The sequence below is a fragment of the Rhinolophus sinicus genome, chromosome X (genome assembly GCF_036562045.2).
Source record: "Rhinolophus sinicus isolate RSC01 chromosome X, ASM3656204v1, whole genome shotgun sequence".
NCBI lineage: Eukaryota > Metazoa > Chordata > Mammalia > Chiroptera > Rhinolophidae > Rhinolophus > Rhinolophus sinicus.
In genome coordinates, this window is record NC_133768.1 from 106,593,342 (window position 1) to 106,737,520 (window position 144,179).

General features: G+C 38.5%; 1 pseudogene; it reads left to right on the top strand.

The window, feature by feature from the left end:
• Positions 1–48,458: 48,458 nt before the first annotated feature.
• On the top strand, positions 48,459–48,569 carry LOC141569806 (U2 spliceosomal RNA; annotated as a pseudogene).
• The last annotated feature ends 95,610 nt before the right edge of the window (positions 48,570–144,179 follow it).

Genomic DNA, 144,179 nt, shown 5'->3' on the forward strand with positions numbered 1-144,179 from the left:
TTCTACCCCATTGTCATGCGGGAGACCCTGCTGCTGTGCCATTTGTCATGCGGGGAGGCCTGCGGGGTCTCTGGTCCCGCTCCCCACAAGAGAACGCAGGATATGGTGAGGCCAAAAAGGAACACCCACGGAGCCATAGGTAGGGGAGTCATACCACTATATTCTTGCTGGCGGCTGGGTTGGAGAAACGAAACAGGAGCCACACAATTCTCAACCCTCATTGCGCCACTTGCAGGCTCAGCCACCATCTTCTTGCTAGCCCCCATTCTCTCTCTTTTTCTGCTGGCGTAGCCACAGCAGTTATATTAGTGGCCAATGGCTCACTGGTTACAGCTGACGGCCAACTAGCCACAGCTGATGGCCATGCAATCACAGTTGATGGCCATTTACTACCTGAGCCAGCACCTGTCTATGCGAGGCTGAGAGCCTGGAAACTACTTTCTGGGGCTCTGCCCCCACACCCATTCAGGCATGTCTTGGAGATACTGAGGGTTCGGTTCCAGACCACCGCAATAAAGCGGGTCCTCATCTTTTTGCTGATGGGGGTTCTTGCCTTCAATTTGTAAAAAGCACATCTGTGAAGCACAATAAATAAAGCGAAGCTCAATAAAACGAGGTTTGCCTGTTTTCCTTTCTTCCCCTTCACATTCTCCTTCACATAAGTCACACCTGCTTTGGCATCTGAAGCTCCCTTGCCTCCTACACCTGATTATTTTCCCCACTAGATCTGTGTATCTACACATCGTTGGTGTCTGCTTCTCAGAGGATCTGCACTAAGATACTCCGCATGCTCCAATTACACACATGTCTATTATGTGTACTGCTGTTATGGTCCTTATCATACGGTACTCTAAATGATGCTTTATTTTCATTCTTAGTAGGCTGGGACCGTGGTGAAGGGAGGTACTGCATTTCATTCATTTTTGTAATCCTCAGAATCCAGCATATTACCTAGAACTAGAGCCCAGTGTTTATCTTTTTCCATTTTCATCTACCTGAAGGGTATATTACATTTAGATAACAGTGGTCTACTGGTTGTGGGTGAGCGTGGAATACAGGGTAGAACCACCTGGTACAAATAGTTTACAGGTATAGGAAAATGACAATCCAGTTAGCTAATTGGGACCTGAGGCTCCTGCATTACCTGGGCTCATCAAGTACCCTGAGCTGCTTTGTCTATTTATCCCAGGAGGGCTATACAATTATTATCTTCCTATTGGTGCCATGATATGAAATAGTTTGGGAAAGGCTACTATAGGAGATGCCAGAATCTTTCTTTGTGTCAGAGGGCATGTCTGCAATTTGGGAAAAATAAGTTATATTGGATTTTGATGTGTCCATCCCCCCCCCCCCCGCAATGGAAATCGCTGGCTTTGCCCATTGTAATAATAGTTCATTAATTGTTTAATAAAGGAAATATGAGTTTCACTGTGCACAAATTAAAATTGCAGTAAACAGATACAAGCACATAGTGGGCTTAATTAACATTGGCTAAACTGAAAACTGAAATTGGAAAGTAGAAAATATTAGGATGAAAATCAGCTTCCCACTTTCGGATGAACTTTATAGCTTCCTGTTATCAAATCATCATTAATTAATTGGCTCTGCCGTTAGGCAGATTTTCTGCTAAAGGGGGTTCTTTCCACAAAGATCAAAGTTCTGAAAAAAGTCTTAATGCAAACAAAAAAATATGCCTGAAGAAATTTATATGCATGAATCATCCATAATAATGAATTGGCAAATGGGATTCTTGGATGAAAACATGACTTTAGAAATGATGAGTCTCCTTATTTATTTTTCAATGTGTTAAACCTGATTTCTAGATAGAATCGTGAAGCACTGAAGCTTGAAGGGGCCTCAGAGATCATCTAGTTCTACTTTGTCATTTTATAGAGAAAAAAAGGGGGACTCTGAGAGAAGTGACTGGGCAAGGTCACAGAATAAAATGGCGACACAGTCAAAACTAGAATGTAAACTTTCTGGATCTTAGTCCAGTGTTTTGGTCTGTCCTCTCAGCATTACTGTTCTATAATACATTAATATTTAAGATTACTGATAAAATTTCTCACACAGGAGATGTATGAGTGTCAGGAAACCAAATTGGAGGGGGAAAGCAGAGATTAAATTAAATAGAGGAGTAACTGTGGAGCAACCAGATTCTGAGGAAAGAGGAAAAAGGTGCTTTTAGCTCCATCCCTCACATTTTGATCCAAGAGCTATATATATTTTTTAAGAACCCAGATTTATGGGTAGTTATAAATTATCTCATTTTTAAAAATTAAGGTGTATTTCCCATACAATAAAATTCACACTTTTGGTGTATATTACTGTGAGTTTTCAAAAATGCACATTCACGGCATAAAAAAGTTGCATTACCTCAAAAAATTTCCCCATTCATTACCATTGATAATGAACATCATCTCCCGCCTTCATGTCCTGGAAGCCACTGATCTCTTTTCTGTCCCTGTAGATTTATCTCTTTGAAAGTGTTTCATTTGGGGTTTAGTTACTTTGACTTAGCTAATGCCATTCAGATTCATCCATGTACTTTCAAGTACCAGTAGTTAAGTCATTTCCATGGCTTAGTAGATTCCAATGTATGAATGCATCAAAATCTGTTTATCCACTCCCTAGATTAGGAACATGTAGATTATTTCCAGTCTTTAATTATTATAAACATACCTATAAACATCCATATGCAAGTCTTTGGTTTACATGTTTTCATTTTTCTTTGGTAAATACCTAGGAGTAGAATGCCTGGGACATATGGAAAGTGAAATATATGTTTACTATACAAGCTACCAAAACAATGCCCTTCTGAGATCATTCTGTTTTCCTACCAGACGCAGAAGATAATCATGAAGGTAAAAATAGCCCTTCTCTAACAACTACAACTCCTACATACATATTATTCATGTGTACATAATTATGTATGCATATATAATCAGCACATATATACATATATAATGTTATATATAATTACACATACATAATTGCAGGCATATAATATATGCATCCTACATATGGATATAATATATAATTAACAGAATATATGCAATTATTATATATTACATACATAAAATTCTATCTCTACATAAAAATTTATGTGTGTGTGTAAGATTCAAATTAGCACGTTGTTTGTGAGACAGGTCAGTTAGTATGATTGCTAGGTAGATAGGTAGGTCCCTGGTAAATAAAAAAAAAAGACAGCCATATCCTAAAACTTCAGGTTTTGAAATCACTCCTTCACTCCAGGACATACTGTAACAAGGCCTTAAGGTTAACATAAAATTCATTTTGGCCTGACAAACGGAGCAGGTCTGATAAGAGTGGGTTACTTTGCTAATTCCTTTAGGATGGGCAAGCAGAACCAACCTGGTAGACGAATTTCATTAGAAGGCGTCAGTTCCCTTCTTCAAACAGTTCCTTTCTCCAAACAGCTCCCCTTCCCCAAGCAGACAAGGGAAGGTATAAAAGTAAGAGCTTTTGCCTCAGTCATGCCCCCCCCCCCATTCGGGACCCCCTCCCGCTCAGGAGCTGCAACCTCTTCTCCTGCCTCTAATAAACTATCCTCTTTTTAAAACGTTTTGCCTCTCCCTGGTCCGTGTTTCCACTCTTCGGCATCACGAGACACGATCCCGGCCCTCACTCAGAAACTGCCAGCAGATCCAACGTCACCTACATCATTTGTACTATCTTTAGTCATTGCACAAGGTAGTTTATGTGGCGAACTCTCTGTTAACACAGCCGGCCCTAGACACAAGCTGACTCAACTTCCCTGCTCCTTTCTGAAGTCTGGTCTTAATGATTTGGAATTGTTTGAGCTTTCTACTAGCACAATTCCAGTCTATAATCCCTATAGTAATACCCAAGTTTTTATACAGTAGCTTATAAATAAACAATGCAAGCACAGTGATTATAAAGACAAACCCCTTCTCAGTTTTTCTACAGCTCTGTCCTTTGATGCAACCACTTGTTTTTATTTATGCCGAAATCAGTGAAACAAAGCGTGAATCGCAAGGTGTATATTTTTGGAAGGGGCGTGTAAAATTTTACTGTATTCGAACATAAAGTATTTCACCAAATTTGAATCATATATTTAACAGTGAAATTTATTATTCTTCAATTGTTAATTATTTGTTTTTAAACTGCAGAACAAATCCAGAAATTAAAACATCACATTGTTTTATAGTTCAGCAGTTACCAAAATTATATTGTTCGCAGTCTTTGCTTTCCTTGAAATTCTTTGTTTTTACTATCATAATTATATATGAAATATTCAATAAAAGAAAAGTGACTGTATTTTTTCTTATTATTTTTTTAAATTCATGACTATTATTGATTATTCTTTTCCTATTTAGAGGGTGTATTAAAAAATTTGCCTCTCTTGGGTGTCAAATACTTGTTGTGCCACTGGAGGGGGCTATTTTATTGCCTAAAACCCTTGGTATTTTGGCCTTAGTGTCAGAGGGTTTTTTGTTTTGTTTTGTTTCTGTTGTTTGTTTCAATTTTAAGCAGTTTGTTGAGGTATAATTGAGTTACAATAAATCACGTATCTTTAAATTACACAGTTTGATAAGGTATGACATGTATGTACCCATTAAACCATCACCACAAAAGAGTGAATATTTTCATCACCCCCAAGTTTCCTTTTGCTCCTTTGAAATCTCCCCGTTCCACCCCGGCAACCCTCTAACACCCGTTACCATTGATCTTTTTCTGTCACTATAGTTTACATTTTCTAGAGATGTATATAAATGGAATCACACAGTATGTACTATTTTACGTCCATACTCTTTTATGTCTAATCTATTTCTCTTTTTTTACATCACTTAATATTTATTAAGAATTAAGTACTCAGAGGGGGTTAGTCACTAACAAAGATAGAAGCACTTACAATTCCATGTCAAGTGAGAAATTTGAGCGTATTCATTGGAGCAAGCCTTAATTTTCTACGAATTGTACAATTTTAAATAAAGCAACATGGGAGGAAATTACAATTGAGCAAAGAAAAGAGGCAATTTGGGGGAATTATAATGTATGTCTAATATATTTCAATCAGCATACTCATTGTGAGATGCACTCAGGTTGTTGCATGTTATCAATATTTCATTCCTTTTTCTTTTACTGAGTAGTAGCATTACTTTGTATGGATATGCCAAAATGTGTTTATTCATTCACCTGTTGTTGGGCACTTGAGTTATGTCCCTTTTTTTGTCTCTTAACAAATAAAGCTGCTTTGAACATTTGCATACAAGTCTTTTAGTGGATATATGCTTTCATTTATCTTGGATAAATACCTAACAGTGGAATAGCTAGACTATTAAGATAGGTCTATGTTAACTTTATAAGAAACTGCAAAACACTTTTCCAAGGTGTTGGCACCATTTTGAATTTCTCCCACCAGTGTGTGAAAGTACCAGTTCCACCAAGTCCTGACACTTGCTATGGTCAGTCTTTCTGATTTTAGGCCTTCTAGTAAATGTGTCAGTGTTTCTCATTGTAATTTTAATTTGCATTTCCATAATAACTAATGATATTCAGCCTCCTATTATGCTCATATTGACTGTCTCTGTATCTATATTTCCTTATGTTTTTCATAGACTTCTCCACTGACATATCTAAGCCTGATTTAGCTTCAGTAATCAGGGCCTTCTCAGTGATGCTGAACCTTCCCCAGCTCCGAGAAGTCTTCCAATGGTTTCCAGCAGGATCGAATTCTGCTCCTCCTCAGGAATAAAGGGAATTTTTTCCTGTTTTTTTCTCCAGCTGCAATGGGTCTTCACCTGTGCCCTCAGCACAACAGGGTTTTGTGCTCTTCTGCCAGGGGTTTGGGACTTTGGTTTCTCGAAAATAAGACCTAACCGGAAAATAAGCCCTAGCATGATTTTTCAGGATGACATCCCCTGAACATAAGACCTAATGCATCTTCTGGAGCAAAAATTAATATGAGACCCGGTTTTATTTTGGGGAAAAACACGGTAGTGTAAGGGACACTATTTTGAGATTTAAACCTCTGGTGTAATTTAACAGTGCAGTTTAGCTTGGGACTTTTGGAAAGTTTATTTTCTTTGCTCTTCTTCCCTCAGGACAAACCTTAATGACTCTGTTTACTATACGTTTAGTATGCATAACAGTTTCAATGGTTCTGTTTACTCCAGGCCAAGACCACCTCCTCTCCCTCCCCACTTTTTCCTTTGTTCTGCTTCTTCTTGCTTGCCCATAAAACCTTTTGGCCACGCTGAGGGGGGTGGGGGCTGGCCTTTGGACAGGACTCTGCCATCCTCCCAGAATGCCAGCATTTTGAATAAACCTGCTTTTCTTTCCACCAACCTCCTCTCTCGAGTTTTGGCTTTCACGTGGCGAGCAGACGGACCTTCAGCATGGTCATGATGAGACAGGTTAGTTAGTACGATTGCTAGGTAGACGGGGGTCCCTGGTGGAAAAAACAAAAAACAGCATATCTTGAAACTCCAGGTCCCGGAAAGTCTCCTTCACTCCAGGGCAGAAACATGAGAATACTCCTTGAGGTTAAGAGATAATCTCACATCCCTTCCGGCCAGACAAAGGAGCAGATCTGATAGATAGGAATGGGTTGGTTCTAATCCCTTCAGGATGAGCAAACAGGACAAACCTGAGAGATGAATTCAATTAGAAAGCTCCATCCCCCTTCCCCAAGCAGGCAGGGGACCGTATAAAAGTAAGAGCTTTTGCCTCAGTTACTGGGCACCCCCAGTCGGGAACCCCTCCTGCTCGGGATCTGCAACCTCTTCTCCTGCCTCTAATAAACTATCCTCTTTTTAAAACTTTTTGCCTCTCCCTGGTCCGTGTTTCCATTCTTCAGCTTCACAAGACAGGATCCTGGCCCACACCCAGAAACTGCCGGCAAATCCAACATCATTTACATCATTTGGGGACTCACAGAAGAATATACCCACATCAATGATAGGGGGAAAAGTCCAGTCAGGGCTCTGTACCTGTCCCAAAGCAGCTGCTGCTCCCCACCCTTGGGCCTGCACCACGGAGGCTTTCTCTGGTCATTACTCCTCTAATTCAACCTCATAATCACCCAGAGGGCTTCATGGAGAGGGCTCTGCAATTGGGTTTGCATTTTCCTTATGTCTTGATCCCAGGAGTTCTATATTTTCATGCTAGCCTGCACTCTGCCTTTAGTCATTCTTTTAAAATGTTAGCTGTACTTTCCTTGCAGTTTATGCAACTAGCATCTACTCCAGGTAAATAATGCTCACAGCCCATCTCTCCTTGGAGAAGCCTGTCCCTCCATCGATTGCAGCTTAGTTGTTTGCCCTGCATCTTCAGCTCTCTGATAAGTTCAAGAGAAGTTGTGATTTTTCAAATTATCGAGCATTTTAAGGTGGGAGTAGCACTCTTTCTACATTTCTGCACTCTAAGTATAAGATGGAATTTGATCCTTTGCTTTTCATATCTAATAACATTGCATTCTGATCAGTTAGCACATTCTGAAAGAAGTTGTGGATTATTTGAAATTAATTTGGGCCTAGTATATCTTTGATTGTTCCATTTACACTTAAAATGAGTATGCATACTGTTATTGATGGGTATAAAGACATATGTCTAGAATAAAATATTCTATAATATATTAAAATATGTAATTTATTATATTTTTACTAATATTGCTGTTGTTTCTATATATTTACTTAATTTTGTTTCTTTGATCTATCAGTTTCTAGTAGGCTTTGTTAAACTCTGCAAAAGCAACTACTGACTTATTTATTCCTTCCCATAATTCTGTCAGATGTGCTATATATATTGTGCCTGTATTTTAGTTTCATGATAGGTGTATGTTTGATCTATTGTTTCTTTACCAGCCCAAACTTTCTTTCTTTGTCCTTTATAATGTTTTGCCTTCATATCTTATTTATCAGATAATAAAATGTTTACCTTTGCTTCCTTTTTGAAATACTACGGTGTATTTTTTCTCCCTATATTTTCTTCTTCCTTTTTCTTATATTAATATTTGATCTTAGTTTTGACATCTTATTTTATTCTTTCTGATTTTGATGTTTTTCTTTTTTGCTATTTTAATCTTTCATCTTATTGATGTAGAATATTTTCTTTGTGCCAGGATCGTGTCTTGTGAAACCAAAGAATGGAAGCACGGACCAAGGAGAGGTGAGGAGTTGTAAAAAGAGGATAGTTTATTGAAACCAAAGCATCAGCACTCCCTAGCCGGAGGGGGTCCCGAATGGGGGTGCCCAGTGACTGAGGCAAAAGTTTTTACTTTTATACCTTCCCTTGCCTGCTTGGGGAAGGGGGCTGGCACATTTTAATGGAATTCGTCTGTCAAGTTTGTCCTGTTTGCCCACCCTAAAGGGATTAATGAACCCATCCCTCAGATCTGCTCCTTTGTCTGGCCAAAAGGGATTTATGAGATAATTTATTAACCTCAAGGTGAGTTCTCATATCTTTGTCCTGCAGTGAAGGAAACATTCCAGAACCTGGAGTTTCAGGATATGGCTGCCTTTTGCTTATTTCACCAGGGATCTTTCCTGCCTGCTTAACAACGTGTTAACTAACCTGTCTCATTATGTCATCCTTGTATTTTCAATTTCTGTATAATTTTTACCTTAAATTTATCTCTTAGATACTTTCTTTCTAGATGATGTTCCTTCTTTCTTTCACTCTTATCTTTCATCCTATCGAGTCTGCTTTCTTGTGCTTGTTTAATGATGTATGTTCTACTTTTATTTTTGTATTGGTTACCCTTATTCTATTAAGACCTAGATTTATGTTTATGTTTCAGTATCAGTGTCTCCAGCTTATAGAATACCTCCTTTGTATTGCTCCAAAGAAGACAAAACTTCAGCACTTCAAGTGATATTTTTCCCTTCCCCTGTTCCATGCCTATTTAACTCACCATATTGAAAGCTTTTCCCCCATTGATAGCAACATACTTTCTTATGTCTTCAGTGTTGCGTATATTTTTCCTTCAACTCCTTCTTTTTCTTCTCTCCCTCATCATCCTCCTCTTCATCCTTTTTCTTTATTATTTACTCTAATCTGGCACTGCTGGTGTCCAGGGACATGTGTACCATAGAAACGATTATAAACGTTCAATCCCCCTTTTGTCCTTCCCCCCACTTCCCCTAATATACAAATTCTATAGGCTGTATCAGTTATTATTCTTATTGGCATGTGAGATAGGGACCTAGTACTTACTCTGAGCTTAGCCATAGACTTGTGAAATCCAATAACTCAGATGTCACTTTCTCTGGGAAGCTTCCCATATCTTCAAGAAACAATTGCTCCCTCTCGTTTGACTGCTTACATTTAATTGTTCTTTAAAACTGAATTTAGTGCTAATTCTGACCTTTCATGTCATCCAGATTACGACCGTGTTTCCCCAAAAATAAGACCTAGCCGGACAATCAGCTCTAATGCATCTTTTGGAGCAAAAATTAATGTAAGACCCATGTATCATATTATATCATATCATATCATATCATATCATATCATATCATATCATATCATATCATATATCATATCATATCATATTATATTATACCGGGTCTTATAGTAAAATAAAACCGGGTCTTATTATAATTTTTGCTCCAAAAGATGCATTAGAGCTGACTGTCCGGCTAGGTCTTATTTTCGGGGAAACGCAGTAGTACCCTTCAACTCTCACAAAAATCCTTGTACTTATCTCTATTATAATTTGTGTATAACAATGGTGCAGTCTCACATTTTTTTCTCTTCCACTACACTCTCAGAATCTCCACGAGAAAGACCATGTCTCTATATCCCAATGCAGTTCTTGGTCCTGATAAGGTGCTGAGTAATTATTTAGTAACACTGACATAAAACCACATTAACTTTTCGTCACTTTGTGCCTAAGCTATGGAGTACTGGAGGGGCTTAAAAGTTGACTGTGCTAGAACACACATGAGCCACATACTGAGTAACCCATCTCTGAATCATCGATGAACTCATTTGTGCTTTTGTTTACATCCCAATGCACTGACAGATTTCCTATCCTCTGTAACTCTTCTCCACAATGTCTGTGAGATTAGGTATGAGATTTGTATCATCACAATTGAAATTGATAAAAGATATATTTCTCTAGAACATAGAGTACGCTTCAGACCAATTAACTGTAATCCAAAGGAATAAATTCATTTATAACATTCCTGTAGATAGCACCATAAGAACAACAATCTATTTCCAAATTACATCGTAAAATTCTTTTAAAATAGAAATAAATGAAATTACTTAAGAAGAAAATCTAATAATGCTTCAGAAGATAACCAATATTAATGATCATGCAAGTTGAATAATAGCAGTATTGAGGACAATGAAATTAGTATTTTTATATTTGAAAGCAATAGAGATAGATGTTTTCAAGTACTCATAAATCTTTATTGTTACAATTGAGTTGAATAGATGAAACAGATTAATTTTTACTGAAGACAATAGAACAATAGAAGGAAGAAGAGATTATAGGTGTGATCCATTCAGAATATAAATTACTTGTTATTTGAGGAGTATCATGAAGGTAATGTGAAACACATTTCTTCAGGGGTGGTTATGAGAAATTGAAACAATGAATATTACACAAATCCTCCTTTTTGTCTTCAAGATATAAAAAAAGAATGTTCTTTATACTAAATCTTGAAAACATAAGAACTTATCTAAATGAAAATAGCTCATCTCTTTATTACATTAGCAATAGATAATTTCTGGGGATGATTTTTACTGAGTTTTAAATAATACTATTCAGTGTGCTTAGTTTGTTAGCAGTTTAACCTAGTAGTTGGAAATCTTGATCATTAAGCTTTGTTTCATTTCATAGTGAGAATGTGTGCTTCCTCAACTGAATTCAAATATTTTCCAGAATGCCAGAATGATACTTTTGCCATGAACACAGTGTATGCTTATTGAACCATCCTTAGTGATTATATCTTTGTGAAAATCGTAAAAGTAATGATAATTGGCACACCTTATTTTGTGCCTTCTATATACAAGGCACTAAGCTAGGTGAACCATTTTTATACATCCTGTCTAGTAGTAATATAATGATTTTATGCCTTTTTGGAATTATGACTCTCTTATTTAATATTACAACTACACATGTCAAACATAGGTCTTACTGGTCCCTTCCAGAGGACTGGCTTTGGGGTCCAAACTGTGGGATCCCTTATTTTGTTTGAGAAAACCTCCCAATAGGATATGCCCACACACATCTCACATAGTAGGTGGTGTGACCCTAAAGTCCATGTCCTGAACACTAATGCTGATTTCCAAGATCTGATCTGGGATAATCTTGGGTTATGGGAAACTATACCTCATACCATATATAAAATATAACTCTAAATGGGTAAAATATCTAAATGCAGAACTAATACTATAAAACTCTTAGAAGAAAACACAAATGTAAATCTTTGAGGCTTTGGATTGGGCAACAGTTTCTCAGCTCTGACACCAAAAGCACAAAGATCCAAGGGAAAAAATAGATTACACGTCATCAAAATTAAAAACTTTTGTGCATCAAAGGACACTATCAAGAAAGTAAAAAGACAATCTACAGAATGGAAACAGTATTGCAAATCATACATGTGTTAAGGTTCTAGTACCTAGAATTTATTTTTAAAAACACTTAAACTCAACAAGAAAAAGGAAATAACCCAATTCAAAAATGAGCAAAAGATATGAATAGATATTTCTTGAAAGAATATATACGAATGGCTAACAAGCACATGAAATATTCAACATCATAAGTTATAAGGGAAATGAAAGTAAAAATCACAAGATATCATTCCATGCTCACTAGGGTGGCTGTATTTTTTTTTTTTTAATTAAATTTATTGGGGTGACAATTGTTAGTAAAATTACATAGATTTCAGGTGTACAATTCTGTATTACATCATCTATAAATCCCATTGTGTGTTCATCACCCAGAGTCACTTCTTCCATCACCATATATTCGATCCCCCTTACCCTCATCTCCCACCCCCCACCCCCCGCCCCCCTTACCCTCTGGCAACCACTAAACTATTGTCCGTGTCTATGAGTTTCTGTTTCTCATTTGTTTGTCTTGTTCTTTTGTTGTTTTTGGTTTATATACCACCAACTGAATGGGAGAAGATTTTTGCAAACAGTGCCTCCGATAAGGGGCTAGTATCCAGAATATACAAGGAACTCATGCAACTCAACAACAAAAAAACAAACAACCCAATTGAAAAATGGGGAGATGACCTGAAAGGACATTTCTCCAAAGAGGACATACAAATGGCAAATAGACATATGAAAAAATGCTCAACATCACTAATCATCAGAGAAATGCAAATCAAAACCACAATGAGATATCACCTCACCCCAGTCAGAATGGCTATCATCAACAAGACAAATAGAAACAAATGTTGGAGAGGCTGTGGAGAAAAAGGAACCCTCATACACTGTTGGTGGGAATGCAGACTGGTGCAGCCGTTATGGAAGGCAGTGTGGAGATTCCTCAAAGAATTACGAATAGAATTGCCGTATGACCCAGCAATCCCTCTCCTGGGTATCTACCCAAAAAATCTGAAAACATTTAGAGATAAAGACACGTGTGCGCCAATGTTCATTGCAGCTTTGTTTACGGTGGCCAAGACATGGAAACAACCAAAATGTCCTTCGATAGATGAATGGATAAAGAAGTTGTATTTTTTTTTTATTGGAAAACAATAAACATTGGTAAAGAAATGGAGAAATAAAGCACTCATACATTTATGGTGGGAAAGTAAAATGGAGCATACATTGTGGAAAACAGTTTGGCAGCTCCTTAAAATATGAAACATAGAGTTAGTTACCATAACACCCAGTAATTCTACTTCTACATACTCATGTATAATACCCAAGAGAAATGAAATCATATGTCCATACAAAAACTTTTGTCACAAATGTTTATAGAAGCATTATTAATAATATCCAAAGATTGAAAATGACCCAAATTTCTATCAGATGATGAATGGATAAACAACATGTGATATATGGATACAATGGAATATTATTCAGCCATAAAAATGAATAAAGTACTGAAGTACCAATATATGCTACAGTGCAGATTAACCTTGAAAATATAATGCTAGATAAAAGAATCCAGACCAAAAGGTCCACATACTGTGTGATTCCATTTATATAAAGTGGTCAGAATAAGAAAATCTACAAAAAGAGAAAGTAGATTAGCTGTTACCTAGAGCTGGGTGAGATGGGAAGATAGTGGAAAAGCAACCAAAGTGTATGAGGTTTCTCTCCGGATGACAAAATTGTGAGGTCAGATTGTGGTTATGGTTGCATTATCTTGAAAAGATAGAAGACATTGCTTTACAATAGCTAAGATATTGAAGCCATCTACGTGTTCATTGATAGTCCAATGGATAAAGAAGAGGTGATACATACATACAATGGACTATTACTCGGCCATAAAAAAAGAATGAAATCTTGCCATTTGCGACAACATGGATGCACCTAGAGGATATTATGCTAAGTGAAATAAGTCAGACAAAGATAAATACCACAGGATTTCAATTACATATAGAATCTAAAAAATTAAATGAACAAACAAAACAGAAACAAACTCATAGACGCAGAGAACATTTTGATGGTTGCCAGATGGGAGGGGGCTGAGGGGCAGGATGAAAAAGGGGAAGGGATTAAGAAGTACAAATTGGTTGTTACAAAGTAGTCATGGGGATGTAAAGTACAGTATAGACAATATAGTCAATAATATGGTAATAACTGTATGGTGTGAGATGGGTACAAGACTTATTGGGTTAAGTTATATAAATGTTATAAGTTATATAAGTATGTAATCACTATATTGTACCCCTGAAACTAATATACTATTGTATGTCAACTGTAATTGAAAAATAAAAAGTTATTTTAAAAAAGACATTGAACTGTACACTTTAAAATAGTGAACTCAGGGTATGTCAATTCTATCTCAGTAAAAAAATGAAGGTGAAATTAAGGCATTTCCCTTTTTTAAAAAAAAAAACTGAGAAAATGTGTTTCTAGAGGATCTACCTACAAGGAATATTAAGGGGATTTCATTAGGCTGAAAGCAAGTGACTCATTTGAAAGCAAGATGGTCATTTGAATCCAGAGGAAATAACAGACAATGCTGTTAAATTTGATAACATAGTTAGTCCTGTATCCCTCTGTTCGCATTTCCCCTTTTCTGTGACACTAGTGTTACACATATTATTTGATACATTTTGAAACTCAAAATTATTTTTATTTATAAAATATATGCTATTTCAATCATTTCATGGATTCAGCTTAACATGGGGTGTCATTTCCTTACTCAAATACAACTCCTTTCTGCAACTCTGTTCTGTTATTGTCAAATGTATTACATTTGTATCTGTTATAGGCTCAATCATATACACACACATATATGTCATTTTATAAATTGCTTTTTAAGGTCAGTTAAGAGATGAAAAAGGACGAAAGATGCAATTAGCCTATCTTTTATATTTACCTACACAATTAGCTTTAACAGTGCTCTCTGTTATTTCCTCTGGATTCAAATGGTCATCTTGCTTTCAAACGGTAACACAGCCACTATTAAATAGACCCCAAAAAACTAGAGAAGCTGAAGGTGAGAAACTCAGATCTACATAAAGACAGAAATCGGACCAGAGAAAGAAAAAATGAACATAAAGTGCAACCTTTCATTTTTTATTCTTAATGAACCTAAAAACAACCACTTAAAGTAAAAATGGTAACAATGTATATACTGTGTTTCCCTGAAAGTAAGACCTAGCTGGACAATCAACTCTAATGTGTCTTTTGGAGCAAAAATTTATGTAAGACCCGGTATTATATTACTTTACATTGTGTTATGTTGTTATGTTATGTTATGTTATATGTTATGTTATGTTATGTTATGTTATGTTATGTTATGTTATATTATATTATATTATATTATATTATATTGACCCAGTCTTATATCATAGGAAACAAGGTAGTGTGATTATAAGTGAAATGAATAATCGCAATGCTATAAGGCACTGTATGGTAGAATTAGGAATACTCTGTTATAAAGTAACTGCAATAAACATAAACTGGCATAATATTATTTCAAGGTAGACATCATACAGTGGTTATAAATGTAGACTGCAGTCTAAAACATTTAAAAAGGAACACAAATATAGTATCTTACAGTTCTAGAGGTCAGAAGTCTGAAAACATTCCCGACAGAGCTAATATTAAGGTTTTGGTAGAGCTGCGTTCCTTCTGGAGGCTCCAGGGGAGAATTTAATTCCTTGCCTTTTCCTCCTTCTAGAGACCAACTGCATTCCCGGCTTGTGGCCTCTTCCTTCATCTTCAAAGACAGCAGTGTAGCATCTTCACATCTCTCCCACGCTGATCTTGCCTTCCATAGTGGCATCTCCTTCTCTGACACTGTTATTTCCCTTCTATGAGGGCCCTTTAACATTGGGCCTGTTAAAGGTGACACTGTATCTTCTATTTGGAGATTTAAACGTCTAGTAATTCGATGTAACAGTGTAGTTTCACTTGGGACTTTTGGAAAGTTTTTCTTTGCTTTGCTTCCCTTTCCTCCCACCAGACCTTACGCATACCAGGCTCAATGCCCCTGTTTCCTCAAGGAAACCTCCAGGACACTGACTTGAAAGAAGTTTTGACATCTGTATCAGATCCACTCCTATCCCTGAAACAAACCAGCCTCTGGGAAGCCTCTTTCTCCCCTTTCCTTTCTTCTGTCCTTCCTTCTGAGCCTATAAAACCTTTTGGCCTTGGTGGGGTGGGGGAGCGATGGCCTTTGGAGTCCGCCATCTTCCCAGAATGCCGGCATTTTGAATAAACCTGCTTTTCTTTCCACCAACCTCGTCTCTGTCTCTTGAGTTCTGGCTTTTGTGCGGCCAGAAGCTGGACCTTTAGTAGGGTAACAGGCCCACCCAAATAATCCAGGATATATCCTCAGACTAAGATACTCAACTTAATCACATCTGCAACATCCCTTTTGGCACATAAGGTTCTGGCGATTAAGGAACTGACACACTGGAGGGGCCATTATTCACATCATAATCATAATTAAGAAACATAGCATTACCAGTACTCTAGTATCCTCCTTCCATACCTCTCCTCCCCACACAGATAATCACTACCCTGATTTTTGAGATAATAATAATTATCTTGCTTTTCTCTATATTTCTGCCACTTGAGTATGTACTCATAGATAATAACTTGCTTCCTAGTGAAGAACTGAGTAGTAAGCACAAATCTAGCTGTGTTAGGAAAGGGTAACATCACACTATTAATTAAAGACTTCCAGAATTAGATAAGCTGAAGAGTCCATACTCAGTTCCCCTGAAAGTTTATAAGAGCCCCTTCTGGCAAAGTCAGAGCAGGAAGCTGCTACGAGTCACACCGAGGTCAAGGCATCTGCCAGACCTGTAGTGTGAACCAGGTACTGAATGTCTGGCAGAGATACAGTCACATTGGAAACGCATTTTCTTCATAATTTAGAACTCCCTGCTCCATTATCTTGATGCCAGTGTTGCTTTTTGAGATCTTTGTTTTGTAAATGTCTGTGCCTACTCAGGATTAAAGTTTGTGGAGTCTTTTGTACGTGAAAGTACAAATGTTTTCCTAACTACAGACTAATTTATATTGTCTATAGATACTCATTTACAATTCCATCTTGCATTTCTGCATTTATTCTAGGTGAAACTTGGGCAACAGTATTCTAATCAGACACCGATTCTCTCCTGTTTCAATTTTTTATATAATTGTTTTAGTTTTCAATGCCAGTTGACATACAATATTATATTAGTTTCAGGTGTACCACATAGTGATTAGACATTTATATAACTTATGAAGTGATCCCCCCAGAAAGCTAGCACCCACCTGGCACTATACATAGTTATTACCATATGATTGACTATATTCCTTATGCTTTACTTTATATCCCATGACTACTGTGTAAGAACCCATTTGTACCTCTTAATCCCTTCCACTTTTTTACCCACCCCTCCAACCCTCTCCCATCTGGCAACCATCACAATATTCTCTGTATCTCACTGATTCTCTTCTAAAGCGTGCTTTGCCTAGAGAGTTTAAGTGGATTCAAACATAAGAGCTGGTTAAGTTTCATTGCTCACTGGCATCATAAGGTCACTTCTTCTCCACCTTGAAATAAATACTATTCTTCTCCCACCCCAAACTCACGTATATGTCCATACGTACACACACAACAACCAGCCCAGGCATAGCCGATGCTTATCCTGGGCAATTGTGTCCAGCACAAATGGTTAATCTACTTTCCACGTATGCTGGTGTTGTCTGTGGTCACTAGAGGGTAGCAGAAAACCAGGTGGAGATTAGTCTACTGACTGAGAAAGTTAGGTGAATTTCTTGTGGAACAATCTAAATTAGATTTTATTATAAGTCAAGTCAGTTGCCTAGAATAGGTTTTTAACGAAGGCATCAATAAGAATGGTGCAATGAAATCGGAGACGATTGCCAAGGGCTGACTTTTTAAATTTTACATATCCATGAAACATTATATTGAGAAAATAAAGCCTTTATGAGCCTCCAGGGACTTTTAAACAAGAACATACATGCAAGAAAAAGTGATATGACAGACCATTATGAAAGTTTCCAGTATCACTAAATGAATGAGGCTGAAGTAGTGGGGAAAATGTGGCTATTTACATATAACTACAATACTTTATTAGCACTGATGGGGAGAGGAAAGCATACAAAAGTACATATCATGCATAGAAAGCACCTGATTTTTATGACTATTACTGATGCACACAGTTCTATTACCTCCTCAAGTTTCTTTAAATGGAATCAGAGAGGAACGCTTGTTAGTGGAGTTCTGCCACTTAAGTATATAAAATAAAAATGTTTTTAGAAATGAGCCAGATCTTTGAAGTTTCTTAAGTCTAGACCACTAATACCAAGGCAAAAAAAATGAAGTTGACCTCAAAAGGCCGTTTTAAAAATGCATGCCTGCTTTTTTAGCATGGAACAACCCTCACCCACAGAGAAAAAGACAAGGAGACTAAAAAATATTTTCTGATACTTTCTTTTCCCCACATTATAGCTTCAGTCAAAATAAATCCTGGCCTTCTTGGTGGTTGGAGAACTGAATTGGATTTGACGAAACTACTTGGGACCGTTGCGACCACACGCTTCCTTCTTTTTCTTTCTTTCTTTTTTTCTATTAGTTTCAGGTGTACAAAACAGCATAATGATTGGACATTTGCACCCCTCACAAAGTGATAACCCCCCAGTGTACTACCCCTCTGACATCGTATATAGCTGTTACAATACCATTGACTATATTCCCTATGCTGTACTTTACATCCCGTGACTGTGTGTGTGTGTATATATAAATGTATATTTATGTATATATTAATTATAGTTGACATTCTACATTATTTTATATTAGTTTCCTTCTCAATGTGGCTTCATTCTTAATGCCCCTTAAATACAATTATCTTTAGTTGATCACTCACTATGTCACAAGCATTATGCCAAACATTATACTAAACAGACATATACTAACTCCCTTAATCATCACACTCTCCTTATGACAAACTCTTATCGATTTTATCCCCATTTAACAGATGAACATAGTTGTGTCACACAAGGTGAGTGACTCACACCACAAATCCAGAGGAACAGCCAATCCTATTGGTTCTACTTTCAAAATGTATCCAGAGTTTCACCATTTTTCAGCATCAATACTGCTGCCAACATCAGCTAACACTCAGTAACTTTAACAGTGTTTTATCTAGTCTCACAACAACCTTATCCTTTTCTAGTCAGGTTACTCAAAGCAGAGGCCTGAATGACTTCCGCATGATAATTTAGCTGCTTACTTACTACCTGAATCAGAACAATAATACACGTATTTCTATTCATTTCCAACAATCTGAAAGTTGTCTTCAACTTCATGATGCTTGGTATTCTAAACTCAATTTCAATGTTGGAATGATAAAAAATTATGCCATCTGTGAGGTTGCTGCTAGAGAGATGATCTTTGCTTTGAATATTTCCTTTCTTTTTTGGGAGGAGGAGGACACTCTTATCTCCACAGTGGTGCACAATCATACTTTTTAAAAAGAATTGTTTATAGACAGATACGCTATCAAAGATTCAGAATGACTTTGTAGGAGGTATGTGCCTGAAAATCATTATCATTAAAATAGGGATAATTCAAAATTAGGCTATTGTGCAGTCAAAAAGATATTGGAAGCAATTATATTCTGTATATATTCAAAAGTACCCAAAAGAATGTTTTTAACACTCAGTTGTTACTAATGTCTATGGAAAAATTAGTTACCAGAGGGTAAGGGAGGAGGGGGGTGGTAGATGAGGGTAAAGGGGGTCAAGTATATGGTGATAGAAGGAGAACTGACTCTGGGTGGTGAACACACAATGGGATTTATAGATGATGTATTACAGAATTTTACACCTGAAATCTATGTAACTTTACTAACAATTGTCACCCCAATAAACTAATTAAAAAAAAAAGAAAAAGAAAAATTAAATGCATGTACATTACAATTGAAAGTAAAAGTATTAAAATCCATACTGTACGTGTCTTTTTAATAAAAATGTTAATATTGATATGGACACATCTTTTTTTTTTTTAAATAATTTATTGGGGAAGGGAAACAGGACTCTATTGGGGAACAGTATGTACTTCCACGACTTTTTCCAGGTCAAGTTGTTGTCCTTTCAATCTCGGTTGTGGAGGGCGCAGCTCAGCTCTAGGTCCAGTTGCCATTGTTAGTTGCAGGGGGTGGAGCCCACCATCCCTTGGGGGAGTCAAGGAATCCAACCAGCAACCTTGTGGTTGAGAGCCCACTGGCCCATCTGGGAATCAAACTGGCAGTCTTTGGCGTTAGGAGCACGGAGCTCCAACCACCTGAGCCACCGGGCCGGCCCTGATATGGACACATCTTAAAGGTTGGCACTGATTCGTTGATTTCCTAAATTTCTTAGGCCTCTGGCCAGGCTAGGACCAGTGCCCAAGCCTCCAGTCTCTTGGCCCTGGCCTGCTCACCCTCAACCCACCCACCTGCTATGGTTTCCCCATTCCTGATGCCACCAGCTCTGCCCCCGCCACTCCCCACTGGGTCCTAGCACCACTATTCAGGAGGCTGTTAGCAAGGCCTCTCCTTGAAGCCTCCCAGGCAGTTGTCCCTGACAGTAGCACCACTCAAAGCTGGGCATTTATATAGTCCATTGAGGAATACAGGAAATGAGTCCCAAACCTAAAATACAGAATTAAGCATTCAGCCATAGCAAACACAAAATTTGAATGCAGAGACCCATTTTCAAGACAGAAAGTTGTACTGCTGGAGTATAAAGCTAACTCTTCTGTTTTGTTTTTATTCTTCCTAATTCCTTGAATTTCCTTCACTCTGCTGCAGTTTATAATACTTCATTGTCCGAGTTTTCCAAATGTCTAACCCTGATTATGCTACACTGGATGACCACTCTTGTCTGCCAGAGAATGTTCTGTTATCAAATTCTATGTGGGCATCAAATTCGATTTTAACCAGTTTCTAATATATTACCTAAATACAACAAAAATTGGTAAACCATTAGTTTGCTAATGCAGGTGGGTGAAAAGATAAATACCAACCAACTTCCACAGCTGCTATCCACTTGAGAAACATGATTTTAGAGGGAGAGGAATAATTTAGAGAATTATGATTTGGTTATATATGCTAATTAGCTAGAGTTTCATCGAACTCTTTTGTTAGCAGATAGAGGCTAATCTTTGTGTAAGAGTGTGGATGTTAGAATATAATTTCATATAATTTCCCAACTACCCAAAGAATTTTCTCTAAGGACAACTGGCATCTGTTGAGCCATTTTACTCTTCTCTTCAAACTGGTTGAGAGAATTGTTTGAGAAAGAAATTGAATAGTGAAATCTAGTTCAGGCAAAAGCACTGAACTAGAAGGGAGAATACTTGGATTCTAATCTCAGCTTTGCCCACTAATATCTAGATCAACTTAGGTGAATTACTTACTTTTTCTAAGGCATAACTTCCACACCTTCAAAATGGGTATGCCAGTACACCTTTTTATAAACAGTATTAAGATAAAGAGATAATATTTCCAAAAACTTCCTTGTGAGGTGGTAACCACAGGAAAGGCATTTAGCAGATAAAAGACAAAACAAAAGAGGGGGGAACCTACATCAGAGTTGGAAATTAAAGACTAGCATATATTTTCCGAAATATTAAGGGATGTTTGAGAGGGAGTGAATATGGTACCTCAATGAAGAAAATCACAAACCACCGTCAGCATATCCTCACTGAAAGAGAAAGGACTGGAAGTGAGAATGGGTTAGAAATATTGAGGGACCTAACTATTACGAATGATTTCAATGGCTACAAAGTGACATTTGAAGGCACCTAACTACATCAATTACAAAACAAGCAGGGCACAAGAGTTCTCCTAGACACTGGTGACAGGACTCCAACACAGTTACCTGCTGTATATTGAATACAGTATGGCAAATGAACATGAAAAACTTTTTACTGATATAACTGATCGTATAAAGACTTGTCCTCTATCATAAGAGAGTAGAATAATAACAGTATCTGGGAAAAAAGTCAAGAGATCAAAGACTCTATTCATGTTAATTTGGGTTGATCACAGAACTAGACACCTCTCTTATTTTTCTAAAATAAGAAAACATAAACCTAACAACCAAAATGACGTCTCGGCATAGGTCCTGTCGCATAAAAATGAGTTGACCATAACATTCAAGGTAGAGAAAAAGTGTATTAGTTATTGTAGGGAAAACAATGTTAAACTCAATTAACTCCTCGTTAAATTCAATATCATTCAAGAGACCACGGGCACTATTAAGCAAAGTGAGAAGATGAAGTAATAAGCAACGAGATAAAATGAAAGAATAAATGAGAGGTACAAAAATTTAAAATGCGGTAGAATGAATAATACATAAATTTCTGGAGATTAAAAATTTTAAATTGCATATAAGAACTCCTACACAGAAGAACCAACGTGGCAGAAGACAAAAGCAGTGTTCTGGAAGACAGATTCAAGGAGCTTTCTGAGCACGCAGATGAAGCGTGCAAACAGGTGATAACTGTATGTTTTTAATTGATTGCTGTGTTACCAATTAACTCAAAACACAGGCGATGTCAAAATAGATAATTCATTTTCTGACAGAATCTGCATCCAGAAAGGGTCAGTTTAGCTGGATCCTCTGGTTCTGATTCTCACAGGCTTCAATTCAGTTAGGCTTTGGTTTCATCTAAAAGCTCAACTCAGGAAGGTTTTGCCTCCTATCTCATTTATATGGTTGTTGGAAGGAGTCATTTCCTCACAGGCTGTTGACCTGAGGCCTAATGCCCTCAACCAGCTATTGGCCAGAAATCTCCTTTGATTCCTTGCCATTGGGCCTCTCCATTGAGCATCTGACAATGTGGGGGTTGACTTCATCAGAATGAGAAAGTCTTAGCAAGACAGAAGTCCCAGTCTTTTGTAACCTAAACATAGGAGTAACATCCCATCAGTTTTACTGTAATCTCTTTATTAGAAATAAGCCACTAGGTAGAGCCGGAATTCAAAGGGAGGAGATTACATAGGGGTGTCAGTGTGTTAGGAACCATGCCAAAAAGTGGCTTCCACAGTAATAATTCTAGTAAAGATGATATCAATTGCACATAATTGGGAACAAAATAGACATACTATCATAAATAACGAAACATTGTTTTCAGAAATTCGTAATTCAACAGCTGGGTATATGACTATAGTTTTCACATGTTTAGGCACCCCAAAGACAAATGCTCATAATTTTAACCAAATTATAACCAAGTGCTCATAAATTATAACCAACCATTTAAGACCCTCATAAGTTAAAAGATGAAAAGGAGTAATCTAATCAACCTAGAGGCAAATTAAAATTAAAAGCTTAAAAATGGGAAAGGAGTGGTAAAAATATCTTGGCAGTGAATATAGAAACTATTTTCACCTGGAATTAAGTTAAAATCTGAATATATGAGTATGGTTGAAATACAAAATGTAAAATTATTCTTGGAAGAGGAGTGAAATAATGTAAAATAATAATTTCACATAAACTAATAGTACCAAAACTCTGAATTATATAAGAAAATACTTAGGAAATAAAAGAAGCAAGAGAAGGAATTAAAAATTCTAAATTACTTCGTTCCATTAGAAGCAGATAATGCATCCTTGTTACATTTGACCTTGTAATAAAAATACGTAAGTTCGAGGCTGTTTTGAAAAAAGTGAGCATAATTAAAATTTAATGAGATATATAAACTTAAAAGCATTTGATAATAGAAAAGATAATGAGACCATACATTCAGCATAGAAAGAATGAAACAGAGTTGACGCCTTAAAAAAAAAAAAAGTGGGCAATAAGGAGGCATAAAAATGGAACTCATAAAATAGAATTACAGAATTTTGATCAAAAATAGCAACAATAATACTGAATATAAATGGGTTAAATTATGCTACTAAACACTAAAGTCTCTCAGACTGGGAAGGGACTAAATGCTTATATAAAGTCCATATTGTGTAATCCAATTTACAAAGAAAGTTTAAAGTCAAAGGTTGGGTGCCATGTACCTACAGTTGGCAGGTTGTTGCCCAAACCAAAACTTTCTATCAACAAAAATGAAAGAATATAAATGAATGAATCCCTGGCTCATAAAACAAGATAAAGAACAAACAAGTAAATCAAAAGAAAGGGCAAAAAAGAAATAATAAAGACAAAAGAAAAAGCCCATGAGTGGAGAAAAATCTATATCTAAATAATACATGAAATTATTGTGCTTTAAAAATAAATAAATAAATAAATATATATATATAAAACTAAATAACATGATCAATAAAACATGGAGAAAGCACAAATTTGCAAAATAAGAGATGACAAAAAAGAACAATTGAAGCTGACAAAAATTTTATAAAATCAAAAGAGAATAATTTGCAAATACATTTAAAAACCTAGATGAAATGGATAATTTCTTAGGGAAATATAAATCTCCAGAAGTTATCCTGTTTGTTTAGAAAGCTCAAACAGACCAATTTCTAGTGAAGAAATAGAAGAATTTATTAAGTGACTACCACCCCCCCCAAAAAAAAAGCACCAGGCCAAGAAAAGTTCATAGATGAATTCCAGCAAATCTTCAAAGACCAGATAATCTAATACTCTAGAAATTATCCTGGAACAGTGAAAAGAAAAAAATAATCTTCCTAAATTCTTTTTTGTACTAAGTATAACACGATCTAAAGCAAATGGAGTAAAAGAATAATAATAATAATGTAGTGATTTCCTTCATATATTAATTTTTTAAAAAGTGCCTTCAGTAGGCTACTCTCCATGTAAGAAAGAAAATATGCATGCATCTGCTTGTTTGTGCAAAACAAATACAAAAAGTTAGATCAGAAACTAAAGAAATTGTTTAAGTATTGGAAATAAGTGTGAAAAAGGGGGGGAATGGGAATTAGTTAGCAGGGATGAGGAACAAATAACATTTATCTGAACATTTCTCCTAGTATATATTTTTGTACAGTTGTTGTCATGCAGGGTCTCTGGTCCCGCTCCCCACATAAGAACGCAGGACATGGTGAGGCCAAAAAGGAACACCCACGGAGGCATAGGTAGGGGAGTCATACCACTATGTTCTCGCTGGCGGCTGGGTTGGAGACACAGGAAACAGGCTCCACACGATGCACAACCTGCCGTCTGCTTCTCTGCCAACCAACCAACCCCACTTGCTAGCTGCAATCCGCGCTTCTCTGCCAACCAACAACCAACCAACCCCCTAGCACAGCCACGGCAGTTAGATCAGTGGCTAATGGCTAATTGGTAACAGCTGATGGCCAACTAGTTACAGCTGACGGCCATCTACTACCCGAGCCAGCACCTTTCCACGTGAGGTCGAGCACGGAAACTGCTCTCTGGGACTCCGTCCCTACAGTTGTGTCTCTTAAAGCCATAGTTATGTTTCACATGCCTCCAAAATAAACAACGAAAACAAATCAGAAAGTGGGGGGAAATAAAATGTAATACAAACTGCAACAAATAAATATAGCAATGTTAGAAACAAGCACACAGAAGGGAATGAGGAGGAAAAGAACCGAAATTACTTTGGAAAAACGTTATATTGACTAGGTACTATGAGGCTAAAGACAAAAAAGAACTGTAGATACTGTATTACTAAATTTATTTTCACAGAAGTCTGCTTTGCAATTCTAAAACAGATTGAACAAATATGTGAATATATTGTGGATAATGAGAGACGGGGAGATCGCGGGAGGCATTCTGAAGGAAGAGCGTGTCATCATCAATTTGTCTTCCACCCCATGAAATATAGTGCTTGCCAATTATCAGTGATCTCTGTGTCAAGTGCGGAGAGCAGACTTAACCAAATAAACATCAGTCCATTGCTCATTGCCACAGAGGGCTGAACCACCTCTAAAGTAATTGCTAAAGGGACTGTTTTGTCACTATCAGTGCAAGCGCTGGCATTGCTTGGCTCAGGAACGTCAAAAACAATTTCCTTTCTCCTCTTCCATCTCCTACTCATTCTCCTCCTCCTTTCTCTCTTCCCCTCCTCCTCTCCTCCTCTTCCTTCAAGAAATTCTGTAACCCCTAGTGACATCTTACAGAACAGCAGAATTTTGCACAACCCTGGATGAGAAATTCTGCTCCAGGGTCATCACTAACATTGTCAAATAATACATAATAGTGTAATAGGTCTTCTGATAGCAGGTGCTGAAATAAAGTTTGGACAAAGCCTTTGGATACACAGCAGAATTGTGGAGTGAGGGACCCATTGCAGGGATCCGCCTTGGACTGTATTAGCTGGATTTTCAGACTCCAGCTTTGCTCAGTCACTAGACATGGCTTGCCCAGAGAGGGCATTGCCTTATGTGTCGCAGCATCTGTAGCTGAGGCAGACCCTGAAGGCGCTGACAGTTTGAGCCTAATCACACTCCTCATAGCTGGTCACCGGTCCTTTCTTGAAGCAGATTTTGAGTGATGCGTCTCCATGTGTAGCGCAGCCCATCTCATGTCCCTCCTGGATCCACTCTTCCACCTGTATTGGGGACCTCCTCCTAATATGACTCTGGTGGGCCTTTCTTACTAAGAAGAAACTTCAGAGAGGATGGGTAATGGGACAAACTACAGCCTCATTCACTGCAGTTGGTTTTGAGATCCACAATTGATACTCATTGTCTCTCCCAAAATCTATTCTAGATTCTCCGGATTCTCAGCTACCACTTATGCTGGCCTCAGTGGCTTTACCGGTGTCTGATCCAGACCCCCATTTCTGAGGGACCTGGGCCCTTGGTAACCATCTCCTAGTCAGATCAAGGACACTTTACTTGTCCTTTCACAATCCTATCTGGGCAGGGAAACACCAAGAAGAATCCAAGTGGATCACCAAAGTTTCATACCTTTTTCTCTCTGAAGATACTGGGTAACAGCAGCTCTATTTCATTTGGCTGATCAGTCTCAAATACCCCTGATGAGATGGCAACTCTTCTTCTCACCTGCTAGTATTTGGAAACAAGGAGTCCAAAGTACCCAGACAGCAGCCATATCTTGTAGTTCAATGAGATGCTTGTGTCCTCAGATGAAATTATGTTCCTGTTGGGAGCAGAGCCTCTCACCTTGCAGAGCCTAGAATTGTGAGGAGAAGAAGCAAAACATCCCCTGGTGGATCCACTCCGGCTTCTATCTGCGGGAAAGCAGCCATCCCCCAACCTGCTGCCCCTGTCCCGAACCACCCTGGAGAGCAGTGCCCTGGGCCTGGAACATTCCCCTACAGGGAAGCCAGGGGCTGAGCTGTCACCTGGCCCCAGATTTTTCTTCCTTATTAGGAGAAACCTTGCCCTGTTCTGGGAACTCCGTGAACTTCCTTGTATTGCTTAAGCACCCGCTTCGTGAGGCCCCTGGCCGGCCCCAGCTGTATACCTGGCCCTCCTGGGAAGACCTCCTGGTCCTGGCCTGCACCAGGAAGGGGGCGCATGTAGCCCGTCGTCCTGTGTCAGCTGTCGGGAGGGACCCTCTGGCCTTAGGGGACCAGCACACGGTACCGACGCTGACCTTGCGGCAACTCTTCTCTGGTGTGTGAGGAAAGCCTTGTTCCAACCAGTGCCCTGTGTCGGCGACTCTGAATCTAGAAGGGGCAGGGGGCAGAGGTTTGTGGGCTCCTCCTCCCCGTGGTGGGCACAGTGCTGTCCATCTCCCATTTGGCACTGGTAGCGGGGACCTTCCTGCTTGACATTATCTCTTGGTTCTCAAACCCACATATTCTTTCTATGTGGGGCACAGTGCTACATAAAGGCTTTTGATGAAATGCATATAATGTGTTCAAGAAAAAAACACCCCACACTTGCAGAGTATTTACTCCAACCTGGTGCTTAGGCTGGGCATTCAGCTGGCCATTCTAACACTCTTTCTGGCCAGCAGCTTCTGGGTGGTGTGTGTTATGACCAATGAAATCTACTGTCGTGGGCTCACGATAACATCTTTGCTCTAAAGTGGACCCTCTTTACTGGCCAGTGGATCAAACACTGAGTCAGCCAGGCCCAGTTGTGCTGATTGAGGCCCCGTGAGCAGGAAAGGCAAACCCATATCTAGAATGTCTTTCCAGTAAAAATGAAACTCTAGCACTGACAGGATGAAAGGTGCCCAGAAACGAAACAAGGGATTGTGTCTATTCATTGCGATGACCTTACTCAGTTTCATGGCCGACGCTCTTTGACTGCTTCTACTGGGACAAGCTGAGTAGTACCCATGGAGAGCTACCCTTCTATTTCATCCCTCAGCTCACTGTGCTCTATTAATCATCTGTTTAATACTCTGCAGATCAAGGTCACTTTGTCTGCCACTCCAACCTTGCTGGTTATTGTGTTAACTCCATGCTCTGGCTTCCGGAAGGTATGCAACACCATCACCACCTGGCCTGTTACTTCAGAGTCCTACATGGCTGCTGCTCCATCAGCAATTTGTTATACAAGCAATCATAAACTGGAATGGTACTTTAACATTTTTAATTGCAGTAAAAAGCACATAACATGAAACTTACCATCTTGATCATTTTTAAGTGTAGAGTTCAGTAGTGTTAAATATATTCACACCATTCTGCAACAGATCTCCAGACCTTTTTCATCTCGCACAACCGAAACTCTATACCCATTGAACGACTCCCCATTTTCTCTCCCCCTCATCCTCTGGCAACCACCATTATACTTTCTGTCTGTTTTTTAATGAGTTTGACTATTTTAGATGTCGCCTAAAAGTGGAACCATACAATACCCCGGGGATGCAAAAAAAAAAAAAAAAAAAAGTATACAAGTGGACACTTTGGTCAACATTGTTCAAGCAGTAATTTGCTGTAATCAGAAGTGTCTGGACGCTGATGGTAACCACTTTGAGCATCTCTTGTAATTGCAGAAGTCAAACGTGACATGTATTTGTTGTCTCTATATATTGAGTATTACAATTTTAATAGTTTTTCCTTTCTTAAAATGTGTATATACATATATTTTTGGCACCCTCTGTATTTGTCTTTTTGTGACTGGCTTATTTCACTTAGCATGATGTCCTTAAGATTCATTCATGTTGTAGCATGGAGCAGGATTTCTTGCTTTTAAAAGATATTGCATTGTGTGTACATACCACATTTTCTTTATCCATGCATCTGTCAATGGACATTTGGATTGCTTTCAGCTCTTAGCTACTGTGAATAATGCTACAATGAACATGGGTGTTCAAATTTCTCTTTGAGATCCTGCTTTCTATTCCTTTGGATACATATCCAGAAGTGGGATTCTTAGCTCATATGGTAATTTTCTTGTTAATTTTCTGAGGAACCTCCATACTATTTTCCATAATGGCTGCACCATTTGGCATTCCCACCAACCGTGAACAACCATTCCAATTTCTCCACATTCTTGCCAATGCTTGTTATTTTCTGGTGTTTTTGTTTTTGTTTTTGATAGTGGCCATCCTAATGAGTATGAGGTGATATCTCATTGTAGTTTTGATTTGCATTTTTCTAATAGTGATGCTGAACCTCTTTTCATATACTTGTTAACCATTTATATGTCATATTTGAAGAGATGTCGACTCAAGTCTTTTGCCTGTTTTTAATCAATTTATTTTGTTGTTGTTGTTGAGTTGTAGGATTTCTAAAGAAATATATTATAGATATTAAACCCTTATCAGATATATAATTTGTAAATATTTTCTCCCATTTCATAGGTTGCTTTTTCACTCTATTGTTTACTTTTTGTTTTTAAAGATTTTATTGGGGAAGGGGAACAGGACTTTATTGGGGTACAGTGTGTACTTCCAGGACTTTTTCCCCAAGTCAAGTTGTTGTCCTTTCAATCTTAGTTGTGGAGAGTCCTGCTCAGCTTCAAGATGTTGTCCTTTCAGTCTTAGTTGTGGAGGGCACAGCTCAGCTCCAGGTCCAATTGCTGTTGCTAGTTGCAGGGTCACAGCCCACCATCCCTTGTGGGTGTCGAACCAGCAACCTTGTGGTTGAAAGGACGCACTCCAACCAACTGAGCCATCCGGGAGCTCAGCGGCAGCTCAGCTCAAGGTGCTGTGTTCAATCTTGGTTGCGGGGGGCGCTGCCCACCATCCCTTGCGGGATTCGAAGGAGTTGAACCGGCAACCTTGTGGTTGAGAGCCCACTGGGCCATGTGGGAATCAAACTGGCAACCTTCGGAGTTAGGAGCATGGAGCTCCAACTGCCTGAGCCACCAGGCCGGCTCCTCTATTGTTTACTTTGATGTGTAGAAAATTTTAAGTTTGATGCAGTCCTATTTGTCTATTCTTGCTTTTGTTGCCTGTGCTTTTGGTGTCATATCCAAAGTCATGAAGCTTTTCCTCCATGTTTTCTTCTAGAAGTTTTATAGTTTTAGGTCTTACATTTAGGTCTTTAATCCAGATAGAGTTAATTTTTGTATATGGTGTAAGGTAAGGATCCAACTTCTTTCTTTTGCATGTAGAATTTCAGTTTTCCCAACACCATTTCTAAAGAGACTCTCCTTTCCCTATTGGGTGGATTTGGCACTCTTGTTGAAGATCATTTGACCACATATTCAGGGTTTATATCTGGGCTCTCTATTTTGTTCCACTGGTCTATATGTCTTTCTTTTGCCAATACCACACTGTTTTTATTACAGTAGCTTTGTAATGTATTTTCAAATCAGGTAGTGTGATGTCTCCACCTTTGTTCCTTTTCAAGATTTTTTTTGGCTATTCCTTCATATTCCATATGAAATTTAGGGTGATGGTATGGCATTTTGATAGGGTGAAAGAAAAAAAAAGAACTAGTCAATCCAGAATTCTATGCCCAGCAAAAACATTTTGTAAAAATGAAGAAGAAATAAAGACTATTTCCGATGATCAGAGTGGGAAAGTATAAGACATAACTCTCGATAGCTGATTGAACAAATTGAAGGAAAATCAGTAAGTCATACAAAATCTGAGAGAAATACAAACAAATATGACTTACTTGATATGTGTATATGGCATGCATGTGCCCACAAACACATACACAAACACACATTCATCTCTTCACCATTTCATTCAATGGTAACAGAATTCATAATTTTTTCCAGTGCATGTGGAATATTTACCAAAACTCACCAAAACTATGCCATATGGAAAACCTCAACAAAGTTGTAGTGATTGAAATAATTTAGAGTATATTCTTTGATCACAGTGCAATTAATATCTTTTTCCACACAGCATAGCCTTTGGAATTAAATGTACATGTGTTGAAATGTCTGTTCTGCTACACTATTCATTCATTCCCTCATTCATATATTTATTTGGCAACATTTATTGTGTCTGGCATGCCTTATGCTATGCATGGCTCTGGGAATAAAAAGACACATACTTCGCAGTTTCTATCATCAAGTTACTTAAAATGTATTAAGGTACATTTGGCATTAAGGTGAACTTGGTATTAAGGTGAAATGTATTAAGGTAAACTTGGCATTGCCTCACTGAGCCTGAACTCTTTCCTTGGTAACACAGGAATATTAATGTCTAACTGTAATAGACATTGTGAGGATTAAATAAATATAAAGCCCCTGAACAGAACCTGGCATAATGTATATGTTTCATTAGTGATAGCTCTTCCTTTTCTTTCCTTTCACTTTCCACATTTTCTTTTTACTAAATTACATAATTGGTATTGTACAATTGGTGAATAAAACCCTTGTTTCTCGGAAGAAACTCTCCTTATTAAGCAGGAATATGGCTTCTCCCAAGATGCATTTCCACAATCAGCTCTTACTCATTCTCCCCCTATTTTCCACTAATGAAATATTAACCAGGATCCTGTTAACATGAGGCATCCCTGGTCTGTTTCTTAAGCAGAATGAGAAAATGTGGAGCCACCTGGAGTGTGTATCCTTGTTATAGTTTCATGAATTCAACCCAATGTGTCTTACAACTGAGCTGCAGACTAAGTGTGTTAAGTGTCAGAATACTGGAGCTGCTAGTCTTGTACTTTTCTAGGCTAAGCATTTCATTGGTAAAAGACTAAATTGGATTCCCTTCTGGAAGTGCCAACACGGAAAGCCAATTTACAAGCTATCAATAGTTGTTTCTGCAACTTCTGGGAGAAAACTTTACATTATTACTGGGAGTCATGAATTTATCCTTTCTATATTTTTACAGTAATGAATGTGTGAGCCATGTAAGAAATGAAGTGATTCATATATCTAAGGTTTAATGTTATCACAAATAACTGAATAACAGTATCTGTATTTCTCATGCTTAGACATATCATAAATTATAACTGTATACTGCCTCCTAGACAAAGAATATATGGCTTTACTCATTTGTTAATCATGTACACTGTCAATGTATCATCAAAAATAATTTCCTTAATCTTCTTCCTGCTCAAATACCAACATGACATCTATGTGAACCAGCTGGCCTAACCCAATTTTATTTTTCTGTCTGTGCCATATATTACAAAATCAGTATTTGCTTTCTTATTTTCCACAAAATGGCTTCCTGGTATGGATATGTATTTCTAAAGAAAGAAAATACAAACGGGAGTAATTATTTTCAGAATGCTAATATTTTAAATTGGATATTTAAAGGAGGTTACAACTGTTTATTATAGGGATACTTCAAACTTCAAGGTTGTTGAGATATGGCAAATCTAATAATGAAATAAAATATCAGTAAAATGATAATAACTACAATTACTGACCATGCCAATTTTCCAAAGTAGCTCAAAACCCAACTGTAATCTTCATTATATGTTGATGTATTAGAGATTTATACAAACATTATATTGATAAACAGACACACAAAAAACCTGTGTAACAAGAACACATTTCTTCCTCTGCTTAGTATTTAGTTGGAGATATTTTCTCTATCAAATATGTCCCTAAAGTCATTTATGTCTCATGAGTTCACAAGAATTCTAAGGAAGTCCAGGAAAATTTTATAACAAGTTGATAGAATTTTTTTCAGAAAATATATTTAATTTATAGTAACTATATTAAACCAATAGCTAACATGGTACATATGAATATTGGGGTCATGTCATAGCTGAATTCATGCCTAATTAATGTTTAATATATATTGACTGCATACTAAATGCCAAACAGTCTGCTAAGCACATTATATATTATTAACACAATTCATGTTCACAGTAGCCTATTAGGTAAGTATTATTATTATTATTATTATTATTCACATTTTACAGATGAGAAAACTGAGACAGAGATAGTGTGATTTGTCCCAACAAATAGGAAAAAATAAAAATCACTTGCTAGTTTCAACTGTTTACAAGTCAACAGTGCCCTAAAAAACACCCCAGTAATGACGTTCTCTTAAGTAGCTTATACTATGACCCTCCTGTAATTTTATTATCCCTTAATTAACTCTCTCTTTTGAAGCCCTGAGCAAATAACAGCAAATTCTAAATAAATTTATAGTGAAATATTTCCATTTTCTATAGTTCACTGTTGAACACAGTATCTCAATAAATATTGGTGAATTAGACTAGGGACCAGGAATTTACTTGATTAGATATGATCATTGTGATGGCTAATTTTATGCATTAAGTTTACTGGGCTAAGGGATACCCAGAGAGCTGGTAAAACATTATTTCTGTGTGTGTCTATGAGGGTGTTTCCAGAAGAAATTAGCATGTGAAGCGGTAGACGGAGTAAAGGAGATCACTCTCAACAATGTGGGTGGGATCATCCAATCCATTGATGGCCTGAATACAATAAAAAGGTGGAAGAAGGGTGAATTTGTTTTCTTCTTGAGCTGGGACATCCACCATCTCTTGCCCTTGGACAATGGTGGCTCCTGGTTTTCCAGCCTTCAGGCTTGGACTGGGACATGTACCGTTGGCTCTCCTGGGTCTCAGGCACTCAGGTTTGGACTAGAACTACAAAACTGGCTTTCGGGGACTTACAGCTCACAGATGGCAGATTGTGGGACTTTTCAGCTTCCATGATTGCATGAGCAAATCCTTCATAACAACTCTCTCTCTCTCTCTCTCTCTCTCTCTCTCTCTCTCTCTCTCTCTCTATATATATATATATATATATATATATATATATATATATATATATATGCATGCCATTAGTTCTGTTTTTCTGGAGAACCCTGACTAATAAAATTATATGCCATTTGTATCCCATATATGTTATAGTGGACCAAACTGGACTTGCATTAAGACAGATGAATGATTTCTAGGTCTGTCCTTCAAAATTCTGTGACCTTTTGGGAGTGACTTGAAATCTCTGAGCCTGAGTTCTACAGGGGAAGAAAACATTCCTTTCTTCCCTTCTAGGTTCTTTGGGTGGTCTAATGATTAAATTGATGTAGGACAGATTAACAGGAAAAAAAAAAGAAACAAATTTAATGTCGGATGTACGGGAACCTCAAAGATATGAGGTTCAGAAAAGTGTCCAAAGCAGGTAGCTTTTATTCCATTTTAGACAGAGACAATAAATTTGCGAAGAACTGACAAAACAAGTAAGTTTGGGTTTGGGATAGTAAATTAGTGGGGAAGTAACAAGGTTTGTTTATACAGCTTTCTCTACCCTAAATTCCCTATGTCTGGTGAGAAGAATGTCCTCTAGTGTCCTGGTAAAGGGAGGCTACCTTTCACATGGAAGATGTACTTCCTGATTTCAAGGGTACAGAAGAGGTCAGAGTGACTTTTTTGCACTGGATGATTCTTAAGTAACTGCAACTTAAAATAATATGCTAAAGTGTCATATTTTGGGGTAGCATATTCTGTTCCCCTTTAGTTCTATTAAAAATAAAGATAGTATTTATAAAGTATACATGATGGTGCTTGACATTATATATGTTCAGTTAATCTAAATAATATAAATTCCTATTTAATCTCAAGACTTGATTTCTGCATATCTTCCTAAGGATTTAACTCAAGTTTTCCATCCCATTTTCCCCTATCAATTCATAATCAACAAGTATTTAATTTTCTCTAGGACCCATTTAATTATTATGAACAAAACTCTGAGTATTTATACAAGATTTAAGATTTATGATCAATTATTTTTGTTTTGTTTGTTTTTGTTTTTAGTTGGCCAAAAGACTTGCTGAATGGTTCTCATTACTTGATACTGTTCTGGGAGATATACTGTAGCTGTAACAGGAATTTCTCTTGACCACCCTTTTTATCTCTGTTTAGATTCAGTGATTTCATTAGAGGACAACGTTCAATATTTTTTCTTAGGTAAAGATATATGGTTGGTATTCCCTCTGAATGCACATGTGTAAATTTATTATTTTTTTAATTTTACTCTCCAGAGGACTGCTGTTTTGGATGGGTATAGGATTTTAGGATCATAGTCTTAAACTTCTAATGGCTTGTAAAGAATGATCTACTTCCTTCCTGCTTCCTGCATTACAGTTGAGAAAACCACTACTCTGAATCCTTTGTAAACCACCCTGGAAGTTTTTAACGTATTGTTTTATTACTGGAATTCATAAATTTCCCTAGGGTATCTCTATGTGTATACCTTTTCTCCCATCAATCTTCCTTAGGAGCTCTTCCAATTACTGGTTCAATTAAGTGTTTTCACTGACAAGCCCCTTCAGTTTGTTGAGTCAAGTCTTTGGGTGAAGCTAAATTTCTTCTCTCATTTGTTTTCCTCATCTTTCTTCCATATGATCCACTTTCTTATCCCAGAATTTCTCATTTCTTTGGATCTATAAAGTTTCTTAATTGCCTTTTCATGATTTTTGTGTGTTTTTGCTCTATTTTACATTTTTTCAACGTGGTTTTTTTAGTCTACTAATTTAGTTTTGTTTTCAGCATTAATCATCTTCTTCTCCATTTTGACTATTGCAATTTTAAATTCAAAATCATGTTACAAAAAATGTTCGCTATATTCTAATTGTATCTCTTTAAGAACTCACTTCTGTCTTTTTCATTAATTCTATTTAGATGGGGATCACCTGCATTAAAAATTATATTGAATTTCTTCCCACACGTTTCTGAGACCCTATAAATGAGTTATATTTCTCATTACTTAATCACAGTTTTCTGTTCACCTAGCACCCATAAAAGTCAGTTAGAGGGTCTTTTTGAGAATGGCAAACCATCCAGTCGTAGAAGGCAGGGGTTTTACAGATCACCAATGAATGAACAAGAAACCATTAGACACTCTACTGAGATGTTGGATGAAACATTTAAGCTCTCAGGTTTTTGGGAGATACAAACCAAAATCTAGGGGTTAAAAAGAAAGAGAAATTGCTTCAATTTAGTACATTGTTTAAAAGAACGGCCTTTTCAATATGTATAATGGACAATAAGTTGAAACAATGTTTAACATAACTTTAAAGAAAGACTGTTAAATAAAACACTATGAAGGCAGGACAGAATTCAAAGAAGAGATGGTTAAAGAGGCTTTTTATGGGCTTTCTTCTTCACTAATCAACCACGGGCAGAGGCAATGTCCTTGAACCGCCCTTCCATTCATGTGCCCTGGATTTCCTCTTTCTGATGTTGACAGCTGCCTCCCTCTTTGTGTAGCTCCAGGCCCCTGTCAACCTCATGTACTGGGAGCAATTCAGCCAGTGCAGAAACTTCCCATCCTAATCAGTTTCACTGGGTTCATCAGGGATTGGGAAGGACAATTCAGTACTACGTGCAGCAAATTGGTAAGCATACAAGTGTAGTCCTTCTTTGAAGGATTCATAGACTGAGGTTCCTTAGGAAACCCTGAAACACTGGTCTTTCCCTCCAAACTCTGAAGAGAGCAAACCCTCTCTTCTGCTACTCCTCCCTCAATTCTCGTCAGGCCTCAAGCTATTTTCTTGCATTGTCTCTGTCTCATAGATCTCAGAGAACCAGCTTCCTTACATGGACCCTCCAGGTTCTACAAATGTGGTTATTTTACTTGCTTTTTCACTCCAAGCGCACCTTCCAGAGGAAAAAGTAGTCAGTACTAGAAGATCCACCTTCCCATGCCATCCAAAGGGGTAGGAGATAAAGAGAGAAAGGCAACAGAGAATATTTTTTTATCAGCGAAATGGCCAAATCCAGATGCTTCCTCAACTCAGTGTGAATCCATCGTATTCATTTTTAAAATATGAAAATGGTGTTAGTGGAAAATGTCGTTGTTTCTGACTGAATGCAGGTGTGTAAGTAGTCAATATCACTCTACCTAAATTAACCATGAGACTCAGAATATATTTTAAAGATGTTAATGACAAGCAGCCTGTTGTGATTGAATCTATTAATTTATAATAAAATGAGATATTGTTCTACTAACCAATTACCACATAAGAGCATTTTTACTGAAATGATAATTACCTACTACTGAATTTATTTGTAAATTATACTAATAGAAGAGCCCTTGATAAAGAATAGAAGCATAGGGGCGGCCGGTTAGCTCAGTTGGTTAGAGCGTGGGCTCTTAACAACAAGGTTGCTGGTTCGATCCCCTCATGGGATGGTGGGCTGTGCCCCCTGCAATTAAAGATTGAAAACGGCGACTGGACTTGGAGCTGAGCTGTGCCCTCCACAACTAGATTGAAGGACAACGACTTGGAGCTGATGGGCCCTGGAGAAACACACTGTTCCCCAATTGAGAAAAAAAAAGAATAGAAGCATAAAAAGGGGAAAATACAAACAGATTTTGTAATAGCAACGCTAATCCTATTGGTATAATGTTCTAAATGTGTTAAGGAATTCCAGCTGTAAGTTTTGTACTAAGTAGAAAACAGTAAGATAAAATGAACCTAGAAAATGACAGAAATAGAATAATAAGCCCTTTTTATTTTCCAGCTAAAATTTAGTTTAACTTTCCAGGGTATAGCAGGTCAAAAATTATTTAACACTTGATTCTGCTGATTGATTTTAATTTTCCAACCACTCCTATGGCAGGAAAACAACTTGTTGCTCAACATTTCTTTTAATGCAAGGAAAATAATCTACTCAATATTAGTTGTAATTCACTGATCTTATTGTCTTTTGTTAGGAAAGTTCCAGCAAAACACAGACCATAGCCACGAACGAATTTTGTACATGCCAGTCAGGGTCTCTGGTTTTAACCTCCTTAGGGATGAGCTTCAGAAGGATGATACTAAGACCCCAGAGAAGTCATGCTAGTGTGGGGAAGGGAAAAATTTCCACTCTTAGTTCTTCCGACTGGTCTAATAATCAAATTGACGTGAGACAGATTAACAGGAGAAAATAACCAAATTTAATTACGTGTATACATACGGGGGCTCATAAGAATATGTGACCCCAAGGCTACATTGGGCAGTTAAGACTTATATGCCACTCTGGAATAAGGAGAGGGAGGCAGGGGTCTGGGATTTCAAAGGGAAAGGAGGCAAATCACAGGCAGATGGGAAGGAGCACACGTGTGGCAAACAAATTCTTGCCAGGCCACCCAGAAACAATGGGACACTGAGGGGAGTACCTAACAGACTTTGCTAGGTTCCTCCCTGTCTGCCACACTTAGTTCATATTGTGCTAAGGTGATGGCTCCCTTCTTGGAGCAGGTTTTTTCCTGTTAGGTTGGTACAAAAGTAATTGCGGTTTTTAATTATTTTTAACTTTTTAAACTGCAATTACTTTTGCACCAACCTAATATTTGAATTCCTCTGGGCAGGTAAAGGGGAGGTAAAAGGCTCTTTTGTAAAAGGCTCTCCTTGAGTCTTTAGTAAATCACAGCCTGAAATAATCAATATCCCCCCAAAAGGCATATTTTGTGGTGGCAAAACTCTGCTCTCCATCAGGTCACTGTCAAAATGCTTTGTTTTTGGAATCGCTGAAATCCTACTGAACAAAGTACCAAAAGTAACTCAATGGAGAGATGATAGTCTTTTAAACAAACGGTTCTGAAACAACTGGATGTCCATATACCTAAAAATAAATAAACAAACAAAAAACAAAACAAACAAAAACAACCTATACACACATTTCACAATTTTACAAAGATTTACTTAAACTAGATCAGAGACCTAAATGTGAAATGTAAAACTATAATACTTCTAGTAGAAAACAGAGGAGTTTTTAACACACAACACTGAAAGCACAACCAATGAAAGAAAAATTGATAGTTGAGTTTTGTTAAAATTAAAAAAAGAAATCTGCTCTAAGAAAATAAAAAATTAAACCACAAACTGGAAGAAAATATTTACAAAACACGTATTTAATAAAGGACTTGTATCTAAAATAAAGACATATTAAAAATAAAAACTAAGAAAACTAATTAAGGGGAAAAGATCTGAACAGATACCTTACCAAAGAAAATATACAGACTGCAAAGAATCACATAAAAATAGGCTCAAATCATGTGTCATTATGAAAGTGCAAAGTAACAAACAATGATATGCCACTAAATATTATTAGGATGGCTAAACATTTTTTAATTGTCAATAACAATTTCCGATGAGGATGTGGAACAACACAAACTCTCATTCACTGCTGGTGGGAATCTAAAATAATACAACCATTTCGGAAAACATTTTTGCATTGTTCTTACAAAGGTCACCATAGTTTACCATGCAATCCAGCACGTGTTCCTAGGTATTACCAACCTCATGGAAAACTTATATCTACACAAACACCTGCAAGTGACTATTTATAGCAACTTTATTTATAATTGAAAATATTGAAAGCAAACAAGATTTCCTTGAATAGGTAAATGGATAAACAAATTGTGGTACATCCATAGAATGGAATCTTATTTAATGATACCAAGAAATGAGCCATCAAGCAAGGAAGACATGGATCTTAATGGCATATTGATAAGTGACAGAAGTCAGTCTGAAAAGGCTACCTACTTTACTGTTCCAATTTGATCACATTTCAGAAAAGGCAAAATATAGCTGAGTAGGTGAAGCATAGGAGACCTTACTATTGTGGAAAATCAGGCAAAGGGTATATGGGATCTCTCGGTATTATTTCTTACTGCTACACATCAATCTACAATGATTTTAAAATAAAAAGTTTAATTTAAAAAACAAACAAGGTGAAACCTATTTTAGTAATACATTTCGTTTAACCCAATGCATCTAAAATTGCATAATTTCAACATGTAATCAAAATAAAATAGTAATAAAATGTTTTGCATTTTTCATACTAAGCCTTTGAAGTCTGGTTTATATGCTACACCGACAGTATATCTCAAATCAGATGCTCATTTTCCTCAGGAATGCTGATCTATATATTTACATTTCATAAAACTTAATGTTGAAATTTTAGATTCATATGTTCAAATTATCCCAAACACACTTAAATATTTCCAACTATTGAAGCAGTAACCAAAAAAGCATTTTCCTTGAATAGCTCTATCCATGTGGCCAAAACTGGCTCATCTTTTTTAGAAAAATTGATTGGATTTTGAAGCAAAAACACATCAGTTTCAAATTACATTTGTCCATGTGAATTAAATTTACTAACTCTTGTGTCAATTCAGGATTATTAATATTGAAAGGGGGTATTTCGTAAGTGAAAGTATTAATAACTCTAAATGTATCACTATATATGAAGTGTTCTTCACATTTGTCTTGTAGTTTTTGCAATGTCTTTAATGCTGTCAATTACAAGTAATACTTTCCACAAGTTGATTCATGATAGGAAAATGTGTGATGTCATTATTGATATATATTATGAAAAGTTTCCATTTTGTATAAATTTTTGTACTGTCTAGCTGGTCACAATCTTTTCCTTCCCTTGGAGCATCAGTTCCATCTCATTGAAATGCAATGTAGTATTGGTGAGAAAGTAAATCACAGCATCAATTTTGTCTTTGAGTATTGAATATTTGGCAAGTATTCTCCTTTTTTAAAGAAAATCTTGAATTGGAGTTAATGGTACAGTAAATCTTTGTAAAATTCTTCCATGACTCAGCCAATGAGTCCTGGCAAAGACCATAGGATCACTAAATTCGCTGCCTTCCATTACTTTTAACAGTTCCATTAACTGGTGATGATTCATAACACTGCAGGTATATACTAAATGATTTCACCACTGTACTCCTGATATAGATTTTGCTTCAGAAAATTGAGCAAAAATATTTCAATATGTATCATGCAGAGAATGCAGTAATAAGGGAAACATCGTCCTATCAATTCAGATGTTTTACCTAACGTAACTGGAACACCATGTTTTGTGATATAATCTGTTTTTCTTATCTAGCTGAAATTCTTCTTTCACTTTTGACAGATGTAAAAGATTTAAAATTATCCCATGAATTTGATTTCTAGGCTGAAAATTGATATTTCTTCATAAATGGAAGTACTTTGCCATAAAATATAGTCTAAGTGTTAATTGGGCAGGGTCTCTAATATCACATGGACTGGTGACCTCTGAGTTGAGACTTGTCCCAGTAGGTTTGTTTGAGTACCATGTGGGCTCCACAACTATAAATGTCGTGTGAAAAACAAGGGAGTCCATGGTCATAATGCACTGTACCCTATACTGACTACAAATTTAATCTAAGAGCTCTCTGGTTACAGTTACCTGAAAAATCGAACACATCACTTGGATAGATTGTGAAGTTTTCCATATTTGAAGTATTCAAGTGCAGTCAGAGTTTTTACTTGGTAGGGATCCCGCCTGTTCTTTTTGATTGGTACAGAATTTTCAGCAGCAGGCATAAAAACAGTAATATAACAAAAATGGGTCTCTTTACCCCTGTCTACTTTATCTCAATGCTAGTTAGAGACTGTCAATCCCGAGCATCAGGAAAAATATCTTCTCAAAGCATCCGTTTCCTGGTGGCTGTCAGAGTACCTAATTCTAAACATCAACCACAATGATAGGATCTGGACAGAGTATTGTTTCTTATTATGTTGAAAGTAACGTGTCTTTAATTCTTTACCAGTATTTATAACAATTGGAGCTACAGTTGAATGGAGAATTTTCTCAAATTTCAGCCTTTTACATCCTCAGGAAAATACTTGAGTAGAAAAAGAAAAACCAGGTCTTACACCACGTCCCATCAACTCACAGTATCTAATGTTCAATATACAAAAAAAGTGGCTACTTGGGGCCGGCCCGGTGGCTCAGGCGGTTAGAGCTCCATGCTCCTAACTCCAAAGGCTGCTGATTGGATTCCCACATGGGCCAGTGGGCTCTCAACCACAAGGTTGCCAGTTCGACTCCCACAAGGGATGGTGGGCTGCGCCCCCTGCAACTAAGATTGAACACGGCACCTTGAGCTGAGCTGTCTCCCGGATGGCTCAGTTGTTGGTTGGAGCGCGGGCTCTCAACCACAATGTTGCCAGTTCGACTTCCACAAGGGATGGTGGGCTGTGCCCCCTGCAACTAGCAACAGCAACTGGACCTGGAGCTGAGCTGTGCCCTCCACAACTAAGATTGAAAGGACAAAAACTTGACTTGGCAAAAAGTCCTGGAAGTACACACTGTTCCCCAATAAAGTCCTGTTCCCCTTCCCCAATAAAATTAAAAACAAAAACAAAAAACGTGGTCACGCAAGTCAGTGGACACAATTTGTCTCAAGAGACAGGGACATCAGTCAAATTATTTTGCTTCCTCTCCCATCATGAAGCATATTGGGACCAGGCCATTGGTCTTCAAAAAACAAACAAACAAACAAAACTGTGCTTTGCTGCCAAACCAGTGGAAACATCAGAGCCTACCTGTGTCTGTTGTTGCCTGTGCAGCAACCTTTGATGCTCAGCTACTCTACCAAACTGTTATCTGTGAGAGACAAGTACCGTACGTATACATACAAGAAGGTAGTATATTGCCTGGAAACTAAGAGCCACTAAATAATAGGAAATGTTATTAGTAAACCCTATTTCACTGGGGACAGCACACATTTCAGAGCAAGAAGTATGAGGTATGATCAAGAAATATGGTGGATGTTTAAATTTAAAAAAATTACAGTAAAAGATACATTGCCATTCATCCCCCTCAAAATTCTCCCTCTCTCTTCGGAAAACATGTAATCCCATTGTTCTTGCCACTTACTGAAGCAGTTCTGGAAGTCTTCTTTCATGAGTGTCTTTAGTTGTGCTGTCATGGCTGCCTCGATGTCCTGAATCATTTTGACTTTGGGGAAGAGCCAGAAGTCACATGGAGCCAGATTCCATGAATGAGGTGGATGAGGACACACCGTAATGTTTTCATTTGACAGAAATTGCCACATACCAGAAGTGATGTGTGACATGGTGCATTGTCATGATGGAGGATGAAGTAAAGCCACTCACAAAAGAGGACGTCCAGGAATGCTTCAGAAAGTGGCAAGAATGACAGGATGTGTTCGAAGTGAGGGGGAGTATATTGAGGAGGATTAATGACAACGTGTCTTTTATGTAATAATTATTTTTAAATTTAAGTATTCACCATGTTTTTCAATCACACCTTGTATTTCCTTGTCATGAGCATTGAAATGGATAATTGTTTCCATGTTACTAAGATTTTATCACCTGAGGAGTCAATCCCCTCCAGGCATGTTGACACCATAGTAAACATCAAAGACTAATCTAATGTAAGAGATTTGGGGATTCTCTGCATTGCTTTGGATAGTATGCATTAATATTGCTTGCTTTTGTGTATAGATTCATATTATCAGTGAGTCTCCAAATATTTGATAGGGATGCATCAGCATCCCTAGGCTTTGATCACAAAGACTTCCAATGAGACAAAGGAAAAAAGGACCGCATACGGCCTTGGCATCTTTAGGGAATAAAGATAGAGAATCTGGCACATTTTGTGGGTCCCTTAAGTTCATTAAGGATAAAATAAGTATTGTTCACCAGCAGTTACATCATAAGCAATTTAGTAGAGTCAGTATCCAAAGCTGCACCAATTCTCCTGGCCCAATTATTGCTGGGTATGTATAGGCTATTCTTTTCGAGTTTCCATCCTTCTGCGCACCGAATCTCATCTTTTTCCTAGAGTGTTCTCCTAATAGTTCTGTGCTTGCCTAAATCATGTGTGGTCAGTTTCATTTGCTATAGATATGCCTGGAGAGGCTTCCTTGATGGCTTAGGCTTCAAAGTTCAGAAAGTCTATAGCAACTTCTTTGTGTAAATCCTTAGGTATTTATCATGTGCTGGGGCCCAAGCTCTTTATCCTTTTGTGGACCTAAGACCTAACACAGGGCTCTACAAATAGGAAATGTGCAGTACACATGTGCTGTGGCACTTAGCCCATCACTGTTCCAGAGTGAAACACTCCTTTTATGGGATAAAACAATTAGGGGGTCGAATAGCATTGTGGAAGAGAAAACTCTGTCATATTTTATAATTTTGAATATATGAAATACTGCCTTATCCACAGCTCACACCCAGACCGAGATAGTGAGGTATCGTCATCCATATTGCCCAAACAAATGGAAAACAAACAAAACCCCCATACAATGTGATCTTGGCATTGAAGTTTGGAACCTGACAGTGAGCTGTTTTCCCCCAAGCTGAGCACTGAGTCTGCCTTAATTTCACTCCCTTGGAGTGTAAAGTCTGAGCTCGGTGAGAGTGGAGACCACAGCTTAGAAGGCAGTTTAACGTCTCCCAACCCAGTGTTTCACCTACAGTTTTAGACACAGCAATGCTTAGTGAATGCTAAATCAGTGGGTTTTAATGTGAGGCACATGACCTTGGGGTACATGGAGAATTTCCAAGTGTCCACAGGGATGGCTACATCTAAGGGCATCAATTTTCAGATCCTCTCCCTCCTTATGTACACTTTCTAAAACTAACCTGCCTGAATGATTCTCTGGTCCAGACATGCAGGTTCTGCTCTCACATGTCAACTTCAAAACTGTCCTTCTCTCACTTTACAACAGAAAGGCATCTACCTCATCTGTCTGAAATCTTACTGCAGTGCCTGAAGTTGTACTGATAGCCTCCCAGGTGCTAAGCAAAGGGGGGATTGAGAATGTCAGTGAAACTTCCTTTAAATAAAGAATGGTGCTAGATGTGGGCTTTGGACTTACTTTGGGAAGTTCTGAATCCATATATATTGTGGAATGGGGTAGTGATGAGAAGAAATTTTGTTTAGTGAACTTGCTTTCTCCACATTTTCAAATAATTCATTGGTCAGTAGAGTTCTGTGAGAACAAAACAAAGAGAGCATTGTTAAGAAATATGGACAGCAATGGTGCTTTATTTCAGATAGGCGACAAACTCAAGGTAATGCTTTGTGCCTTATCCATCTTAGATTCAGAATTCAAAAGGGAGCTGCAATCACGGAGTCTGTATTAACACACTTATTTGAATTGGAAAAAAATGAACTGAGATTTTTTTTTCTGACAGAGTCTGATTGCTTTGACAATGAAGTCTGCCTTTGGTAATTAATTTATTTGACAATTTGAATTCCAAATTTTGAATAGACTAAATCTGCAGCCCCCTAATTTTGAAAAAACAATACATTCAAAGTTTGTGATAACTTGAACTATTTTATATAAAAACCTCTTATTTTCCAAGGTGAGTTGAAATTAACAATATTTTGATTCTCAAAACTTTCTAAGGATAGGGCGGCCGGTTGACCCAGCGGTTAGAGCTCAGTGCTTATAACACCAGCATCGCCAGTTCGATTCCCAGGTGGACCAGTGAGAAACAACGGCTTGAGCTTGGAGCTGAGCTGCTGATAGGCGGCCGGTTTGCTCAGTGGTTAGAGCGCAATGCTCATAACCCCAAGGTCTCCGGTTCGATTCCCAAATGGGTCAGTGAGCTGCGCCCTCCACAACTAGGTTGAAAAATGACTAGACATGGAGCTGATGGGTCCTGAAAAAACACACTGTTCCCCAACATTCCCCAATAAAAATATAAAAAAACACTTTCTAAGTATATAAAGATGTCTATAAGTAAAGGAGAAATACATATAAATAGGACACATTCAAAATTTTCCAAACAGTTATGGGCACATATATCCCATGAGGGAAGGAGTTTTTATTTTCTTTGGTTTACTGCTTTATAACTTTAGTTCGCAACAGTGTGTGACACATAGTAAGTACTCAATAAATATTTGCTCATAAATGAATAAAGTGTTTGGTATTTCCCTGGGACTCCTTCTCAGCATGCTGGAGGAGAACGACATCAAATTTTGGAATCTCCTTTTATTCTTTGACAATTTTCCGCTTTGCAATGTTGACAAAGTTGAAACCTTCACTTGAATTTTGTGTTGTTTAGTTGTCTTTTTCTCCTGGATTTCACTCACAATTTGTTCATTATTAATTCTTTAGGTTTACGAGAAGGAAAGTTTGGTGATATGTGCTCATTCAATTAAGTTACCTAACCAATCCAAGTTTTGGTAAGACTTTTATATTTTTCATATTTATTAGAAAAATGAAAAGCAAGGGAAATTCAATGACTTGAACACACTGCTATTTTCAGTCAGAGGATGCTACCCTTGGTTGTGATCATAATATGCTCTCTAGTGAACCAATTAGCCTGACAACAATTGTACCCAAGAATAAATTACCTAGGAATAAATTTAACCGAGGGGGTGAAAGATCTGTATACTGAAAACTAAAAGATGTTAATGAAAGAAACTGAAGAAGAAACAAATAAATGGAAAGATATTCCATGCTCATGGATTGGAAGCATTAATACTATTAAAATGTTGGAAAGCCACATGCAAAAGAATGAAACTGGACTGCTATCTGTCACCGTGTACCAAAATTAACTCAAAATGGATCAAAGACTTAAACATAAGACCTGAACCAACAAACTGCATAGAAGAAAACATAGGTACTAAACTTATGGACCTTGGGTTCAAAGAGCATTTTATGAATTTGACTCCAAAGGCAATGGAAGTAAAAGCTAAAGTAAACGAGTGGGACTATATGAAACTTAAAAGCTTCTGCACAGCAAAAGAAACCATCGACAAAATAAAGAGGTAACCAACTGAATGGGAGAAGGTTTTTGCAAACAGTGCCTCTGATAAGGGGCTAATATCCAAAATATATGAGGAATTCACAAAACTCAACAACAGCGAAAACAATCCAATTAAAAAAATGGGCAGAGGACTTGAATAGACATTTCTCCAAAAAGGACATACAGATGGCCAATAGACATATGAAAAAATGCTCAACATCACTAATCATCAGAGAAATGCAAATCAAAACCGCAATGAGATATCACCTCACCCCAGTGAGAATGGCTATCATCAACAAGACAAATAGTAACAAGTGTTGGAGAGGCTGTGGAGAAAAAGGAACCCTCATACACTGTTGGTGGGAATGCAGACTGGTGCAGCCGTTATGGAAGGCAGTGTGGAGGTTCCTCAAAAAATTAGGAATAGAATTACCATATGACCCAGCAATCCCTCTCCTGGGCACCTACCCAAAAAATCTGAAAACATTTATCCGTGAAGATATATGTACCCTGTTGTTCACTGCAGCACTATTTATGGTGGCCAAGATATGGAAACAACCAAAGTGTCCTTTGATAGATGACTGGATGAAGAAGATGTGGTACATATACACAATGGAATATTACTCAGCCATAAGAAAAGATGAAATACTGCCATTTGTGACTACATGGATGGATCTTGTGATTGTCACACTAAGTGAAATAACTCAGATGGAAAAAGTCAAGAACCATATGATTTCACTCATATGTGGGATATAAAACTGAAAGCAACAAAGGGATAAGCCAAACAAAGAAAGAAAAACTCATAGATACAGGTAACAGTTTAGTGGTTACCAGAGGGTAAGGGGGGAGGGGAGTGGTAGAGGAGGGTAAAGGGGATCAAATATACAGTGATGGAAGGAGAACTGACTCTGGGTGGTGAGCACACAATGTGATATATAGATGATGTATTATAGAACTGTACACTTGAAACCTATGCAACTTTACTAACCATTGTCACTCCCCAAAATTAAAAAATAATAATTATTAAAATGTTCACACTACTCATAGTAATCTAGGTTCAATGCAGTCCCTATCAAAATTCCAATTGCAGGGCCGGCCCGGTGGCTCAGGCGGTTAGAGCTCCATGCTCCTAACTCCGAAGGCTGCCGGTTCGATTCCCACATGGGCCAGTGGGCTCTCAACCACAAGGCTGCCAGTTCAATTCTTCGAATCCCACAAGGGATGGTGGGCTCTGCCCCCTGCAACTAAGATTGAACACGGCACCTTGAGCTGAGCTGCCTCCTGGATGGCTCAGTTGGTTGGAGGGCGTCCTCTCAACCACAAGGTTGCCAGTTTGACTCCCGCAAGGGATGGTGGGCTGTGCCCCGTGCAACTAGCAACAGCAACTGGACCTGGAGCTGAGCTGCGCCCTCCACAACTAAGGCTGAAAGGACAACTTGAAGCTGAATGGCACCCTCCACAACTAAGATTGAAAGGACAGCTTGACTTGGAAAAAAGTCCTGGAAGTACACACTGTCCTGTTCCCCTTCCCCAATAAAATCTTAAAAAAAAAAAAAATGTGTAAGCAAGTAAAGCCAAACTCTCTAAACTTTTTTTGTAAATGCCATGAATTCAACAACCCGATGATAGTTGATGTAGGAGAATTCTTTAGTATTAGCAATTACAATATCCTCACACGATTTAAGCCTTTGAAATCCCTGCCTTTCGCCATGATACATGAACTGAGACACGAAGAAGGAATAACTGCAGGGCTTTGGGAAGATGTATATGGTCAGCACCTGTCCCATGGATTCTCAAGGTCACTGAGCTTTGCATTATGTGAAATTTGAAATCCCACTGCTGAAGTTTACAGACATTTGTTTTCGGCAGAAATTGGGCATACTCGTAAGTCATCGAAAACTTGTATGATGATCCTCTCCTTGCAAACCTTTCACAGCTTTAGTAAAGTCCAAATCAGCAAAACAAGGTGCTTTGGAAACATGTTTACCTACGGATGGAAGTCCGTCATCATGTTCGTCTTCTCAGAAAGCAGTGAAAGACCTTGGATTTTTCCTTTGGGAGCTAGCAATTTATTTGATCAATTTCTTATCACTGCTCAGCCTTTTGGCTAAGATCAAGTGTAGTGTATGTTCTGATCAGTTTAATATTTTATCAATTCTCTCTTATTTCAATTATACTTTGGTTGAATAGCACCTTCGTTTTGTTTGCTCAGAAATAAAAAGAAACTGACTGCTTGGAACTCTGAAGATAACTTGGTGGAAAGTGGTGCTGACTGAGTCAGAACTTCCTCTTGCTACCTACGAGGTCTAACAATTACGTTCGCGAACTCATCCTAGAAAAAGTGCTCCATCCCTCATTGCTGAATATCACTATGGTCACCTTCAAAGTACTCCCCTTGGGAAGCTATGCACTAACACCAGCGCCTAGTCCACCCTTCAGAGCAATTTTGGAACTCTTTTTCTGGAATGGCCATCAGAGCTGTCGTTGTATTACCCTTGATGTCCTCAATGTCATCAAAATGTCTTCCTTTCAATATTTCCTTTATCTTCTGGTAAAGAAAGAAGTCACTGGGTGCCAGATCAGGTGAGTAGGCAGGGTGTTCCACTATAGTAATTTGTTTACTGGCTAAAAAGTCGAGATTCTCGAGATTAGCTCTGAAATGAGTCTTGTAGAAGGTTACAGTTGGCAGCAAGATGTGCTCCTCATGGGAAAGAGTGCACATGAATCAATCTTCACAAAAACTCAGTCAGAGGTCATATTTTTCAAGACTTTTTGAAGCCATTTCCCTCAGCTATTGATTGGATTTCTGAATTGTGTTTGGGGCACCAAAAGAAAAGTTTATAAGCACAATAAATTACATTGATTTCAAATACTTATCATGTTGGAAAAAGAAAGGAGGGCTGTCAGCTGAGAGAGAATATTACTTTTTAGCCCATTATATAGCCAAAAGGAAAGCTGGTTTTAAGGGAAAATCCGTGTTTTAAATCTATCCTAACTTTTGATAAGTTTTAAGCTTTAAAACTGATACCAAGTGTAAAAAAAAAAAATTGATATACCAATGATGTAGTCATCAAAATAAACTTGCTGAAAGCATAGTGTAGCTACTTTTTGTAGTGAATTATCATCAGGTAATGTCACAACACCGTAGAGTAGTTAACCCATCACTTTAGTGACACTTACTGAAAGGGCACAGGTGACAATCCAGCATGTCCTTTAAGAACAAGGTATTAAGTCCTCTCTCTGGTTTGAGGCTATAGAACTTTTTCCCTTTATTCAGTTCGTTCACTGTAAGAATATAACAACTATTCTCATCTTTGAAAACTAGCCAATTTTGCCTGAGCTTATTTCTTCCTGAAAACGCCTTATTAAAATGTTTAAAACGCCTTATTAAAATATTTAAGGTCTAATACAGTACAAGTGTAACCAACACCTGCTAAACTCTGACTCTCTTCAACTAATTTCACGGGAGCTACATGAATAGTGGTCCTATATTTTGCCTTCTAAGGTAGGACAGGTCAGAGTTTGATGAACTATTTCCAATGGCTTACGGTGTTCTACAAATTCTAGTCTGTTATATGTTTTCTCACAGCCTACTGCCCGAGGTCTAAAATCTATAATTTATGTCACATATTTTGGTTGTTTGTTATGTCAGTGCTCCATTTTTGGTGTCATTTCCTATATTACGCAGAAAAGTAATGCTAGCTGCTCTAAAGAAAAAAGTAAAAATCTCAGTGCTCTATCATAGCAAAATATATATTCTGACTCATGCCACAGTCCAATAAGGTGATTCTAAGCTGGCAACTTCCACTTGGTTTTTCAGAAAGCCAGGTACTTTCTATCTTACCATTTTGCCTCTTCTAGGTCCCCGATGTCATCTTAATACAGAGAGCGAATGAAGAAAGGGAGAGAATATAAGATCACTTGTGTCATTTATACAGGCCAAGACTGGCAGTGTTGTGCATCATTTCTGTCTACATTCTATTGGCTAAAATTCAGTACAAAAAACAATGGCTTACAGTAGAAAAAATGTACAGTAGAAAAGGGCTACGTTTTGTTCTCAAGAAGATTAAAGGTGGATATCATCACACAAAATACCAGTATACGAGGCATAACAATTAAGTTCACGAACTTGTTGCAATGATGTTGCTAACCTTTTTTGATATCAGAGGGATTATTCATTATGAATTTGTACCAAGTGGACAGTTAACCAAGTTTACTGTTTAGAAGTGCTGAAAAAGCTGTGTGAAAAGTTAGATGCCTGAACTTTCCACCAACAATTCATGGGTCTCGCATCACGACAATGTACTGGTTTACACGGCACTGTCTGTGAAGGAGTTTTTAGCCAGTAAACAAATAACTGTATCGGAACACCCTCCCTAATCACCTGATCTTGCCCCCAATGACTTCTTTCTTTACCCAAAGATAAAGGAAATATTGAAAGGAAGACATGTTGATGACATTCAGGACATCAAGTGTAATACGATGACAGCTTTGATGGCCATTCCAGAAAAAGAGTACCAAAATTATTTTGAAAGGTGGACTAGGCACTGGCATCAGTGCATAGCTTCCCAAGGGGAGCACTTCAAAGGTGACCGTAGTGATAGTCAGCAATGAGGTACGTAGCACATTCTCTAGGATGTTTGTGAACTTAATTGTCTGACCTCATATCATCTTGTGGGATGATAAAATCTGTGGCCTTCTTTAACTGATGCATCTGCAGAGTGTGCAACTCTTCTTCATAATATTCATAACAGTAGGGCACACCACCAGGAGAGGGACTTTTCCATGGCAAAATTTCCTAGTGAGACCATTAGCAGAGAGGAAATTCAGCAATAGGGTAACCTTATGAACTTTAGGCTTTCATGATTTATTAAAAAGTAAAGCAGCCCTGTCAAACTCAATTAGTGGGTAATTTTTTGAGGCAGTATGATCAGGCTCCAAAGGTAACTCAAACAAGGTTAAAATCGCCACAGAGTAACTCCAGAATAATAAAGGCAGATTTTTTTTTTTTTTCAAAAAATAGTCTGGGGAAAATGAAACAGAAAAAGAAAACATACCAAAAAACCCCACAACTTCCTCCCCAAACTGAGGTGAAATCCTGCATTAAGATTATATTTATAGTTATTACCAATCCTGGCTTTCAATTCCTTTGAACACATAGGCCAGCCTTTGTCTAAATTTACTTGTTGACCATCACCCTCCTCCTGAAACTCATCTTTTTTGACTTCAGAAATCTGGTGAGTCCTCTTAGTTCTAACCTGTAACTAACCTGTAACTGTCCTCAATCTGTTTCAACTAATTCCATTAAAAAATATATTTAGTACCTAATATGTGGAATTTGCTGTACTAGTCACTGTTATAAGAATCATGTGTAAAATATGGTCTTGATCCTTCCCTAAGGAATTTACATGTAATTGAAGAAATGCACATGCTCAAAAACAGATAATGACAATTATAATAAGTACTTTTCCCAGTGCTTATTATCTTCCAGGAGCTCTTATAATTACTTTACAGGTGTTCTCTCACATAACCTTCTAAAGTAAGTACTATTTATACATGATGTATCACACTAACCTCATGAAGGAAGTATTATTATTATCCCCAGTTTATAATAGATCAAAATGAGGTAAAGAGGGGTTAAACAACTTCTCCACGGTCACACATCAAGTAAGTAAATATATTTTTCAAAAGACAGAAAGTGGTAAGAAAATATCAATCCATACAAAGTACTACTTTAGCACAGAAGAGAGAGATTTGTTTTCATTAAGGAATATAGGGAGGACCTCCTAGAGGAGGGGTCTTTGGTCCTGGATATTGCATTCTTTTTCAATTTAATTTAATATTTATTTATTTATGTTAGTTTCAGATGCACGAAACAATGCAATAGCTACACATTTCACTCCCCCCCACAAAGTGACAACTCCCCTCCCCCAATCTACTACCCCTCTGACATCGTATGTAGCTGTTACAATTCCACTGACTCTATTCCCTATGCTGTACTCCACATCCCGTGACTACACACATATATATGTAATCATAGTTGACATACAATATTATTCAGCTCCAGCTTCAGGTGTATAGCGCAGTGGTCAGGCATCTATACCGTCCCTGAAGTGGTCTCCCTAATAGGACAAGTGACCATCTGATACCCTACAAAATCTTTACAACGTTATTGATTACATTTCCCAAACTGTCTTTCATATCCCTGTGGCAATATTGTGGTTACCAATTTGTGCTTTCTAATCCCCTTGCCTTCTCCCTCATTCCTACCCCCTCTCATCTAGCAACGCTTAGTTTTTTCTCTACATTTCTGAGAATATTTCTGTTTACTTTGTTCATTTATTCTGTTCTTTAGATTCCACATATAAGTGAGATCATATGGTACTTGTCTTTCTCCATCTGACTTATTTCACTTAGCATAATGTTCTCTAGGTCCATCCATGGATGCTGCATTCTAATAGTTCTGTTTCTCTGACTGCTTCTTCCCTCAGCACTGCGCTAGCTCACCACTTAAATGTTGGCACCAAAGTGGAGCCAGTACTTTCTCTTTTTGTCTCTTCCCTTCCTTTTCCCTCTACGTGTGATGATCTGAAGCATTCCTGGAATTTATTTCATTCATTCTTTAACCCTCTACATTCTTAAAATTATGGAAGACTTTGAAGAGCTTTTGTTGATGTTGGTTTTATCTAGCAATCTTTTCCATATTGGAAATTCAATGCTAACTTATTAACTTTAAAACAATAATAATAAAACAATTGCATTTCAACATAAATGGCATGTTTTATGAAAAATGATTACATTTTCCAAAACCACAATAAATGTAGTGAGAATAGTATTTCACATTTTTTTCAAAATATCCTAATGTTTGGCTTAATAGAAGACTTAATAGAACCTAACATTTGGCTTAATATCCTGGCTTAATAGAAGAATGCCGGATTTTCCTGTACATTTCTGCCTTCAGTCTGCTGTCCTAAGTTGTTTTGGTTGAAATATGTAAAAAAAAAACTAACCTCATGAGCATACCTAGTCCAAAAACGAAAGAGCATTTTAGTAGCCTTTTCAGATAACTGGATATTTTCCTTTGATACTACACAGAAACTCAACAAACAATTATTTTGTAAAGGTTAGGTGCATTGTGGGCTCCAAAGCCATATGGATGACATTTTCATTCTAGGTTACATTAAAATTCATTGGCCTATCTTGCTCTTTGAGTGGATCTTTTATGCATATGTGATTTCTAATATCACGCATGGCTCATTTGGAAAATGTTTGTAGAGTTATGCAGATCTTCTAAATATTAAATATTTCATCATACAATATAAAAAATCACATTCATTTAGATAACCGCCAGTCTCATCAGAAAAGACTTCACGTACTGGGAAGCTGTCAAACTTTACCATTGAGAGGAAATGCTATCAGTTATTTTCCTTGAAATAATAAGCTCGCTTATATCTTTTTTGATAAAATGTCTGCCAAATACCGGAGCCTGAATAGCCATAGTTTGCCAGTCAGTTGCTGTCGTGCGGGGTGTCATGCGTGGTCTCTGCTCCCGCTCCCTGCACAAGAGCACAGGTGTTGTGTGGGGCGGCCTGCGGGGTCTCTACTCCCGCTCCCCACACAAGAACGCAGGATGTGGCTAGGCCCAAAAGGAACACCCACGGAGCCATAGGTAGGGGAGTCATACCACTGTGGTCTCACTGGAGGCTGGATTCACACGACGTGCAACCTGCTGTCCGCTTTTCTGCCAACCGACTGACGACTCTCCTCCACTCTCCTCAACTCTGCTCCTTTCCCTCCATAGCCGCAGCAGTTATATTAGTGGCCAATGGCTCAATGGTTACAGCTGACGGCCAGCTAGCCACAGCTGACGGCCATCTACCACCCGAGCCAGCACCCCTCCATATGAGGCTGAGAGCCTGGAAACTGCACTCCTGGCTCTGTCCCCACAGTTGCTCTTTAAAGAAAAAATGGGATTCCACAAAAGAGAGCAGCTAGTTTGACTCTCAACTCAGTCGCGCAAAATCCTTTCTGTTAAGAGACAACCAGGATACTGCTGTATGTGGCAGAAGCAGTTTATCCAAATGGCATGACTTTCAGTCTCCACCCTAACAGACCAGCCCATAGAGGGTAGTTGCTTCCTTCCAGTGAGAGCCCTCGATGGCAGAAGGCCTCAAAATTGTTGCCCAGGTGGGGGCCAATGAACACTGAATTAGCCCCATGAGAGAGTCCTATTTTGCTCCTTTTAAACTCCAGTCTCAACCTTGTAAAAACACCAGCAGCTGGAACCTGCACAGAGGTTAACGTGAAGAACCTGGTCAACTTCCTGTTTCCCGCTATTGGGTGTTTACCTTCCTTGTCAATATGACTGACAGGAGAACTTGAGACCCTCTGAAGCTTTCTGATTTTGGAGGAAGGGGGTGTTAATGATAACGTATATCCTATATTTCACCCCACAGTCCATCAATGTGTTCAGTTTTTATGAAAATGCCATGTGCTCCCCTCCCCCCAATTAGGCCTTTAGAAAGTTCAATCGAAGACATATGTTACAGCATTTGAATGCTAAATATTGCATTCTCTTTAGTAAAGCTTTCTGAATTTACACTGGTGCAATCATTACATCTTCCCCTTCCTCGTCTCTACATCGGCCATTGCCAGGACATGCCACAGAGCCCTACTGCCAGTGTTGTTTTAAATGCAGCTTGGAACACATTCTGTCCTTGTTCGAAAGGTTCTCTGAGCTCAACTTGCTAGCAATTCCCTCAATCATCTTCTCTGTCCCATGAAATGAAAGTTCATTCTTCAAGGCCAAATATTTTCATTGCCTGAAACACTGCACTGCTTATCAAGGGCAACTATCTTGAAATACTAAAGTTCAAGTATCATTTTATTCCTGAAACCCTCCACGATGACCCAGTCTATAAGTTATTTAAAAATATTGAATGCCTAATCTATAAAACACACTGTTCTAGAAACTCATAGAGCAATGAACATAAATAATGATCCTGTCCTCAGGAAACTTACAGTCTACTGTGGAGACACTTAATAAAAAAATAAATACATAACATAAAGTTGGGTAGTGATAAGACCCATGAAGAAAAATAAATAAGTGACTGAGGGTTAGACCGGTGAGCTCATTTAGATGGGGATGATGGGGAGGGGGCGGGCTTCTCTGAGGAGATAATATGTAAGCACAGAGACAAATAACCAAGAAGTGGCTGGCCATACAGAAATCCAGATATGTAATTATGGTTGCTTACACTGAGGGTAGAGAGGGAGTATGTAGATTTATTTAAAATAATTTATCATTTTCATCAGAACTATAGCACTTTGGTTTTATGACTCTCACCACCATAATGCTCAGCATATTATATACAAATGTGGATTGCAAGTTACTTGAAAGCAAAGATTGTAGCTTGTCTCTCTTTGTATTCCCAGTGCCAAGAACGGTGCCTGGCATAGAGTAGGCACTTGGTACATGTTTCCTGACTGACCTTTTACCTTCCTAAACCTTCCTGCCTATCTGCACAGATCTGCATGACATCTGCATGGTGCCTTCTCTATATGTCAAATCTACTGCGAGCCTCTTGCATTCCTCCCCGTGATGTTCTAGGCAGGCTTACAAGACACCTTTATAATAAATGAGCTTTCATAGCCATTCTATTAATCACATACAATGGTCAGTTCCAAGTGAACTGCATGTAGAAAAATTCGATCCTCAAATAACTGTTATATGTAATCAGCCGCTTGAACTCACTAAACAAGGTTTAAGTGGTCAGTTGATCCATAAACTAACCCAAAAAGGCAACAGTTGGCTAATTTCATGTGTAATGAACTGTGCCTATTATTTCACCACCTGTAGCTAGTTGTCTATAGATAATTATGCCTTAAGAATGGAAAACTGCCTTTGGAAGGTGAACCAAAGTGGGTGTCCAATATATTATATCGAACAGGCTTCTTATTTATTTATTTATTTATTTATTTATTTATTTTTTTTAATTAAAGATTATTGGGGTGACAATTGTTAGTAAAGTTACATAGATTTCAAGTGTACAATTCTGTATTACATCATCTATATATCACATGGTGTGTTCACCACCCAGAATCGGTTCTCCTTCCATCATCATATATTTGATCCCCTTTACCCTCGTCTCCCACCCCCTCCCCCTTAAGGCTTCTTATTTTAAGCAAGAAAAAAGAATTAGGTCAGAAACAGTTATGGAGAAATGAAGATTATCTCTTAGAATGTTTTTAATTACATCGGTCTTCCACCAAGTTGCTTTGCATATCTGCATATTTAGTGTTGACCTAAGGTTTCTGTTTGAAAAGCAGCAGGCACAGGTCATCGTTCAGCATTTCTACCTCCATCCCTCATTCTGAAGATGTATGCAGATAATTATGTAGAGTACAGGACTCCATAAAATATAACCAGCCTATTCCCTAGGCTAGCTCTCATTAAATCACTGCTCAAACCAACCAGTTGGGATTAAACATTCTCACGGTAAAATAAAGATGTCCTTTAGCAGACGTTTGAGGAGCAAAGTGAAGAGGGGTGTTAGACTCAAGCCTTTGACTTAAATAAAAGTATTTGATAAGCTATGCCTAGTACAAATTACAGGAGACACATACACACACACACACACACACACACCTTAAAATGGTCAAACAACAAGCTAACTGTTAAATATTCCTAAAGGGAGTCTATGTTAATTACACACTCCATCATTGAGTCTGTGACTTTCACATGACATCTCACTGCCAACTTGAAGTTCAATGCCAAGTGAAGGTCATTTAAAAATGAATGGGTTCCAATATGTTCATCTTTCAAGGAAGATGCCTCATTTCACTTCTCGTACAATGGGAGAGAGAAAAAATTCCACAATCCTAAAAGTTGTTCAAATTAACATCTTAGAAGCTGTTTTGTTCATTTTATTCACTTTAAACCAATACAAAGAGCTAATCAACTAATGTACAGAGTATGGTTAAGTAGAGAAAAACACACAGATGGTGTGAGAAATCTGACTGAGCTGCATCAGTAGCTACTCAATAACTTTGTTATTTTAGGCAATGTACTTAACCTCTCTGAGCCACGTCTGTAAAATGAGAACAATATTGACAATTTACCAGAGCATTTGTGATAATTAAGTGAGATAATAGCGGATATTTAAGTGCTTTAGGAAATGTGATAGCCTATTGAACTATGAGATATGACATAATGGTATAAGAGAAATAACATTAACACAGAATAAGAAGATATGTGTTGGGTCCTAACACTGCCACTTACTAGGTATGTTCTTTTGATGAATGTGTAGATGAATGAATGTATAAATGAATAAATGGATTGCAGCAACCATTGTTTAGTGTCACATGGTACTAGGCATTTTAAGAGGCACTGTCAATATAGAGGTGAGTCAGGAATATTGTCTTTCACACAGGGAATTGACACTTTAGGAAGGAAGACTAACAATAAGAGAAAAACCCAGATGGTTTGCTATGCAGAAATAGATAACTGGAACATTATAGAACCCACTTGTGGGCATCAAATGTTGAACCCAGCTTCACCTGACATTTTGATGTTAAGCATATCACTTGATACTAAGTGTATACTAATCATCTAGACAGCAGGCAATTTAAAAATTACACAATTCCCACATGCCACGTAAGTAAGGGTAAAGGCAAAGCATTTTTAAAAAGAGGATCTACAGGTTATTATCGGGTTTCTCAGGGCTAAATTCATAAATCTTTACAGGATCTTAGAGTCATAAAAACCACTAATACTGCAGAACCAAAGGAAAAACAACCAAAGTATAGCTCAGTATAGATTCATGAGCAAGTTCAGCATGGCTCCTCCAATTAAATCTAAAGTCCTTTCAACATAAGCCTCAAATAAAATTTGTTTTTATAATCATTGAATTTCTTTCTTTTCGGACTCATTAATATTAATTACCTTTAGTCCATTTAAGTTATCAATCCAGACAATATATTATTTTACCTACCCACTGATAATTTCCTGCTTTAACACTTACTCCTGTTTCTCTAGAATAAGAAATAATTTTGTGGAAAGTTACTTATGGTCTTTGAAAATTAGAATTAATTTCGAAAAAAGGGAAGCCTGCTTTGCTCTAAATCCCAGATGATTTTTTCCAGGTAATGAAAATTCAAGAGAACAGAATTTGAAAGCACTGAAAATTCTGGTGGCGGAGGGAGGGACTATGATTGCTAAACTTATGAATGGTAAGCTTGGATATATGATTTCCTTGGATTCTCATAACATTATTATAAAAAGGGAGAGAACAGACATTCATCTGCTACTTTAACTAAAGGCTAATGTCTGTATGATAGGGAATTGATAAAAAGCAGTGAGGATTACTCTGAAAAAAGATCAAACATTCCCATGAAGAATTCAACATTAAGTGGGATCTGACAAACTTGAACTGAAAGCAGCTGAATGGGGCTGGGGAGCTCCGAAGCACTGGAGATGGAAAGTTCTCTAATTGCAGTGGGCAAGTCTTGCAACCTCAGAAATTAGTTTCTCTCAATTTGATATCCAAAGTTTGAATCAAAAGACTGCAATGCAAGCTTTGTTAAGAATATAGATGATGTAATACAGAATTGTACACCTGAAATCTATGTAATTTTACTAACAATTGTCACCCCAATAAATTTAATTAAAAAAAAAAAAAAAAAAAAAAAAAAGAAACAATGGCCACTCAACTATGAGGTATTTTCCCAACTCTTATATGACCCGAAAGTAAGAAAATGACGACAGCTTTGAATTTCATGTGCCTCGGGTTTACGATTTCTAATCATTTCTGCTCACCAGTCTGAGGTAAACATTCTGCCATCCATCCTAGTCCTAACTTGTAAATCATTGCCCTGTATTGAAGGCCTCTAAGAAGACGTCAGGAAATGTACCTGTGTCAAAACTATGCCTGTACATAGTCCACATGTTTTGTCTGAAGCTTTCTTTAAGGAGTGCTTCCGGTATGACAGAAGCATACACCACGTTAGGGCTCCACATTCTTCTACTGCTCCCATCAAACCAGATGCCTTTTCTCCCTGGTTTGGCTCCAAGTCACAGGGGCACCCAGAGTCACTGCCTTTTCTCTGCTTCACTCTATGTGAACTAATCTGTGCTTCCATTTTTGAATTTTTAATGTGGTGTGCAAACAGAGCAGTGTTATCTAACTCTGTAGAAGATTTAAACATTATTATAGTACTCCCCCCACCCCCGGTATCTGCGGTTTTGCTTCCCATGGTTTAAGTTACCCGCGGTTTCAGTTACCTGTGGTCAACCATGGTCCAAAAATATTAAATGGAAAATTCCAGAAATAAACAGTTCATAAATTTTAAATTGAATGACATTCTGAGTAGCATGATGAAATTTCAATGCTGTCCCGCCTGGAACATGAATTATCCCTTTGTCCAGCATCTGAGAGAGAGAGAAGAGAGAGAGAGAGAGAGAGAGAGAGAGAAAGAGAGACACCCCATTCACGTAACTTTTATTACAGTACATTGGTATAATTGTTCTATTTTATTAGTTATTACTGTTAATCTCTTACTTGCCCAATTTATCAATAACTTTAGCATAGGCATGTATACATAGGAAAATACATAGTATATATAGGGTTCAGTACTATTCATGGTTTCAGGAATCCACTGGAACGTATCCCCCACGGATAAGGTGGAACTACTGTATAATTCATAAACTGAGAAATGTGCCTCCCCAAACATATTTGACTCTTGTTCCTTTATTTCTGTTTTAAAATTTTCCTTTGTTTCATATATCACACATTTATATAGCACCTGCCATGTGTTTTACAAGTATTAACTCATTGAAACCCAATAAGAGTTCTGAGGAAGTACCCCTATCTTATAACAGGGAAACTGAGGCATAAAACAGTTAGGCACTCTGCCCAAGGTCACAGAGCTAATAAGTGGGTTCAAACTCCATCAGTCTGGCTCCGCAGACTGTATTTTAACCAACATGCATCCCATCTGAGAGCCAAATATTAAGCTAGAAAAGAGGGATATAAGGTATTGTGCTGGTCTCACGTGGATATGATTATAAAGTGATACTAGCTTAACTATGACTTTCTGAGATGAGTGATAAATCTTTTAGTCATCTCTGGAATTATAAATGATTAGTTTAAGAAAATGTGGAGTGTTAGGGGAGTACAAGTTGATTAAAGACTTCTAGCAATCTTTCCCTACGTATCAACTGCTAATCAGAATTAACACCCTTAGTTAGAGTTTATTTCTTCAATTCACTAACTATAAGGTAATATTTTGATGTTGACAAAAATCCTATTCAGAATCACATTGTGCATCCCATAAGAAAAGTAATTAAAATTTTATAAATCCAATTAAACAGAAATATCTTCATTTTTGCATAGTACCCTAAGACAAACTTTATCTCAATTTTAGAAAAACCCCCAAATATTGTCTTCCATCCTTCTCTGAATATTCTTTATTATAAGAAGCTGTCCCTGTAAATACCCATGGTTAATTCCCCCCCCCCAGGTTTAAATACCATTTAAAGTTAATTTTATCATTTGTTTATTCCATCAAATTATACAGTGCATTTTCCACAGTGTCACTGAAGACAAGCAGCTCTGATTTTGAAGAGTATTAATACATAAGTACGATTGACTTTTCCCCATCTTTCTTGTTCTTGTCTTTGTAACAATGAAAATCCTAGCATCTCACTTTGGGACTGAGACTACTGGAATTTAGAAGACAGAGTTTATCTCTGGACAATAGTTAGAGAGAAACAATACTGAGAAGTGTCACCTAATGTATGCTAATACATTTTCTATAAAAAACAAAACAAAACTTTTTTCATGCCCCCAATTTTGGCCAGAATACACATTCTATGTCCTTTTTGGATATTTACTCTGCGTATCGGCATAGTCAAAGTTCTGAGAAATCCTACAATGAAGGCGAAGCTAATTGGATGTACCTGTTATTCCATAAGAAGCAATCAACTGAAATTTCTTACACCTATCACGTGCACTGGGAAGTCTACTAAGCGCTGGATATACAGTGCTATAAAAAAGAGGCAGGTTTGCTGGAGATGAGAACTGGGTGCACAGGGGAATGGACGTGAAGTCTCGTAGGGGCAACATGTAGCTCTACCACTCAGAAGTGTGCTCTACACAACCACTCCACCCTGAGGACATCGGATGGTTCTCTGCATTAGAAAGCCATGGCCGTTGTCCTGGCAAAATGGCGTCTGACCTCAATAAGAGGACTGGTAATGCAGGAAGATTAGAAAGGAGGGGCAAATATGAGTGGTAGTGTTTAAGTAGAATCTATAGAAATAACAGATACTCACTGTGAGAAGGGGCAGAGGATTTCATCCAGTTTAGAATCTGCCAAACTACTACATTCCTGGAAATACCAGTTTCTCAGGAAACATTTCTCTGGTCAAGTCATTTGGAGAAATTTCAAAGTCTGTTCTTCTGTTGGAGACTGATAATGTACATTAACATTTACATGGAAGCTCTCCTCTAAAAAACCATGCTTACGTGTCTTTGAACTTTATTTCCCAGATATATGTGTCCACATAATCTTTTCCTTTATTTCAGTAAACACAACTGAATGGGGGACAATTCGCAATTGATTGTGTTGTTCAAACAGCCTAGAATTATAGCAGCTTAAAACTAGAAGAGACATAATTATCACCAAGGAAATAATACCTCTTGACTTCCAGGCAGCATTTATTTATTTATTTTTTATTTTTTTTATTTTTTTGGCAACCAACATAATACTACTTTTCTGCCTGAAAGCTAGGGCTTAGTGAAATTCCTCAAATATCCTTATTCTATGACCGAATGGGGAAAATTAAAAAAAATGAATTTGTTGCAACAGTTGATTCTTAATTTGATGTATCATGGAGTATATCTTATACAGTGGTATCAGGTTTTGAGCTCAGGCTCTCTCAGCATGAGTGTTTTCAATGCACAATAATGGGCAACAGAGCAATTAGAATGCAGAGAGTGAGTAACCAAGAGAACTACAAAATAAATGGACCTAATTTTCCCTAGAGAGTGACAGCATTGCAGGTGTCTGCATAGCAATCTCTGTTTTATTATTACGTTTCATCTCTGTATAAACTTTAAATATGTCTAAATGTGTATCAACACTGAATTGAAAAATATATCCATTGCATATACACACGTGTGCACACACACACACACACACACACACACACACACACACGGCCAAATCACAACTTGCATGATATTTCTGATAGAATGGATGAGATATTAAATATTGAGCCAGAGCAACCCAGAAAAATTATCTTTTGTAAGGTGAGTGATGGCTTTGATATAAAATTTCCAGGAAGTTTACACCACTTATAATTAGAGGTCGATGGCTTGAAGTTTACACTTTATGATGAACACTATTCTATGGAATAATATATCAGCACCTTTATTCAATTTATGTATGTATTACGGCTGTCTCAAAAGTAATTTTGTGTATTCCATCATAGCCCTGCTGATAAACACTTTCTTCAGCTACGTCCATAGAAAAGTAGCATCGATGATATGTGTGTCTTGGAAACTCATTTTAAGAGAATGTAGAGCCTAACTTACTCAAGTTATTTTTTTATATATCAAGGTTTTGTTTTTTCCTTCCCATGTAAATATAATATACATACATAAAAGCACTCATGTCACAAGTGTACAGCTCAAATTATTTTCAAAACTGAACAAACTTAAACAACTAGTCCCCAGATCAAGAAATAGAACATTACCAACCTCCCAGGAGAATCTATTGTAATCTCTCATACATAATACTTTCCCCAGTAGTAACCACTCTCATAATTTCTAACACCATAGAGAAGGTTTGCCAGTTTTCGATCTTGATGTAAATGGAGTCATAAAGTATATGTTGTTTTGTGTCTGGCATTTCACTACACATTATGCCGGTGAGACTTTTTCATGTTGCATTTCATTGCAGACTGTTCATTCTAATTGTTGTATAGTATACTACTGTGCGACTATACCATATAATTATCCATTCTACTATTTGTAAACTTTTATGAAATTCGTATTTTGTGAAAATATTTCACATTTATATTGGGTATATATCGAGGAATGGGATTCAACGTCAAAAAGTGTGCCTATGTTCAACTTTCCTCATTGCAAATCAGTGTTCCTTTACTCACAAATAAAGTAAACATATAAGGGTGGATTTGCTTCTGAATATTCTCTTCCATTTGTCAATTTGTCTAGCCTTTCGCTAATATCACACAGTCTTAATTACTATGACTTATAGGTCTTTATATTTATAGTAAATCTTCTAACTTAGTTCTTCCACTTCAAAATCTCCTTGCTTGTGTTTGGCCCTTTGAAATGCCACAAAAATTTGAGTCAGCTTGTCAACTTCCACAAAAATAAACCTACTGGGCTTTTGACTGGGATTGTGTTTAATCTATAAATTGATTATCAATGAAATGATATTTTATGATATTAAGACTTTCAGTATATGAATATGGAATGTTCTTTATTTTATTTAGGTGATCTGTAATTTTTCTCAATAATGTTTAATAGTTTAATTTTAGAGGCCTTTTACATCTTTTGTTAGAGCTACTCCAAGTTGTTATAAGTCTTCCAAATTTTTTGTTATTTTTCAAGATTATTTAGGCTCTTCCAGGTCCCTCACAATTCAATTTAAATTTTAGAATCAATGTTTCTAATAGCATGCTGGGAATTTTGATGGAAATTGCTATATATCTATAGGTTAATATGGAAAGAAGTGAGACCTTTGAAATAATGAGCCTTCCTACCAATGAGCACGATATATCTATTTACCTTTAACTTCATTTAACTTCTTTCACAATTTTATGCACATAGATATAAAATTCCTCAACAATTTATTAGCAAATCCAATGGAACTATATTTAAAAAGAACTCTACACTACTAGTAAATAGTATTTATTTCAGGTAGGCAAGCAAGGCTGGTTCAACACTAGGAAAACAAGCAATGTAACTGACCGCATTAACAGACTAAATTATAAACATTATAATATAGGCATAGATGTGGCTTTCTAAATTTCCCCATAAATAAAGGTGTTTTTCAAAGTCCTTATTCACCTAAATAACTCTTTCTCTAGCTTTTCATCCAAGGTTTTTAGCATGTCTGTAGTTTGTCCCAACTGTAATCTTTGCCCCAAGGTGGAGGCTAGAAGTCTAAGGTCAAGTGTTGGCAGGGTTGGTTCCTTCTGAGGCCTGAACAGACAAACAGTCTTCAAATAAAAGAACAAAATCGGTAGGAGTCACACTTCCCAATTCCAAAAGTTGGTACAAGGCTCCAGTAATCAAAACAGTATGTTAATGACATAAAGAGAGACACATAAATGAATGGATTAGAATCCAGATTTTAGAAATAAACCCACGTGTATATGGTCAAGTGATTTTTGACCAGGCTGCCAAGATCATTCAATGGCAAAAGAACAGTCTCTTCAGTAAATGTTATTGGGATGAGCAGATAATCCACATACAAAAGTATGAAAACTGGACTTCATTTCACACTATTTACAAAATTTAACTTAAAATAAACCAAAGACGTAGCTATAAGAACTAAAATCATAAAATTTAGAAGTAAGCATATGGTTAGTAATAGGCTGGGGGAGAATGCTACACGCCTGGAGAAGTGTAAGGGACACCTTAAAAAAAGACCTTGGTTTTGGCAATGCTTTCTTAAATATGACAACAAATGCACAAGCAACATATGGAAAAAAAGAGATAATTTGAGCTTCATCAAAATTTTAAAAATTGGGGATATCAAATGACACTAGCAAAAGAATAAAAGATAACACAGCTATCTGATAAGGCTCTAGTATCCAGAATATATAAAAATCTCTTACAACTCATCAACAAGAAGACAAATGACCCAATAAAAATGGGCTAAGGTCTTGAACAAATATTTATCCAAGGAAGATATACAAATGGCCAACAAGCAAATAAAAAGATGCTCAACATCATTAATTAGTATAGAAATGCAAGTCAAAACCATATTGAAATATTACTTCACACCTAGTAGGTGGGCTATAATTTATAAAAATGAAAATAACAAGTGATGGAGAGGATGTGGAGAAATTGGAGCCCTCATATGTTGCCAGTAGAGAATGTAAAATGGTGTAGCTGCTATGGGATACAGTTTGGTGGTTCCTCAAAAGTTAAATAGAATATAACCCAGCAATTTCACTCCTTGGTGTAGATCTCAAAGAACTGAAAACAGCTGTTCAAATAATGTTCACACTAGCACTACTCACAACACCCCCAAAGTAGAAACAATCCAAATGCCCATTAACTGATTAAAGGATAAAATGTGGTATACCCATACAATGGAATAGTATTTGGATACAAAATAAATAAAGTACTGATATCTGCTACAACATAAATTGACCCTTGAAAATATTATGCTAAGTGAAAGAAGCCACATACAATATGTCACATGTTGCATGATTCCATTTATACAGAATATCCAGACTAGGTAAAACCACAGAGAGAAAGCAGATAAGTGATTGTCGGGGGCTAGTGGGAGGGATAAGTGTCCTTTAGTTTTAGAGGTAAGAGCCATTTAGTGGACAATTGTACCTATAAGGAAATAATCGAAAAGTCAGGCATATTCCCCACTTTACTTGAGTCACAGACCTAGGTAGACGTGTGTATGTGGGGGTGGGCGGGTGGGACTGTGGCTTAGTTGCCCATCTGGAAGCTCACCATTCAAACAGAAAGTTGAGAACCATATGATTTCACTGATATGTGGTATATAAACCAAAAACAACAAAAGAACAAGACAAACAAATGAGAAACAAAAACTCATAGACACAGACAATAGTTTAGTGGTTACCAGAGGGTAAGGGGGGAGGGGGTGGTAGATGAGGGTAAACGGGGTCAAACATATGGTGATGGAAGGAGAACTGACTCTGGGTGGTGAACACACAATGTGATATATAGACGATGTAATACGGAATTGTACACCTGAAATCTATATAACTTTACTAACCATTGTCACCCCAATAAACTTTAATTAAAAAAAACAACAACAGTGAGATAGATTTGCAAGAAGAGACTAGTGTTTCAGCAGAGTATGGAAATACTTTCATAAGTATCCAAGAGGAATTTGATTCACTCTGTAGAAGTGGATGATGGTAGGCTTGAATTAGTATTAGAGAGTCTTGATAGCATAATTAAAGTGTATGCATTTCCTCACAGGTGTAATAAAGATTGACAAGCCTGAATATTTGATGGGGGAAAGACATTAACTTGTCAGTATTCACTCTCATCCCCCAAGCAAATTTTGCTTCTGCAAGGTCAGCTCTTTCCCTCCCCAAGTCCGTAAGTATGGGTCTGTATTTGCCAAAGTGACTCATGAGATTTTAATGAAGCAGTATCATGAGTAGAAAAAAATTAGAAAAGAACCCAGATGACCTAAATTAATCTACTTCTTTAAGACCTGAAAAGGAGGAGTGAATATGAACAAGAAAACTGACTGGTTATCAGAGGGAGTATGTGTTTGGTGAACGAGAAATGATGAAGCAGTTTCTAAGAGAGAGATGGGATGGAGGAAAGACAATTCTGAGAAATGTCGCTATATTGTCTGGAGCAAATACTCTACAATGTTTGTCAAGGAGATGAATGTCAATGTGGAGTTCTTTTAAAATTTCTTTTGGCAACTATACTGTTTCTGACAAGCAACTCCTAGAGTCTTGGCTAGACAGACCCTAGCTTATGTTAAGAATTCTATATTGATTTTCTCTAGGTGATGAGATTTCTGGTGGTTGTTTTGCTTCTCCCATATCTCACTTATTTTAAAAAAATACAGTGATAATACATTATTTTATATCCATAACTAATTTTTTTAGACCAACATAACTTTTCACTAGTTGAAATAATAAACAAAATCTATGAAAACGTGGGAGTGGGGGCGTAGAAAGACTGCAAGTTAGTAAAGTAGTACAAGAAACTTTCAAGTTTCTCTTAAATATAAAAAATGTTGAAGTATTATATTTAAAATGCTGTAAAAATTTTCACACTCACTGACTTCCTAAAAGTGTCTGCATCATTGCAGAGTAGCCTAATGCATGTGTGGGGGTTAAGAATGAGTCACCCTAAGATGCGCCTCTGTGGTATGCAGACTGTTTTAAGCTAAAAGCAACTTTAGCCATAGGCTCAAGAAAAACTTCTGTCCCTCCCATAACTACCTGGAAGAACTTGCCCATAATAAGCGATTATCAGAGATAACCTGTTCTGGCCTATCTATAGGGCAGGACAAACTTCTATTTACTAAAGCATCTGCTCTTCGAATCATCTTGCAATGACCCGTTGAGGCCCTCAAGGCACCTTATGTCATCCCTAGCTCAGGATGTGCTATATCCCCATGTTCCCTTTCTGTCTCTGAACCTCTCTTGCTTGTGGGGGTCTGTGACTGTTGTGCACACGAGGTTCCCGTATGTATGTATGTATTCAATTTGGTTATTTTCTCTTGCTAATCTGTCTCATGTCTACTTGAGTATTAGACCAGCCAGAAAAACCTTGAGGGTAGAGGAAAGTTTATTCCTCCTTCACACAAGCATTATGTTTGTAAATAAATGTATAATAGAATACACATTAATTATATGTTAAGTTATATATACATATGTATTCATGTATGTATATTTAATAACAAAAGTTATTTGAGTTACTTGAAGAAAACATTGATTTAAAAAAAGCATAGAGGGATTTTTTTGAAGTCACAATTTCTCTTTGAGCCATTTCAATCTGGTTTATGATTCTATACTAAAAAAGCTACTGTCAAAGTTACCAATGGCATCCATATTGCTAAATCTATGAAAACGTTTCTATCTTCCTTTTACAAAAACCCTCAATAGTATTCTACAAAGTTAAAAAAACAGTCCTTCCTGAGGCAATTTTCCTCTTTCAGAAGTCCTTTCCCTCCATTTAATCCACAAATAGAATTTTTTTTTATTTCTAAATCACAAATCATTTACAAATGTTCTCATATAGGTAGATTATACAAGTTTAAATCTTGTTATTATTTCTATGAATAGGGTCCATTTTTCTGACTGGCGTTTCTTATTCCTTCTTTTTTACTGTGGTAAAATACACATAACATAAACATTACCCTTTTTACATCTAAAGTGTTACAGCTCAGTGGTATTTAGAACAGTCTGCAGTTGATCACTGGGTTTATTCTCCCTAGCTGGCTTCAGATAAATACACGGGAATGAGTAGGCGAATAATTGCCCTGGTGCCTTGATTCTATTTGTGACTCTGTCACAATGGAAAGAAAATAATGGCCACAAGTTCAAACATGAGCACCAGGTTCACTCTTTGAAGAGTTCACCTAATAAGAAATATAAAATCTGTTTATATGTGTCTAACAAGCTTCCTTTTGTGGGGAAATGCGATCTCAAGATGCAGAACTATATCTGCATCTTATCAGAAAAATTTGTGAAAGACTTTGAAATGGACAAAAAAGGCCTATTCAGGGAAAGTAAGCATTATCTAATTCTGATTCTATGAGGTTTGCCTCTCCATCATCTTTTGAGCTATTTACAACTCTGTGTGTTGTAGATAACTGATAGAAGTGCAAAGCACTATCTGAAGACCTCATTACTACTGGGGGAACAATCAATTTACTTCTCTCCCCATCCAGAAGCTAAAACCAGTCTTGTATCTATCGTGTTTCCCGTAAATTAAGACCTAGCCAGACAATCAGCTCTAATGCGCCCTTTGGAGCAAAAATTAATATAAGACCCGGTAGTATATTATATTGTATTATATTATATTATTATATTTTATATTAAAGACATGGTCTTATATTATAGTAAAATAAGACCAGGTCTTATATTAATTTTTGCTCCAAAAGACGCATTAGAACTGATGGTCCGGCTAGGTCTTATTTTCGGGGAAACACGGTACTTGTAAATTCCATCTCAGCACTCCTGATTGATCTGTGTAAGCATGGTATGTAGAATTCTCCCTTGAGCCAGCTGTAACACATTACTGGTTCCTTTGCTAATTAATTAATTAATTAAATGAAAAATCTGAAACATTTTCTTTTTTTTAAATTAAAGTTTATTGGGGAGACAATTGTTAGTAAAGTTACATAGATTTCAGATGTACAATTCTGTATTACATCATCTATATCTCACATTGTGTGTTCAACACCCAGAGTCAGTTCTCCTTCCATCACCATATATTTGACCCCAACATTTTCTCTTTATATTCATGTGAGAGCCATGATTTCAACTTTTATATTTCAGTATCCTTTACCAGTTTTGAAGGCCCTCCATCGATATTCCAAATGGATTGTGTTGATGAAGAAGTATACCTTATCGATAGCTTAAACTTTGTTATGCATTTTCTTGGCTCCCAGAGGTGAATCCCCAGTGTCAATGTAACTTTGTTGACTCCCTGTTTCTTTAGTCTCCCCTGCCCCCTGCGCCCCCGATGATTTAACATTTTGTTTTTGTTTCTTTCATGGCTGATTAGTTATTCCTCTTTGATGGCAGCAATGACTGGGAATTTGGTTTTATGGTCCGACCATTTGGTGATCTCTGTACATGGATTAATGGTTTATAAAGTTCTTGTCTCTGGTGAGTGAAAGACAACAAAGAATATGGCCTGTTAGCTTTTGTTTGTCTATTGTGTACTTTGAGACCAAATCAATTGGGTATTTTGTACCCACTAGGAAGGAATAGGCCTCTTTGGCATGTGGACTGGCGAGTTTACTGTGTTTCTAAATCTCTTATGTTTCTTGATGTTGAGCTAAGGTTGGTAAATTTTAACAGCAAGCTCTTTCTGTCTCTGTACGATTATGTGCCTTTCATTCAGAAAGGCTATTACTTCTCATTGTGTTGAGTGTGAAATGTTCTTATCTCCAGAGAGAACTAAAAAATTAGACTATAAAGTCTCTTCTTAGATTAAAAGAGATCTTTTCTCATTGGTTTATACAGGAAAATAAGCACATAGAAAATCAAATATACATAAAATCCCCAGAAAATATACAAACTGAAATTCTAATGCATTAAATATGCTATACTTAAAAAGAATTATTCTTAGAAACTAACTTATTCTTAGGAACTCACTTAGAAACCTTTTGGGAATCCAATTTCATATCATGAAAGCAAAAGTTTGGTAAACAAGAGTAGTTTAATAATTTGAAATAAAACATCCATGTCTTCTCTGACTTATCAGCATTAAGTATATTACACAAGCATACTATATTCCACTCAGATTTGTTTTTTGATCAAGTAAGGTAATATCAGTCCTCAATAATTAAGATTATGAAAACTGCAACCTGTGTTCCCAATAATATTGAATCATTATTTCGATAGACTTTATTTCAACAGTAATTATGTTTTGTAGTACTCATATATCAGTATGTCAGCGTGAGGATAACTGTCAAGGTGGTTAAGTAAGTGAAAACCTTGAACTATTGTTAAATTGAGTAAAAATATGAGTATTGTTGAATACCTACATTAATTTCTAAGTAATGAGAATATTGAAACCGTTACCGCAGACTCAAGGGGTCTGCTTGCCTGCATGCGTCCAAGCCAAAAGAAAACAGGAGCAGGAGTTTGCAGCAATGAAAGTAAAGGTTTATTTAAGGAGTTGGCGCCAAGCCCGGAGACACAGGTGAGCTAATGCTCTCAAAAACCTGGCTCCTCGATGGCCTCTAAGGCTACATTATATAAGGAGAAAATCATTAATCATGGTTACTATGGGAGCTGGGGTGGTGGGCTCTTCTGATTGGTCGGGGCTAAGGCAGGGAGGGATTGATCGTGGCTCCAGTTCCTGGTGTCAGTCATGGCTTTGTTTGGTCCGGTTCCCAGGGGATGTGGTCCGTGGGGCTGTTCTGCCTTCATGAGTCCGGAGCACAAACATAACTTAGGCCAAGGTGTTTCACTAAAACCTTATTCTAGAGGCTTGGTTATTGTATCTTGGTCACCATACACCTGAAGCTTCATTCTTAAATGAATTTGGTGTTGACCGGAACCCAATGTCTTAAGGGTTTAATGATGAAAAGGAGTGGACAGACAGTATATGTACAGGCAGGAAGATCTGGGGAAAGAAGGCAAGTGAGTCATAGTTCTATCAGGCTAAACAAAGCTAGTTTGGATTAAAGCAATATGCATGCTAAAGACATGAAATTCACATGTGGTTACAAAACACTGATTACTAAGCATAATTTTAAGCTTATATGCTTTTGCCTTTTATATTTATATGCTATTGAGTTTAAAATGTGGACCATAATAGTGTGTCGATTTTTGCAACTTAAGAGCTATGCAGGTATGTGTGGCTATAAAAAAAATAGTGCTGTGTGTGCTCATGAGCTTTGGTGATTGGCTAAAATGTTTCTATAACACAGTTCTCCATTATTACCCCCTAGGTTTCTCTGGGAAATAGCATTTTGGTACATTAGTGAAAGAATACCTTTCATATGAATAGTTGAGACTGTATTTTGAAGCAAAGGTAATAGAAAAATACAGTTTTGTACGTACCTGTGTGTATGGGAAAGAATTTGAACTTGCCCAGAGACATTGTCTGGCCTTTACCCTTGGCATCTGGGAGATAATCTCTAGGCCCTTGGAATGTCTTAGAAACATCTGATTTTGTTTGCCTGGGGGCCTTGTGTCATACTGGACAGTCTAACAATGTAATTTTGCCTAGGAGTTAGCTATATCCATATAATCTTAGGGCGGAGGCTAGCCATACCAGGCATTGCCTCAAGTGACATATACGTAAGAGAACAGTGCTCTTTAATTCAGGTAGGACAAAGTGCTTTTCATGAACATAGGCTGGCTTTACATTTAAAGCCAATGTTGAGAAAAACCTCCTAGAAAAACTGGCCTGTTACCTGGCTTTCAGGGTGCCAGACTGAACAGGTTTGAAGGGAAGAGTCCTTTCTGTTAGGCCAGGAATCTTAAGACATGTTGAAGACCTTGAAAAACGAGAAATTCACTCAAATCCATTCAAAGTATAGGTACAAGCTGGTGAAGAATGTTTCTTGTTCCCTAGACTTGGGAGAGCAAAAGATAGAGACTTAGAAACCCCAGAGCTGTCCAGACAGAAGTTAATTTTGTGGCCTTAATTATTTTTCACTACCCATATGATCCAGATTTGCAAAGCCAACTCACGGAAGACTATGTGTTAAGTTAGCACTACTGCTGTACTTAAGTAAATAATCAGGACAAACATACAGAAAGCTGCCTAATTTTTGGACTAAGAATAACCTCTTTCTTTTTCATTAAGATCAAATAGGTGGCACTGTTAAGAAAAATTGTGAAAAACTTTGGAATGAACCAAAAAATGTTCTGTGTCTACAATGGAAATCTAGATGTTTCCTAAATCTGGATTTTCTGATTTTATGGGATTTGCCTTTAAGCTTTTTACAATTCTGGGTCTTGCAGATAACTTGATAGCCAGGCAAATGGCTCCTGTCCATAGACACGCAAATGAATTCTAGCAGTGGGTGAACAATCAATTTCCCTTTGTGGGGACAGAAAAAAAAAAAGGATTTTTTTTATAAGTTGATTTAAGCGTTCCTGATTGACTTACATAGGGGTGGCACTTTGAATTTTTTGAATTGGTCATTATGAAGCCCAAGAATTAATATCCACACAAAGTATCTTTGATACAAAAGAGGTTTGTGAGCTAGTTTAGAGTAACAGCCACAGGAAGGAAGTTGTGTAGCACCCTGTTAGCCACTATAGAAATTGCTCAGGCCACGACCTGTTCGACTGCTGGAAAAAACAAGTAACCAAGACAGCAGAAATAATAATAGCATATAATGAATAAGGGTCACAAGATGTATCGCTTCCATTCCTGCACACAGAGAACCTATTTACACGCACTGTTAACAAAATTTTTAGCTCACAAAGCGGAACGACCACCCCACCACAATCTCATGCAAACCAAACAAAGCAATGCCAAGAGGGAAGCAAAGCAGATGACGAGAAGATGAAAATTAACTGCTTACCTAATCAAGGACCAATCAGCCAGGCTCAGGACTTCAAACCCCTTACTCATGATTTCTCATGGTTTTCACGCTATAAAACCTCTTGTCTGTAAGCCATCCAGGAATTTGGGCTTTTGAGCAATAGCTTTCCTGTTCTCCTGGGTGGCACTATTTTCAATAAAATAGTCAATCTTTCTTCACTACAAAGCCAGGTGTCAATTCTCATTGACTTGCTGAGCACGGAAGGGCACAAACTCTCATTTGACTGGTTGATTACAATGCATCTTACTGGTGCCTTAATTAATTAATTACTGAAAATCACTGAACTGTGTTCCTTTTTACATTTGCGTGAGAGTCATGATTTTACCTTAACAACAACAATAACCAGCCATGTTTTAACAATCTTTTCAAGTTCATTAAGTCTGTCCGGGCATCTAGGATCTGAGATCTCCATTCATCATTACTTAAACTGTCAAACACCAGACAAAAAAGTTTCCATTCTTTTTGTTTGATATTTGTAATCACTGAATATATAAACTGTTTATATTTTTAGACATGATAGAATAATAATGAGACATTTTATGAGATTATAAAACATTCCTTAAAACTAATTTTCAGTTTCCCCCAAAAGAAAAAAAATTGAAATCTCACCATTATGTAATTAGGAAATTATAGATTAAAAGAGTCTGTATAGTTTTCTAGTCCACTATTTCTCAAATGGATCACTATTGGCATATTTGTGGTTTACAGCTTTTCTGACCCTACTGTTAAATACCAGTTGATAATTCTCACACAGTTTGAAAACCGAAAAGAACTTCCACACATTTTCGAAAGCTCCCAGCTTAGAACCAACTAGCTCCTGTTTATTTCAATTGAAGTAGACAGTTAAACAGATTATTGCAGTAAAAGTTGTCAACTGGCCAAGTAATTCTCCAGATAATCCACCAAAAGAAAACGGTTTATTTTGGGGAGGAGGGGAACAAAGAGTGCATGTAGACTCGTTGGCCAATCTTGCCCCCGGCCAACCAAGTGGAAAGAAGAAGACCTGAGCCCAAACATGGTTTCTCCCTTTATTCACATCCCTCCTCCTGGTGGTTACCATAGAGTTCAACAGGAAGTCAAGACTAGAGAGTTAACAAGGAACCCAGCTCCACCCATAGTCCTCCCAGCTCTATGGCTAAGGGTCTTAAGATGTCAGTTTACTTTCAACAAAGTGATTTAAGTTTGATAATTTACAATGATTCCATGAAGCAGATAATTTGTCTCAGGCCATGTAGACCTGGTGTTATCTGTTAGCAAGCAAGTTTTGTACCTTTCAAAATAGGCATTATTGATAAAACAAGGGCTGGGGGTTGTAACGGTGGTACTATATGTTCTATTTTGAGATTTGGAACTCTGGTATAATTTGATTTAACAAGTGTAATTTATTATAGTTTGGGACTTTTGGAAAGCTTTTTTTCTCTCTCTCCTCTCCTGCCAAAACTTAATGACTCTGTTTACTATACATTTACTGTGCAGACCAGTTTCAATGATTCTGTTTACTTCCGCCCAGTGCTGGCCCTGTGACTGGGAGAGGTTTTGCATCTGTATGGGATCCACTCCTGGCTCCAACTTAAAGCTACATAACATATGCAAAGGTTGCGATAACAAGTTTAACCACAGCTTCCTCCACCCCAAAAGACAAAGCTGAACACAATAGAAGATTCCACTACAGGCCAAAGCAATTTACATCCTGGTTAGAAAATATGAAACTTCAGAGGAAACAAAGACTCGAGGCAGTAGTCTCCAGCAGACTCTGCCCAGCCGATCCTCCTCTTACTTTAATAAATCTTCCTTCTGTATTTCTACCTGCCTCATGAATCTTTTACAACCTGCCAGTGAGCAGCCACGACAATAATTACAAATAGTAAATGGTAACTTGCCCATAAATTTTAGTAACTGAACAAATAGGTGAACCAAACCAAACATGTATGTCTTGTGCAAAATAAAATAAATGCAGCCACTTCAAAATGGAGTTGTAGCTATCATCCCAGAGGAATTGCCTTGTTCCTGTTACTCCTCAAACCTCTGGAATGCATAAACTGGTCAAAATAACCTATGGACTGGGCCTAAAACAGCATTGTATTTCAAACAACTGTTTGCAAAGCTAACAGGAAAGCAGACATTATAACTACCAGACTGAAAATTAAAGACATTCTTTACAATTAGCATCACTATGTTATCTCACTGTTAGAAATTCCTTCCTTAGCTTATTAAGAGCCATAGAAATTCCTTCCTTCTATTCATAGTTATTCCCTTTCTCATAAATACCCCTTGCCTTTACTTCCTAAGAGGAACACTTTGGGTTTCTGCCTGAATCAGTGTTTCCTGAATAGCTATTCTTTTGGATCTCAAATAAAGGCTTGTTTTCTCTCACTTTGGCCTTTTTATTTTTAGGTTCACAGTATCTGAGCAGGCCATATGACCTCTGGAATGGTCATGCAATTACCTCACGACCAGCTCCACTGAACAGATAGGTAGGACTTTTGTTTGTCTCTTTAGATCAAAATCAAGAATGTACTAACCTCTGTATCCATATCTTCAAAGAAAAATACTTAGAAGTAGCACTAACTTGTCTTATGAACTAACTTTTGAGTATCTTATTTAGGAAGACTGAATCAAATAATTTAAGAAAGCTGCAAAAGTCCAGAAGGTATACTACTGAGTCATATTTTGTTTTGTTTTGGGGAAGCCCCAAAAGTTATGCTCCGAGACCAATTCTGTCTTTGCCGGCCATTTATTTACCATGTTTCCCCGAAAATAAGAACTAGCTGGACCATCAGCTCTAATGTGTGTTTTGGAGCAAAAGTTAATATAAGACCCGGTCTTATTTTACTATAAGATCCGGTCTTATAACAAATGTAATATAATATCGGGTTTTATATTAACTTTTGCTCCAAAGGATGCATTAGAGCTAATGGTCCGGCTAGGTCTTATTTTCGGGGAAACACGGTAGCACAGGTTCACTGTGGGAATTATATTACTTTCACAAGCCAATCTCAAATAGGATCATATCTCTTAAGAAGCCAAATAAAGAAATAATATACTCCAAACAAATGACAGATTAATCACACTAGTGATTCAGGCAAGGGGAGATGAAGGAATAAAGTCCAAATTTAATATGAGGCATGCCTTTTTATTTGAGGAGGCACTCGGGAGAGATGGTGACTAACCAGAGCTGATTTCCAGTTGCCAGCGCAAAGTAAAAGTCCCCTGTTACTAGAGAACATTGCTAGGGAACAAAGACACTGGCGTTTGCAGGCAGGCTGACTTCCTTCTTGAGGCCTGCTGCTAGGCTTTTTGCTGCTGCTGCTGCTAAGAGAGTGGCCCTTAGCAGGGTGGGAGTTAGGAGCTAATGCCCCCAAGGGCCTTTCAAGTTCCTTTCTCAATCCAGAACTCTCTGATAGTCCTCCCAAACGCAGTATCGACCATCTAAATGTCCCCTTGCTTCCCCACATGTTCTTACTCAGCAGCTGGGTTGCTGAGTTGCTTATCAAGGACAAGAGCAGTAGGACGATGACATCTGGACACAATTTATTTCATACTTAGATCAATGCAACTTCTTTTTTTCTTGTCTTTGACATAAACAAGTGGATGAAAACAACTTCACTTTAGTCATAAACAAGTGGATTTTCAATCATATTAAACCTATACACAAGTCGTAAGGTTGCTGTCTATGGCAACCCTGATGAGTGACTGAAGGTTAGGGAAGAAAGCTTTATAAGAGGCTGCTTTCACTTACATTCTATGTTTATTTGGGAGTGTCTGAGAGTACTGATGGAGATTGGGACAGGTTGGCTAACGTGAAAAAGGTGACTTTATGGCAAACGTCATTTTAGTCAAATTTCCTACTCAGTGTCTCCCACTTCCAACAGATTGTCTCTGTTAAAGACTCTCCTATAAAAAATTTTTAAAAAAGAAAACCAAATAACAACAACAACAACAACAAAAAGCTTTCCACTGGTTATTGTGAAGATCCAAAGAGATGAATTTACAAGTGCTACAGGAGTCTTGGTTCTTCTTGAAACGTGGTGAAGCATCAAAGGTCAGCAAGCTGATTAATATGCAAGCAGGGTTTATTAGTGATACGTCCTCAGGGAAGAGAATGGGCCTAGCTGAGGTGGGGGGGAGAGAGAGGGAAAGAGAGAGAGAGAGAGCGAGAGCGCTCCAGCGAGCGAGCAGGAGCTCGAGGGCCACAGAGACAGACAGCCTTTGTCTTGAGGACTTACAGTTTGCTGAGTGGGGTGAGGGAGTTACACATTGATTTTGGGGGAAAAGTAGTGCATGCTCTTCCACCGGAGGATTTGGCCTCTAAGAATGGGTGGAGATCTGTTGACTCAGATCCTTATCTTGCTCCAGACCACCTCTCATCACCTGTTGTTGTAAAAACAGATTCATGGCTGGAGGCCGTTAATCAAAGCTAGTTCTGAGCTTTTTCTGTGGGAACTATGGACCCCCAGCCATCCCGCCTCCTTCTACATTTTCTAACTTCTACCTAAGAAAAGTACCTTGGAAATACATGTAAGATGTTGGTATGTGATCAGAGTACCTTTAAGAACTCTTTCAAAGCCTGTTCAAATCTTGGATTATGTGATTCTATGTGAAGACCAATGAGTGATTGAGTCCTGCATGTTATACAAGGAACACCAGTTCAATTGGATCGTAGTAGATTTTTGTGGGAAAAAATGATTCTGAGATCAAATAAGCATGGAGGATCCTGGGTTAGCACTAAACAGGTATCTTTACTGAGTAACTTCTTAAAGCCTTTGTTGTATCTAGAAACTACTCTCTAGAGGAAAAAAGAGCAGGCAGTACTTTGTAGCTAACTGATAGCCGTGCAAATGGCTCTTGTGCACAGACATGCAAATGAATTCTGCCCAGTGGAGAAACAATTGATTTCCCTTTGTGGGGACAATAATGGATTTGGGTCTATTTCCCAAAAGTATTTGGCCATTGGATCCTTTCCTGTGTACCATGAAATACATTTTGTAACTGTTTGGCTTAGTCTGAAAAGGATGAGCCTCTGCCAGACCCTTAATTATGATTCCAACAGCCTTCTCAATGAGACCTCTGTGAGCTTCTTTCATAGGTAATTACAAGGTAAGTTCTGAGGTTATATAAAGCAAGAAATTCAAATAACTGCCAGATTTTGAGTATAGTTTAGACTTGGTTGTGATTTTTTGATGGGACTGACCTCTTGGAGACATCATTTTAGTCAAAGTGTGTTCTAGTACCTCCTACATGTGAATACCCAGGGAGGTTGTGAAAAATAAAAATTTTCTGGGGTAGTAGAAGGCCACGGACTCTGCATTTTACCAAAATCTTCAAGTCATTCTTAGGGACATGAAATAGGGATAGAATTGAAACAGGAGGCCAATGGAATCCGGGTCTCATGCTGCCTGCACTGCTCAGCCAACAGACCAATGCAGAAGTTGGGTCCTAGAATAAGCGTTTATTTTTAGCGCACCAGTGGTCTGAGAAGGCAGCGGGTTCACACCTCCAAAAACTTCCTTAACATTCTCAGACCAACTTGGGGTTTTTAAGGGAAAATTTGGACGTTCTTCAGAGGCTATGTGAGGGTTCGGGGTGGTCTACATGGAGCTTTTCCTCTGGCAACGCAGCTCTCCGGTGACATCACCAACCCAGGGACAATGATGGGAGTAGCCGAAAGAATGCTAGACCCTAGAGAAGGTGATCAATAAGCCTAAGGGTATTAATCATAAGTTTCAAGGTAATTTTCTAAAACAGAGAATGGGTGGGACAGGGGACATTCCAAGTTCAAGCCACAGAGGGGATGATCTATCCTTAAGCTATAGGTAGATCAAGGAAAGGTGAGACCAGGGACGTTTGCGTCCCAACTGGGCTCTGTTTCAGAATCACTCTGTGGTGTTTCACAAAGGGGGAGAGCTATGAAATTACTATGGCTTCGGTTGCATTTCAGAAAGCTTTACGGAACTTTGGTGCACTTTGGTCAAAAACGTCTGTTTTTGATGATACTGCCAACATCACAGCACCAGAGGAAACTTCTGTTTGTAGCTATATTTCTTCAAAAAGATACAGTATAGGGCGACTGGTTGGCTCAGTTGATTAGAGCACAGTGCTCATAACACCAAGGTCGCCGGTTCGATTCCCACATGGGCCAGTGAGCTGCACCCTCCACAACTAGATTGAAAACGACTTGACCTGGAGCTGATGGGTCCTGCAAAAACACACTGTTCCCCAGTATTTTGCAATTAAAAAAATTGTTTTTAAAAGATACAGTATGGGGGTGGAGGGTGGGAGATGAGGGTAAGGGGGATCAAATATATGGTGATGGAAGGAGAACTGACTTTGGGTGGTGAACACACAATGGGATTTATAGATGATGTAATACAGAATTGTACACCTGAAATCTATGTAATTTTACTAACAATTGTTACCCCAATATATTTAAAAAATTAATAAATAAAAAAGATACAGTATAATTAACCAGCTAAATCTTAAGTGCAGTCATATCTATTTTCATGCTGACAACTGCATGCACTTTGCAGATACGGATATAACTTTTTTTAGAGGTAACACAGCATTGGACTGGCATGTCCAAAAGTACCCGCGTCAGTACCAGGCAATCTGTTAAGTGCAGATATTATTCTTTTGGTAAGGTTCCTGGATGTGATAACACCTTCGAATACCTGGAAAATGGGGGAATTTTAATTGAGAATGGTTTTTAGAATAGATCTTTTCTTAAGGTAGAGCTGTTTATTAAAGATAATTTATGATTTTGCGGTAGACTAGTGACACTTGAGAAATAATGGGAAAGGGTCAAATTTAAGTTGGCATGGAGAACAGGTGGGGAAGTAGGAAGAGATCACATAGGACCTTTAGAATATATCAATCATGACTCCGGCAATTCTGTGCTATGCACATTAATATCAGTCTTTCTGTTTTAAGAGCTGAACCATCTAGTATCTTATATGGACGGTATTGTGCTGGGGTGCTCATACTTTAACTAATAGATTAACCTCTAGGCCAAATGATAGGATATAAATGATCTATTGGTGTTCATTCATGCTCAGGATAACTTTTACAGGTAGTGAATTACTTCTTCAACTCCTAATAAGTAAAAATTTAGCAGTCCTTTGAATCTCCAGTTAAGTCAGGATATAGCGTTGAGAAAATGGTACATTTTTCCATATTAGTAGCAGAAGAGTAGTCTACACATACTTATGCAAACCACACTGAGCCTAGCACTAGAGAGCTGAACCCTAGCAGGAAACTGGATGCAAATTTCTCTTGAAGAAAAGCATTTTACATTTTGCAGAAAACTATTTTGAAAGGGAGGTAGATGGAAGATTTTAATTTCACAATTATACACAAATGGAAAGATGCCAATCTTTTAACCACACACATTTGCACAGTGGGACCACACTTCAGTGATCCTAAAGTATCTTGTCTCCTATGATTTTATAATCAAAATGCGGCAATCCCACAAAAAAGACAATTCAAACCGTTCTGATGGTTCCACTGTGAGCTGTTCTTGCTTGTCACATTGGACACGATTTTATAAAGCTTAATGGAATGTAAACACTGTTATGTCACCCATTTTCAGAAGAGAGACAACTCCATTTATGTTACATTTATTTTGTAACAACGAGATGTAATTGAAATAGAGCAAACACAATTATCTCCTCCCAGCCAGCCAGTGAAATGTTTCTCCCATACAGAGAACATGAAGGAAGACACTACAAAGGGCATATACTTCGAGACAAGAAGTAGGCTCTTCTTCCTGACCCTGAAAGCACATGCAGCTCTTTCAACAAATATCTATTAAGTACCTACTGTGTGTCAAGCCAGTGAAAGAGAGAGACGATGAAGGTACAAATACCAATCGGGCAAACATCCTGCTTTCAGTGAGCTCATTATCTGGTATGGGGGACAAAGGGGAAAAAAAACTACAATAGAGGAATCTATAAAAGACTAGGGAGCAGACAATAAAAATCAGCTCAGCTAAGGCAACTCAAAGAAGGCTCTGTGGAATAAAAAATATTTGAACTGGGTATCTGAAATGAGTAAGACTTCATTGTGGAAAATGAACAGAATCAAATTTTCTACACTTGACATTCAAACTGTAGTTTTTATTTAAAATGCATTCTTGTCAAATACAGTCTCTTGTCTAGTCTGACAATCTGTGCCTGTAACATAGCTCAGTTGTTTTTACATTTACTATAATTATTGGTATATTTGCTCTTGTCTGTCAGATTTTATTCTGTTCATTACACAGTAATTTTTTTTTCTTATTTATATAGCTTATTCAGTTAAAATATGTTCCTGTATCCAATGGGAGGAATAAAAATATAATTTTATTATTTTTTTCCGAATGGCTATCAATCCTCTCAACATCATTTGTTTACATGTATTTTTGACAAAGTGATTAAAGATACTGTCTGTACTGTATACTAAATTTCTATATGTAGTCGGGTCTATTTCTGGACTTTCCATTCTATTCCTTTTTGTGTTTGTCTACTCATATGCTGGTACCACACTCTTTTAACTATACAGGCTTCGTATTACGTTTTAATATCTGGTAGGGCTATGCCCCGTCATATCCCTTTATTTAGTGTTTTATAGCTTTGTGTGCACATTTATTTTTCACATAAACTTCAACATCAATTTATCCAGCTCCTTAAAGAAGTTTATTAATGTTTTCATTAGGATTGGATTATATTTTTAAAGTAATTTAGGTAGAACTGACATTGTGACGATAGTGAGACATCCTCACCAAGAAATAAGTGATGTTTTTAGATTTGTTCAAACCTAATTTTGTTTCTTTCAAGAGTGTTTTATAGCCTACATTATGTATGGTTGCAAATTTTCTTACCGTGTTTCCCCAAAAATAAGACCTAGCCGGACCGTCAGCTCTAATGCGTCTTTTGGAGCAAAAATTAATATAAGACCCGATCTTATTTTACTATAATATAAGACTGGGTCTATAATATAATATGATATGATATGATATGATATGATATGATGATATGATATGATATGATATGATATGATATGATATAATGTAATATAATATAATATAAAATATAAAGTATAACATAATACCGGGTCTTATATTAATTTTTGCTCCAAAAGATGCATTAGCGCTGATTGCCCGGTTAGGTCTTATTTTTGGGGAAACATGGTATTAACTTTAATCTTAGGTATTTTATTGTTGCTACTATAAATGGAATTTTCTGCTCATTATCTTCTAATTGGTTATAAGTTATGAACATAATGGTTATTGATTTTTGCATATTAATTTTGTAGACTCCTACCACAGAAAACTATTTTATAATTCAGTTATTTTGTCATTAATTTCTAGATATACCATTTTGTCATCTCATAATAAATACATTACTTCTTTCCAATTCTTATGCTTCTGTTTTCTATTAAATAAAGGGTGTGTGTGTGTGTGTGTGTGTGTGTGTGTGTGTACATATATGTAATTACAATTTTAAGGAAACAGGAAATATACATCCATTTCTAATTTCTGAAGAGGTTTTAAAGAATGGAGATTGACTTTTGTCACAGATATTTCATTATTATTAGCATGAATATAAACAAATAGACCAATGAAACAGAATAAGTACTCTGTATATAGACCCAAACTAAGGTAATTATTTGGTTGTGAGATAAGTGTCAGTGAAATTAAATGTGGAGTGGAAAGCCTTTCAACAGATCATACTGGGACAAGTGGACATCTGAATGGTAAAATGAACCACCGCCTTTAATTCACTGACTTGCCCCATTTTTTGATTTGGATCATGGACATAAACATAAAATCTACAATTCATGCAGCTTTTGAAGAAAACCGAAAAATAACTTTGTAACCGGAGGGAGGCAAAATTTTCCTTATAAAGGATAACAAAAGGACTGTGAAAGAAATCTGATGAATTGGATTTCATCAAAATTGAAAAATTCTTCCCATCAAAATATACTGTTAAAAAAAATAAAGTGTAGCCAGAGACTGAGGGAAAATATTTAACATTCAGTCATATTTTATAAAGTGGAGCAGTTATGTTCTATAAAGTCAATGCGAAGACTGAATTAGCAAATAAAAACCACAATGAGATATCACCTCACCCCAGTCAGAACGGCTATCATCAACAAGACAAATAGTAACAAGTGTTGGAGAGGCTGTGGAGAAAAAGGGACCCTCATACACTGTTGGTGGGAATGCAGACTGGTGCAGCCGTTATGGAAGGCGGTGTGGAGGTTCCTCAAAAAATTACGAATAGAATTGCCATATGACCCAGCAAGCCCTCTCCTGGGTATCTACTCAAAAAATCTGAAAACATTTATCCATAAAGACACGTGTGCTCCAATGTTCATTGCAGCTTTGTTTACGGTGGCCAAGACATGGAAACAACCAAAGTGTCCTTCGATAGATGAATGGATAAAGAAGTTGTGGTATATATACACGATGGAATACTATTCGGCGGTAAGAAAAGATGATATAGGAACATTTGTGACAACATGGATGGATCTTGAGAGTGTAACGCTGAGCGAAATAAGTCAGACAGAAAAAGCAGAGAACCATGTGATTTCACTGATATGTGATATGTAAACCAAAAACAACAAAAGAACAAGACAAACAAATGAGAAACAAAAACTCATAGACACAGACAATAGTTTAGTGGTTACCAGAGGGTAAGGGGGGAGGGGGGTAGGAGATGAGGGTAAAGGGGGTCAAATATATGGTCATGGAAAGAGAACTGACTCTGGGTGGTGAACATACAATGCAATATATTGATGATACTAATATATTATAGAATTGAACAATTGAAACCTATATAATTTTGTTAACCAATGTCTCCCCAATAAATTTAAGAAAAATTTTAAAAAGTATCAAATTGCACATTTATTGATTTGTAAGTAATATCTCAGTAGAAAGAAAACATTGAAGATAAAGATGTTTTCCACCGTATTTCTTCCACTCTACTTGTATCATCCTATTTAAAGTAAATGCCTCATATTTCGTATATTGTTGACTGTTCTTATTTTAATCAGCCTAAAATCTTTTTATTTTAATTGGAATGTTTATGTTAGTTTCCTTTAATGTGATTCTAGGATAATTAGGTTTAAGCCTATCTATTTGGTATGTTTCTTATTTGTCCCACCTGACATTTGTCAGTTGATTCCTTCTATTTTGCCTGCTTTAGGAATAAGAACCTTTTTTTTCCATTATTCCATTTTTTCTCTATTTGCTTTAAATTTTCATGATCTTATGTTAATCTTTTATGGTTTCCCTAGTGGGTAAAATATGGAACAGTGACTTATTACAGTCTAACATGTGCTAATACGTTTACCACTTGTGGAAAGGGCCTTAAAAAAGTTTATCGTCATTTATTCCTTCCTCTCCTTTGTTCCATTTTTGACCTATAATTTACTTCTGTATGTAACATAAATCTTTCATGACATTACGGTCATAGTCATTTTAAACAATTTGCATTCATATTTACCCACACATCTTCCCTTTCCATTCTTCTTAAAAGAAAACATCTTTATAATGTTAAAATCCTTTCAGCAACCACCCATTCCCAGCCAGTCACTCATTTCATATTAACCAATTGTTTTCTACAATATTTGGGGCCCTAATGAATATTCTTGTTCTTCCTTGCTTATGTTGACTACCCCTAAGAGCTACGAAGAATTCAGAGTGAATTTGTGCATTTATATACCCAGCATCGAGCACCAGCTTTGCCTTTTGAGCCTTTCAGCTTCCCATCCCCCCACCAACGTTCCATCAGCTCTGTCTTTTGTGATGCAATCTCCAAGGAAGGTAGAAAAGCCTGAGGTTCAAGAGGGAGAGCTAAAAGGGAGGACATGGTCAGAAGTGAGCAGTGACTCGCCACAATGGAGGACACAGAGGTAGGGGAAGAAAATAATTGGCATGTGGGGGAAATGGGGGTACCTCAACATGCCCTCTCAGGGTTGATGTGGCAGTGGCTATTTGTGGACCTTGCTGTCCCTCTCAGAACAGCCCCTCGGGGGGACACAGGCTGCATTGCAGAGGCTCCTCCAGCAAGCCTCCTGTACGTCGTGGGAACCATGTCCTCAGCACTTCCTCCCCTTCTTTTACATATTAACCAGTTATCTTGTTTTTTAATCTAGGAAAGGAGATGGGTACTTTGGAATAAAATTGTCTGTAAAGGTACTCTTAATAAATGGACCCCCAAAGAACAGGCCCTCTGGAAAATTTGGCGTACGAGGGAAGGAAGGGGTTCCTTGGCTTCAGGACACCCTGAGAGCTGGGCTACATAAAGGAACACTCCAGTTCCTTCTGGCTATTAAGAGGTTTGGTATATGATTGCCTCTGGGCGCACTATCCAGTGTAGACACCTCTCTTATTGACCATTTATGATTAATAAAATGGGCTGTTTTCTGTGTCTATGAGATGATCTAACACCTGAATCTCCCGTTCTGTCTCCTAGTTCCTGCGTATTTACAGATTATTCTTTGGATCAGGAAGTGGCTGTCTCTTGGAGATGGGCTGGGAGTTGTGGGGCACAGAGAGCTGTGGTGCGAGAGTCTGAGGGTTCACATTCCCTCTCAGGCCTGAACAGCTGTGTGTAAACCTGCAGCAGAGACGGGGTGCTCACACAGGCAGGGGTGGAGGGAAGGAGGGTAGTGGGGAGGGTAAAACCCAGGGCCACCCCCAGGCTGCTCACTCTGGGGTGGGGGGAAAGAGCTCTTTTCCCTCCAGGGCCTGAGTAGAAGCAGGATTCTGACCTCTCCCTCCCAGCAAACTCGGAACCCTCTGCCTTGCCTGCCTCCTGGTTCCTAGCGGGAGCTTGCATTGCTATTCTGTGGTGTGCAGTGAAGGTAAGTGATTCTGCAACAGGAGTGTCTTTTCTTTTTTTAAAAAAATTAAAGTTTATTGGGGTGACAATTGTTAGTAAAGTTACATAGATTTCAGGTGTACAATTCTGTATTACATCATCTATAAATCCCATTGTGTGTTCACCACCCAGAGTCAGTTCTCCTTCCATCACCATGTATTCAATCCCCTTTACCCTCATCTCCCACCCCCATCCCTGTGTCTTTTCTCTTTTGAGCAGACTTAATTTCAATGGAATGAAGACACAGGGAAACCACATTTCAGTGGGCATATAATCCTATTGTGAAAATCATCAGGCAAGGTATACCAGTCCTGGGGACGGGAAAGGAAGAAGTCTTATTCTTTCTTTCCAGTTGTACTCAGGGTAGGCGAGGGGCAACCTTCTGGGTAGAAGAGGGAGGGTGGCGGGGTTTGCTTGAGCAGGTTTTTGAACAAACTCTGATGGCCACTGACATACTGAAAGCCGCCTATAGGGCTCAGTTGTCTCCATGGGAGCGGGATTGAACCTAGTGCCCAGGACACAGCTGGTGAGTAGTTATCACTCTGTGTGTTTTAATTGTCTTTTCTTTACATACTGTGTGAAGAAATGAAGGGAGGGGAGGCAGGGCCGTGTGTGTGTGTGTGTGTGTGTGTGTGTGTGTGTAGTGTAGGTAGAGGAGGGAGGGAGGGGAAGAGGGCGGAAGGAGGGAGGGTGAGAGGGTGAGAGAGAGAGAGAGAGAGACACTAACAGAGGAAAAGAGAAGACGACAGCACAGGACCCCTGGGAGCGTCTGTGGGACAGCAGCCATTTGTGTCTGGGAAGCAGGTACTACATTTGACATCCGTGTTGGGAACGGGGGATAATATCCTGTTCCCCAACCCAGGGAAGTTTCCAAACACCACACGCAGGGAATTTCATAGCACTGGTGTTTGTGCAGCTTTGCTGCTCATCTCCAAACAGCTCCCTCCACACCTGACTCTACTCCACAAAAGGGACAGGCTCCACGTTGCCTGCTCACATCACGTCCCTGCTCCCATCCTTCCAGAGCACTAAGCTTTTCCCAGGGTTAAACCATCTGCTCAGGTCACCCAGCTGGAAAGGCGCAGCACAGGCACTGTGACTGACGACAACTGTCTCGAGGGTCCCAGCTCTTATCCACTGTGCTTCCTGGCTCCGGAGAAATGAGGCTCAGCAGGAAGAGGGACATGCAAAGGCTGGATAGAGGCTTTCCTGCTGCAGAGTCTGCTTGGGACATCTGTCAGGACACGGAGGCACTTTTAAACTTCAGATTTCCAAAACGATGTAGGTGGACAGTCTCGTGGCCTGGGAGACTTGGGGGGGTCTGTGCAGCCCTAACGGATACACCTTGGAATCGCCAAGGGCCTGTGCAGATAATTGGGTTTCCTAAAATATTTGTCGGTCACAGCCAAAAGGGCTTTGAAAAACTCGTCTGACTGCTGTGTATCTCTGCTGGGTTAATAGGGATGTGGCCCATCTCAGTGAGTTTTGCAGGTTCTGGTTTCCCTGCAGGCAGTTTTCACCGGAAGCAGTGTCTGCGAATCAGGAAGCAGAGATGTTGGCATGAACTTGGCTCTGACAGCAGGTGAAGGGCAGTTGCTCCTAAGGGTGAAAGGGTGGAGGTGTGAGCATATCAGATCTGTATGCACAGGGTCCCTTTCCACACCCACAGATACTTCACGGCCTCAGCAAGTAGCATGGACACAGTTTTCCTCCACCAAAGTCATGGGTTTGCGTTATTTTGTGTTATTTTCTGCTGTGAAAAATGTGTCATTTCTCTACAAGAGATGTTAGTTAGTGACTCTTAGGACTGTGGGGGAGCTACCTTCTGGGCATTTTTGAAGTCCTTCCCTTTGTGCATTTAAGAATCACTTTTCCCAGAGGCTGTAGTGTATTTGCAGGTCCTGATACACCCTATGGGCTTTATTTATACTTTGGGTGTGAATACGGGAGGTGTTACTTAGGGGGACGGGGGGGGGGGCTGTGCCGGCGTGTTTACACACTCTAAACCCCCCACCCAGGCTGCCCCCATTTCTAAGGAGCATCAGAGCCTAGTGTTCAGCTGTGATCAACGCGAGGGGCACCGTGTCCCTTGGGAGCCCTTATTCATCCACGGCAATTGGATCCATGTCTGTAACGTGCAGGAACTGTGGCCAGGACACCGATGGAAAGCTGACGCACAGCAGGGCCCTGCTTTCAAGGCACTGGCAGTCAGGTAGGGGAGGAAGAGGCCGCTACACAAACAGGTGAAGTAAGGAGGTCGTGGCAGAGATGGAGGTAAGAGTCCCCTCCCTCCCCATTCATGAGGACACGGGAGTGAGGACGCTGGGCTTCCGATTCTGGTTCCTCAGCAAGGTGAAGGGAAACCACTGCCTGTCTGTCCTCACGTCCAGTTCCACCTGGGCACCAGAATCAGGACGTTTTTGTCTTCTTCCTCCCGAGACACAGTAGACAAGGGTGCAGGTCACCAGGATCCAGCTCCCTCCTGCTCAGTGGCAAAGATGGGGTGTGTCGCAGACCAGGTGTTTAAAGAGTTGTGGAGAGAAATGGACATCCCGGGGCAGCCGGGAGAGGGAAACACAGCCCATCCCACCCAGACATGGGAAGGGCACCACTGGAAGAATGAACACAGGTGACAGGTGGGCGCCCCTCTATGAACAGATGGAAGAGGAGCTGGGAGGAAAAAGGCTTTTCCCAAAAGACGGGGATGGTTGGTGATGGGCTCTGATTGGCCAGGTTTCCTCTGATGCCAATTTCCTCTCCTGGTTCCCAAAACAATCTTGCACTCTTCCCTGGGGAATGACAGCACATTTCCATGGTGATGGCAGTAATGCTTGGTCCCCACCCCCGTCCAGTCGATTTGCTGAGGCTGCTGGTGAGAGTGGGACAGGAGGTAGGAGGAAATTGAACATAGGTTCCTTGCCACCCTCTGTCTTCTTGTGTCCCCCCGAGAGGGCCAGGCCAGGGTGTGAATGGCAGTTGTATGTGGTCGGGTGGGGGACGAGGGCAGGTATGGTACCCCGGGTGTCCTGTGTTCTCCCGATTTCCCTGACCAGTTCGACAGCAGCTTATGTTGATTTCTCAGTTGTGTCTTTTCGTTTTCTCCCTTCCATTCCCTTAAGTCTCTTCTCTCAAACATCCCCCTCGGATGCAGGCTGCTGGCAGAGGATCCCCCAAAGCTGCCAAGCAGTTGCTGTGGGGTTCACATCAGCCAGCTCAGCTCCGGTCCTCGGATCCACCCCACTGCACATCTTGTCAATACCGAGGTACCTGCCCCTCACGGTCAATTATGTGAGCACTGGCTGCTTTGTCCCTCTCCCAATGACCGTCACTGTAGACGGGGAGAAGTAGGACGAGATGATTCAGAGAACAAAGATCTTCCTGCCTGAGCCCAAATGGGGACACATGAACTCACCACTCAGTGCTTCAAGCAGTGAGCTGGAAAGAGTGTCGGGAATCCAGCAATATTTAGTCACCTACCTACCTAGGCGCCTTCCAACTCTAAGAAAGAGTCCAATTAATGAAGGAAAACATACGACTTAGGCCAGTAACTGTGGAGGCATTAAAGGTGCTCCATCCAGGCAAAACAACACCTTAATGACCTTTGATGTTGTTCAGCGAGCCCCCACCTTTTAACACTCACCTGTGAGAGCCCCCACCTTTTAACACTCACCTGTGAGGTGTGAGTTTCACAACAAGGAACATACAAGGGAAATGATATTGACATGCTACAGAGGGGTTTGGTGGACGGTTAAAATAACGATGCCCAGTGAATCATGTGTCCCTGTGAACACACCCTTTGCAGCAGGACCATTTCTTCTCTTCCCTGGAGGGTTTGCATTTTTTTCCCCACGCGGTGATCCTGGGCTGGGTTGTACCTGGCTTCTATCAACAGGGTGTTTCAGATGTGACATTGCTCACCTTCCTAGACTAAGCCTGAAGGTGCTTTGTGGTTTCTGCCTTTGCCTGCTGGAACCCTGAGCTCAGCCTCTCCAAAGAATCAGGAATGAACGACCATGTGGAGGGAGAGGCTCAGCCAGCCTAACTGTTCCGCCATTCCAGCAGGGACCTGCTCCACGTGAGGGGGCATCTTACAGCACCCCAGCTCAGCTGAGTGCAGTCGCATGAATGACCCAGGCGAGCCCCGTAAAAGCAGTTCCCAATGAACTTATGGAATCATGGGAAATAACACATGAGTGTAGTTTTAGGCACAGATTCGGGACGGCCTGTAATGCAGCCACAGTTGGGTGGCGGCCTTGGTATCCGATAACCTAATGAGATCAGACTACTTATTTGGTTCATGGCTTTCAGTGATTTAACTTCTCTACGCTTTATTCTTCATCCACAAAGCTGTGATAATGACACATACTATCACAAATTGGTCGTTACAAAATAGTCCTGGGGATAGAGTACAGCATAGGGAATGTAGCCAATAATATTGTAATAGCTGTGTGTGGTGCTGGGTGGGTACTAGACTAATCGGGGGGACCATTTCGCAAGTTATACAAATGTCTAACTACTAAACCATACACCTGAAACTAATATAAAATAATACTCAATGTCAACTGTAACTGAAAAAAGGAAAAAATACATACTACCTTCTTAGGGCTTTTAGTTGATTAAATGACATAACACATGTGTTCCTTACCAACTCACTGTACTGTCACTATGGAACAAAGCCTAAAGGAAAAGAGATGCTGGAAATGACCACATAAAATAGAAAATTTCACTATATCTGATTTACGTTTTATTATAAAGCTCAGAAAACACTTTGAAAATATTTAAAATGCATGACAGACCAAGAGTCAAAAGCATGAATACATAAAAAACATCTCAAAATAAACTAGAAAAATATGTCATAATATCAAACATTGGAAATCAAATCACGTTTCAAAAATATTTACTAGGCTACTTAATGTCTTTGGGAGTTTAACCTGAAGAAATCTATACTCCTTTATCAGTTATTTACTAATAATATGATACGTGTCAGGCTGTTTCCTGTGCTAGGAATACAACAGAGAACTAAATGGACTCAAAACGTGTTCATGGAACTGACATTTTCATTGGAAGACATAAAAGAAATTAATTAGCAAACTCTTTTGCATGCACAGAAATGATAAATGTTATGGGGAAAATACAAAGTAGAAATTGAGTGCTGTAAGGACAGGTGTTAAGATTTAGATGCCTCTAATTAGGCTGAGGAGTTTCACTTTTATTCCTAAGTTGATGCGGTTTAATTTTTATCATGGTAGAGTTATTTTTTTATCAGCTACTTTAACTACATCCTTTGAAATGTTCATGTTTTTCTCTTTCATTTTCTTTACTGCAATACATTTTTTTTGATTTTTGGATGTTATTCCATCCTTGCATTTCTGGGGTAAACTCCAAACTGTCATAAAGTATGAAAACCTTTATAAATTGCTGTACATAATATTTTCTTAAGGATTTTTGAACCTGTATTTAAGAGAAATACCAGTTTGTGGTCTTGTTTTGTCATGATATCTTTGCCTAATTTTGGAATTAGAGCAATACAGGATTTATAAAATTATTTCAGACGCATTTTCTTCTGATTATTTTAATTGAATTTCTTTAATTGCTGTGAAGCTCATGTTTTACATTGTTTCTTGGTCAATTTTGGTTGCCTGTGTCTTTCAAGAATTGTACTGATTTCATTGAGTATGTCAAAGTGATTAGCATAAATTTTTTTAAAGCATTATTTTAAATTTTATTGGGGAATACTGGGGAACAGTGTGTTTCTCCAGGGCCCTCAGCTCCAAGTCATTGTCCTTCAATCTAGTTGTGGAGGACGCAGCTCAGGTCCAAGTGCAGTCGCCGTTTTCAAATTTTAATTGCAGGGGGCACAGCCCACCATCCCATGCGGGAATTGAACCGGCAACCCTGTTGTTCAGAGTTCACGCTCTAACCAACTAAGCCATCTGGGTGCCCCAGCATAAAATTTCTAATAATATCCTCTAATTATGCTTTTGATATCTCTGTATTTCTGATATTAGTAGTTTGTATATTGTCTTTCTTCCTTTCTCTCCATTCTTGTTAATACTTGGTATAGTCAATGTACTTATTAGTCACCCCTATATCTTCTTTACTGAAGTGTCTGTTTATTCTTTTGTCCATATGTATTATTATTGTTTTTTGTTGTTGTTGTTGGTTTCTTAGTATCAATTATTGAGAGTTCTTTTTATTTTATTATTCCAGCTTTATTGAGATATAATTAAGAGGTAACTTTGTGTAATTTAAGGTGTACAACATAATGATCTGATATATATGTATGTACATATATACATATATGTTATTATATATGTTTATATATATATACATATACATATACATATACATATATATATATATATATATATATATATATATATATATATATATATTAAATGATTACAAGTTAAGGTGAATGAACACATCCATCACCTTACAGTGACATTTTTGTGTGTGAGAGTGAACATTTAACATCGATTCTCTTGGCAAATTTCAAGAATATAATATAGTTGATAACTGTAGTCATCACGCTGTACATTAGATCCCTAGAACTTACTCATCTTAAAACTGAATATTTGGGGGGCGGCCAGATGGCTCAGTTGGTTAGAGCACGAGCTCTTAACAACAAGGCTACTGGTTCAATTCCAGCACGGGATGGTGGGCTGCGCCCCCTGCAACTAAGATTGAGAATGGCGACTGGACTTGTAGCTGAACTGTGCCCTGGAGGAACACACTGATCCCTAATATTCCCCAATAAAAAAATTAAAAGAACAAAAACAACAAAAAAACCTGAACGTTTGTACCCTTTGATCAACATCTCCCCATTTCTCCCCACCCCTGACCCCCTGGTAACCACCAGTCTACTCTCTGTACAAGTTCAACTTTCTTAGATTCCACTTATAAGTGAGATCATACAGTGTTTGTCTCTGTCTGGCTGGCTTATTTCACTTAGCATAATACCCTCCATGTTCATCTATATTGTCAAAATGGCAGGATTTCCTTCTTTCTCATGGCTGAATAATATTCTCTGTGTGTGTGTGTGTGTGTGTGTGTGTGTGTGTGTGTGTGTTTGTGTGTGTATCTCATATTTCCTTGATCCATTCATCGTCAGACACATAGTTTCGATGTCTTGACTATTGGGAATAATGCTGCAATTAACAAGGGGGTGCAGTTATCTCTGCAAGGTTCTGATTTCATTTCTTTTTGATATATATCCAGAAGTGGGATTGCTGGGTCATGAGGTAGTTCTATTTTTAATTTTTGGAGGAAACTCCATAGATTTCCATAGTTTCTGTACCAATTTACATCCTACCAACAGTACATGAGGGTTCCCTTTTCTCCACATCCTGGCCACCACTTGTTCTCTCTTGTCTTGTTGATGACAGCTATTTTAACAGGTGTGATGTGATATCTCATTGTGGTTTTGATTTGCATTTCCCCAACAATTAGTGATGTTGAGCAGCTTTTCATGTACCTGTTGGCCATGTGTATGTCTTCTTTGGAAAAGTATCCGTCAAGTCCTTTGTCCATTTTTAGTCAGATTTTTTTTTTTGCTATTGAGTTGTAAGACTTCCTCATATATTATAGGTATTAACCACGTATCAGATATATGGTTTGCAAATATTTTCTCCCATTCCATAGGTTGCCTTTTCATTCTGTTGTTGCCTTTGCTGTTCAGAAGCTTTTTAGAAAAAAATACGATCTAAATAAATCAAATAGTACAACAAAAAATACATAAAAAACAATTCTTACATAAGGTGGACCAATGTCACACAAGCATACTTGTACACATACACCTCAAACCTCACACAGACAAATATACAGGCATTCACAAGTATAGGCAAATGCAATAAATTATCCCTAATGAAGTCTCTCCCATACAAAAACCAAACTTCAAATTAAGTACAAGAATCAAGCCATCACTAAGATGCATAATAAACATACAGAAATACCCCAAAATGGAGAAAGATCGATACTCAAATTTAAAAAATCCTATTGCACACATGCACAAAAGATAAAGACAAAAAGCAATTCAGCTTGACAAAATAATGTCACAAATAAATGCTACCAAAAACAAATATCCACAATTTAATGTAAAATTTTAGAAAACAGTGCAGAAAATAAAACACAGAAATACACTGCTATGGAGTGAAGAGTGTTCCCTCAAATTCCTATTTAAATGCTAACACCCAATGTGATTGTATTTGGGGATGGGGCCTTCGGAAGATAATTAGGTTCAGAGGAGCTCATGCGGATCAGGCCTTCATACTGGGATTATGTGTCTCCTTGCTCACTCAGTCTCTCCCCTCACGCACACACCCAGGAAAGGCCATGGGCGCATACAGTGAGGTCTACAAGCCAGGAAGAGTGCTTTCTCCAGAAACTAATTACACTGCCAACTTGATCTTGAAGGTCTGGCCTCCAAAACTGTGAAAAAATAAATTTCTGTAGTTTAAGCTGCCCAGTCTATAGTATTTTGTTATGGCAGCCTGAGCTGATGCAGACGTGCATAAGCAGAAATGAAATCAAGCCAAATAACAAACGAGAACACACAACGGAAGGGGCAAAAATGATACTTGAATTAGTAAGATAAAAAGGAATACAAAAACAAACTCAAATCAAGCAAATTGCCTCAAAACAAACTAAATTCTGCCACAACAGCACAAACAAAATGATCAGGGCAAGAACCCAACTGCAGTGTAGTATATACTACAGGTAGTTTAGATCCAGTGCCCCAGAAAAGTCTCAGAGTGCAGAAAGGAGGTAAGTGTGAGCAAGAGATTCAAGTTGTACACTGTCAAACATATTAGGCAGGAGAAACAAAATATTACTACCCTCTTTTTTAAAAACCTACATTCCTCCAAGTTTTGGGGTACAGTGAGAGATCAGCCCCCAAACTGCATGTGCTATCCATGGAATATCCTGATATGAATAAAGGGAGATCACCTATGAGGAAGCATAAAGGTATCTCCCATTTCCCAACACAGGGATGTGATATTTACAACCTACCTCCCTAACACACAGAAGCGTCCAATTAGTGAAAGAAGCCCGACAGAAAAAGAAAACTATGATTTAACTTACAATGTGGAATCTAAAATGTTGAACTCATACAAAGTAGAATGGCAGTTGCTGGGACTGGGAGTGGGGAAATGGGGAGATGTCAGTCAAATGGTACAGACTTCCACTTACAAGAATAAATTCTCGGGATGTAAGGTACAGCATGGTAACTGCTAAGAGATCTTATGTGTTAACATCACAAAAAAGCTAACTATGTGAGTTGATGGATGTGTTCATTGGGTTTGTGGTAATCATTTCACAATATCTATGAATATTAAATCATCCCATTTTACACCTTAAAAATCACATCGACCCAAAAAATATACAATTTTTAAAATTTTTCAATCATACCTCAATAAAGCTGGAAAAAGGAAGAAAATGTTTTAGTCTCCAGGAGGAAAATGGACTTTGGGGTTAAGCCCTGGAGGAATCTGAGAGCAGGACAGTATTTTGGGAGCTCTAAAAGAGAAGTCTTGCAAATGATGAGAAGCTGATAGGTGATAAAACGTTAGGGAATTTGGTAACAGAGAGGAAAAAGTCTGACCAAGGAGGGCTGTGTTCTCAATCAAATGTTTTCCCCACTGTAGTCAAAACTCATTTGGCAAAACCAGAAAATTCTTGAAGAACCTAAGTGGAAGTGTTTTGCCAGGAGCCCCACGTTCCTGTGTATAGTGGTACCTCGGTTTTCGAATGTAATCCGTTCTGGAAGACCGTTGGAGTTCCGAAACGTTGGAAAACAGCCGACAGCTAGGCCTCAGGATCTCACACTCAGCGGAAGCTGCGTGACTTCCGAGGGGTTTTTGAAAACCAAACCATTTACTTCCGGGTTTACAGCGTTCGTAAACCAAAATGTTCGTTGATGGAGACGTTCGAAATCCGAGGTTGTACTGTATATTCTCTCAGAAGGCACTGAATGTTCCTTGCGGTAGGTGGCCCAGCACTGAAGAGTGGCTTCCCCGGGCTCCAGAAAAGGTATCTCTGTGCTTGCAGCCATAACCCCACCCCCAGGCCACCACTTATGCCCTATATGTTGTACATTACTCTTCACTAAAAGGTGCCATTCATATTTTAGTCCACATGAATGACACCTTCTTGCGAAAGGCACTGCACACTGAGTGGCTTCAAGTGGCAGCCCTATCCAGTCACTCCCCATTCATGCAGCTCTCTTGCAAGTCTTCACAGGTTCTGACTTTTCACGCTATTGAGATTGTTATGGGCCCACCCGAGAAAAGCTCTATCTTTGAAAGTAGTTTGTTGTTTTTGTCCGTATTTGTAGCATTTCCATTGAAGTCTTTTATAGTTTTTATCTCTGTGTCCCCAATTCCCCATCTGCTCATGTGAGATGTCTAATTTTTCCACTAGATACTAAATACGCTAGTCATACTTATGGTAAAGCCCAGGTTTGATAGTTCTAATATCTGAGTCATCTCTGAATCTGGTTTTATTGATTTCTTTGTCTCTTGGTACTAAGGTTTCCTTGTCTTTCTTTTCTTGTCTTTCTTTTGTGTGTGTGTTTTAAAATTTTTATATGATGCTGAACATTATGTATAGAACAGTAGGAAAAGAGGTAAATGGCATCTGTACCTGGAAAAGAACACGCTGCTTCTTCTGTCATGCTTGGCTTATGTGATAGGGGCAGTTGAGTCAATATTGTCAGTTATTAACCTGGGGTGGGGTTTTATTATTGCGGTGGTTAGCTTAAATGCAATTCAACTTTAAATTCCTCTAGCATGGTTTGTTCTTAGGGTGATGTCTAGATTCCAGAGGATTTTTCTCAAGTGTTCCTTCTTTACTCCCGGATCTCTCACAGTCATCATACCTAAGCCACATAGAGATCTCTCTCCAGGTCCCTGCTCCCTTCTCAGTGGGACATTGTTTTTGCTTGTTCCTTGGATGATTGCTAGGCCAGTAAAATTACTTCACTTTATCTGTCATTGGTGAGCCAATCTCTACATCTCATTTCTTCTTGGAGGGGGCTACCTTTCCTTAAAATCAACCTACTTAATAGATGGGTAACCTTAGATCTCTGTGGTGTCCCAAGAAAAGTTGAATTTAGGGTTTATCTGACTTTTTCGTGTTGTTAGTCTGAAATCCACACATTGTTCAATATACCGTCTTTCCCCGAAAATAAGACCTAGCCAGACCATCAGCCCTAATGTGTCTTTTGGAATAAAAATTAATATAAGACCCAGTCTTATGTTATATTATATAAGACCCAGTCTTACATTATAGTAAAATAAGACTGGGTATATTATATTATATTATATTATATTATATTATATTATATTATATAGACCCAGTCGTATAGTAAAATAACACTGGGTCTGATATAAATTTTTGCTCCAAAAGATGCATTAGAGCTGATGATCTGGCTAGGTCTTATTTTCAGGGAAACAGGGTACCAGGCAGAAACAGAATTGGATGTACACTTTTTAGTTATTGTTTCTTTGTTTTTGTTACATTTAGTTACATTGGAGTAATTTTAGACTTGTGGGAAAGTTGTAATTCTAGCACACAGAGTTCTCATACATCCATCACCCAGCTTCCCATAAGGTTGCCATCTAAAATAACCATGGTATATTAGTAAAAACTCAGAAGTTACCAGTGGCACAATAACATTAACAAAACTAGACATTATTTGGATTTCATCACTTTTTCCACAAATTTTCTTTTTCTGTTCCTCTGATCAGTAAAATTCCCCAGTTCTTTTTTGTGTTTCATGCCCTTTAACTGTTTTTGAAGAGTACTGGTCAGGCATTTTCTAGAATGTCCCTTAAATTGAGTTTTTCTGTTTTTTTAAAAATCAGATTAGGGGTCTGAGTTTGGGGAAGAATATGACAGAGATGAAGCCCCCTTCTCGTTGCATCATATCAGGAGGTGTATCCATGTAAGTTATCACTGGTATGATTAACCTTTAAATTCTTGGTTAACCTGGTATCTGTGTGCCAGATTTCTGTACTGTGAAGTCACTACTTTTCACTTTCCAGGTACTACATTTTGGAAATGAGTCACTAAGCCTAGCTTGTAGTCAAGTGGAGGGGTATAAAGCACCTTTGGAAGAGGGGGGTATCTACATACACTGTTTAGAACTCTTGTGAGGAATTTGTGTACCTTCTCCCACATATATTTACTTATTCAGTAATTTATTTATATTAGTATAGACTCATGAGTATTAACTTTATTATTTGAGTTTTAATCAAATACTATTGTTATTGATTTTGCTGGTCAAATTGTTGAGCTTTGGCAACTGGACATTCTTTCAGGTTGGGTCACTTGTCATGCCCCATCCTTTTGGGGGGATACTTCCTTAATTTCTGATTCTCCAAATTACTCAAGGGTCATCTTGTATTTAACCTTCCTTAGCCCTAAAATCAACCATTTTTCTAAGGACTCCAGGTTCCTGTTATTGGAGAATGAGATATAAAAAGCAAAATCTGGAGTGTGACTTTTTAAAAATTTTATTGGGGGATATTGGAGGTCAGTGTGTTTCTCCAGGGCCCATCAGCTCCAAGTAGTTGTCCTTCAATCTAGTTGGGGAGTGTGCAGTTCACTGGCCCATGTGGGAATCGAACCGACAACCCTGTTGTTCAGAGCTCATGCTCTAACCAACTGAGCCATCCGGCCGCTCTGGAGTATGATTTTTGAGATAATGTTTTCCCATTGTTTCATTCTGAAAATATATGTTCCAGGGGTTATTTAGCTTAACAAACTAAGACTGGGACATGGTGTGAGAATATGCTCACCGGAGATCTTCAGACATCAAAGGTGTTTTTAAAAGTAATGTACTAAGACCCCACCTCTCAAACCATCAATGGCTTTTTGTCCAAGAAAGGCTCAAGGACAATCAATCCAATGGCCTCATCAAGTGGCTCGGTACCAAGTAATAAGTAACAAGAATAACACCCCGTCCAGAAAGATATGGGTTGGTCTAGTATCAGGCTGCGAAGGGGAAAGCAATGCATAGAAAGATGTCATAAAGTAGGAGAGGCCCTAATGGTCCACTGGAGAGCTAAAGGTACAGTCTGCGAGAAACCAGAACCTAACAGGTGGAGAAGCTCTATGGAAGGGTGGATGAAGTACCCATTTGGTGGAGTTCCCTTTATTGCTTGCTTTTATGTTCTAAGGATGATACATTTAATATTTTTAGAAGTAGATAAAGTCAATCAATAAAGTTTCCCTGGTGAAGAATCACTATGCATTGTAATTATAGGAGAAGTGAGAAAGCACACACACGCAAAAACCTGAGACTAAGGAAAAAATATACTAAGGTAACCTATGGACTTTGGTGCCAATTATGTGTCAGTGTAGGGTCATCAGCTGTAAGAAATGAACCCCTCTGGTGAGTGATGCTGACAGACGGGGAGGCTGTGCCTGGGTTGGGGCAGGGGGCATATGGGAAATATCTCTACCTTCCTCTCATTTTTGCTGTGAACCTAAAACTGCTCTAAAAAAAAAATTAAAAATTGTGTATAGTAAGAGCATATAGATGAAAAAATCATGTTCAGTAAAACTGAAATTTTGTGTATATGATGGTTCCTATGATTTTAATACACAGACAGATTTCGGTACACATCAAAACTGTCAAGATAAGAAATAATTGCATCACCTTAGATACTCTCCTCGTGTTATTATTTTATAGTTACACCTTCTTCCAACCCTAAGCCCCGGAATGATTAACCTACTCTTCATTAATATGGGCTTATTTTTTCAACAATATCATACAAATGGAACCATGCAATATGTAACCTTTTGAGACTGACTTTTTTAAATCAGCAAAATGCCTTTGAGATTCAACCTGACTGATGTATCTATCAGTGATACATTTCTTATTATTGCTGAATAGTATTCCAATGAATGGATATACCACACCTATTGAAGGAAATTGGGGTGGTTTTCAGTTTTTCACCCTTACAAATTAAGTTCTCTAGAAAACATAGAAATGGCAAGTGAGCACATAAAATGCTCAGCATCATTAATTATTAGGGAAGGAGAAAATTAAAGCAATTTACTCCCACAAGGATGGCTAAAATGAAAAAGATTAAATATACCAAGTATTGGAAATGTAAAACAGTACAACCACTTTGGAAAGCAGATTATAAGTTTCTTAAAAAGTTAAACATAATCTTACCATATGATCTTGCTATTCTAAAACAAATGTTTGCACAAAAAAATTATACATCAGTATTCACTGCAGTATTATCTGTAACAGCCAAAAACTTGAAACAACCCAAATGTCTCTCAACAGGTATACAGACAAACATGGCATATATATCTATCACTCAGCCATAGAAGTATTTGAATTATTGATACACACAACTTGGATACATCTCAAAATAATTATGCTGATGAAAGAAGCTAGAAAAAGAGCTATACAAGTTTTTTTCTGAAAACTAAAGTGTAACCGGGGGGAGGGAGCAACAGGATGTACGACTACATTTCTTAACGTAGGTATATAAAGCATATAACCTTTAAAAAAATAAATTTCTGCCTTTTGGGACCCTGATTATGAGTAGAAACACCTACTCATAAAAATAAAAGAGTAAATAAAGTCGATATAAAATCTCATTCTCAAGAGTTCTAATCTAATACTCAACAAAATACCAGCAAACCAAATCCAATAGCATATCAAAACCAAACTTAAACATATAAAAATAATAGAAGAAAATGTAAAGAATAAAATCCATAAACTAAATATCAAAACCAATCCAATGAAAATGTCCACACAATATAAGCACACCCACATAAAATTACAACCCTAAAGCAAATGTACATCATTATTACTTTTACCACTATCATATAAACATACAAAAATGAGGAAGAACTCAGAGCAGCCACCGTCACAAACAAACACTCGGGACATGGTGAGAGTTCAGGGAGGAGCATATAAAATAATGATAGCATTAGGCATGTGAGGTGCCCTTCCTACAATGTTAGGTGACAAAGAACAATTTCTCTGATTTTATACTACAACCTAAACTTTCCCGCAAAGCTTAGAGTGGGGTAAGCTATATGGCTATTCGATTTGGGCCCAAATAGCCACAAACACAGTTGTCAGCTCAATTCCAAAATGGGCTTAATAGACACCAATTCCCAACAGAACAATGTAACATTTACAACTTACCTCCAGGGATTATTTCCATCCTGTGATCATGTCCAAAGGTGTGGCTCTTGCCATCCTCTCTCTCTTCACTCTCTCTCTCTCTCTCACTTAGTCCGGTGTTAAGAAAGAACAATCTAAGACAAATTCGTGGGGAAAAAAGCTAATGCAGTGTATATTCATACTCAAGTGATTCCTTTATGACGTCATACCTTTACACATAATATTTTAAAAAGTTAACATTAAAAATATAAGGAGACTGAACGAAAAGTTCTGGGTCCCATCTTCATCTCTACATGGTGACATCAGAGAGGAGTTTCTAAACACTGGTAAAGTTCTAGGATCTCAGAAAGAAGGTGGAACAAATCAGTGGAAGGGTAAAGGGATTTGGTGTTCAGATGGAAAAGTATCTGTGCAAGGGCAGAATTTGAGCAATTCTACAGAAGGAGGTTGAATAATGTGAGTAAAATGTATGGCTGAGAACAAGGCAGGTTGCTTACCTGGTACAACTGCTTGTGCATTGAGAATAGATACTGCCTGTGAACTCTATGCAGCTTCCAGAACATTAACCACAAAGTGAGTTTGGGGAAAGCACTGACCATTTCTTTGTGTTCACTGCCCAGCTGTGACTAACCTGCCTTGTGGGGGAAAGAACGACCCTAAGACCATGCATAATTAACACCTAAGGAATAGGTATGAAGTCTGCCATAAGAAAAGATGAAATAGTGCCATTTGCGACAACATGGATGGATCTTGAGATTACTATGCTAAGAGAAATAAGTCAGAAAAAGTCGAGAACCATATGATTTCACTGATACATGGCATATAAAACTGAAAACAACAAAGAAACAATGCAGACAAATAAAGAAACAAAAACTCATAGACACAGACAATAGTTTAGTGGTTACCAGAGGGCAAGGGAGGGAGGTGGTAGATGAAGGTACAGGGGATCAAATATATGGTGATGGAAGGAGAATTGACTCTGGGTGGTGAACACACAATGGGATTTATAGATGATGTAATACAGATTGTACACCTGAAACCTATGTAACTTTACTAACCATTGTCACCCCAATAAACTTTAATTAAAAAAGAAAAAATAGGTATGAAGTCCTTCTACTCAGAATTTCCTGTAGCTTTGCGGCACTGAGCACAGGTCTTTTACCCAGATACACCAGGAAGAAAGGACCTCCCCTGAATTCTGTGACAGTTAGTCTAATTCTGGAATATCTGAGAGGCTAAATGCTAGTAAAGTGATGAGCTTTGTATGAGATGAGAAACCAGGGAGATCTCAAGTCCTGACATCTGGTCAACACGAACATTGCTGGAGTACTTACCTCTGTCTCTAGCAGGGAGAAGCAACTGTCCTGTTTATTATACTTTTTCATTTATATGCCTCTTCCGCTGTGACATGACTACAGGTTCCTTGAAGGCAGGTCCAGCCAGCTCTTGTTCCACTCTGCATCACCCCATACCAAAAATCTGCATGGTAGAGACATTCTGCCAATGCCTTTAAATGTGTAAAGGGACACATATGGCACAATTATGATCCACTCTTCCTAATAACAGCTGGACATTTGTCTAGAATCCAAACTTATAATACTGAAAATGCTCCTGTCTTGGATACATAAAAAAGACTAGCATTCTGATCTACGTATGCTCACATATCCTGTCCTGATCCTACCATGAAAGTGTATCCCAACAATATATGTAAACAAAAACCTTGGGGTTTATTTAGTGCCTCATGCAAAGAGCATTAGAAGTCCTGAAATGTTAAATATTGAAAATGTTTGAAATATTGAAAATGAACCCCCAAATGTTAACTATCGAAAAGCAAAATTCTCATAGAGAAATAAAGCAACTGTGCATAAGTCAAACATGGGTGAGAGGAGTTTCACCCATGAGTTTTGATTAGTGATCATTTATTCAAATTACATATTAAGGTCAGTGCAATTTGGGGACGTGGAATGGGTGAGTGACGCAAATGTGACATGGTCACAACACTGTGGCTGTTAGTCTGACCCTCCCTCTCTGTTACTAATGAACCAACTACCAACTTTTAGAGCCACTTTTGTGCTATCTTTTCTTAAGCATTTTCAGATGGTCTTTCCCATTTAAACCCCTGGTAGCACAGATCATGTAATAGAGCATCCTAAAGACAGAGCCAGGAAAGAGGGATTTTTCAGTTACTACCCACATGACCACAGCTAGATGACTAACAATCAAATTCATTCTGCAAAACCTTTTCAGCTGACCAACAGACATTTTGAAAAGAAATGTTCAATACAAAAACCCTCAGAGTTGCTTAGAGTTATGTCTTCAGGCAGCCCAGCCACACCATCTCGTCCCAAACTATGGACCATCTCACCCATTTCATTTTATGTGTACATATATGATACCTATGTGTACAATTGTGTGTGTGTGTCTGTGTGTGTATACAGTACTTAAGTATACATACTTGTATAATACATAAGTATATATAATACCTAAGTATACATATAATACCTAAGTACATATATAATATCTAAGTATACATACAATAAATAAGTGTATATAATATATATGTATATATAATATTAAGTATATACAGAGGGTGCCAAAAAAGTGTATACAGATTTTAAGAAAGGAAAAAAAACTGTATTAAAATTGTAATACTCAATATATACCGATAACAAGAGATGAATACAAGTCACGTTTGACTTCTGCAATTACAAGAGGTGCTCAAAATGGTTACCATCAGTGTCCAGATCTTTCTGACTATGTCAAACTACTGCTTGAGCCACGTTGACCAAAGTGTCCACTTGTATACATTTTTGGCACCCCCGGTATAAAATATATAATACTTGTGTGTATATGTATATACACATACATATATACACACACACACATATGTATATATACACACACACATATGTATATATACACACACACACACACATATGTATATATATATACACACACACACATATATATGTATTGCTTACTTGTGTGTGTGTGTTCCATCTGACTGAAGTCTCAAACTGAAGACTCTTCCTCTGACACAGGCTGGGAGGCTCTGCATCTCCCTCTTAACCTGCAAGCCCTCATCCCAAAAGGCTGTATAGCACTGTGGTTTAGATCACAGAATCTGTATCCTCTCTGCCTATTTAGAGTGACAGCGCTGCCATTTAACAAGTGTATGACCTTGGGCAAACTCTGTAACCTCTCTGTGCCTCAGTTTTCTCATCTGTGAAATAGATAACAGTAGTGGTTGCAATAATCAAATTAGTTGAAACACTGAAGAGAACATTTGATGTATGGCAAGTAATCAATAAATATCGTATTTTATTTATATTATAATCATGTAGGTGAAATTTCCTTGAATACATAATTAAAAATAAGGAACAGAAATATCATGGCTTTTCTTCTGCTTCAACTTTTTCCTCAATTTAAATCCCCAAGCCATTTTCAGGAACGAATCTTTCTATAATACACAAAGAAGAATGCAAATAGATTAAAATCATATTTATAATAAATAAAGGAAATCATATATCTCTTAATCTAGGATTCACCTTATCGGTATGAATAACATTATTTTGGTTATTATTTTCGACTCACCAAGAATCCCTGATGTTCCACTTCTTTATGTCATTACTTCCGGTAAGTCCCACTCCATAACCTCCTTTACTGAAGAACAGAATACTTCATACTAACTTCCTTTTCCAGATAAACCATTTCTATGATCTGAGGTAATTAATCTAGAGATTATTTCTGATTTGAGGATAACGGTTTTTCCAGCAATCTCAGATTTGATTGAAAGAAAATCAAGGAAAGACCTGATACATATGGGTAGGTCAAGTCTGTTGCTTTCACCATCAGTTAAAATATCAACACATCTAAGAATCAAAATGCAAACAAATGCACTTCACATTTTGGGGTTAGATATATAGAGGGTGCCAAAAAAATGTATACACAGTTTAAGAAAGGAAAAAAAACCTGTATTAAAATTGTAATAATATATACTGATAACAAGAGGTGAATACAAGTCAGGTGTATATATTTTTTTGGTACCCCCGGTATTTGTTTATAGTAGTAGGCTAACTCTCTCATTGAAACAGCTAGATCAAATATTATCTTAAAACAATATTTTCCTAAAATTAAAGTCACTGGAGGGCTGTGGAAGCAACTAGAATACTAGCTTTCCCTGATTGTTTACCAAGGAGAACTCCATTGTTTTAGACAATGGCCCTGGGAATGGATTCTTCCATGATCTGCTCTAAATACAGTCAGCCATCTTGAGGCAGAGCCTCACAAACGACAGAGGCAATGTCCTACATCACTTCTCTTTGGGCAGAACTTCTGTGTCACAGGGCCGGATTTAGAGGGTGGGGGACATGAAGTGCCAGTCCTGAGAACCTGTCTTACGATGTGAGGTAGAACTTCTGCACCACAGATCTGGGGTGGGTGATGGGAACAGCCCCTGGCTAAAATGTCCCAAAGAGATACGCCAAACACAAAGAAAGAGAAGCCAATACAGTACTTCAGGATTTTCAAAATCTTTGACAGGGGCGTTACTGTGTTTGCTAGGGTGATTGATCCAGAATACAAAGGGGGAAATTGGACTACTCCTCCAGAGGTAAGGAAGAGTATGTCAGGAACAGAGGAGATCCCTTAGGGCATCTTTCCCATTACCAGCCCCTGCAATTAAGGTCAATGGAATAGTACAACATTGCCATCTGAGCAGGACTACTCATGGCCCAGACCCTTCAGGAAAGAACATTTGGACCACCCCACCAAGTACAGAACCCTGACCAGCTGATGTGCTTGCCGAAGGCAAAGGGACTAGAGAGCAGGTAGTGGAAGAAGGTAGTTATTAATACAAATAGCAGCTACAACCAACAACTCATAGACTCAGACAACAGTTTAGTGGTTACCAGAGGGTAAGGGGGAGGGGGATGGTAGATGAGAGTAAGGGGGATCAAATATATGGTGATGGAAGGAGAACTGACTCTGGGTGGTGAACACACAATGGGATTTATAGATGATGTATTACAGAACTGTACACCTGAAACCTATGTAACTTTACTAACCATTGTCACCCCAATAAGCTTTAATTAAAAAAAAAGAAACTACAACCATGTGACGGGTAACAGAAATGTGCAACTGTTGTATTTCCTCCTTATTTTGTTATGAATGTATTAGTGTATATTATATAGCAAATATATTTATTTTCTTCCCTCGCTTATCCCTTTATCATGTAAAGTGAATATATATATATATATATATATATATATATATATACACACACACACACACACACACACACACACACACATACATATAAATATATTCACTTTAAATCATGCTATTAAATATTTTAAAGTTTGCATCCTAGTATTTCAGTTACAAAGTAAACATCAAGGACTTCACCTCCTCTTCTGGGAAAAGGGTTAGTGTACATTCAGTTGTACACGGGATAGGTATAGTATGTTAGGCAGAAATATGACCTTGTTCTTGTCTTCATTTAAACATTAAGTATACTTTACAGAGATGCATATGGGTTCTAAGCTCAAAAGGGGTGTACCTGTGATGGTTAGTATGTGTCAACTTGACTGGGTCACAGTGTATTATGGTATTTGGTCAAACATATTCTGGGTGTTTCTGTGAGGGCATTTTAGATGAAATGAACATTTATTATTGGCAGACTGAGTAAAGCAGATTGCCCTCCCTAATGTGGGTGGGTCACACCAAATCAGTTGAAGGCCTGAATAGAACAAAAAGGGTCACCCTTCACTAAGTCATAGAGAATTCCTCCTTCCTGACTGCCTTCAAGCTAAGACATCAGTTTTTTTCCTGCCTTTGGACTTGAACTGAAACACTGACTCTTCCTGGGTCTCAAGGCTGCTGGCTTTTAGACTAGAACTACACTGCTGGTTCTTTTGGGTCTCCAGCTTGCTGGCTCACCCTGCAGAGCTTGGGATTGTACAGTCTCTGTAATAATTCTTTATAATAAATCAATGTCAATCATGATAGACAGATAGATAGGTATAGCAGTGGGTGTGTACAAATATATATATATCTACTGATATGATGACATCATCAAGGATACACAAGAATATTCAGAGGAATTGGGGAGCCTCTAAACCTTGAGGAGGGAGGCAGTGTCACTCCATAAAGGAGTTTGGGGTTCAGCAGGGTAGGGCAGGAGGGTGCTTGGGCTACCAAAAATGAAGGCTTGAATACTTTCAGGTAAACTAACAGATGTAAACTTCTCAGGAATTTTGAAGGCAGAAAAGTGTATTTGGATTGTGCACAGAGGCAAGACTAAAGCACAAGAGAAGGAGGCTCATGTTTCTACCTAAAATATTGTTCCAAGTGTGGTCAGTCCTTTCGTGGACAAAGAGCTATAAACATCCAAAGAATCTACGTGGGCCCCCTTTCCCAGGGGACCTCAAGTTCTGGGTCAGATATCTGAAGTGGTGCTTCAGGGAATACTGGGGGGTGGCCCATCACTGAAGGGTGAGTCCCAGGGCTCAAGGGACTGCAGCTGTGTGACGAAAGCTCCACCCACCATTACTGATGCCACCACAAATGTTGTCCACATGGCACATTACTCTACTCAGAAAGGTGCCATTCATATATCAATCTATATGAATGATGCCTTCCTGAGTAGGGCACTGCACACAGCATGGCTGAAGGTGGCAACCCTGACAGGATCTAAAGCCCTGAACAACCTACACATGAGGCTCTTACCGGGACCCTCCTTCCCTAGGGTTTCAAAGGCTCTTTAAAATGTCCCATGAGCGGAACCAGCACTGAGTGGCTGGTTCCAAGATCCAAGAAATGACCTGTGTGTGCAGGTAGCCATGTATCCTGTCCTAAGGCCAGAGCCAAAGTTGTGCTTGTTGTGCATTACTTCACTCTAAGAAGTGCCAATCATAATTTTAGCCACATGGATGGCACGTCCTGAAGTGGAGCACTGCACACAGCATAGCTGAAGGGGTGATACTGCCCAGAGCCCAACAACCCCCCCCTCACTGTGCCAGTTCAGTCAACACCCCAACACTCTCGGTCAGTGCGGGATCAACAGAATATACCCCAAAGACCTAGATAGCAACCGCTGTGCTCCCCTCTCCTCCCCTGAGTGACTACCCCTAATCTGCTGCACATTTAATGGGACAGATTTCAGGACTGCGAGAAAATATGCCTTTTTCCTCTTCTTTCTCTCTTCCTTCCTTCCTTCGCTTTTTCTTCCTCCCTCCCTCACTCCCTCCCTCCTTCCCTTTTCTTCTTCCTTTCCTTCCTTTTTCCTCTCCTTTTCCTTCCGTCCCCTTTCCTTCCCTTTTCCCTCTTCCTCTTGGACTTAGAATACTTGCCTACATTATTCTGCTTGCTTTCAATTGAATATAGTTGGCACACGAAAAACTACTTTACATTTCCCAAAAGTTGATTGTTAAATAGGAAGGACCACACAACTCAGTCATCTTATCTAGATATTGCAGACCTGATAGAGTTCGGTTGGCAAAGTGCCGGACAGAGTAATCCTCACCCCTGGATTCTCCCTTTACCCCCATGTGGGCTTTAGCTTTTAGCTGGGCATCCTCTGGGCAAAGATGGAGGTCTGCAGCAGCAGAAGCAGCAACGTTATGTACCTGAAAGCCAACATGAAGACAAAGCAATGCATGTCACACAAGAAAACACAGCTAACATGTGCAAATTCATGCAACACATACAAATACCCGTAAGCACACGCAAGCACATCTAATACATGCAACACATGTAAGCATATGTGACACATACAAACACATGTAAACACACAAGCACATATAATACATGTAACACATGCAGGCATATATGACACACGCAAACACATGCAACACACAAACACATGTAAGCACACAAAGCACATCTAATACATGCAACACATACAAACACATGCAAGCACACACAAGCACATCTAATACATACAACACCTGCAAACACGTGTGATATATGCAAACACATGTAGCATATACAAGTACATCTAATAAATGCAGCACATGCAAACACATGCAAACACATGTAGCACACACAAGCACATCTAATACATGCAACGTATGTAAGCATGTGAGATGCATACAAACACATACAAACACATACACACATCTAATACATACAACACATGGAAGCATACATGACACACACAACACATACAAACACACGCAAGCACACACAAGCACATCTAATACATACAACACCTGCAAACATGTGTGATACATGCAAACACATGTAGCACACAAAGCACATCTAATACATGCTACATATGCAAACACATGTAACACGTACCAATACGTGCACACACTTGTATATAAAAATGCAGGTAATGAAACCAATCAAAAGATAAGCCACACACGCAGTACAGTGCAAACAATAAAAAACACTACTGAAAATTCTAAATAACACACATTAAAAACACACCAACCAACAGAGCAGTAAACAGGATGTACCAAATACAATAAATTCAAATCCACAAAACTTCACTGAAAACAAACCCCTAAAAGCAAACAAGCAAAGAAACAATAAAAAAATAATGCAGAAACCAAATTTCAGTGAAATGATAAATGAAAACAACACAAGAATTCTATAAATAAAAAACAAAAAATAAACAAAAAATCCATAGCGTATACCTTCACACAAATAAAAACCCCCAAAACATACACACTAAAAATGACTTTTCTCCTCAAAAAATGCAAACCAAACATGAGAACAAACTTCAAGGGAATACCTGTTGCAGCCCAGTGCATATTAGGGGCAAATGACACTGCTTGTGCTGCCATCCAGGGCTTGGTGCTTGCTCACTCTCTGCTGAGAGAGTCCTGGGTTACGGGTGACACCTCAAAATGAGTAAGAAAACTAGCATAGGGGTGGCCGGTTAGCTCAGTTGGTTAGAGCGTGGTGCTAATAACACCAAGGTTGCTGATTCGATCCATGCGTGGGCCACTGTGAGTTGCGTCCTCCTTAAAAAAAAAAAAAAAGGCATAAAGAAGAAAAAGAGAGCGCACTGGCATCAAAACAGGCACAAAGACCAAAGGAATGGAAGAGAGAGCTGAGAAATAAACCCATGTGTATACAGTCAACTAATCTTTGACAAGAGTGCCAAGAACACACAATGGGGAAAGGACAGTCTCTTCAATAAATGGTGCTGGGAAAATGGATATCCACACACAGAAGAATGAAAGTGGACCCAGACCTGTAAGACCTGAAACCATAAAACTGCTAGTGGCGAAAAGCTCCTTGACATTGGTCTTAGCAATGAATTTTTGGATAAGATACTAAAAGCATAGGCAACAAAAATTAAATTAAACAAGTGGGACTACATCAAACTAAAAAGCTTCTACACAGCATAGGAAAACAACAAATGTAAAAGGCAGCCTACAGAATGGAAGAAAATATCTTCAAAACATATCTGATAAGGCATTAACATCACAAACATATAAGGAACTCAAACAACCCAATAACAACAACAAAAAAGCAAATAATCTAATTTAAAAATGGGCAAAGGACTCGAATAGACATCTTTCCAAAGAAGATATGCAAATGGCCAATAGGTCCATAAAAAGGTACTCAACATCACTAATCATCGAGGAAATGCAAATCAAAACCACAGGGAGATACCACCTCACACCTGTCAGAATGGCTATCATCAATAAATCAACAAACAAGTGTTGGCGAGGATGTGGAGAAAAGGGAACCCTGGTGTACTGCTGGTGGGATTGCAAATTGGTGCAGCCACTATGGAAAACAGTATGGAGTTTCCTCAAAAAAATAAAAAACAGAACTACCATATGACCCAGAAATGCCACTTGTGGGTATTTATCATAGGAAACGAAAACACTAACTCAAAAAGATATATGCACCCCCATGTTCACTGCAGCATTATTCACAATAGCCAAGACACAGAAACAAAGTATCCATCGATGGATGAATGGATGCAGAAAATGTGGTGTATATATACAACAGAAAATTATTCAGGCATAAAAAGAAGGAAATCTTGCCACTTGCGACAACATGAATGAAACTTGAGAGCATCATGCTAAGTGAATTAAGTCAGACAGAGAAAGACAAATACTGTATGATCTCACTTATATGTGGAATCGAAAACCAACCAACAAATAAACATAAAATCCCCAAGCCAAACTCATAGATACAGAGAAGAGATTGGGGGTGGGGTGTGGGTGAACTGGGTGAAGGTTGATCAAAAGGTACAAACTTCAAGTTATAAAATAAATAAATCCTGGGGATGTAATGTACAACACGGTGACTACAGTTAACAATACTCTGTAGTATATTTGAAAATTGCTAAGACAGATTAAAAGTTATCATCACAAGAAAAAATATTTTGTAACTATGTGTGATGGATGTTAATTAGATCTATTGTGGTAATCATTTGGCAATGTATACAAAAATCAAATCATTATGTACAAATTGGGTCTCACCCAAATTAAGTTCTTCTGCTCTTTGAAAGATACTGTTGAAGAGAATGAAAAGAAACCCCACATGGTAGAGAATGGCAGAATATGTGTGCAAATCACATATCTGAGAAAGGACTTTTGTAAGGAATTCTCAGTACTCATTAATAACAAATCAAATACAATTAAAAATGGACAAGATTTGAATAGGCACTTCACCAAAACAGATATAGGGATGGGGACTGATCACGTGAAAAGATGCTCTACATCATTGGTAATTAGGGGAATGCATATTAAAACCATAACGAAACACCAGGAAACATCTATTTGAATGGCTAAAATTAAAATGATAGGCAATAAAAAGTACGACCAAAGGTGCAGAGCAAACGGAACTCTCATAAACTGGTAACTGGAATGTAAAACAGTACAACCACTTTAGAAAGCAGTTAGCTTCTTAAAAAAGGTAGACATATGCCTACTATATTATCTGACCCAGTCTTTCGAAGAGAATTAAAGAATATTTTCATATCGATATTTTACACCGAGCCTCATAGCTATTTTATTTCTAATAGTCAAAGGCAAAACCACTCCAAAGTAGAGAGAAATGCCTATTTAATGAATGCATTAAAAAAGTGGGATATCCACACAATGAAATACATAAAAATAAATGAACTACTGATTCATATAACAGTATGGAGGAATTTCAAAATAATTATGCTGAGGGATATAAACTAGACAAAAGGTATATACTTACTCTGTGATCATTTTGATAAAAATCTGGAAAATGAAATGTAATTTCTAGTGACTCAAAGCAGACCAATGGTTGCCTGGGTAAGGGGAGAGAAAAGAATGAGGGATCACCATGGGGCAGGAGGAATCTTTGGAAATAACGGATCACATTTCCTATTTTGGTTGTGGTGATGATTTCATGGGTATAGAAATATGCTAGAATGGAACAAATTGTAGACTTTAAATGATACCTTAATAATGCTTTTTGAATGGAAATGGAAAGACCTGGAACAGCCAAAAATAAAGTCATTCCCCAAAATAAAGCCATCCCTTAATACAAAAATCTCCAAACCACACACAAATAAAAACACAAATATCATCTAAGCTAAAAAAAAATCAACAAATAATCCATCCCTAACAAAACAATTTATACCCCTGCATACCGAAACTTTTATAAACTGTAAAAAAATTCGTCAGAAAAACAAGGCACATATAAATCAATAATGAAACAAAACCAATAAGATTTTTTAAAAAAACAGCACTATCAATTATCCTCCACAGAAGCCAAGCTCAATAAACAGGATTAAAAATAAATAAAGCTACAAGGAAGTCCAAACAAAAACAATAAATAAATATATCAAAAAGAAAGTATACTGCAAATACCAAAGCCTACAAGCATACACAGATACTGAGGCAAAACATACAAAACACAAACAAACTCTCACAACTTGCACATTGCACAAATCAAACCCCCAGTACAATAAACACATATAAATACCCACAAAAGAAAACTTGAAGAGCCCACACAAATATTAAAGAGGAAAAACCAGCACAACCCGCCAAACAAAAATCATACAAATTAAAAAAAAATCATAAAACACAAGGAAAATAAACACGCACAGACACAAAACCACAACTAAAACTCCAGAGTACCTCTCAGAACAAATCAAACAAAACATACATCAAAACCAAATCAGAAACAAGCAAAAACACCCAGATATGAACCAAACACAAATAATTAAAAAATAATAGACCTCCAAAACCAAAAACAAGATATTCACTAAACAAACCAAAATTCTAATGAAAAAACCCCTCAAGCATACAAGCAAACAATAACAACCCCAAATGCCACGCTCTGAAATAGAAATAAAAAACAGTAATTAACAAAGCAAAGGCCAAATTTTAAAAACAAATACACACAGACTCTGCAAATGAATGCACAATTTTAAGCAAAATAATCACAAAAAAGCAAAGAAAAGAGCACATAATAAAACCAGGTACCAAAGTCCAAATCAATATTACTAACCAAAAACAATCTGAAAGCTCAAACCAAATTCAAACAATTCACTATGTACGGGAGCAATTCAACTAACTTATGAACACACACACACACACTCTCTCACACACACACACACAAACTCGCACATCTTTTCAAAAATAAGCACACAATGAAATCTAAGGACAATTTGCAATGGCATCATTGTCACTGCCTGGCACAAATTTGAGGACGTGATAGAGAAATTCTCTTCCTCTTAGTCATAACCTAAATTTCCCCCAAGATTTGGAGCGGGGGTACAACATGTAACAGATTTGAGATGACAGGAAAATTCCACCAACTTCCCCTTGTCCCTTCAATGCACTGATATGATGTGGTTTGTGGGAACTCACCTGGGAGGGGACATCAGAAAAAAACGCTCCCCAGCCCCATTTGCCTGCACTGTAGTGTATACAACCTGCTTCCCAGTTTCCGCTCCCATCCTGCAGGTGGTCTCCAGGGGTCTCGTGTCATCCATCTTCCCTCTGTGACTTGTTTCGCTTTCTGAAGACCTTGGGTTAAGAAGGAACAACTCAAGAAATGTGGGAGGAGAAAGACAAAGTGACATGTTCTCATTCTCAAGAGGTCTGAGATTAGCGCCTTCCCCTCCTTGTATCCGTTCACGGAATTTAAAAACTAAAATGTTAAATAGAGTAAAAGGGACTAATCAAATGAAAGGCTCTAGGCATCTTCTTAACTCCTATGATTAAGGGGAATTCAAAAAGAATCCATAAAGCTACACATAAACATATATATTTTTTAAATATTTAAAAATGCACACACACGAGACTTTGCAGGAAAATGTGTATCTTTTTCCAAGGAAGAAGGTGATTCCAAACCTCTGAGGTAAGACTTGTCCTCAACCCTGAAAGAGAAAAAGAGCTTTTGGGTATTAAAAGAAGCTTCTCAGGCAGGAGGGTATTTGAACAGCCCCCAAGGAAAATGGAAAAGCTTGGGAACTGCAAGGAATGCTGCTAGGAAAGAAAAGGGGGTTTGCATAAAAGTACTTGGGTTCTGGAAACAATAGAAGCTCTGAATGCACAAAGAGGGAAAGCCACACCCTCGCTACAAACTGTACCTCTGTGCGGGCAACCTTCTTTGGAGAAGGGTATACAAACCCCTGGAAAACCTCCCTGGCTGACTCCCCAGGAGCCCTCCGTCCCTAGGTCTTGCTTCGCCCTCCAGCCCTGCTTAAGGGACAACTGAGGCAGCCCAGTGATGGGAGGAGAGTGTGTGAACTCAAGGGAGGGCACTCTGTGTATGTAGCTAGTATATACATTCACCCCTACAGCCACATATCTCTCTTACATGACGTGCATCACTCTACCAAAAACTGACAATCGTGTTTTTGTTTATGGGAACGACAACTTTTGGAGTGGGGCGTTCCAAACTCAGCTGAAGGCGGTGGTCCTGCCCACATACACACGTCGTTTTCATCCCATGCATGTGAATTTCCAGCACGTGAGTCACCCCCCCACTGTTCTTCTCTTACCCTCCCTGACTCAGTCTCCCCTTACTTGCGGCCTATTCAATGTTCTGGTTTTCAGGCCTGAACGATAACAAGCCGTCCTCCATTTTTCTCTTCTTTGGGTAAGAGAGAGCCTTGTCCACATTTTTCTGTTGATGTTCAAGCTGTTAGGAACGGCATATTAAAAGTGGGTTGCTTTCCACCAAAGCTCAAGTTTTCCCCAACATACCCTCAGTGTTCCAATCTTCCCATTCCTTTTAGAGTTCTGGAGCTTAACCCAAAAGCCCCAAAGAAGCAAGGTGACCATACAGGAAACTCAAGAGAGAAGAGGGGAGACAATTTAGGTGGTGTCAGGATTCACAGGACAGAAATCTTGTTTTCTCTGTCATTCCTGGAGAGGACATAGACCACTTACCTTGCCTGGAGTCAGGAGAGAAGATGGGCTTACAGCCTACGAGTGTAGGATTTTTCCTTCCCAGCTCTGGATTTTCACAACTTTTCCAAGAGTCTCCAAGGTTGAGGACCTCTTCCAATCTTTTCATTTGGAGGCACGGGTTTCCAGGGGTCTGTCTTCCCCTTTTAAAACCTGAGGCTGAGAGAAGGTAGAAGCAAACAGGTGAAACCAATCGATACACACCAAACCAGCTCAATTTTAAGAGTGAAGAATATGAGTCAAACAACAGTCTGTAAAGAGAGAGATATGTGTACTCAGTAAAATACACAATCAGCTAAATTACTTGCCCTAGAGACAGGGAAAATGAGGTGAGGGACATTTAATCTGGATGGCCCTGAGTCTCCCAGCATTCAGGCACCTCCATTGCTCTCTGTAGACTTAAATGACCCAAGTCTAAGTCTCAAATCCACATCTGTACACAAAAAATCAAAACTAAAATAACCAGAATAGTTTTTAAAAATTCCCAGTCAATAAGCACATGAAAAGAGTCTCAATATCACCAATCATTAGGAAAATGCAATCAAAACCACAATGAGATACCACTTCGTACCCATGAGGATGGACATTGTAAAAAACAAAAACCAAACAGAAAACAGCAAGTGTTGATGAAGATATGGAGAAATTGGAAACTTTGTGCATTGCTAGTGGGATGGTAAAATGGTGGAGCCATTATGGAAAACAGTACGGTGGTTCTTCAAAAAAAAAAAAAAAAAAAATTACCATATGTTGCAGCAATTCCACTTCTGGATATATCCCCAAAATAATGTAAAGCAGAGACTAGCAGAGATATTTCTACACCCATTTTCATAGCATCATTATTCACAATAGTCAGAAGATGGAAACAACTCAAATGTCCTTCGAGGAATAAACAAAAGTGGTCTATACATACAATGGGATATTATTCTGCCTTAAAAAGGAAGGTAATTCTGACACACGCTACAACATGGATGAACCCTGAGGGCATTACGCTAAGTGAAATAAGCCAGACACAAAGGGACAAATACTGTATGATTCCACTTATCTAAAGTACCTAGTACAGCCAAATTCAAAACTATATTAAAACTGTAATACTCAATATATACCGATAACAAGAGATGAATACAAGTCACGTTTAACTTCTGCAGTTACAAGAGGTGCTCAAAGTGGTTACCATCAGTGTAATTTTAAGAACAGGTTTTTCCTTTCTTAAAATGCATATACATTTGTTTTTGGTACCCTCTGTATATTTAACCACAATTTTTAAACCCCCTCCAAAGATCCCAAATGTATAGGACACACAAAAACATAAGCACCTCACCAAAATACACCAAAACTAAAATAAGAATAAAGAAAAAATCATACAAGATCACTCTAAGTACACAGTGTCAGTAACACTAGTCGATAAAATAGAGATTTTTTTCCTCTTCTTTTCTCCTCAATCTAAATTCCCCTGTTTAAGGTGGGCAGCAAATTTCCCAAAACACACATTGCCAAGTCAACCCCTATTGTGGATTAAAGGAGAGAAGCACCGAGAAACTCTCATTTCCCTGCACACAAATGTAGAAGATACAAACTGATTTCCATACACTGCTCCAATGCTGAGGCCTTACAAGCTTACAGCTCTCTCCCCACTAGGTTAAGAAGGGACATCCAAAGTGAGATATGGAAACCAATTAATATTTAATCATTCTAAGGTGATCTAAGCACTGGTTCCTCCTTGCCCCTTCGTCCCTTAACATAGAAATCTGAGGGGAAAAGAACGCAAGTCAAAGAGCATAGAGAGTAAAAGTTTTGGGAAATGTTGGCTCATGTGGCAATGTCACATAAGATCCAAAAGCACATCCAAAAGAATGGAAAGCTTTTAGGTCCGTGAAAAAAGAAAGGGCTTCAATCCCTGAGATTCGCTAAGGTCCAGCTGTGGGGGATTTGGCGTGCAAAAGGGGAAAGGTTTTGAAGACAGTGAAGGGGATTGAGAGGTGTGAAAAGGTCATGAGTTTGGGGAGAAAGGGAAAAAATTAGGTTTTACAGAGCAGAAAAGTGGTGATAAGACAGAGGAGCAGGGAGGGCTTTGTTCTTCGAGTGAATATTATTTCCATTTGGTCAGGCCACTTTCAGACAAAGAAATTTAAATCACTGCGTGATCTTTATGGGAAGCTGCTACCTTGGGATGTTAGTCTCTAGGTTCTGCATGTTAGGAGGCACTTAAGAAAGTTCCTTGAGGTAGCCCAGTATTGAAATGGGGAAGGGGCAGCCAGTTGGTTCAGTGGTTAGAGCGCGGTGCTCATAACACCAAGGTCTCCGGTTCGATTCCCACATAGGTCAGTGAGCTGCGACACCCCCCCACACACTAGATTGAAAACAATGACTTGACTTGGAGCTGAGCTGAGCCCCCCCACAACTAGACTGAAAAACAGCAACTTGACTTGGAGCTGATGGGTCCTGGAAAAACACACTGTTCCACAGCATTCCCCAATTTAAAAAAAAATGAAAAATAGAAGGTTTTTTTCATTACCTAGCTCAGAAGAAAGCAGCTGTCTGAATGCTAAGAAACACCTGCCAATTTGGGGGCCACCACCTGTGTGCGTTGTGCCTTTCCAACTAAGATGACATTACAGGGAATTCATTTATACTTCTGCCCGACACAACGGACAAAAACGATCAGAATATAGGAAGCAACAGTTCACAAGACAGCAGAAATCAGGCAGTGAGGACGTGATCCCTGAGAGATTCAAGGGCTGGCGACATCCAGATCAGTACTCACTTTCCAGCATAAGAAAGAGCAATATACAAAGTGCTTCCCCCAAATTAGCACAGTTCTGAAACGGACTCCTGTTTTGAAACTCACTATCTTTCACCTCCCTCTCGCTTCTAGTCTCTCTTTGAAGGAGCTGGGTTAAGAAATGATCCCTTAACAACAGAGAGGGAAGTCTCTGCAGTATGTCTTTAGTTCCAAAGATCTGAGAAGTGCAACCTCTCAACACTTCAACAAGCATTTATATTTTCACAGGAAATACACAAAAATAGTTAATAGCAAAGTGTGCAAACAGACTAACTGAATGAAAAGTGCTGGTCACCCCCTGAACTGTTCCTGATAGGGTGATTTCAGAGAGGATATTAACGAAGGAAGAGCTTCCAGCTTCCTAAGAAGTGGCCTTAGTGTACAAAAGGGAAAAGAGTGAAAGAGGGGGCATGATGGATCCAACCCAAATCTTGTTCCAAGGTACTCAGGCCCTTTCTGGACAAAGGTATGCAGATCCTTAAAGAACCCGGATGGGAAGTTTTCCCAAGAGCCCTCAGATCCTAGGTATGGTCTTTCCAGAGGCATTTAACAGACTTCAGACAGGACGGTGATTTGGCCAAACTGAGTGCAGCTGTGCCCAGAAAAATCACACCAACTCCTCCCCTCCCCCGGGGCCTCCACATGTGGTTGTAAATATTGTGAATTACCACACTCAAAAAAGTGCCAATCATATGTAGCATACCTGAATGGCACCCTTTGGAGTGAGGCACTGCACAAAGCATGGTCAAATGTGGTGAGCCTGCCCAAATACTCTCCAGCCATGTTACTTTCCCCGTCACCTGATATTTCCAGCCCATGTGTGGCCCCCAGGATTTACACCAAAAAAAATCTATGAACACCCACTCCCATGCCCTCCCCCTTCCATCTCTCCCTGCAGTAGTATCCCCTTACCTGCTGCATGCTTGATTTGTAGGTTTTCAGGCTGAGAGAAACGTCCTTTCTTCTTTCTTCTGTCACTCGGATAAAATATATCTTCATCTGTGTTCATCTGTTGATTTTCGAGTCTTTATAAGTGATGCTTTATATAGGATTTGTTTTCCTCCAAAGTTGAAGTTCTCGTCCACACACCCAACAAATCCTTCTTCATCCCAAACCTGGACCTCAAGCTTCCAAGGCCCTTAGTGGGAGGCACAATTCTTAGACAGTCTTGAAGATGAGTCCCCATGCGTGCGCGCTGCACAATCTCCCCCCTTTGGAGTGAGCAGGACTTCTGAATTTTATGAGATATCATTCCCCTTTGAATTTTATGAGATATCATTCCCATGATTATGTCATGTTTTATACCCAAAGGGATGGTACGGATGTTATTAAGGTCACTAATCTTTTGATTTTGATTTAATCAAAAGGTAGATTATCCTGAGTGGACCTGACCTAATTAGGTAACCTCTTTAAAAGAGAATATAGAGGCCAGAGATAAGACAGCAGCCTTGACACAGCAAACTGCCATGTTTCTGACAGAGTCACATGCTAAGGAACAGCAGGGATCCCTAGGAAGTGAGAGCTTCTGTCCTGTAGCTGAAAGAAAAGGAATTTTGTCACTTCTGGAAGATGACCTTGAGCTACAGATGAGCTCACTACTCCAGACGAGACCTTGATTTCAGCCTTGTGAGACCTTGAGCCAAGGACCCAGTAAAACTGTGTACAGACTCCAGATCCACAGAAACTGGGATAATGAATGTGTGTATTGTTTTAAGCTGTTAAGATTGGAGTAATTTGTTATGCAGCAATTGAAAATTAATACACCATTGTTTGGAGTTTCAAATCTTAATGACCAAACCACAAAAGAAACAGAGAAAACATGCATAAATCTGAAGAGAAATAAGGAGTGAGTAACTGGTATTTGCCAAGTAGAAAGAAGAAATCCCCTTCCCTCCTCCTTTCCCAGAGAAGAAAAAAACTAGAAAATTTACCTGAATTGATTTCCAAAGAAAAAAAATGAACTTAGAGCCTAGAAACATCCTGTTTCTCCTCTCATCCCTGAAATTCTCAGCCTTTTATCAGAGAGTTGGTTGTAGGAAGGATTTTTTACAAACTTTCCATTCTAAGCCACAGGCCTCCACCAGTATGGATTTTTCTGGCCTGGACAAACACCCTAAGATAACATGGAAGAAAATAGGTAAATAAATGTCAAGACCAAAAGACATTCTTGGTTTACGAGCACAAAAACCAGGTTATAGAAAAGCTTACAGATTGACCAGTTGGAAAATTTGGAAAACCACATACTTCTGCAAGTTACTTGCTATGATTGGAGATGACAAGTAAGTTAAGAGGTCAGGGACACTTAAGCTGGACAACCCCAAGTCCTCCAGAATTCAGGGACCTATCTTGCCTTCTCTAATTTAAAAAATGAGTCGAGCTCGCAGTGCTGCTCTCCGCTTATACCCTCCGCGCCTCCTCCACTCTGACATGGCAAAAATGTCCAGCCCTACAGAGATTGAACGGTGCATCCAGTCTCTGATTGCTGTTTTCCAGAAGGATGCTGGAAAGGACAGTACCAATTGCCTTCTGTCCAAGACTGACTTCCTAAGCTTCCTGAACCCTGGACGGGTTGCCTTCACAAAGAACCAGAAGGACCCCCGTGTCCTTGACTGCATGATGAAGAAACTGGACATAAACTGTGATTGGCAGCTAGATTTCCAAGAATTTCTTCATCTTATTGGCAGAATGGCGGTAGCTTCCATGACTCCTTTACCCGTTCCCAGAAGTATATCTGAGGAGCTCTTGGAGCTGGCCTCCAGACCACCCCTTTCCTTCTGGCCTGCCAATCACCATGATTTCCTCGCAGACCACACATACCCCGAGGCCGGTGTATTGCTCCTGCTGGGAGCAATAAAACATTATCATTTTTCAAAACACACAGACATAAAACAATGAGTCAAGTCTGCATCGAGTCTGCATCTCACAGAACTGTAAGAAGTCCTGCATCATCCATAAATATAGAAGACTCAAAAATATGTATATTTGCCCAATCACTTTTGGCCCCCAAGTCGGTTTCTACGTGTGGTCATAACCTCTTCTCCTTCACTCCCAGTAGAAACATCACCAGATGAAATAAGAGTACAGAAGTAACTTGTCCCATATCTATAGACTGAAGGTCTGAGAGAGCTGGTAGGCAAATAGTTAGACATCAGTCTCTCCCACCCATCACCACTCAATCATTCTTCACATTCACACGTGGGCCTGGGTTAGTCATCTAATTCCCAGGAAGAAAACTGGACGCTTACAAAACAAAAAAAGGAAAAGCTATGGATATGTATTTATCTGCCATTATATATGGAAGTAATGAGATGATTAAAGCCAAGGACACTGGAGAGTGACTGCATGGCTTCAAATAACAGGTCTGCCTCTTGCTGGCAGTTATTAATGCTCTTTTTCTTCTGCTTGGTCATTAGTAAAATAAGGGTGATTATGCCAGCTCCTACTTTAAAGGGTTCTTATAAAGATTAGCTGAATTCATGTGTGTTAAAAGCTTAGAAAAATTTCTGGCACATAGTAAGCATGAAGTGAAGGGCATGAAGCATTATGTAAGTGTCTTTATTATTATTATTATTCTTTCCCAGGTCAGCATGTTTCCTTGGGCATGTCCCTCAGCTGTCTTTGACTCGGTTGTTTAATATGTAATATGAATGTGGTCATGGACAAAATCTCCATGGGGTATAAATGTAATCAAATGTATGCAGGGCCTCGATGCTCAAAACAAGAAAACGCTTGTACATTCTGGATACTAGCCCCTTATCGGAAGCACTGTTTGCAAAAATCTTCTCCCATTCAGTTGGTGGCCTCTTTATTTTGTCCATGGTTTCTTTTGCTGTGCAGAAGCTTTTAAGTTTCATATAGTCCCATTCATTTATTTTAGCTTTTACTTCCATTGCCTTTGGAGTCAAACACACAATGGGATTTATAGATGATGTAATACAGAATTGTACACCTGAAATCTACGTAATTTTACTAACAATTGTCACCCCAATAAATTTAAAAAAAAAGAAAACACTGATGAAAGAAACTGAAGACGATATTAATAAAGAGAGATATACCATGTTCCTGTACCAGAATAATTCAATATTGTAGAAGTAATATTCATAGCCATGATCTCTCATAGGCCCTAAATGTCCCTGCGTGCTCTCGCTGGATGCAAGAATTGTTGTCTTCTGAACCTAAGAAGTTTCTGCAGCTGGTCATATATATAGGCAAGTAAGTAGGTCAACGGGACCACAGCACGGCCTATAGATGCTCACACCTGGGAAAGGGTGACTGACTTGTTTGCTGCTACAATACGCTGACCCCTGGTATCTACGTCCTCAGTGGCAGCAACAGCCATGTGATATATAACCTCCACCCGGCCTTCTTATCACCGCATGGTCTTTGGGGGCAAGAGGAAATGAAACAACCATGATGCTGCTCATATTCTTTGCCGTACTGTAAGAAACAAACTTGTTCTGTCCATTGTGTATTATCACCGCATACAGAGTTGTAGAGTGGTTATTCCTTGCTGTCCTTTAGGAGTCTGGGGTTCTTCTATGACAGATGTTAATTCTCCCCTAATTGTTCTACTAATTCAATGCAATCCCACTCAAAATCCCAGTAGGATTGTGATGTAGCTATCAGCATGTTAATTCTCAAATTTATATGATGAGCTAAAGGAACTGCAATAGCCAGAACAATTCTGAAAAGTTGAAAAAATGTCAAGGACTCACACTACCCAATTTCAAGACTTATAACACTTATCAAGACAGTCTTTTATTGGCAAGAGGATAGATAGATAGATCCATAGAAAAGAAGAGAGAGTCCTAAAATAAAGTCACAGCAATAAAGTGAACTGATTTTCAATCAAGATGGAAGGACAATTCAATGGAGAAAGACTAGCCTTTTAACAAATAACACTGGAACAACTGGATGGACATATGCAAAAAATGATTCTTGACAAATACTTCACACTTTATATAAAACATAAATCAAAATGGACCAAAGAACTTCACATGAAAAGTAAAATAAACAAGTTATAGATGAAGAGAAAAATCTTTGTGATTTGGTGAGGCAAAATGTTCTTAGATATGTCATGAAAATCACAATCCATAAACTTTTAAATAATCACAAATTACACTTTATTACAACTGAATACTTTACCTCTGCAAAAGACACTGCTAAAATAATAAAAATAACAAACATCAGACCAAGAGAAAACATTTGCAAATCATATTTCTGTCAACGGACTTGTAATCAGAGTATATACAAACCTCTGAAAACTCAGCGATAAGAACTATATATATATGTATATATGTATATATACGTATATATATGTATATATATGTATGTATATATAATTTAAATGAGAAAAAGACCTCAAAAAACACCTCATCAAAACAGATATATGGACAATAAGTACATGAAGAGACAATTGACATCTTCAGCCAATAAGCTGATGCAAATTAAAATCACAATGAGATAAAACTACGCATGCAATAGACTGAATAAAGAATAATATGTTTATGGTATTGGTTACAGTGATGGTTTCACTGCATACTTATCTCGACACTCAACAATTTGTATATATTAAATAGGCACAGCTTTTTGTATGTCAATCATACTTCAAAAAAGTGGTTTAACAAATAATCGTTAAAAAAATACAAAAGCCTGTCAATACCAAGTGCATCTGAGGATTTGGGAAACTTGACCTCTGATACATTGTTTATAGAAACAGAATGGTAAACTCATTCTGGAAAGCAGTTCTTGCTCAGTGTCTCATACATTTGAACATACATTTTCCACATGACTCAGCAATCCTGCTCTTAGCTATGTTAGATAAATGAAATGAAACTTACATTCACACGTACATCTACCTACTAAGGCTTAAAGCAGCCATATTCATAATTGTCAACAATCGGAAACAAGCCAGATTTTCTTCACCTACGACTGGAATGCTACTCAGCAATAAAAGAAAATATTACTGATTCACACAAAACATAGATAAATCTAAAATGCAGTTTTTTAAGTTACTGGAGTCAGACCCAAGAGCTACATATTGTATGAATGCATTTATATACCATTGTGGAAAAGACGAAATATAAGGATGGAAAACAGAGCAGTGGACGCCAGGGGTTAGGATTGGGTGGGGGGTGGCTACAGAGGGATTTGGGAGAGGGGGTGATGGCACTCTTCTGCCTCATGACTCTGGGGGTAGATAGAAGACTACGGGCATTTTCCAAAACCCACTGAACTCTACATCCTAAAAGGAGTGTTTTAATGTATGTTACATTTGCAAAATGCATATTTCTAAGGATCAGTGTCTCCGGAGCAAAATTCTGTCTTTGTGATACACTCTGAAAGTCAGGGAAAGCCTTGGGCATGTAGGTGTTTCATACAGCAGTTACTTTAAAGAAGAAAGACTGCAACAGTAACCAACCACTCAGTAATTCAAAATGAAAATGAGAAAGCACATAAAAAACACATTTTGTACCCAAACCACACCCATAAGACGTCTAAAACAATACAGCTTTCCTCAAACACATGCAGGAAAAAAATCAGTCAAATGACAGAAAATGAAAAAAAAAATCAAACGACAATGAAAGCACTTGCCCAGTAGACACACGTAGAGCAGGTATAAAGGTAAAAAGACATGAGAAGTCAATACTCTCCTCTTGGGAACTATGGTTCGTCACAGGATTGACGTAGGGCATATATACAGAGGGCGCCAAAAAATGTATACACATGTTAAGAAAGGAAAACTGTATTAAAATTGCAATGCTCAATATATACCGATAACGAAAGATGAATACAAGTCACATTTAACTTCTGCAATGACAAGAGGTGCTCCAAGTGGTTACCGTCAGCATCCAGACACTTCCGATGATGGCGAACTACTGCTTGAGCCATGTTGACCAAAGTGTCCGCTTGTATACATTTTTTGACACCCGTTATATACAGTTTATTAATATGGACAAAAAGTCACAAAGAGCTGTTTCTGATCCAAGTCCCTGACAGGAATTAAAGGAGGGCAGTATTACGTTATCTCTCTTTGAACAACATTCAGTGATCTGTGACCCTTTATTATCAAGAGATAGGGCCAGTGAAATGAATGTCTTGTTTCCTACATATTTCTCCAGTCCATATGCCGGCACCCAGGTCCACGTGCTTACCGTCTCCAAGCCCCTCCTCTCCAGAAAAGCAAAAGATAATTTTTCAAATAAATAAAATCAGGTAAAATAAATTCTTCTGCGTACTAACCGCAATCCTGAAGATATCGATGCCTGATAGCGAATGTACACATATTTTCATAAGAATGAGCGACTGCTAGGCCCAAGAAGAAATGAGGAGCTTCCATACCCGAGAGCCAAACTTCTCTGAGCTTCAGCAGGGTAGATATCTGAGAAGCAGGAGGAAACGTGCCGTGGTCTAAAGGAAAAGATGTCAAAATATGAAGGGGCACTGATAGGTGAGACCATTTAATCATATTTGGGGTTTAGGGATGTTACAGGTTCTGAAAAAAGGAAAAACACAGGTAGAGAGGAACATCATGAAAGCGTCTTGTTCCCATTTCAGTCAGGCAACTTTAGAAAAATGGATATGAGTCACAGAAGAACTCAGCGCGATGCTTTTTGGGGACCTTCTGTTCTTTGGTCTTGCCTCTGAGGAAGCACACGAGAAGGTTCTCTGAAGTCGCCCAGCACAGGGACTGAGGGTGTGTAACGATGGCACAGGAGCAACTCGAGGGAAAGCATCCGTCTGCAACTGACTGACCACTCCCAATGTGCCCACAGCACCATCGCACATATTGCATATGTCACGTGTCACTCTACTCACAGAGGGGCCATTTTTAATTCGAGATGACTGTCACTTTGTGTACACACAGCATGTCTAGGGATGGCAGCCCCACCTAAACACCTACTCATGCACCTCTGAAACAACCCCTCAGTGTTTTCAGGCTGTCAGTAATCAGTAATTTGTACAAAGAACCTGTATGTCACCTACTCTACTGTCTTCCTCATACTTCCTTCCTCGATGCTATCCATTCTCGTGGTGGCGCTTTCATATGGCAGTTTCCAGAACTGATAAATTCTTTTATTTTTTTAATTAAAAAAAAATTTTATTGAGGACTATTAGGGAACAGTGTGTTTTTCCAGGACCCATCAGCTCCAAGTCAAGTCGTTGTTTTCACTCTAGTTGTGGAGGGCGCAGCCCACTGGCCCATGTGGGAATCGAACTGGCGACCTTGGTGTTATGAGCACTGTGCTCTACTCAACTGAGCCAACTTCCTGCCCCAATAAATATTAATTCTTACTGTTAGGTCCTGTAGCTCATGAAAGAAATACCTTTGTATGCCTTATCCCATTCCTTTCCTCATTGTTATATATACTGCATTTTAATAAGCCGTTTGCATTCCCCAGAACTTTAATTAATTAATTAATTAAGCAGTAAATATATTTCATATCACCAACCCATGCTTGACTCACCTGCTACGACTCCCTCTACCCGAGTCACCTACCTCAACTCCTGAGAAACAGAATAATCCGGAACACTCACAAACAATCCCAGATGTAAAGAACCAGAGAATAAACAGTAGGTAGTGAGGTGGAGGGAGTAGAAATCCCTTTTATTCCTCAGACCCCAGGGTATAAAAAGCCCATTTTACTTACCAGGAACATGCTACAAGATGTAAAATATACCTGCCACCTGAGGTTGCCCATACATTCCTTCAGCTCTTGGGTTTTCTGAGTCTTTCCCTAGAACGAGATTGCTTAGAATACATTATTGCATTTTTCCATTCTGAGGTATGCTCCTGAAGCATTTCCCTGGAAAAATGGAGTCTGAGCTACCACAATATAGGTGCACAAATATGGGGTTTGATTATTTAAGATGACTCTGGCCTACGAAAGGGCTTCTCTCTCCCTCTAGCTGGCGTTCAAGAGTTGCAGTATATTCGTGGAAGTGGCAATCCTCCAGTATTTCTCATCCACTCCAGAAACCCAGCTTCATGTTTTAGAGGCTAAACAGCAGATGCATGTGCTGAGAGCTCAGGGCACTGTCCTGCCACTCAGCCCGCTATCATGGAGTGGAGGCTGCACTGCAGACACAGCATGTAAGAATACGGTACGTATCTCGAACTTACTTTTCCCTAGTTCCATTATTGGGCAGAGGTTCCGCATCACGTGGGGAACGCCAACAAAAACAAGATCTACTGCCACTGATAAGCACCCTACTTGTAAGGCAAAAATGTCACTCTCAGAGAAGCAGGCCACTGCCTTTAGTGCCAGCTCAGATGAGTGATTCTATTATGTTTGCCCTGTGCGAGAGCCTGGCCTGAATAACAGAGAACATGACTTTGCTTGTAACTGAAGCAACTGAATGTGGGGAAGGCCAAACCTAACCACATTCTCCAAAACAATGTCGATTTTGGTGATCAGTCAATAAAATGAGGCTGTAGCACACAGAGAGTAATAAGCTAAAAACTAGTCCAGCTTGTTTACCAGAGAAAACCAGGGGAAGAGATAACTAGTAACAAACCTCAAAGACTTGCCTTGAAACGACCTGTGCAAAAGGGTCTGAATTATTTCTATCAAACTCTGGAGCAATTTTTGCCTATAATATTTTGAAAACTATAGAACAATCTACGTGCAATTAGGAAGCCTAAGGGCTGGATGTGATACACACACAGGCAGACAGCTTGACAGAGCAGAAAAAGAAGAGTCAGAGAACTCCACTAAAAGCAGTCTTCTCAGAATTATCATGTATAGGCTGAAGGCTGGGCCCTAACGGGAAAAACACAAGCCACTTCACACTGCAGACGAAACTTCACGAATATAGTATTGCCAAGGCAATAAACAAACAAAAAACAACAAACAAACAATCCCAGGGTGGGGGATCGTTATCCAGAGGTACTAAAAATAATCCCCCAAAATGCCCGCTTTCAATTGAAATTATGAGACATGCTAAAGAAAGGAACATGCATAGCATACATAGGAGAAAAATAGACAACAGAAACTTCCTGTGAGACGTCCTAAATATCACACTAATGGATAAAGACTGTAAGGTAAATATTACAAATATTTTAAAAGAAATAAACAAGCCATTATTTGAGAAGTAAAGGAAATTATGATGTCATATATATCAAGATGTATATCTCATCCAACATGTATATCAAAAATAGGTATAAAACATATTTTAAGAATATTCTAGAGTTTAACAGCACAGCATCATAAATAAAATCAATACAGGGGCTCACAAGCAGATTTAAAGTAGCAGAAGAAAAAAATCTGTAACTTGAAAATAGAAAAAAATCTTCAGAGACATATGGCTGAAATCCCAAATATATTCAATGTCTTGGTGCTGAGGAAGACAGAGAGGGAGAAGGAAGGAGGGAGGGAGGGGAAGAGGGAGGAGGGGAGGAGCGAAAGAGAAAGAGAGAGAGAGATTGAAAAAATGAATTTTTTTTTAATGTAAGGAATTTTGAAAGCTGCAAAGAAAAGCAACTCACTGCATACAAGGGATACTTTGTATTATAAACATAAAAAATCTTATATTAAATAAGATTAACAGCTAACTTCTCATCAGAAACAGTGGCAGTCAGAAGACAGTGGGATAAGATATTCAAAATGCTGCAAAAATAATCTACCAAGATTTATATATCTAAGACGAAAAGCTCTTAGATATCACATTGAAAGCACAATATAAAAATTTATGGTTAAGAGAATTAAATCAATAAGCCACAGAGTGGGAGTAAATATGTGCAAATCACATTTCTATCAGGAGAATTGCAATCAGAATATATAATAAACTCTGAAAATTCCACAATAAGAAATCAAGAAACCAATATGGGGAAAATTTCAACAGACACTTCACCATAGAAGATTGTGGATGGCAAATAAGTACATAAAAAGCTGCTCAATATAGTTAGTCAATAAAGAGATACAATTTTAAACCAAAATATGACAAATTTATAAATATTATAGAATGGTTAAAAAAGTGTCAATTCCACATGTTGGAGATGATTTGGGCAAACATATCTTTCATGGAAACACAAAATGGTATACTCATTCTGAAAAACAGGATATTTTTTCAGTTTTTTACCAAACAAACATTGAATATACATAGCAATCCTACTCTATTTAAACTATGCTGAAGTGAAACCTGTCTTCAAACAAATATCTGTATACAAAGTTTACAGCAGCTTTATTCATAGTGACCAACAACAGAAACCATCAACATTTCCTTCACATTTGACTATAACACTACTTAGCAATAAAAATAAAAAGAATATTCATTTCCATAGAAACGTGGATGACTTTTGAATGCATTTTATTAAATGAAAGGAGCCAGACCAAATAGCGACATATTGTGTGATTGCATGTATATGATATTTTGGAAAAGACAGATTTTAAGGATGAAAAACTGTAAGGGTAAGTATGAGGTAATTTGGGGGGCAATGAAACTCTTCTGTATCATGACCACAGTGGTAGATGCGGTGCTATATGCATTTACCAGAACCCACAGAATCTACCATAAAGAGAGAGTCTTATTTTAGGTTAATTAAAAATGCTTATTTCTTAGGATCAATGTCCCAAGAACAAAATTCTGTTCCTGACACCCTGGAATTCAGGGAGGGCTTTGGGGTATGGGGTTGTTTTATATACCAGTATTCACTGATCAGACAAGTCAGTAACAACCAAATAACCAATGACTCAAAACGAAAACAAGTCAACACATAAAAAAATTTGCACAGATATGCCATCCATAAAATATTGAAAAAAAACTGTGCCTCCAAAAACACGTATCAACAAATAACTCAAATGACAGAAAATGAAACAAAAACACAAAAATCAAACCATAATCTGATCATACTGCGATCAGTATCAACAGACATTTGTAAAGTGGCCATGATAGTAAGAGACAAGAGGACAATTTCTCTCCTCTTGTGACCAAAGTTTTCAAAAGGACTGAAGTATGGTGACTTATGTGGCTTATTAATACAGGCAAAATGCCACGAGGACCCATTTCTTCCTTGATGAGAATTAAAGGAGGGAGGCACCAGCTTATCTTCCTTGGTCCAACATAAGGAGGTAACATTTATGTCTTGCTTCACAGACACCTGTCTAGTTCAGATGACAGCACCCAAGCATACTCGTATGATGTTTACCATCTCCAACCCCCTCCTCTGCACAATAAGAAAAGATACGTGATTTTTAAAAAGTAGCAAAATAAAATCATATCAATGAATAACATTTTCTGGGCATTATGCATAAATCCTAAAAAGTTGATACCTTACAGAGGATTGAAAGGGATTTTTAAAAGAATGAAGGTCTTCTAAGTCCATAAAGGAAAAAGGAGCTTCAATACTGAGCATGAAAAACCTTGAGCATTAGCTGGGTAGAGAATGAAAAGCAGTGGGGATTTTGGGAAGGCCGAAAGGAGAAGCCTGGAAATAGTGAGAGCCGCTAGAGGAGGACAGGTTAGAGGGTTTTGGATAGTGTAGGGAAAGGTTTCTACAAAAAGGAAAAATACTCCACGGGCTGTGAAGAACACCACGACCGCACAAAAAGTCTTGTCCCCATTTCTGTCATGCAGCCTTGGGGAAAGGGATATGGATCCCAGAAGAAACAAGGGGCGGATTTTTCATGGAACCCTCATTTCCTAGTTCCTGTCTCTGAGAAGGTATCCAAGAGGGTTCCCTTGATGGAGACCAGCACAAGGGGATAGGATGGTTGCGGTGGGGGGATACCTGCACTCTAAGGAGAGGATCCCTCTGCATGCAACTAAGCACCCCCAATGCCCCCACAACACCATCGTCTATGTTGTACATGTCATGTGTTACTCAACTCACAGACGTGTCAATCACATCTAATTATACATGATTGCCACCTTCTGAAGTAGGGTACCACACAAAGAATGTCTAGGGATGACAGCCCTGCCTAATCACCCACGCATGCTCCTTTCAAAAACCCATCAATGTTTTCAGGCTGAGTGGCCACTGACGTTTGTCCAAAGGAACTGTGCAGCACCCACCCCACACTACCTTTCCTCATCTGTCCCTTCTGAGTTCTATCCTCACACGCTGCAGGTTTTATATAGCATGTGGTCTTGTTCATGGAAGAACACACGTGTGCAACATACGTTGCGGGTTATCTTTTTCATGGAAGAAATAGCCTTGCGTGCTTTATCTTGCTCCTTTTCCCATTCTTATAATAAAGCATTAACATGCGATTCGCATTCCTCAGACTCAGTTAAGCAGAAAATACACTCCATCACACCATCCCCAGCCTTAACACTCAAAGACCTTATATCCCTCTACCTGAGTTACCTCAACTAGAACCACAGAATAATTGGTGAAAACACTCAAAACCCTGAAAGCACAGTACAGGGAAATGATCAGTTACTGGTGGGAAGGAGAGAATAGAAATCCCTTTTTCTCAGACTCTGGAATAAAAAAACAATTTTTTATCAGGAGTGATCTACATGACAGATACGAGCTTGGAGGCTAGGGATGCCTTTATATTCCTCTCTGCAGCTGGGTTTTCTGAGCTTTTTCCTAGAGTAAGATCATTTTGAGCATGTTTTTGCGTTTTTAATCTAAGACACATGAAAATACTGAGCCTGGGACACCAACATATAGGAAAATGAATATGATGAATGGATTCGAGTGGGAATTGAGAAAAGTTTTGACTTCAAAATTACCGGTAGGATTTTTTATTTTTGATGTGGTGATACTATTCTAATCCTTGAATTTTGTCTGTGCTATACAAATTTCACATTCAAGTTAACCCACAGAAGTGTTCACTCCAAAGTATTGTGTGTAAGTTGAAATGTTAAACTGTATGGGCCTGAAAATGTTTGAAGGAAGTTCAGGTGAGTAGATTCTGAGTCTTCACTTGGAGTTAGTTTTAGAACTTGACAACTAGGTGCCGAAAGATCTTTAAAATAGGAAGGTGGGCAAGTTTGGGAAACATCGTATCTCGTTTATAACTTTTTATTAAAACAACAATGAAGACTGATGTAAAGGAAATCATCTTCATGTTTGAAAGTGTTGAAATCTTCTTCTTTTTTTTTAAATTTTATTTTATTAAATTTATTGGGGTGACAGGAAAAATGTGTGGCCTATATTCATTTTTGCAGGAAGCCCCGCCACCCCCCAGTTTTCTGAAAAGCACCAGGATTTCCAAGAAGACTGAAACTCTTCTCAATATTATTAGTCCCCATACCCCTCTTCCTAACTGAATGTCTGAAGGCCCACTGGCCACCTTATGGCTCTGTTCTCTCCGTGTAGATGATCCCAAATGTGGCATTAACACCCCTTTCCCCTCCATTTCCCATGGGAGATAAAGGACATCACAGTAGTCTCCCGCTGATACTGCAGACATGATAAGCTGTTATCAGCCTGACTGAAATCCATCCAATTCAACCTTCCTGTTTACTACTGTGCTGTCTTGTCCTAGAATCGCCTCATTCTCAACTCAGTCTAGTAGGAATGCTGAAGAACAAGCAACAATCATTGTATCCATTACTGGTTTTAGGTTGGTAGACGAGATAGCAAGTTAGATGAGTTCTCCCAGACAAACGTGGTCAGACAATTACGTTGGTGAACTCATCCAGAAAAAGTGCCACATACCTCATTGCTGAATATCACTACGGTCACCTTTGAAGTACTCCCCTTGGGAAGCTATGCACTGATGCCAGCACCTAGTCCACCCTTCAAAGTTATTTTGGAACTGTTTTTCTGGAATGGCCATCAGAGCTGTCGTATTACCCTTGATGTCCTGAATGTCATCCAAATGTCTTCCTTTCAATATTTCCTTTATCTTTGGGTAAAGAAAGAAGTCACTGGGGGCCAGATCAGGTGAGCAGGAAGGGTGTTCCAATACAGTTATTTGTTTCCTGGCTAAAAGCTCCCTCACAGACAGTGCCCTGTGAGCTGGTGTATTGTCGTGATGCAAGAGCCATGCATTGTTGGTGAAAAGTTCAGGTCGTCTAACTTTTTCACACAGCCTTTTCAGCACTTCCAAATAGCAAACTTGGTGAACTGCTTGTCCAGTTGGTACAAATTCATAATGAATAATCCTTCTGATATCAAAAAAGGTTAGCAACATCGTTGCAGCAAGTTCGCGAACTTAATTGTCAGAGCTCATACGCGCGCACAGCCACTATCAGTTTAACAGGCAGCTCTGACTGCTTTAAGAAACTGGTGTCTCAGTCTTCCATATGGATTCCTTATGGTCAAGGTTACTCAGTACTGAAAAAAGCAAATTTAGAATGTCTGAAATTTCTTTTTCTCTTCAAAAAATACATTCAATTTCTTACTGGTGATTTTTGGAAACCTCCCAGCATGAGGCATAAATCATCATGGCAACAGCTGTTTTTTTTTCTTCTTATTTCCCCTTATTCCCATTCTCCTGTCTTGGGACAGCCTTTTTTATTTGTGTGCTCCCCTTTCCTTTTCATTTCTCAAACCCAAGTGCCTCAATATTTCTATGAATTTGCATCACAAAATGCCTTGGAACCAGGTAGAGCTCTGTGTGCTGGAGTGGGGCACGAACAGCAAGAAAAGATCGACAGGAGAAACTGAGATTGCCTTTCACGGCCAAGGAAGAGGGGACGTCGTAGAGCATCGAGAAGCTGGAGATTGCTTCTTCCCCTTACCTAATGTAGGACTTGGCTCAAACCATGCCTTCTCGGAGAAGCCGTCTCTGACCACTCCTCAATTCTCTTTACTTTTTCTCCAGAGTACTGTGGGCTGTTGATCACATCTCCCATTCTACTCAGTTACTAGCTATTGTATATTTGTTCTGACAGCATATCAGCTTCTTCTATACAGTATGTTTGGCCTGTCCTGTGGTCTCACTGTATTTGCAGCCTCTCATGGATGGGCCGGTACACAGTATGTGCTTGGTGATGCTTCAGTTGAACAGATCAGTGGCTATTCCATCTAATCTGAGCTTTGAGGTCTATGTCCAATCTGGGGTTTTTAGATGTCCTGTGTGTATTAGGAGACCTGTCTAAAACTGTGTTGAAGTTCCAACAAGGAGCCCACTAGGGCACCCTGTCACTCCTATGAAGATGGAGAGGGGTTATATCACTGTGTATAAAGAGCAGTGTGTCAATATTGTCTAAATTAGGGAGCTTTACTTAGCAGAACTGAAGAAGGGCTAGATCTGCAGCGCAAGTCACTTTCTCACTGGCCCTATCTCTTGATAATAAAGGGTCACAGATCACTGAATGACTTCTTCGGGACAAATTTTCTGCAGGGACTTGAGCCACCACAAAAGTTGGACTTGTTGAGCATTACTCTATTCAGGAAGGTGCACTTCATATAACAGTATATGAGAATGGTGTCTTCCTAAATAGGGCACTGCACACAGCAGGGCTGAAGGTGGCCTCCCTGCCCGATTCACCCTGGACCAACGGACGGAGCTCTTCTCATGCCTGCCCAGTCCCCACCACCATGCATGCAGCACTTTTCCATAAGAACCTGACATTTCCCACCTTACTGCCCTCCACCTTCCATCTCTCCCTGGGTAGGGTTCCCCTCACCTCTTCTAGGTATCCTCGGATGGTTTTCATGCCCAAGAGAGAATAAGCCTCTTCCTGGGTTTTCCTACTCATTTAAGAAATATCTTTATTCTCTATAACCTGTTGTTTTTCAAGTTGTTACGAACTAAGTGTTGAAAATATCTTGGGGGAAAATATCTTTCCCCCAATGTAAACCACCCCCCGAAACAAACAACAACACAATACTTACAACACCCCCACATTCTCTGGGACCCCCAAATTCCTTCATTCAAATCCAAAGAACATTCATGAAAACACATCTAAAACCCTTCAGCAGAGCTCAGTCAAGGGGTGCAAATATTGAGAGGGCACAAACCCCATTTCCTGTATTTCTTGAGCAGAAACTAACCACTTAACTCATCACTGTTGTGTTGCAAGAGAGACATGACTTTTAGTTTCAGAGATGTCCTCTTTCCCTTCTCTCAGCTCTAGGTTATCTTGGCCCTTGATCAGGGGTGTGGTTGTTGACAGTATATTTTCCCACTTTTCCATTCTGTGACCCAGGCGCCCAGTACTCTAACTTTTCCCTGACCAACTGAACCTGACAGAAGAAGACAGAGAGTGTAAAGTGATAGGGGACCACAACTTGTCACAGTCTAAGAGAATGGCAGGTATGTTATACAATTCCTACAGAGAAAGAGGAAAGAAAATTGGGAAACACACATCCGGCTCCGTTAATTGTCACAGAGGGGGAAAAAAAGACTCAGGGAAGGGACATTTAAACTGGACAACCCCAAATCTGTTTCTTCTTTCAATAGACTAAAAAGTGAGTCAAGTTCCCATTTCACAAAACTGTTAGAATTTTCACATCTTCCATAAGTATATCTGAGCCATCTGTAAGCCAAGTATCTGGTCTGTGGTAAGAGGTTTGTTATGGGCAAAATCCCAATGGCCTCTTTCAGCTCTGTCAGTCTTTTTATTGGTACTTGTTTCTTCCTCAGCTATGCCCTGCAGCTGATTATCACTGTGTAGGAAGTGTATGTAATGGGACAGAGGATGCTTGTACCTGGGGAACAAAGCAAAAATAGCTGCATCCCTTTGTGTTTGTCTTTGGGCAGGGGAGTAAGAATTCAGAGAATTCTTTGAAAAGGGAAGTTCGGTACTGAACTTGACTGTATAGTAAACTTGAGTGTTTTTGTTGTGGTAGAGACCTGGGGAAAAAGCCTAAACTGATATATTCCCAGGTTGCCAAGTCCCTGAGCTGACCGGTCCCCTTCTCTTTGTGAGATGAGGGGCACCTATTCTGACCTCTCAACCCCACCACTGAACTTAATATTCATCTGAAAGGGTGTCTACAAGAACCAGACTATGTCTGTTGAGCTCCTCTCCCTTGTGATTTAGTGTCTTTCCGATATGGTCAATGCATAAGGAAATAAAATTCTCCTGAACACAGATTTGCATTTGTTCTCATACTCATGAGAAGTCCGTTCCCTATCCCTTCCCTCTGTGCTCACTTACTCTTCCCTTCCAATGTTCCCTCTGCTGCCCTTAAATGCTTTTGTTACTCAAATGTTGAATCACAGAGTTTATTATTTAGAGACCTAACTCTCTAAAATATTCCTTTGAATATTTGACATGGGTCCTTGGAAACAGGTTACTGTATTTTGCCATGTATAATGCACACTTTTTTGCCCAAATTTGTGAGGGAAAAATAAGGATGTGCATTATACATGGGTAGTACTAATTCTGTATCTATATAAATGTTTTTAATTCTTTTATTTATGCTCATGAGTTAAAAGTGTGACTCTACAAATCAATAATGATATCCGTATGCAAAATAATGCCCTGGAATATGATCATCGGTTTTTTTGAACTTACAACGAACTTGCAACGACGAAGAGTTCTTGGCCTTCTATGATGCATAAATATCGTAAATTTGTTACTGGTACATAGAATTTCTTGTACCTTGTATCTGTTCTTGTGTCTTGTAATTATTTGTTACATAAAATTTGTTGTACAACCTTTATTTATGTTAAAAAGTAAATGCTGAAATTCCTTTATAAGACAAAAACAAGTGTCTAAATGTAAACAAATAAAAATTTGAATTAAAAAATTAAAATGGAAGTTTTATTTTCCCTGAAAGTTTGGGCCAAAAATGTGGGTATGCATTATACATGACAAAATATGGTATTTCCTTCAGCATCAACTTGCAATCAAACTGAGAGCATAGCTAAGGCATCTTGATCCATGACGAAGCCCAGAAGCACTGCTCAGCAGTAATGTTTCATATTCCATGGAAACTACTACTTCCACTTAGTAGTACTGTAGCCACGTTAGGAATGGGTATACCTATCATTTGTGTCAGCTTTCTCCACATATGTTCCTCCTAAGAGCCATCCAGGTCAGCCCAGCGTCAAGCAAGAATCCCTCCATATTCCAGAACAATCACACAGAAACACACGTAAACGTTCACACCTCCTCAAAAATAAAAACATGAATAAGCCTGAGAACAACCTTTAATGGTGTCACAGTCACTGCATACAGCTATATGGAGGAGTGGGACTTTGTGTGTAAGGAAACCCTTAGGTCATGTGAAGGAGGAGAGAAGCCAGTAGAAGCAGTAGACATGGTTTGTACGTGGGGAATAATGTTAGGAGACAAACAGAGACATTTCGTTTCTTTTGGTTGCAACCTAAATTTATGCCAAGGATTGAAGGGCAGGATGAAACCTGTGGCTGTTGGAGATGTACCAGGGATGCCCCAAACCCTACTTTTCCATAACCGCTGATTTGGTTAAAGAGGGCTTACCTTTGCAGGAGCATCAAGATTCTGTCCACGGACTTACACAAGAATGTAAAATTGATAACTTGCTTCCCATGCGCACTGCTCAAATTCTGCAGATGGTCTCCAATTATTGGCTATCTTCTCTTTCTCCTTCAGTGAACAGGTTTAAGAATAGAAACCCAAAAGTAAATGAGAGAAAAAAGGCAAGATGTTATCATTATCGTTCTCAAGGAACTGTGATTCCTCCTTGACCATCCATCTTTCACATAACTAAAAAATAAGTGAACAAACAAGCATATACATTATACATCAGTAAATGAGAACTGAAAACTGTAGAACAGACTGACAGAACTTCATCTAGCTTAACCATGCTTAACCCCTTAGACTCTGGTGATTTCAAGTCTGATTAAAGGAGAATCCAGAAAAGGAAATTTGGGTCTACAGAGACGAAAAATCAATGGGAAGACAAAAGGACATCATCACTGCAGTTCATGTTGTAATTTCTCATGCCCAGGCCCCTTTAAACAAACTTCTAAATCCCTCAAAAACATATACAAAATGCAGATTTTCCTAGGGGCCCTCATTTCCTATAGCTTACTCTTTCTAAGGCACTACTTAAGTGGCCCACCACTGAAAGGATGGTTCCTTGGCTCATGGAAGGACTCAGACAGCCACAACCCCACATCTAGGATCACCTCCTCTGTCGTACCTGTTGTGCATTACTTCACTCTAAGAGGTGCCAAACATATTTGTAGACACATGTATGGCACGTCCTGGAATGGGGTAATGTACACACAATGTCTTAAGTTGGTGATCCTAGCCATACTCAAACACCCCTCACCGTGCAATTTCATTTTTTTTTTTAAATTTTATTAAATTTATTGAGGTGACATTGGTTATTACAATTACATAGGTTTCAAGTGTACAGTTCTGTAATACATCCTCTATATATCACATTGTGTGTTCACCACCCAGAGTCAGTTCTCCTTCCATCACCATATATTTGACCCCTTTACCCTCATCTACCAACCCCCACCCCCCACCCTTTGGTAAGCTCTAAACTGTTGTCTTTGTCTATGGCCTTTTGCTTGTTTGTTTCTCTTGTTTCTTTGCTGCTTTCAGTTTTATATCCCAGATGTTACTGAAATCATATGGTTCTCGACTTTTTCTGTCTGACTTACTTCACTTAGCATGATAATCTCAAGATCCATCCATGTTGTCGCAAATGGCAGTATTGCATCTTTCCTTATGGCTGAGTAATATTCCATTGTACATATATACCACATCTTCTTTACCCAATCATTACTGAAGGACACTTTGGTTGTTTCCATGTCTTGGGCACCGTGAATAATGCTGCAATGAACATTGGGGTACATATATCTTTATGCATAAATGTCTTCAGATTTCTTTACCATGCAATTTCTATCAAGACCCCAACACTCTCAGTCAGTTATGGATCAGAAGAATATACACCCAAACATGGAAAAGCACCATCCACTCCCCTTTATCTCTCTTTTTCATCCTTCTCTGATTGTATAGCCCCTCACCTACAGTGCGTGTAATGGGACAAATTTGAGGACTAAGAGAAAATAAGCCTTCCTCCCTTTCCCTGCCCCTCTCGGACTTAGAATATTTGCTGGCATTATTCTACTGAGTTTCAGCTTAATATAGTTTATACATGAAAAATTAGCTTGCATTCCCCACAAGTGAGCTGCTAAGTACAAAGGACCACTCCACTCACCCATTATATCTAGATACTGCAGGCCAGATAAAGCTTTACTTGGAAGAGAGCTGGACAGAACTCATTCCTTCTTCCTGACTTGAATTTCCCTTAAATGATGACACAAGCCTCGCTTGGGCATCCTTTGGTCAAGGACAGAGGACTGTAGTCGCAGAAGCAGCAGCCATGTACTTCATTTAGGAGAACAAGGAAGTTTCTCTCCCTTAGTCTTTTCAGCCCCCTCCAGTCTACCAGGAGGTTTTGATACTTTCACCATAGCACTTAGCCTTGGAACTGGATCATGGTCAATGAAACATCGTGTACCCAACAAAATTATTCAAATCATCTCAACTCCTTCTCTTGAATTTATTGACATCAATGACAGGGACTAAAGTTATATTCCACTGCAACATTTACATATACCACCTTCCCTTTCTATATACTTTTCTCACATGCCAAAGCTTTTCCCTGGGTTGCCACTTCAGTCACCACAATGGAAACCAAATACCTTCCACTAAAACAAATATCCAACCACCAGGTCAAGTGCCATTTCTTCTCCTCTTCCTCTGTCTCTATCTTCACAGTAACTCCAAAGAAGTCAGGGCCACAGCCTGGCAAATATCGGGGGCAGCTGAACCTAAGAGCTCTCCACCTCCCTGATACTCAGAGTCCAATTAGAAGGGAGAGACAACACAGTAATTTGAACAAGAAGTATAAAATATAATGAGTTGTTAACTAAACCAGAAGATGTGAGTAATGAGAACTGGCCAGTACAAAGTAAAGAGAACTTTAAAGAATGTAGTAAACTAGCTATATAATAGCAGATACAGCATTATATAAAGTTATATATAGTAGCCACTAACCCTCAGGCAATATCTGAATCATCTCGGTGTAGGTGTCTGTTCAGCTTGTTGGTTGTCTTTTCTCATTCGTGTTGTTTCTTTCCTGGTTCGTGGTATGACAAGTGAATTCCTATTAAACAGAGAGTGGACATTTGGGATATTAATTCTATAATGAGATGCTTTATCATATTTACTCCTTTATCCCAGCAAAAGTGGGGCACCAACTCACATGGCCTAATGGCCTAATTACCTCCATGAGTATAAAATCAGCTTCCCATCAGGTCCCACTTTCACCCGACAGAAAAGAAATGGCAGCCAGCTCTCCCTGCTTTGCTGTTGTTTGGTAAGGGCGGAGGCTCAGCTCCCCACTGGGCCCCATTGCTCTGAGGAAAGGAGGAAAAGCAGAGTGCCAACTAGCCCTGCCTTCCTCCACTATCGTTCTGCCTCTCTGCTGTCAAGAGTGGGTAAAGGCTCAGCCCCCCTTTGGGTTCTTGATATTCTCTAATTAAAGGGACCAGGGATCCTTGGATAAATGGCTAAATCTAGGGACGGGGTGGGGAAATTATAAGACAAGCCTAGAGCATCTCATAGAACCAGAAATGTTAGGAAGTGCCCCAAAAACAAATGGATGGGGACATGTCCAGGGGAACCAACCTGAAAAAGGTCCCAACAGCCTAATCTGGAACAACTGTAGCAACAGAATGAATAATGCAGTATTCGATTATAACCCAATGTACAACGTAAATATGTATAAATCCATATTGATACAAATAAATGATTTAACAAACAAACAAACAAACTGGGGAGAAGATGCAAATCTTCTTTGTAGAATAATTCCAAATAATATATGTATATAGTGCCCCTCCAAGAGGTGTCATTTATTCCACCTTCCCCCCTTCCCCACAATCGTTGCTTGTGGACTTTACTTGGTACTCAACTGTCAAATAATAAAGTGTGGAAAGGGAACCTATATTAACATTTCAGTGGAGATATCTGATAAACACTAACATAACCAAATGACCAAGGCTGACATTATCAGTGACGTCATGTATATGTCATGGATCCCCAATGTGATGTGTTGGGAAGGGTACTTCACCTCTGTGGTAATATTTTTTCTGAAGCTCAGTAACTTGAGTCTAATCCTGAGGGTAAAACAAACAAACAAACATCAGACTAGTTCAAATTGGGGACAGTCAAAAGGGTACCTAACTAGATTCCTCAATACTATGTCACAGATTGGAGGAGAGAGAAGATATGAAGACTAAATACAAGGTGACATGCTGGATTAAGTCCTGGAACAGAAAAAGGACATTAATGGGGCAAACTAGTGACATCATAATAAAGTCTGAAGTTTAATTAATAGCAATATAGTAATGTTGGTTTCTCAGTTTTGAACAATGTATCACAGTAATGTATACTGGTAACACTAAAAGGAAACAAACTGAGTGAGGGGTATATGGGGACTGTGTCCTATCTTTGCAACTGTTCTGTAAATCTAAAATTATTCCAAAATAAAGATTTGTTTTTTTTAAAAATGAAGTGGTATGTTTTGAACTAAGATTGGAAGAGTCAGTATTGTTTAGATACCAATGTTCCCCAATTTTGTCCATAGATCCAAAGAAATAAATGTAAGTTAAATTTGTCAGCTATTTTTTGTAGGAATTTACCAGGTGATTCTTAAATTTGTATGGAAATCAATCTAATTCATTGAAAACAAAATATAATCAAAACAATCTTGAAAAAATATAACACATTTGTAGGTGTCATCCTACTCAATTTCAAGGTTTAAGATAAAGCTAAAGTATTCAAGATGAATACAGAGATTCATCAATGGAATAGCACAGAGAGTTCAGAAATAAACCCATAATTATATGGCCAATTGATTTTGACAAAGGTAGTAAGGCAATCTAATGGGAAAAGTCTTTTTAATAAATGTTAATGTAAAATCTAGATATCCTCAGGGATAATATAAACCTAGTCTGCTTGCAAGATCAATCATGCACCTAAACATTATAGTAAAACTATAAAGCTTCTAAAAGAAAATAGAGCAAATATCATTGTGACCTTGGGGTAGGCAAATGTTTCTTGAGAGTACATAAAAACACTAAACTAAATCTAAAATAAAATATTGGTTTAAAAAATATTCATCAAATTAAATTCTTCGCTCATTGAAAGATACCATTAGGAAATAAATGTTCAGACCAAAAAGGATAAAATATTTTTAGTGTATCCAGAATATATATACATAGCATTCTTACAACTCAAAAGATAAATACTTCAATAAAAATTAGCAAAATATTTGCATTGTTGCCTCAGAAATATAAAGAAATGATCAATGATCATGTGAAGATATCCTCAAAACCATTCATCATCACAGAAATGCATATTACAACCATAATTAGATACACATGCTTTTGAATATTTAAAATTAAACAGACTGACAATGGCTAAGTGTCAGCAAGAATGTGAAGCAAGTGGAACTCTTGTGCATTGTTGGTAGGAGTTTAAGTGGTAGAACCATATTGCAATATTACTTGACAGTTTCTTGTAATGTTAAACATTCACCTACCCAGCAATTCAATTCCCATGTATTTACCTAAGATAAATGAGTAACAATCAGAAATGAATAGAGAAGACAGAATTCAAATGACCAATGGTGACTGTTATCCGCAATACCTAAATACATTTCAGTATATAAATATACTTTGAAGCATCCAGGTTGTGAGAGAGAGAGAGCGAGCAATATTTTGCAAGGCTTCTCATTCAAAGGTGGACAACATGGGAGATAGAACGGTGTACAATTACTTAGTAACTGTGATCGAGGGAGAGAGTCAATCTGCACAAAGTATGTAAAAGAAAACATTTTCTGAAAGAGTGAGGGGGAGAAAGGATGAGGCAGAGAGAATGCTGACCAAGATTAGCTGAACAGTTACCTCCAATTCCAGACTTGGGTTTCCAATTTGCTTCCTGATACGGATGTTCTTACAGTCAGGCTGTTGAAAAAGAAGTACTATTTAATTGCAGAATCATGTCACAAATGTTTGAACAAGGTGATCCGTGAATAATAACATTCCCTGAGGTTTAGAAATGGAACGTTCTTACAAGCAAAATCTTTTCGAGTTCTACAGCTAGGTCTCTGGGAAGTTGCAGGGCTCAGCCCATTAAGTTAAACCTATACGTTCTTTTATCTACTGTGAAAGTGTGTTTATCATTGGTGAATTCACTGTAAGCACTGTATTTGAAAAGGCTTTGAAAGGCATAAAAGTGTAATGGGAAAGAAAGGGGAAGAGGATAGACATGAACATGAATGCCCACGTTTTGACTAGAAAACCAAATTTTACATAAGAATGCCAATCACTGCATACGTTTTTTCTATTTTAAATTTTTAATATTCTACTGACTCTGGGTGATGAACACACAATGGGATTTATAGATGATGTAATACAGAATTGTACACCTGAAATCTATGTAATTTTACTAACAATTGTCACCCCAATAAATTTAATAAAAAAAATTTTAATGTTCTAAACACGTATGTCAACTACTTAAGCCTAATCCAAAAGAATTGTATTTTTTCCCTTTTTATCATGATTATGACTGTGGAGAACCGTTATAAAACTCATTGTGCATTTTCCACTATATCATGGGCCAAACAACGTTTTCTCGAATTCTTCCATTCAATGCCATTTAGTGAGCCACTGAGTGGATAAAGAGCATTATGGCTGCTGTAAAGGCGAAAGGGCATTCACAGTCCCTGCCAAGTCCACTTGATTCATGAG